This window comes from Bos indicus, chromosome 28 (genome assembly GCF_029378745.1).
Source record: "Bos indicus isolate NIAB-ARS_2022 breed Sahiwal x Tharparkar chromosome 28, NIAB-ARS_B.indTharparkar_mat_pri_1.0, whole genome shotgun sequence".
In the NCBI taxonomy this organism is placed as follows: domain Eukaryota; kingdom Metazoa; phylum Chordata; class Mammalia; order Artiodactyla; family Bovidae; genus Bos; species Bos indicus.
Window position 1 is genome coordinate 35,163,827 of NC_091787.1, and position 132,041 is coordinate 35,295,867.

The following is a 132,041-nucleotide window of genomic DNA, read 5'->3' on the forward strand; positions in this document are numbered from 1 at the left end:
CTATTTTTTTTTCTTTTTTCCCTTGGAGCTTATAACTGCCTTTCTTTTTCCTTATATCGTCTTATTTTGCCCTGTCCCTAAGTTTTTCCAGTGTCTCAAGGATAATACAGAAGCTAGAGAATTTCTAGATTGTAAGCGCCTTGGGAGCTGGCATTTTCCTCTGTTTGGGCACTGCTGTGTATCCTCAATCTGCCATCTTGAACCTGAAGTCAGAATAGTTTTCAATCTACCTCTCAAGAGTATTTTAAAACTGCAGTTGTACCAAAACAACTTTATATATGTCAAGTACTATCAATGTAAAACTGTTATTTCCATTATTTCTATTTAATTTTATTGTTTTTGTTTAAATGCAGTAAGCTTCTCCATCACTTCCCAGATGAATGACTTCTTCAAATTCTGTGTGTGGTAACGAGAGGCTCACTTTCTATATTTAGGCATCTCTGATTCCTAGAACATCTTTCCTCTATGAAGTTTACATTTTCCTCACTGAAAGTTCTTGCTACTGGGTCTAGTTCTTCTTTCTAGTGTCTCAGAGTGTAGGGCAGCTCACTTCTTCATGGACCAGTCCTTCAGGACAGCCACATCACGACCTTCTTGGTGCTCATGTGTAGAATGTACTCCCAGCTCCTTCCTTCATCACCCCACCATGCAACTTTCCACCCTTCACTCGCATGACCTTGCTGCCCAAAGGGCAGCACCTACAACTGTCCACAGGTTCTAGGCCCATCTGAGTCCTCACAGCAGACAGTAGATATATGAATGGCATCATTTTCTTAAACTCTCAACCCTTAAAATATCATGAGGACCAAATGTAGAAAACCACCACCTCTCTCTTTCATTTAAAATGTCACGTATCGATATTACACAAAATACGTACCAAAAGTCCAGTATTGATACTCTGCCTTAGTACTGCAATCACAACACAGCCGCCTAGCATGGAGTTGTTCTCAAACCAAGTCCTCACATCAGCTTGCTCCCCAAATTCCAGCCCAAGAACACAAGCTGGTCTGTGGTGAATTTTTCATTTGTTTGCACAAAACAGAAAAACTGAGGGCAACAGAATGAAAGTTCCATAAAGTTAAATTTATTAATGCAGAGGACTTTTCTTTATTTGGACACTCTGTTCCTCTTCCTTATTTTGGTATTAAAATAAAAAGTATCGATATTAAGATGTGTATTAAAACTGTTTTATAAAATGATGAGTGATTCCCACTCAAAGGTTCCAGGAACTACATTTTGGGAAAACTGAAGTGCAGATCAGATAATATTCTAATGGACTTCTTGGAAACTAAAATGTGGGGAGTCTTATGTAGTCTTCCAAATTGCAGACTGCGGTGGGGTAGATGGTGCTTACAGGCCCTATTCAGTCCTGTCCGACTCCTTCCAACCCCATGGACTGTAGCCCGCCAAGCTCCTCTGTCCATGGGGATTCTCCAAGCAAGAATACTGGAATGGGTTGCTATGCCTTCCTCCAGGGGATCTTCCTGACCCACGTCTCCTGCTTGGCAGGCAGATTCTTTACCACTGAGCCACCTGAAAGACTTTTTAAAGATACGTTAATTCCATGTGAGAGGCTCAACCTCCAAGAATCAAATATGCTGTGTTTCCTCAAATGATGAACCCATTACAGAGAAATGACTATGGAGAACAGGGGAGAAAATGAGGAAGGGGTTTGACGGGGTAAGATCATGGAAAGCCTTCAACATTAGTTTTTGGTGCTGCCTGTGTATGAGAGGAAGCTGGGCTGAGTATGAAACATGCATGTTCCTGGGCCCCAGCTCCTGATGAGAGGTCTGGAGCAGGGCCCAGAAATGTATGTGTCTACAGACTGGTACCCGTGTGAGGGCTCTAAGGACCACACTTTGAGAACATGGAGTGCAGATGAGACCTGTCCACGAACAGAAGACCTGGAAGCTACAGATATCATGCATAGACTCAAACCTCTGATCAGATTGAGGGCTAGGAGCTGAGAACCTAGAGGCAACTCCTTACAGGCTCGGAGGAATGGGGGCGGGGAGAGCGGAGCTATCTTCTTTCTATCAGAGGAGAGGACATCCCAGCAAAGCCCCTTGTCCTCCCCCTGGTGTCTGAATGAGATACTGCAAGTCAAGGCTCACAGACAGAGCGATGGGTGAGCAGCTGCCCTGGGAAAGTGGACAAGGTTCAGCTCGTCTTGCCTCTTCCAGAAAACTTCTCTTAACTTTATTCTATCATCTATGCTCCTAAAGCCCTCATTTCTGAAACACACCACCTCTCTCTACCAAGCCTCCTGCTGATGTCTCTGAAATGGTTATTTTAATGCTTGTGGGGATGTAAAAAGCTTTATCTCAGAAAGCCTTGGGGATACCTTCTAAGCTGGAGATATGCATATAGTACTTAGAGTTATGAAGATAGCAACCAAGGAACAAATGCCAGCGATGCAGCTGGACAGGGAGAAAGGGAAAAGGAAGATAGAGTAATCTCTCATCTAATACAGCCAAACCTCGAGAGTAGATAAATTAGGATACAGCAGAAAGGTTGCATACTCTGACTCTCCATTTCTATGACAGTGTGCAAAAGGCAAAATCTTGCAGACATAAGTTGGATCAGTGGTTGTTAGGGAAGATTTGGGGATGAGCTGGAGAAGGTAAATGCTTTGTAATCAGACTTGGAGGCAGGAAGAGTGGAAAATATACTGGGGGGCAGAAGTGGGCTAGAGAAAGTCCCAGAAAGCATTCTACCTCTTAGGCCATGCCATAACGGTGGGGGAGAAACTTTTGGGCCATGCACAGCACTCTCCCAGCTCTGCCTTGGCAGCTAACTAATGTCTTAGGGATGTGAGAGGCCCAGGAAGAGACGCTGCCAAGGATTTCAAGAGGGGAAGGTCATAGGATCTTGTGTAGGAGTGAGAACAACAATAAGAGCAGCTGATGAACTTGTCTTCCAATGCAGGAGACATAAGAGACACGGGTTTGATCCCTGCATCAGGAAGATCCCCTGGAGGGGGGCATGGCAACCCACTCCAGTATTCTTGCCTAGAGGATCCCATGGACAGAGAAGCCTGGCAGGCTACAGTCCATCAGGTCACAAAGAGTTGGACATGACTGAGGCAACTTAGCATGCGTGCAGTACTTGACTCAAGCTTCCCACGCGCCAGGCATTGTGTGCTATAGACATCTAATCCTCACAGATGTTTTTGGCATTATTGCTGTTGTTGTTCAGTCTCTCAGTTGTGTCCGACTCTTTGTGACCCCATGGACTGCAGCACACCAGGCTTTCCTGTCTTTCACTATCTCCTGGAGTTTGCTCAAACTCATGTTCATTGAGTAGGTGACACTATCCAACCATTTCATCCTCTGTTTCCCCCTTCTCCTCCTGCCTTCAGTCTTTCCCAGCATCATTATTATCCCCATGTAACAAAGGAAACTGCTGGAGCCCAGGCACGGTAGGTAGTCTGCACAGAGCAACACAGCTAAAAAGAGAGAAGAGGATTTGAACGCAGGCACCTCTGGCTCCAGTGCCCTTGCCCTTTACCCAACACCATGCAGGCCATGTCCCGTCATCCCAGTGATGGCAGAGTCTCTTCTGCCACCTTCCTCCCATGTGCCCATCCTGCTTTGGCTGGCATACTTCTGTTGGTGGGTACTCACAATTTCCCAGGGAAGGTCACACCACCATGGACTTGAAATTGACCTCAATGCATTTACCCATAACCCAGTTACTCCTTCCAGTCCTGAGTCCTTCATGCTGCCCATCAAACATTTCCATCAGCTCCCGGGCACTGGGGGTTTGCACTTCCAGCCCCCTGAAACTACATGCTTCCACGTGACTTCCTTCAACCAATAAAATGTGAAGTTTTAGAAGCCAGTGTGCGGTTCACCTCTTGCTACAGTGTTGAGGGTAGTGGAGGGAGAGAGGGGGCTGTAGCCGAACTATTTCGAATCCTAAAAGATGATGCTGTGAAAGTGCTTCACTCAATATGCCAGCAAATTTGGAAAACTCAGCAGTGGCCACAGGACTGGAAAAGGTCAGTTTTCATTCCAATCCCTAAGAAAGGCAATGCCAAAGAATGCTCAAACTATCGCACACTTGCACTCATCTCACATGTTAGCAAACTAATGCTCAAAATTCTCCAAGTGAGGCTTCTAGAGTAGGTGAATGGAGAACTTCCAGATGTTCAAGCTGAATTTAGAAAAGGCACAGGAACCAGAGATCAAATTGCCAACATGTGTAGGATCATAGAAAAAGCAAGAGAATTCCAGAAAAACATCTACTTCTGTTTTATTGACTATGGCAAAGCCTTTGACTGTGTGGATCACAACAAACTGGAAAATTCTTCAAGAGATGGGAATACCAGACCACATGACCTACCTCCTGAGAAATCTGCATGCAGTTCAAGAAGAAACAGTTAGAACCAGACATGGAACAACAGACTGGTTCCAAATAGGAAAAGGAGTACATCAAGGCTGTACATTGTCACCCTGCTTATTTAACTTATATGCAGAGTACATGATGGCACCCCACTCCAGTACTCTTGCCTGGAAAATCCCATGGATGGAGGAGACTGGTGGGCTGCAGTCCATGGGGTTGCAAAGAGTCGGACACGACTGAGCAACTTTACTTTCACTTTTCACTTTCATGCATTGGAGAAGGAAATGGCAACCCACTCCAGTGTTCTTGCCTGGAGAATTCCAGGGTTGGGGGAGCCTGGTGGGCTGCCGTCAGTGGGGTCGCACAGAGTCGGACACGACTGAGGTGACTTAGTAGCAGCAGCAGCAGCAGCAGAGTACACCATGAGAAACACTGGGCTGGGTGAAACACAAACTGGAATCAGGATTGCCGGGAGAAATATTAATAGCCTCAGATATGCAGATGACACCACACTTACGGCAGAAAGTAAAAAACTAAAGAGCCTCTTGATGAAAGTGAAAGAGGAGAGTGGAAAAGTTGACTTAAAACTCAACATTCAAAAAACTAAGATCATGGCATCTGGTCCCGTTACTTTATGGCAAATAGATGGGGAAACAATGGAAACAGTGTGAGACTTTATTTTTGGGGGGCTTCAAAATCACTGCAGATGGTGATTACAGCCACGAAATTAAAAGACGCTTACTCTTTGGAAGGAAAGCTACGACAAACCTAGACAGCATATTAAAAAGCAGAGACATCACTTTGCCAACAAAGGTCTGTCTAGTTAAGGCTATGGTTTTTCCAACAGTCATGTATGGATGTGAGAGTTGGACCACAAAGAAAGCAGAGCGCCAAAGAATTGATGCTTTTGAACTGTGGTGTTGGAGAAGACTCTTGAGAGTCCCTTGGACTGCAAGGAGATCCAACCAGTCAATCCTAAAGGAAATCAGTCCTGAATATTCATTGGAAGGACTGATGCTGAAGCTGAAGCTCCAATATTCTGGCCACCTGATGCAAAGAACTGACTTGTTTGAAAAGACCCTGATGCTGGGAAAGATTGAGGGTAGGAGGAGAAAGGGATGACAGAGGCTGAGATAGTTGGATAGCATCACTGACTCGATGGATGAGTTTAATTTGAGCAGGCTCCAGGAGTTGGTGATGGACAGGGAAGCCTGGCATGCTGCAGTCCATGGGGTTGAAAAGAGTTAGACAAGACTGAATAACTGAACTGAACTGAACTGAGGGGAGGGGAGGGAGGGTGGGGAATCATGTCTGGAGGAAAGCCCCCTTGGCTTGGATTCCTAAATGACTAGGATGAGCGGAGTCCCTCCTGTCCCGTACTGGGACATGAGCAAGAAATGAGCCTTGAGTGTGTAAGCCACTGAGATTTGGGGATTGTTCATCATCACAGCCAAACCTAGCCTGTCCTGACTGACTTGGTCCCACAGAGTAAGTCACTATGCTCCAAGCCAGCACCAATGCAGCCTCCTCTGAGCCTTCTCTAAGCTACCCACTCCTGTCTTTTCAATTGAGCCTCTTAGGACTGAGTTTGCTGACTTGTCACCTGATCTTTTCTTCTGTACAGACTGCAATGTGAGAACAAGTCCAGGCGCAATTGGCAAAGCCCATTACCTCTCCCCACCTCCTCAGCCCTCGGCCTCAGCCTTGCAGTGATTATACTGAGCTTGAGGCAGGCAGAAAAGGCTGGTCTTGTCCCTGGGTTCCATTCTGACCTGCCTGTTTCCAATTTTTTGGTGGTGGTGATTTAGTCACTAAGTCGTCTCTGACTCTTTGCGACCCCATGGACTGTAGCCCACCAGGCTCCTCTGTCTATGGGATTTCCCAGGCAAGAATACTGGAGTGGGTTGCCATTTCCCTCTCCAGGGGATCTTCCTGACCCAGGGATTGAACTGACATCTCCTGCTTGGTAGGCAGATTCTTTATCACTGAGTCACCCAGGAAGCCTCTGGGCCCTGGCTAAAGACAGAATTTAGGATTTAGAATTAGAGTGACCTGGATTTATATCTTGGCTCTGCTACTAACTTACCGAGTTACTGTGGGCGTTACTTAACCTCTCTGAGCCTGTTTTCAAAAAAAAAGATGTAAATGATAAGACCAACCTTGAGATAGTTATATCAGCCAAGCGCCCAGCTCTTCCCTGGTATCTAGTGGGCCTGTACAGATGTCATTTCCCTTCTTTTCCTCCTAAACCCCATGTCTTTCAGGCTCACAAAGCGGGGGGAGGAGAAGGCATTTTTGGAATGAGGCCCAGGCGGCTCCTATACCATTGCAGTGCTCCCTGAGTCTCAGGCCAGTCGGAGGGCCCCTTCCACCTCCTCTCCCAGGTTGCAGCTGTCTGCTCCCCCTACCCCCATCTCAGGGGGCTGCCCCGTGGGGCTGGGAGAGAGGGAAGTGGACGCCAGGCTGCAGATGTTCAGAGCTCAGAGAAGGCTGCTGAGCTAATCCCAGGGCTGCTGGCGAGACTGGGCCAGCGCCTCAGAAGTGGGCTTCCAAGAGGCCCTCTCCTGCCTGCCGGCGGCCTGTGGCTCGGCTCGAATTTCCAAGGCCCCAGCTCCGGAACAGCTGCATGGCTTCCCCTCCCTTCCTCCGTGTTCTCTCCTCTCTTCTCCTGACATGAGTCAAGGAGACTGTTGAGCAGGGCTAGCCAGGGGTCTGGAAAGAATCCAGAAGGCTCCCAGACACTCAGCTCAGGTCTCTGAAACCCCAGGGAGCTCAGACACATGGGGTTTCTCGGGCCTCTCTGCTTGTTTCCTGCGGCTCTTCATTTGGCCAAAAACCTCAGGACTGACTTTGATGTTTGGATTGGTGTCTGCCCCTTTGCTCCCTGCCTGGCTGGCCTTCCCAAGATACCTCCCCAGTGTGGCAGGCGGAGCCAGACTTGGGGTGGGGCCTCTTGGTTCAGCGGCACCCCCACCTACAAGCCTTCCCAGCCTCATCCTCCCCACCCCCAGGTCCCTAAATATCTCCCAGGGTTGAACCTCTGACTTCCCTTTCCACACCCCCATCAAAAGCCCCCCACCCTGCCCTCCAGCAGAGGTGTGTGTGTGTGGGCGCTCGCCACCGTTTCCTGAACATTTGGTACATGAAAAGCTTGTTTTCTTTTTTCCTCAACTATCTTGCTTTTTCCTCTCTGACAAATAAGGAAATGGAAAACCAGAGAGACTAACTTCTTCACAGAAATATGAAGTGGCAAAATTAGGATTTGAACTCACTTCTGATGTGCTGATGACTTTTGAGCCCGTGGGCCCTCTCCACCCAGCCTCCTGGCCTGGTCAACACCAGTCCGGTCCCCTGGCCTGGAGCACACAGTGGGGCTGCATGATTCACCCCGACCTGGACCATGAGTGTCCCACGAGCCGTGGATGTGTGTGCCCTTTCAGCTGAACACATTTGGCCAAGCGTTGGAATGAGGAGAGGATGATAGAGGATGATAGAGCTGGTGATTTAGGAAGTGGGCGATGGGAGGACCAAATCGACCACCCTCGGCTGGGTTCCTGTCTCCAGCTCAACACATGCTCCTTTTCATGCTGGGAGCGATTCTGAGTGAACATAAGGGTCCGTTCAGGTGTGACCTTGAAGCACAAGCCAGCTGCCACTCAGGGATCTGACCCACGCCCGTATCCTCCTGGGCGGGGCAGGCTTGTATCCATAGGGCCCTGTGTAAGGAGGAAGACTGGGAGTGGGGCAGAGGGGAAACTTGTCTGAAGTGGTTTGGGAGGATTATAGCCCTGCCATGGCAGTGCAATGGGCTGAGTTGAGGTCTAGCCACCCATGGAAGAGCTGCATTGTAGGGGCACTGGGAACCTCACAGCTCCTCCTCTGTGAAGGGGCGTTATTTTCTCATCTGCTCAGTGGGGGGTGGTATACAGTAAGTACTAGCTAAATAGGGATGGCGGCATTAAGCTGAGTGAATCCCTGGAAGGACGGACTCGGCATGAGGGGGCTTAAGAACCCTCTGCCGGCACTCAGGGCTGGCCTGGAATTGAAGATGGGTTGAATCTCAGTGATAGAAGAGGAAGGGGTATTGGCGGGCCAGTGGTGGGATCTGGAGGCAGTAGAGGTTGGGGAAGAAGGGGTGGTGCTGAGATTAATGCGTTAACTCAATTTATGAAAATTAAAATTCATGTTATAGAATTCACTGCTTTAAAGTTATAATTAAGTGGCATTTAGCACATTCACCTCCAGCACTCTTGGCTGGAAACTCCCATGGGCGGAGGAGCCTGGTGGGCTGCAGTCCATGGGGTTGCGAAGAGTCGGAGACGACTGAGTGACTTCCCTTTCACTTTTCACTTTCACGCATTGGAGAAGAAAATGGCAACCCACTCTAGTGTTGTTGCCTGGAGAATCCCAGGGATAGGGGAGCCTGGTGGGCTGCCGTCTATGGGGTCGCACAGAGTCGGACAAGACTCGTGACTTAGCAGCAGCAGCAGCACATTCACAATAGCATGCAACTGCCACCTTTACCTAGTTCTAAAACATTTTCATCATCCCCAAAGGAGACCCCTTACTCATTAAGCCATCGCTCCCCAGTCTCCCCTCTGCCCAGCCCCTGGCCACCACCCAGGCTGTTTTCTGTTTCTTGGATTTACCTATACTGGTTCAGATACATGGATTCAAACAACATGTGACCTTGTATGACTGACTTCTTGCACTCAGCGTAATGTTCATCCATGTTGCTGCATGAATCAGTATTCCATTCTTTTCTTATGACTGAACAACATTCCGTTGGATGGATACACCTCATCTTGTTTATTCATCATTCAACCATTCTCATTGTTGGTGGATGTTTGGGGTGTTTCCTCCATTGGACCCGTTTTGAGGCAAAAGTCACTAATAAGCTGAGGTCCCGCCATCATCACTCAAACCTTAGAGTGAGTAGCACTTCAAGCAAGTTCCCCCATGAAGTCACAGTCCCCCTATGAAGTCCTTTCCTGCCCAGGCAGCTGCTATGGTGGCCGCAGTGGCATGCTGGAGCGGCTGCTGGGCAGCATGCCCTGCAGAGCAGCTGAGTCGCTTGGCCTCCATTCAGATCCCCTGACCCAGGGAAGAGGGAAAGAGGATGGGAAGAGAAGGGAAAGTGGAGGAAAGCAAGCTGAGCATGAGTTCCCACGGAGGCCTCTGGAAGCTCCTGGCCCGTGAGTAAAGTCCACCGTGTAGGAAGCCTAGCTGTGTCTGAGTCTCACTGGAGCCCAACTGACCACCATCAGCTGGACGGGGCTTGTCCGAGTGGGGAAACTGAGCCCCAGGGAGTGGCAGTGGCTTGAAGAACCTGGAGCCAAACCAGAGATCAAAGCTGGATGATTCCCAGCCTTGGCGGGCTCTGCCCTCCTGACATCAGCATGGGGCCTGGTGCAGGCTTAGAGGGGCTGCCCCATCTCTCCGGTGGGCCTGTTCCTCAACTGGAAGCAGGTAAGGGGTCTGTCTCTTTCTATCATATGTGGGGGACAGAAGAGGAAGGAGCAAGCACTGGATCTAGAGCCCTGGGTTCAAGCCACCCTCCAGCAAGCCCCTCCCACCCTCACAGCTTCCCTTCCCCACCCCCCCACCTGTAAAGTGGAAACTTTAGCTCCCTGGCAGGTGGTGATGGGGTCCAGACGAGTCCATACATGGGACACAGGTAGCAGGCTCTAAAGTCCTATGCCAACTCTTGGTTCACTGTGGCCCCAGCAGGCAAGATCTGGCCATCCTATCCTGGAAGAAGGGCTGTCCCAAGAGTGTGTTTATCTCACCCGGCTCTGGGCCAATAACGCACTTGATCCAACCCGGCCCCCAGCCACAGCTCCAGCGCCAAGGAAAGAACAGCACCCCGTCTGTATTAATTGCCTCCCCCGACTCCGTGCCAGACTTGGGCTAAATTAAATGCATCCCCAGCCAGCAGCTCCGTCCCCAGAAACTGAACACATCCTTCCCAGCTCCCCTCCCACCCACAGCTGTGCCCTCCCATGAGGCCGGTGGCTGGGAGCCTGACAGGCCTCGATCCGAATCCCTGGAGCTGCCCTCTGGCCTCTGGCTGACCCCAGCAGGACCGAGTACACTCCCCGACACCCCTCACCATGGCTTGGCCTAGGTGGGAGGTTGGCATCAAGTCCCTCCATCCTTCCTTCCTTCTTTCCACAAACATTTTGAGTGTCTTCTAAACATCCTGCTTCCTCTCCTCTAAGTACATGAAAAACCAAACACGTGCCTGCCCTCCTGGAGCTTACATTCTAGTAAGGAGAGTTAGAATGAGAGACAAAGAGGAAACAAATCAGGTAAATCACACAAAGTGTTAGAAGGCGAAAAGCACTCTTTTAAAAGAGATAAAAGACACCAGCGTGAGGGGTCAGGGTGCAGGTGGGTGAGCATGAAAGGCGATTTGCCATCTGAAAGGGGAAGGTGGGCTAGGCCTCACTAAGAGGCTGACTGCCGAGGAGGCCCGGCCGTCCCCACCAGTGAGGCTGATGTTTGTAGGGCGCTGGTGGCAGGTGCTCGTTCTGACCGTTTCCAGGGGCGGGGAGGGCAGAGTTGTTGACGTGGCCATTCCATCCAGCTCCGGGCTGGCTCCTCCCGTCCTAGGCAGGGAGGGGTTCTCTTGTGGGTGGAAGTCCCAAGGGAGCAGGGCAGCTGGCCTGGCCCAGAGGGGACCTGCAGTTGGGGACGAGCCAGTGTGAAAACCCGGTCTGTGCCAAGGATGCCGGCCTGTTCAGAACAGAGGAAGCCCCAGCTGACACTGAACCAGGCCTCAGCTGGGCAAACTGACCAACGAGGTGGGGACGCCGGGGCGAGCACCTGGGGGCTGCGAGCCACGACACACACACTGCTAAGGTGTGAGCCTCCTGTCCTGGCTGCCTCTGTGCCAGACCTGCCATCTGCACATACACACACTCACACACACACACACACACACTTTTTCTTTCTAGCACACATATGGCATATCACGCATCCATCAGCACACGTGAGAATGTACCCATAACACTCACTGAACCAGCAGACTCAGAAAGACCCACGATCACACTCATGTACAAGAATATCACAACACTGACACACAACACACATACACAATATATCACACACGCACCAACCATTATGTCACACACATTCACACTCCCACACACCCTCAAATGAAGACTCAACACACACACACACACAACTCCACACACACATGCTACTCCGCACAGGCACACACATACCACACATCACCAACACACATTATATACCCAGTCATCACATAACTCACACGCCATACACACCCCACACTTTGTGGTAAAGTACAGGCCTGAAGAGTCCAGACAAGCTCTCTGAAACTGCCTTTGTCACTCACGGAACTGGGCCACCATGATGTGTCCCCTGACAACCAGGGCAGGGAGGAGGGAGACCTTCAGCATTTTCTAAGTGTTGTTTCATAAAACGTCCACTAAAGAAGAGTTTTTCTTTCACCATGCAGAGGTCTCTGGGACAAGAAGAAGATCTGGCATAAATACCAGAAACTGGGCCTTACTCCTAGCCTGGCTGGCTCCGAGTGACACGTCACTGGGTACGTTTCTCTACCCCTGGAAAGCTCGGTTTCTTCATCTGCAAAATGAGAATGAAAAATGTTTATTCCAAACTTCTCAGATGGAGTGAAACTCTGAGAAATTGCTTTGTAAGCTGAAGAAATATCAACACAAAATAGACGTCAGAAATTCATACAAATGGTCTAAGCTTTGTTGTTCCTCCCTCATCCCCACCCCCTCACACTTCCTGTCAAGTCCAGGCATCCTACACTCATCAGGGAGGCTTGAGCAGTGGCCCTGGCTGCTTCCAGGGGAAGCTTAATGGAGTTACACAGGAAGTGAGATGGTGCTGCACGATGGGCCATCTCTGTCTTCTCAATTCAGAACCCAGCAGGAAGTGATTCTTACCAGCAACTGCCATGGGCTGTCAGGGGCTGAGAAGTCACAGCCACGATGGGGAGAACACCCACTGGGGAGAAGACACAGAGCCGCAGTATCCTAACCCAGCCCCAGCCTGCCCCACCCTACTCGGGGCTGACACTTCGCAGAGATCACTGGAAGGACATTCACACTGGAAGAGAGCTTCTCTGTGCAAGGTAACAGCTGCTCTGAGCCATCACAGGGATGGGGGTCCTAGGCAAGAAGGGAGGAACTAGGTCCCTGTGGAGTGCTATCAGAACATGCAGTAAGCTCTTGAAGCCTTCTCAAAGATGGGGACTCTGTACTTCTCAAAATCCATAAAGGCTGTAATAAGTTCGGTGGGCACAGGACCGCAGCTGGAGCCACTTGCTACTTTGCATCTCTCTCAGGTAACAATCCTCAGGGCAGCCGTGTGGGCTCAGGGCAGCAGCCCTGTGTCTTCGGGTGACAGGCTCTCCACAGCTTCTCTGCCCTCATCTTCATGGTCCAAACTGGCCCACTGATGTGTCTGCATTCCAGACAGCGGGATCCTGTGGCACAGCCTGCAGTCTCGATCACAAAAGGCAAGGAAAGGAGCCCTTACACTGCTCATTCTCTGTTGTCGCCCCTTCCACGTTTTTCTTTCCTTGTCTCTTGGCTCTGTGCTGGGGTGACCTCATCCCTGCAGACTGAGTCCTCCTGGCTCTTCAGCCTCTGGCTTCTGGTTGGGTTAATGAGGAAGGGGAAGGGGGATTCTGGAAGGTAAAAGGAAAGAGCACTGGGCTATCTCTCCCGTGCTCCCCACTCTCTTTTCATCAGCATGTCTCTACCTGCAAGTGTGACCTCCATGATCAGGGTTCCCTCAGGAGACCCCTCCTCCATGGCTTCTGCTCTCAAGGGGCCTGGAATACAATTTTCTCTCCTAACCCCTTCAATGGGGGCTTCCCCTCGCTGCTAGTCTCCACGAGCCTCTTGCTTCCTTGCCTGTTCCCCTAACCTGCCCACACTCTGTCAATAGTTTTTATTACAGCATCTTCGTGCGCACCACCTGGACTGGTTCTGTTTCCTGAAGAGACCTTAATGGACACAGCCCTCAAGGGAAAATGATGTCTAAATGCCTGGAGCAGATAGAATATGCTGGACTCTTGCAATCTAAGCTCTGGACCATCAGCAATGACTCTTCTCCCTCCTTTCTCCTTGCAGATTCTGCCTTCTCCTACATTTCTTTCTAGATGTGCCCTGTGTCTCCACAGACTTAACCTGAACACATAGGTGGAACTTAGCACCTTCCCTCAAAAGAATGCAATCAAACCTTCCACTTCAGTACCTGAATGAGTTGGCTGAGAAGGGAGGACCCAGGATGAAGAGACTGATGTTCTCAGCCTCCATCAAAAGCTTGGGGGTCTCAGGCTCACCTATCAACATCCCATCTCTTGCAGAAATCACACGAGCAGCCTCTTTGGAGGATGGCCAACCAATTTCTGCTTGTGCCCTACTGGTGACAGGGAGCTCAGTGCCTCTTGAAGCAGTCCATTCTATTTGTACATGGCTTGCTCTCAAACTAGTGAGAATCAAAGTCTATCTCCGCCCAGTTTCTACCCACAGGACACAGTCGTGACTGTTACACAACTATGGTGACTGAAGATGTCAGTAACTGTGTCCTCCTGAGTCTCCTTCTCTCCATGCATCGTGTGTCTAACCCAGCCTCCCTATTACTTTCAGGGGCCTTCCTCCCTCCCTCCTTCCCTTCTTTCCCTGATATAAATAGTTTACAGACTATTTCCTGGGGAGATGGAAGAAGAATAACATCTCACCTCACACAGCAGAAACTTACTAACATTTCCCCTTAAACATTTTGATTTTCCTTTCAAAATTCCTTTATCCTTATGTATCTTTCTGTATCCTGCTGATACTTACCTTTCTTCCCCTTCGCTGTCCCCTTCTCCAAAGTGGTCGTGTCTGTCCCCCTGGGACTCAGAATCCCTCCATAGCCTCCAGGCCCACAGCCTAGTCTGTGAGACTGTACTTTTCTCAGTCACCACCAGAGGTCTCCCTACTTGAGTTTGGTTTGCACCCATCTCAAGCCGCAGTGAAGATAGCTGTGAAAAGAGAAGCGAAGGGCAAAGGAGAAAAGGAAAGATATACCTATTTGAATGCAGAGTCCCAAAGAATAGCAAGGAGAGATAAGAAAACCTTCCCCAATTGTATGCAAAGAAATAGAGAAAAACAATAGAATGGGAAAGACTAGAGATCTCTTCAAGAAAATTAGAGAGATACCAAGGGAACATTTCATGCAAAGATGGGCACAATAAAGGACAGAAATGGTATGGACCTAACAGAAGCAGAAGATATTACAAAGAGGTGGCAAGAATACACAGAAGAACCATACAAAAAAGATCTTCAGGACCCAGATAATAATGATAGTGTGATCACTCACCTAGAGCCAGACATCTTGGAATGCGAAGTCAAGGGGGCCTTAGGAAGCATCACTGAGAACAAAGCTAGTGGAGATGATGGAATTCCAGTTGAGCTATTTCAAATCCTAAAAGATGATGCTGTGAAAAGTGCTGCACTCAATACGCTAGCAAATTTGGAAAACTCAGCAGTGGCTATAGGACTGGAAAAGGTCAGTTTTCATTCCAATCCCAAAGAAAGGCAATGTCAAAGAATGCTCAAACTACTGCACAATTGCACTCATCTCACACACTTGCAAAATAATGCTCAAAATTCTCCAAGCCAAGCTTCAACAGTATATGAACCATGAACCTCCAGATGTTCAAGCTGGATTTAGAAAAGGCAGAGGAATAAGAGATCAAATTGCCAACATCCATTGGATCACAGAAAAAGTGAGAGAATTCCAGAAAAACATCTACTTCTGCTTTATTGACTATGCCAAAGCCTTTGACTGTGTGGATCACAATAAACTGTGGAAAATTCTGGAAGAGATGGGCATACCAGACCACCTGACCTGCCTCTTGAGAAACCTGGATGCAAGTCAGGAAAGAACAGTTAGAACTGGACATGGAACAACAGGTTAGTTCCAGATCAGGAAAGGAGTACATCAAGGCTGTATATTTTCACCCTGCTTATTTAACTCACATGCGGAGTACATCGTGAGAAATGCTGGACTGGATAAAGTACAAGCTGGAATCAAGATTGCTGGGAGAAATATCAATAACCTCAGATATGCAGATGATACCACACTTATGGCAGAAAGTAAAGAGGAACTAAAGAGCCTCTTGATGAAAGTGAAAGTGGAGAGTGAAAAAGCTGGCTTAAAACTCAACATTCAGAAAACTAAGATCATGGCATCTGGTCCCATCACTTTATGGCAAATAGATGGTGAAACAATGGAAACCGTAACAGACTTTGTTTTGGGGGGGGGGCTCCAAAATCACTGCAGATGGTGACTGCAGCCATGAAATTAAAAGAAGCTTGCTCCTTGGAAGAAAAGTTATGACCAATTTAGAGAGCATATTAAAAAACAGAGACATTACTTTGCCAAGAAAGATCCATCTAGTCAAAGCTTTGGTTTTCCAATAGTCATGTATGGATGTGAGAGTTGGACTATAAAGAAAGCTGAGCTCCAAAGAATTGATGCTTTTGAACTGTGGTGTTGGAGAAGACTCTTGAGAGTCCCTTGGACTGCAAGGAAGTCCAACCAGTCCATCCTAAAGGATATCAGTCCTGAATATTCATTGGAAAGACTGCTGCTGAAGCTCCAATACTTTGGCCACCTGATGTGAAGAATTGACTCATTTGAAAAGACTGATGCTAGGAGGGATTGAGGGCAGGAGGAGAAGGGTGAGACGGTTGGATGGCATCACCGACTCAATGGACATGAGTTTGAGTAAGCTCAGGGAGTTGGTGATGGACAGGGAGGCCTTGCGTGCTGCAGTCCATGGGGTTGCAGAGTCGAACATGACTGAGCGACTGAACTGAACTGAACGGAACAAGCAGCAGTGCTCTTTGGACTGTAGTTTTATCCATGCTCTTCCCTCTCAGAACTGTCCTTGTACCAGTGTCTATTTTTAGCCATCTGGGCTAAAATATCCATCTATAGAGCTCTTAATCATCTTTCAGATATCAGCTGATGTGGGGTCTCTGGGAAGCGTTCCTGACACCCCCCCTTACCACTGTGGTCCTGCACAGTGAGGTAATACGGCCTCAGCATCCTCTGGACTCTGACTACAGTACTCATTGCATGGTATCCTCCGTGAAATGGCTTTTCCATCCTTGAACATCTGTGCGGTGGACAGTCTCAACACCAAGTACAGGCCTTGTGTAATATACTGAGCAACATGAAATAGGACTGTCACCTCCCGTGTCCTTGGTTTTGCGTCCTTGTAGCTAAAGATGGTAAAGAGGTTTTGCTTTATTTTAGTTTTGGCGCCAACCCAAATTCCCATACTTTACCCCAAGGATTCTTCCTGAATCAGATCTTCCCTAATCCTGAATTTGTGAAATTAGTTTTTTGAATCCAAGGAGAGAATGTTAACAAAGAGAGAATTTCTCCTTGTTCATTTTGGCTTTTCATCCATCTTTACAAGATCTCTGTGGATCTTGAATGTGTCTATAGCACAGATCCCCAGGTTTGGTGTTCGTGAAGTGTTAGTCGGTCAGTCGTGTCTGACTTTTTGTGACCCCATAGACTGTAGCCCACCAGGTTCCTCTGTCCATGTGACTTCCCAGGCAAGAATACTGGAGTGGGTTGCTATTCCCTTCTCCAGGGGATCTTCCCCACCCAGGGATTGAACCTGGGTCTCCCGCACTGCAGGCAGATTCTTTACCGACTGAGCTGCCAGAGAAGCCCTTGATGCAAACTATCAGCTTTAGTAAATCTAGCCTGTCAGTATCAGTTATCACTGTCACAACTGGTGTTCATGGAGCTCCACTGTACACTTGTTAAGGCTGTACCTTCCCCTGTGACCCCTAGCTGGAGCCTGAATTGTGTGTGTTTTTAGTCTCTCAGTCATGTCTGACTCTTTGTGACCCCATGGGGTGTAACCTGCCAGGGTCCTCTCTCCATAGAATTCTCTAGGCAGGAATACTGGAGTGGGCTGCCATTCCCCTCTCCAGGGGATCTTCCCAACCCAGGGACCAAACCCAGGTCTCCTTCATTCCAGGCAGATTCTTTACCATCTAGCCACCAGGGAAGCCCAGCTGGAGCCTACAACCAGCAAGACACAGCAGCTTCCTCTCCTTTGAAGGCCCGCTCTGAACAGTTCTGTTAGCTGTCTTTATTCTCAAAGTCAACCAAATTCTAAGATACTCTCCCATAACCTTGGACACACAGTAGGTGCTCAAGAAATGTTAGTTCCCTTTTACCCCATATGATGATCTCAATACCTTCTTGTTACACATTAGTTCAATGAAGAAATTATGTCCTACAAGATACAAAGACTTTAAAAGTACATTGACTTCATCAAAAGAAAAAAATTAAAAAGACATGCTTTCTTCCCAGAAGGAGCTTAAATTAAGATATAAAGAAACAAGTAATCAATGATAAGTTGCTGTAAACACGTGTTACATGGTCCCTTCTTCCAAATTTTTGAAAATTCTTTATGTAATTAAATTCCTGTGATATTTTAGAATGTAGTGGTATCTCAGTCCTCCTGGGGATAACCATAAACAGAACAAGCATTTGTACCAAAGGAGCCAGCAGTAAAAAATCTGCTGGCAATACAGGAGACACGGATTCGATCCCTGAATCAGGAAGATACTCTGGAGAAGTAAATGGCAACCCACTCCAGTATTCTTGCCTGGGAAATCGCATAGACAGAGAAGCCCGGAAGCCTGCAGTCCATGGGGCTGCAAAGAGTCAGTCATGGTTGAGCGATGAACCACAGCAACACGACTGCTGCTGCTGCTAAGTCGCAACGACCCTAAAGTGAAACCCACCAGGTGACAGGCACCACTCATGTACAGAGACCCGCCAATAGACGTCTAGTGTCTCACTGAAGTATTTCCAGAAATCATCACAGAGTTTTAACGTAAAAGATGGAGGCCAAACAAAAACAACCCACCTGCAAAACAACTTAGAAAACACAAAAACCACACAGGTAGAAGAAAAACTAAAACTATGCCAGTCACATACTCAGAAACAAGAGCAGGTAGTTAAAAAAAAAAAAGGAATGGTCACAGGACAAAAATATCCAATGAATTTTCTTTAAGAAAAAGCAGAGATGACAATTCCATAGAATATAAAAGTAAAGGAATTCTCCAAAACTTAGTATGAGAAGAAAAAGAAATAGAAAATGGGAGGGGAAAAAAATGAGAAAATTAGAAAATTCGTCCAGAGAGGCAGCATTTGATAAGTAGAGCTTCCAGAAAGAAATAAGAGAAAAACAGATTAAGGAAAGACTTTTTCGGTAAATAATTAAAAAAAAAAAAACCTTTCTGAAATAGACAGGCGTGAGTTTTCAGGTTGAAAGGACACCCAAAGCGCCCTGTGAAATGGACAAATTCATACACAATACACCACCAGGATATTACAGACCCCAGGAATAAAAAGCAAGTTCCTAGAAAAAAATTTGAATAAAAAATACAAAAATATCAAGACTTAGACATTAGACTTCTTAATAAAATCATACCCCATAGGCAAAGCAGGTATGCCTTCAAAACTCAGCAGAAATGTTTTCCAACATGAAACTAGATATCCAGACAAAATATCACTCACGTTTGTGGGTAGAGATATTTACACAGGTGCAAGACTTCCAAAAACTTACCTTCTGAGAATTCTTTCTCAGGAAACTAGTAGAGGATGTACTGAAAAAAAAAAAAGAGTAAATCAGGAAGGAGGAAGTTGCTAAGGGATCCAGGAAAACAGAAGAAAATGGCAACGAGAATGCCCAGGATGACTGTTCAAAAAAACAAAAAAATTCAATCTAGCAACCGTGCATCGAGCCTGCAGAGCCAACACAGAAGAGGGCAGGTCAGAAAGCTCCAGGCCAGGAAAAGGATCTCCAAGGCACTGCTATTTACAGAATATTTTACATGTGATGTAAGAGTTGGGAATGAAACATTCTGAGTACATAAACATATTGAAATTACTAAAGAAAAAATTATTTATTCCAAGAAAATTTCTAAATGCACAAATTAGGAAAAGTAATTATGGTATACTTCAAAATGACTAACAATTACAGAGTCACCTTTGGAGGGAAATTGAAATGACATCATCTCACCCCACCAAATTAGCAAAACTTAAAAAAAACTGACAATATCAAGTGCTTGCAGTGAATCTGGTGAACAGGAATACCTTCCCTCCTACACACACACACACACACACACACACACACACACACATGTGAACACACGCACTTTTAACATGAGTTTTGACTGGTGGAACCTCTTGGGATAAATAGTAATTATCTATAAAGTTGAAAATGCACATGGTCTGCCACCCAACAATGCCACTCCCTGATTATATACTTGACAAAAATTATGTGTATGAATGTCCAAGGCAGCAAGAAACTGGAAACAATTCAAATGTCCATATGCTGTAGAATGTGTAAATAAATGGCAATATGTTCATATAATAGGATACTTCGAAGACAATGATATGGCTCCTATTAAAGTTGGTGGAGTCTACACAGGTGTTTGTTTCATTCTTCCTTGAAGAAATCTTTCCAATTCCTCTGTCCCTGCCCCTGACCAGACGTCAGGAGTTGAGACACCTAGAGATCTGGAGATTAACTGGCTTCACAAATAAGGGGACAAGAAGAGGACACGTGTCAGGCTTTCCATGGGTGTCTTCTGAGACCCTCATCTTGGTCTGCCTAGGGTGCCCTCCTTTCCTTCTCAGTACCCACCTGTAACAACCTCTTTTATCTTTTAACGCCGTCCTTCCAAATCCTTCGTTCATCCACCTGATGAGAAAACTGAAGTTGAGAGCAGCCGAAGCCTGTGCTTGGGGAACACAGCCATTGAGAAGCAGCCCTGGCTCTCTGGAACCCATGCCCTCTTTACAGGCAGCGTGCATGCCCAGTCTCTTCAGTCATGTCTGACTCTTTGTGACTCTATAGACTGTAACTCGCCAGCTCCTCTGTCCATGGAATTTTCCTGGCAAGAATACTGGAGCGGGTTGCCATGCCTTCCTGCAGAGGATCTTTCCGACCCATGGATTGAACTCACGTCTCCTGCATCTCCTGCACTGCAGGCAGATTCTTTACCACTGAGCCACCAGGGAAGCCCTTACAGGCAAGGTTCAAGGATAACTTATATCTGCATTCAGACCACCCTTGAAGAGGGTGGATCCCTTATAAACAGTGCATGCTTTTGTGCTCAGCTGTGTCAGATTCTGTGACCCCATGGACTGTAGCCCACCAGGCTCCTCTTTTCACAGAATTTTCCAAGCAAGAATACTGGAGGGGGTTGCCATTTCCTTCTCCAGGGCATCTTCCCGACCCAGGGATCAAACCCAGGTCTCCTGGAAGTCTCCTGCATTGACAGGAGGATTCTTTACCACTAAGTCACCTGGAAAGCCGCCTGTAAACAGTAGGTGCTCAGTAAATGCCACTTCCTCTCTCCGATCCTTAGGTGAGTTTAAATTTGTTGCTGTTCAGTCACTCAGTCGTGCCCGACTCTTTCTGACCCCATGGACTGCAGCTCGCCAGGCTTCCCTGTCCTTCACCGTCTCCCCGAGCTTGCTCAGACTCAGGTCCATTGAGTCGGTGATGCCATCCAAGCATCTTCTCTAGTTCTAGCACTGTAAAACTGTGAATATTTGGGTGCTGCTATACAAAAGGTGACCAGCAGATGGCAGAATTGAGCTTTCCCGGCTCCTAACGTCCCTATGGCAAGGATAAGGGGAGAAAAGTTGGTTGTCCTTTTGCCATCTCCGAACTCCGAAATGCCTCCGAAATGCCCATTGCTCCCGTTTGAAGCACCGTCCTCCCACTCCTTTGGTGAAAAGATGTAGTGAGCATCTGCAGAAGCTGCAGTTTGGGACACGCTGGTGGAAGAGCACAGGGAAATCCAACAAGGACTTTAACCTTTTACTCTCTGCGTGTGCTCGGTCTTGCCCAACTGTTCGCGACCTGATGGGCTGCAGCCCGCCAGGCTCCTCTGTCCATGGGATTCTCCAGGCAAGGATACTGGAGTGCGTTGCCATTTCCTTCTTCAGGGGATCTTCCCGACTCAGGGATCGGAACCCTCCTTGGAGGCTTAAAATGCTGGTGTAAAACAGTTGCAGGGAAAGTGGCTGACTTAAGGTTCCAGTTTTCGCTTGGGGAAACTGAGGCTCAGAGAGCCAAGGTGATGTGCTCCGGAACACACAGCTAGGTCAGATTTTCTGGCTCCTAATTCAAGGGACCAGGTTAGTTTCTCAAAGGCAAAATCTACTCTGAAGGCACTTTCAGTTCACATACGCAGACAGGAAATCTGCAAGTTAAAAAATAATTCAGAATGCCCCACCTCCCCGCAAAAGTTCAGTGCTTTGTGGAGGCTTTCCTGTAGTTGCCTTGGATCCATAGAGGAGCCTACATTTGGATAACTTCCCCTCCAAGTGCTCTTCACCTGAGGTCTGTGAACACCCTAGGAGTAGTATCCCCTCCCAACCCCAACAAGCAAAGGAAATTATCTATATATGAGCACATGCATGAGCATATGGATCCACACTAATTATGTTCCCAGCTTTCTTCAAATGCCCCAAGGTGTCTGTGCTAGTTATTCATGTATTTTTCCTCAACTCCAAGTTCACTCACCAATACCTACTCTGTGATAATGGGCAGAATTCCCACAGGCGACTCTCCTCTACAGTGAGCATAAATGCTATAACGTAAGCTTTCTTAGGAGAGGGTGCTGGGAGAACACCGCAGGAGGAAGGGGCAGTTCTTGCTGGTTTGGGCAGGCGGAGGGCATCCTGTGGTGCTCTGCCCCAGCCACGTGCCCAGAAGGGCCTCCAGTGACTTTTGCAGTCCTGCCTGGCCTGGTGATCACTTTCCCATGACCCTCCCAATACAGACACTGTACGTTCTGTGCCACCTGCCTACACCGCCACTCAACTCCCTCTATCTGTCCACATACCCACCTACCAGGTTGCTTTCTGCTTGTCCAGCAGATGCCAATTAGCTTTGGCCCAGGCACCAGCTAATCTCTCTGCCTCCAGTGGGGCCATGACACCTCCTCCAGCAAGGTTTGATCCCCAGCCTGGGGAGGGACCTCCTTCATGGGCCCTCTTTCTCAGCTGAAGGAAGAGTAGCCCTACAGGGGTCCACTTATGTTTTAGATATTTATGATGTGTCCTTAGTATTGTCTCTTTGTGACCCAGGGACTGTAGCCCACTAGGCTCCTCTGTCCATGGGATTTTCCAGCAGGAATACTGGAGTGGGTTGCCATTTCCTCCTCCAGGGGATCTTCCCAACCCAGGGATTGAACCCTGCATCGGCAGGTGGATTCTTTACCGCTAGCTCCACCAGGAAGACTTTACATCCTATAGTTACTCTTTGATCATAGTGTATGTAATACTCTTCATATCAAACTTCCATTTCTTAAACCCTATGTGGTTTCTGCCTCCTGATTGGACCCGGAGTGATACTTGTGTACTTGTGGCCCTTAAAATATTAAGATCCATCTGATCTAGCCCCAGATATAACAAAAATATAAAACTCACAGCTCCCTGCTGAGCACACAGAGAACAATGTGTTACTACCATATGTTGGGGATGGAGGTCAGTTTCCCTGTTGCCACAGAAGGTTGGCAGCTCTGGACAATCTCCCTTACATGGTCTCTCTGGCCTGCTTAGCTTAGCTGCATGCTCTCTGGTGGAGCAGTAAAATAACGAGCAATTAAGAGCATCATTTACAGAGCACACATTTCAAATGGCATGCAAGGGTTTTATGTGTACTATTAGCTCCATTTTACAGATGGAAAAAAAAAAAAAAAAAGCAAAGATCTAAAGAAGTTAGAAACTTGCCCAAAGTTTCACAGTTGGCCCAGGGAGTGCTAGAATTTGAACCCCCAGTATACCCAGTTCCAAAGCCCCAAACTCTAAGTGACCATGATGTATTTCTTCATAGCAACTACCCATTGCAATGTCGAGCTCTGGGCTAGATGATTCACAGTGGTTATATAATGTATTTCCTGTAGTAACTGTGTTTGGTAAGCAGTTCTATACACTTAGAGATGAAGAGAGCTTCTTATCCAAGGTCACTTAGCTAGTGAGTGTGGAGGTAGGGTTTGATGTTAGCTCTCTGACTCCAGAGCCTTTTTTTTTTTCATAATGTTGGAATTAGTAAGGACTGTCTTTATTAAACATACAAGAGCACAGGTATAAAGAAAATTGTTAAAAGACTTGATTACACACATAGGCTGAATTTCATACCCATATACATAAGTTGTTGTTCAGTTGTTAAAGCGTGCCCGACTCTGTCACCCCACAGCCATAGTACGCCAGGGTCCTCTGTCCTCGAGGATCTCCTGGAGTTTGCTCAAATTCATGTCCATTGAATCAGTGACGTCATCCAACCATCTCATCCTCTGCCACCCCCACAGAAGACTTTACCCTAAACAGATAATATAATAACAATCTCTAATGGCAAAAGATAGCAAAAATAAAATTTAAAAACCAACAATGGCTTGGAAAAAAAATTTATATATGTGCAGTGTGAAGTTCAGAGCCCACATTTTTAACTTCTACAGTGTACTATTTCCCAGCTCATATAATAGATGTGAACTTGGGGTAAGAATGCACCTTGACCCGGGGACCACGATGAAACAAACAGAAAGCACAGGGTGCTTGACTTCATATTCAGTGCCCATGGGTTTCCAATCACGTCCTGTGTGTTACCTGATAGGAATCTGATGAGGGAGAAGGACATAGGACCAGCTATGTCTTTCTCCCCTTGCCATTGCCCTACTACACCTGACCCTAAACCTCACTCTAAGGAAGAGGGATGATCTGAAGGCACCTCTATAGGACTGGTTTGGAGGAACCTATGTTTGTCTCCAACTCTCCTCCAGGGGATTCTTGGACACTTAACATGGCAGGTACGGTCCCCTAGAGCATCTTGCCAGTCCTGTATGCTCTGATTCCATGCTCAACCTGAGTGATGAGTCTCCTTTGTATGATCTCGTAGTTATTCTCTGGGCTTCCCAGGGGGTGCTAGTGGTAAAGAACCTGCTTGCCAATGCAGGAGATGTAAGAGAACTGGGTTCAACCCCTGGGTTGGGAAGATCCCCTGGAGGAGGGCATGACAACCTGCCCCAGTATTCTTGCCTGGAGAATCCCATGGACAGAGGAGCCTGGTGGGCTATGATTCCATAGAGTCATAAAGAGTTGGACACAACTGAAGCGACTTAGCACACAGGTACACATGGTTGTTTTAGTGACCTAGCACCTGATAGAGGGAAAGATGACACAGTATAAGATTCAGAGTATTTGCAGCTTGCTAAGAAAAATCAACCATTCCAGATAGTAAGACCAAAGAGCAGATTCCCTTCTACGAGAGGTCCACATGGAGTGGCCACTGTGAATGATTCCACTAAGCGATGCCCTCAACAACATCCCAACAACAGATAGGGGATCAGTGTTCAAAACTGTATTATGTATAATGTTCCTGAGTGTAGGTCAAAGGCCTCCAGCCAAAGCAGAAAGCATGGAAAGGACTTCTCCAAGAAGCCATGAGTTCTAGTCAAAGACCAGAACTCTACTGCTGTGGCTGAATCGGTGATATATTTAAGAACACATGTCTAGAGATTGAACAGAATACATACTTTATAGGCACAAACAGCATTTCACCTAGCCAAGCTTTTGAAAAGTCCTTTGTGGCTGTGGGTTTTAGATTCTACTTGGAATGGTGGTGCTTTCCATTGCCAGTTAAGAAATGAGCCGCATGCCTTAATAATAAACTGGGCTGGGACTTTGATTCAGTCCTCTTATGAAAACTCAGGCGCCGACAAGTACATGTTCCTAAAAGAAGGCCAACCCACATCCCCTCCAAAGTGCGTCAAGGGAGTCCTTGCCGGCAGAGCCAAGATTTGCTTTGGGAGGAATTTTGAGAGTTCTCTAGCCGTGCAACAAGTAATGGAGGTAATTGAAGCCCCACAGTTCAACATCCTAAAGTGAGACAGCAATAAAAATTAGCCTGGAAAAATGGTAAAGCGGGTTGCTAACCATCTACTCTGTTTGGCAACATGTGCAAAAATCTGCAGCACATTTCATTTTGAGCAACAGATCCTGCTAGTTAAACTGGTTGTGGAATGTCCTCCCAAAGTAACTAAATAAACTTACTATTTATAATTATTTTCTATAAATCTCCCTAAAGTTGGAGGCTATCTATTAATATCATAATTATTATTTCAGATCCAGAACTGGTAGCCCTTGTTTCCGGAGATAATTAGTAGTATCAACTGTCTGTTAAGACCATTCCTGGTCCATGACATGAAAATCAGGTAATTTACATCCCAGAGACTGCTGGGCTTTCTGCTTTCCAGAGCAGGGCAGGATGGCATGGTAAGACCACATTTAACTACCTGCCTGACCCAGACACTGACCCTGCAGAACTGACTCTGGCTGGTGGGCTGCAACTGAGTCCAGCAGGAACATCAGTGGTTTCAACAGCCAAAAGTGGTTTCAGTTGATTAAAGATCGAGTTAAGAATGATCTAGTCAATTTACTAGACTATTTACCGCCCAATCATAATTGCTGAATAAAGCTAACTGTGATGGTGTGCCCAGTTGCTCAGTTGTCCGTCTCTTTTCGACCCCATGGACTGTATCCCACCAGGCTCCTCTTTTCATGGGATTTTCCAGGCAAGAACACTGGAGTGGGTTTCCATTCCCTTCTCCAGGGATCTTCCTGATCCAGGGACCAAACCCACCTCTCCTGCGTCTCCTGCATTGGCAGGCAGATTCTTTATCACCGAGACACCTGGGAAGTGCTAAAGCTACTTAGATCTTTAAAAAAGAAGAAGAAGAAGAAGAAGATCAAGTTAATAATAAAAGAAGCCAGGACACATCTTTAGTTGACTGGGCTGGAAATTACAAATAATGTAGACCATATTTTTCGCTACATATGGTGTCAGAGGCTGGGAAAGGATCAGCAAAAGTCATAAACCATTTAATCCAATTTTTGGCAGACTTTGTCTCAAGACCCTATAAATTATAGCAGATGACTATGCATGCATGGAGAAAGTCAGGCTTGCAAATTATTAAACCAGAGCCAAACTGATAGATGTTGCTCATACTTGTTGGAGCAACTCACCCTAGTTTGCCAGAGACTTTTCCAGTCTGACTCTGAATGTCCAGTGTCCTGAAAAACCCTCAGTCCCTGGCAAACCAGGATGGTGGGTCACCCTATCTGGAGCCTTCCTCACAAGCTGGTGATCCTAGGCTGGACATCTACATTTGGGAACTGCCTGGAATCTCTGCCTGGGAGTAGGTTTGTCAACCAATGGAGTTTGCTGCAGGCTGTTTAACCGTCCATCAGTGCTGGCACTGAGGGAAACAGTAAATAATCAGTCACTGAAGGATGTTTGTCTGAGATGCTCATTTTCTGCACAAATGAATCCTCCAGTTCCCTGCTTGTGGATGGTAAATCAGATTGCTGACTTCCCAGGGTCTGAGGTCCCATTATTCAATATGCAAATTTCTGTTTATTCCTTGCTTAGCCCAGTATCTTACCTCCTTCTTTCAAATTCATTGCCTTATATTTCTCCAAAGAAGACATACAGATGGCTAACAAACACATGAAAAGATGCTCAACATCACTCATTATCAGAGAAATGCAAATCAAAACCACAATGAAGTACCATCTCACGCCGGTCAGAATGGCTGCAATCCAAAAGTCTACAAACAAAAATGCTGGAGAGGGTGAGGAGAAAAAGGAACCCTCTTATACTGTTGGTGGGAATGCAAACTAGTACAGGAACTATGGAGAACACTGTGGAGATTCCTTAAAAAACTGGAAATAGAACTGCCATACAACCCAGCAATCCCACTGCTGGGCATACACACCGAGGAAACCAGAATGGAAAGAGACACGTGTACCCCAATGTTCATCACAACACTGTTTACAATAGCCAGGACATGGAAGCAACCTAGATGTCCATCAGCGGATGAATGGATAAGAAAGCTGTGGTACATATACGCAATGGAATATTACTCAGCCATTAAAAATAATACATTTGAATCAGTTCTAATGAGGTGGATGAAACTGGAACCTATTATACAGACTGAAGTAAGCCAGAAAGAAAAACACCAATACAGTATATACTAAGGCATATATATGGAATTTAGAAAGATGGTAATGAACTTCCTGATGATCAAGCTGGTTTTAGAAAAGGCAGAGGAACCAGAGATCAAATTATCAACATCTGCTGGATCATGGAAAAAGCAAGAGAGTTCCAGAAAAACATCTATTTCTCCTTTATTGACTATGCCAAAGCCTTTGACTGTGTGGATCACAATAAACTGTGGAAAATTCTGAAAGAGATGGGAATACCAGACCACCTGACCTGCTTCTTGAGAAATCTGTATGCAGGGCAGGAAGCAACAGTTAGAACTGGACATGGAACAACAGACTGGTTCCAAATAGGAAAAGGAGTATGTCAAGGCTGTATATTGTCACCCTGTTTATTTAACTTATATGCAGAGTACCTCATGAGAAACGCTGGACTGGAAGAAACACAAGCTGGAATCAAGATTGCCAGGAGAAATATCAATAAGCTCAGATATGCAGATGACACCACCCTTATGGTAGAAAGTGAAGAGGAACTAAAAATCATCTTGATGAAAGTGAAAGTGGAGAGTGAAAAAGTTGACTTAAAGCTCAACATTCAGAAGACGAAGATCATGGCATCCAGTCCCATCATTTCTTGGGAAATAGATGGGGAAACAGTGGAAACAGTGTCATACTTTATTTTTTGGGGGGTCCAAAATCACTACAGATGGTGACTGCAGCCATGAAATTAAGAGACGCTTACTCCTTGGAAGGAAAGTTATGACCAACCTAGATAGCATATTCAAAAGCAGAGACGTTACTTTGCCAACAAAGGTTCGTCTAGTCAAGGCTATGGTTTTTCCTGTGGTCGTGTATGGATGTGAGAGTTGGACTGTGAAGAAGGCTGAGTGCCGAAGAATTGATGCTTTTGAACTGTGGTGTTGGAGAAGACTCTTGAGAGTCCCTTGGACTGCAGGGAAATCCAACCAGTCCATTCTGAAGGAGATCAGCCCTGGGATTTCTTTGGAAGGAATGATGCTAAAGCTGAAACTCCACTACTTTGGCCACCTGATGTGAAGAGTTGACTCATTGGAAAAGACTCTGATGCTGGGAGGGATTGGGGGCAGGAGGAGAAGGGGACGACAGAGGATGAGATGGCTGGATGGCATCACTAACTCGATGGACGTGAGTCTGAGTGAACTCTGGGAGTTGGTGATGGACAGGGAGGCCTGACGTGCTACGATTCATGGGGTTGCAAAGAGTCGGACACGACTGAGCGACTGAACTGAACTGAACTGAATGATAACCCTGTATGCGAGATAGCAAAAGAGACACAGATGTATAGAACAGTCTTTTGGACTCTGTAGGAGAAGGCGAGGGTGGGATGATTTAAGAGAATAGCATTGAAACATGTATATTATCATATGTGAAATAGATCGCCAGTCCAGGTTTGATGCATGAGACAGGGTGCTCAGGGCTGGTGCACTGGAAGGACCCTGAGGGATGGGATGGGGAGGGAGGTGGGAGGGGGGTTCAGGATGGAAACACGTGTACACCTATGGCTGATTCATGTGAATGTATGGCAAAAACCACCACAATATTGTAAAGTAATTAGCCTCCAATTAAAAAACAAAAACAAGAACAAAAACAAGTTCATTGCGTTACATGTACCATTCTGCAGTCCCCACAGTTCAACATATGTGACAAATAAGTCTCCCTTTTCCCATATCTCCCTGAAGGAAACAGAGAAAGTGATCTAGAGTTTTCACCCATGCCCTGCAGCCCTGTGAGCAGTCTTACATGTACCTTACATTTTCAAGGGCTGAGTCTTGCTGAGACTCTGGGGGTGGGGTGGAGAGAAATAGCTGGCTTCTCCTGGTTTTCTCCCCCTGGGGGCAATTGACATTTTGAGAGAGATTAGAGCTGTATAAGCTGCTGCAAAGGGAGAGGCAGAGCCTGCCATCTGAACTGTTCGTCCCTACAATAGCTTGCTTACTTCTGCAAATCCTACAAGAACAGATAACGACGTAAAACACTACGTAGTAAAAACATGTGAAGCCTCTCCCATGAGGAATCCACGGAAACCAGGGGCTTGCAACTTCATGGTGGTGATTCTGGCAGCTGCTAAGCCGCTTCAGTCGTGTCTAGAGATGGCAGCCCACCACGCTCCCCCGCCCCTGGGATTCTCCAGGCAAGAACACTGGAGTGGGTTGCCATTTCCTTCTCCAATGCATGAAAAGTGAAAAGTGAAAGTGAAGGCGCTCAGTCGTGTCTGACTCCTAGCGACCCCATGGACTGCAGCCCACCAGGCTCCTCTGTCCCTGGGATTTTCCAGGCAAGAGTGCTGGAGTGGGGTGCCATTGGAAAGCAAATAGCTGCCAGAGCTCTAGCCTGGACGCCTTGACAGAGGTGGTATCTCACTGGAGATATAGAACCCAGAGGGAAAGCAGATTGAGAGGGAAAGATGGTTAGTTCACTTTTTGACATTATAAGTGTGAGTTTTTGGAGGAATATTTTGGTAAAGGTATATAGCAGTTATTGATTCACACATTTGTAATTCTAGTATCAATCCCCTGTTTAAATGAAAGAATTCAAACAATCCAAAGGAAGGTAGAAAAACAAAAAAGAAACAAAGAGAAAGTATATACCATGTGATATTCAACATATCATGCGCCACCTGTAAGGCTTAATGCCTCTTTTGTTGCTGGATCCAGGGGAAGGTCAAGGGTGGGGTACTGTAAGATCTCAAGGCAACAACTATTTACTGAACAGGATGGAATTTTTTCAATTTGTTATATCAGTCCTGAGCGCATACACACACACACACACACACGTACACACACACACACACATACACAAATATAACAACATAAAAGGGGTGGATATAAATCTCAGTATTTCTGTAGTCATTATCCATATAAGCTGGTTAAACTCACCAATTAAAAGCAGATACTCAGATCTGTTTCTTAAATCTTGTAAAAAATAATTGTATGGCCTTTCCAAGAGGAAACAACAACAAAAGATTCTAAGAATAAATAAGTCTAACATTCAACTCTAAAAACCAGATAAAGAACACTAGAGCAAGCACGAAGAAAGTAGAAGGAACAAAAGTACCAAGATAAAAGCAGAAATAAAAGGAATAGATCCTTAAAAAAAAAAAAAACAGGATTCACATGATTTTAAAAATTAGAAGATTCCCTAATTGGTAAAGAATCTACCTGCAGTGCGGGAGACCTGGGTTTGATCCCTGGGTTGGGAAGACTCCCTGGAGAAAGGAAAGGCTACTCACTCCAATATTCTAGCCTGGAGAATTCCACGGACTGTATAATCCATGGGGTCGCAGAGAGTCTGGCACCTACTCAGTGACCTTCACTTTCACTTTGCAAAGTCTGACAAGACTGATCAGCGGACTTTCTGGACCCCAGCCTCTCACCTGCCGCTCATTTACCCCGGGGTCCTTTTTGCAAGTCTCTATTGTGTGAGGTATTTACAACTTAATATTTTTTTCCCATTAAAGAAGAACTGTATTTAGTGCTCGCTTCGGCAGCACATATACTTAAGAAGAACTGTATTTAGAGTAATGGGATTTTCTTTTGTGCCTCTTCCTGAGGCACCTAGTACTGGGCTGGTCATGTTGGCTGGGTCACCTTGGCTGTATTCAACCATGGTCAGTTGAGTGAATCAATGTGAAAAAGATTTAATACAGTACTACTCAGAGGTCTACAGCACCTGACAGTTTTACAAGGCACTTACTTTCCCTTGCTTCGATGTTGCATCAGCCCTGAGCAAGAATGAAGTAGAGGTTACTTTACATATTGTTTAGATTAATTTGAACATTTTACAGGTGAGAAAACCAATGCTTGGAGAATGCATCCCTTCCAAGTGTCAGAATGGAAACTAGAACCCAGGTGTTTGAACACCAAATCTAGTCTTTTCCCCACATGGTGTTCCTATCAAGTTACAAAACCCAGCGGCAACTATTCTGGCTTCCAGGGGCTCAGTTATAAGGCAGAAAAGTTTGTGCTACACAAAGAAAGAATTTCAGGGTAAATGACTTTACTTATCTATCAACGTCGTATTTAAAAGCATTCGCTCAGTCAGGAGAAAAATGAGCCAAAAAAAAAAAAAACCAAAAAACAACTCGCTTTTGCAACTACCTAGAAGCTGGGACGCACAGAGTCGGACACGACTGAAGCGACTTAGCAGCAGCAGCAGCAGGAGCTGGGAACACCGCGGGTCGGGGGTGCTGGGTGTTCAGGCTTTTGGGCTGGACCGGTGCCACGTGAACTTACCAGACAAAACCCCCAGCCCAGAGAGAGAGAGCCATGCAACAGATAAGCCCTCCCCGCCCCCGCCCCCGGAAAGCTGCGGGTTCGGCTGGGCGCTTCAAGCGGGCGCCCGCACTAACAACGCTGCAGGCGCCCCCATCAGAGTAACAACAATCCTGCCAGAGTCGCCTTGTGCCTCTGACCCTTTCTGCTCTTTTTCTGCTTCGGGGAGCGTTTCCTTCGAGCCGCTCGCGAGCCATTGGCCTGCATTTCACCCTCACCCGCCCAATCATCTCCAAAAAATGCAGTACAGTCCCAAAAAAGAGCCGCGCCTTAGGGGAAGTGGGGGTGTTGGAGAGGCTGCGGAAGATGACTGGATGGATACCCAGGGTTCTTAGCTGGGCTCCTGCGGCCAAGCCTGCACCAGGGACCCTGAGCGCAGCACACGGACCTGGCATCCTCCTCGGCATGTCCAGCTCCTTCGCTATTAAAATGCAAATCGAACCAGTAGCTTTGTTTTTAACGGCCCCAAATGGGCAACAATCTAAAAGTCCCTTGTAAGGAGCTAAGTAACAAGAATGATGACGCGCAAAACCGCTCCTATTGTGCAGCGGTTGGGAAGAACCAAGTTGATCCCGGTGCACTTGCTACCTAAGACCCTCGAATATATAGTGACTAAAAATCCACGTTGCAGAAAAACACAGCAGCAGCGTTTTGTAAACAGTACATCTACCTGCTGTACGAAAGATACGCCTGAAAGTGGACTGAGAGAATGAAGACTGAATTTGTTTTTTAAAACTATATTATGGATGCTTAGTCGCTTCAGTCCTGTCGGACTCTTAGCGACCCCCGGGACTGTAGCCGGCCAGGCTCCTCTGTCCAAGAGATTTCCCAGGCAAGAATACTGGAGTGGGTTGCCATTTAAATAATATTTAATATACATTATATTTTAAAATAAGTACAATAAACATACTAATATATTATATAGATGATCTTTTTTTTCAACAAATAAACTTTATTTTCTAGAACAGTTTGTTACAAAAAATTTCAGATAGAGTTCTCATAAACTCCAGTTTCTTCTATTAACATCTTTTATTAGCATGGTGTTTTGCCACAATGAATGAGCCAGTATTGATGAATTATTATCAATTAACCTCCATACTTTATTCAGGTGTCCTTCAGTTCAGTTCAGTCGCTCAGTCGTGTCCGACTCTTTTCGACCCCATGAGTCGCAGCACACCAGGCCTCCCTGTCCATCACCAACTCCTAGAGTTCACTGAGACTCACGTCCATCGAGTCAGTGATGCCATCCAGCCATCTCATCCTCTGTCGTCCCCTTCTCCTCCTGCTGCCAATCCCTCCCAGCATCAGAGTCTTTTCCAATGAGTCAACTCTTCACATCAGGTGGCCAAAGTACTGGAGTTTCAGCTTTAGCATCATTTCTTCCAAAGAAATCCCAGGGCTGATCTCCTTCAGAATGGATTGGTTGGATCTCCTTGCAGTCCAAGGGACTCTCAAGAGTCTTCTCCAACACCACAGTTCAAAAGCATCAATTCTTCGGCACTCAGCTTTCTTCGCAGTCCAACTCTCACATCCATACACGACCACAGGAAAAACCATAGCCTTGACTAGACGGACCTTTGTTGGCAAAGTAATGTCTCTGCTTTTGAATATGCTATCTAGGTTGGTCATAACTTTCCTTCCAAGGAGTAAGCGTCTTTTAATTTCATGGCTGCAGTCACCATCTGCAGTGATTTTGGAGCCCCCCAAAATAAAGTCTGACACTGTTTCCACTGTTTCCCCATCTATTTCCCATGAAGTGATGGGACCGGATGCCATGATCTTCGTCTTCTGAATGTTGAGCTTTAAGCCAACTTTTTCACTCTCCACTTTCACTTTCATCAAGAGGCTTTTTAGTTCCTCTTCACTTTCTACCATAAGGGTGGTGTCATCTGCATATCTGAGCTTATTGATATTTCTCCTGGCAATCTTGATTCCAGCTTGTGCTCCTTCCAGTCCAGCATTTCTCATGATGTCCTCTTCGTATAAGTTAAATAAGTAGGGTGACAATATACAGCCTTGACATACTCCTTTTCCTATTTGGAACCAGTCTGTTGTTCCATGTCCAGTTCTAACTGTTGCTTCCTGCCCTGCATACAGATTTCTCAAGAGGCAGGTCAGGTGGTCTGGTATTCCCATCTCTTTCAGAATTTTCCACAGTTTATTGTGATCCACACAGTCAAAGGCTTTGGCATAGTCAATAAAGGAGAAATAGATGTTTTACTGGAACTCTCTTGCTTTTTCAATGATCCAGAGGATGCTGGTAATTTGATCTCTGGTTCCTCTGCCTTTTTTAAAACCAGCTTGAACAACTGGAAGTTCACTGTTCTTAGTATTTATCTAATGTCCTTGGTGACTCAGACGGTAAAGGGTATGCCTGCAATGCGGGAGATCTGGGTTCAACCCCCAGGTCGGGAAGGTCCCCTGGAGAATGAAATGGCAACCCACTCCAGTACTCTTGCCTAGAAAATTCCATGGATGGAGGAGCCTGGTGGGCTACAGTCCATGGGGTTGCAAAGAGTCAGACATGACTGAGCGACTTCACTCACTCACTCAATGTCCTTTTTCCAGGATCCTATCCAGGATACCAGATTACATTTAGTTTTCACATTTTCTCAGGCTTCTCTTGGCTGTACCAATGTGTCTCAGACTTTCCTTGGTTTTGATGACCTTGACAATTTTGAGGAATACTGGTCAAGTATTTTGTAAAATATCCCTGAACCAGGATTAATCGTGTTTTTCTCACGACTAGATTAGGATTATGCATTTTTGAAAAGAAGACCACAATCTGTACATACTATCACTGTTGATCTATCATTCTTGACGTTGACCTTGATCAGCCGGCTGAGATATTAATAGTTGACTGCAATGGCACCCCACTCCAATACTCTTGCCTGGAAAATCCCAGGGACAGAGGAGCCTGGTGGGCTGCAGTCCATGGGGTCGCTAGGAGTCAGACACGACTGAGCGACTTCACTTTCACTTTTCACTTTCATGCATTGGAGGAGGAAATGGCAACCCACTCCAGTGTTCTTGCCTGGAGAATCCCAGGGACGGGGGAGCCTGGTGGGCTGCCGTCTCTGGGGTCGCACAGAGTCGGACACGACTGAAGCGACTTAGCAGCAGCAGCAGCAGCAGTTTCTGCACCATAAAGCTTCTCTCCCCCACCTCCACTTCCATCCTGTTGTGTCACTTTTTAATGTACAGAGTCAATAAGGAAGGTACACTGAGCTGGAGGGGGCTTGGGGAAATCCCCTCCCCCGGAGTGAGGCGCAGGGCAGGACAGGTCAAGGAAGGCGGTGCGGCGAACCGGTTCTTCGCCGACCTACTGGCGCCTGCCGTAACCTCTCGCGGCGGAAGGCCTGTGGCTTCCTTCCCAGACTAGCCGACACATTCCGTAGTGTGCTGGCCCAGAAAGACTCTCACCTGGGGGCGGGGCCGCGTGCATACCACGCCCCGGCCCCGCCCACCTCGGCCCCCGCCCCTCCGTGGCGCACGCGGCCCCGCCCCGGGGCACGTTGGTCCTCGGCCCGGGGTTTTCCGGCCAGTGGGCTCCTCCTCCGGCCCCGCCCTGACGGCTGAGGAGCCTGCGGGTCGCGAGTTCCCTGAGTGCTCCGAGTGTGGAAGTGGGACAAAACTCGAGGCCGGTCGGAGGTGCTGCGCCTGGGACGCCCGGAGAGAGAGCTGCTTCTGCCCGCGTCCCACGTCTCCCCTCGCGACTCCCCACTGCCCCGTGGCCAGGTGAGTGAGGGTTGTCCGGCTTGAGGCGGGCACGGGACGGGGCGGAGGCAGGGCGCCGCGACCCCCGCCGGGAGGCCCCGGTCTGCCCCGCGCCACCTTCAGCCCGGCCCTGCGGCTTCCTGGTTACACAGCATGGGGGTAAAGGCGCGGGTGTCGGGCTGTCCCGGACGGGCTTCGTCGGCCTTCCTGCCCAGCTCTGTCAGCGGCTGGGGGCCCTCCTTGTGGGGTGGGCGGTGCACAGGCGGGGCCCCAGTGGCCAGGGCCGCGTGATTGTGCTGCTCCGCTGGGGTCCGGGGCTCAGGGCCTGGGAGCCCGTTAACCTGCGACAAGAAGGCGGCTGGCTGGTGTGGGGATGGCGGTGGCCACGACCTCCCTGACCCCGCTGACTTCTGGACAGTGTGTGTATCCTTCCAGAAAAGGCTTCTGTTGAGACCTAGGAGGGCTGGCTGCCTTCAGGAACTTTCCTCCGGAACTGGAAAGACGGAAATTCCTGGGAGCTGCTGCTGTTGGAGTTGATTTATAAGGCACTTTATTTGAGAGAATGCGGGATCCACCCCTGGTGCTGTGTTCACCTGTGTATTTACCTTCTCAGCCTGTTCCTTCATCTCAGCCTTGAGCTACAGTTTCGGGGAGGGATTCTTGACTTCTCTTCCCCCTGAAAAAGCTTTAAGAAATAAAGAGTATGTTGATTTAACGGAAAGTTGTGCAGTTCATCCATTTGAGACTTTGGGGAGCAGAAGCTTATCTAGACAGTTCCAGCCCAAGCTGGGAGCAGTTTGCCTTTCACATTTCTGTCCCTTCCCCTCTAAATCAGCGACCTTTCTTTGGCGATGGGGTATTTTAGGACAGCCCCAGGGTATCTTTGGTAGCCAACCACTCTGCCTTCCCTCTCTGCCTTCACTTTGCTCCCCCGCTGCTTTGACCTGGACTTGGAGTGACCCTTCAAGGGGTGAGCCTCTGCCCAACTCCCACAGCAGGAACAAAGGCTTAGAGGGCAGTGCCGGGCTGAGTCCAGGCAGGGCGTATTATCTTGCTCATCCCCCAACTGGCTCTCCTTATGTTCCTTCCTTGTTTGAGTCAGTTGTTGGGGATGCCAGGAGAGTTAGCAGGGCCCCTCCGCACAAGGCACTCTCCTTGCCACAAGGTTCTCCCTGACAGGAGAGACCAGGTGAGGTTGCAGGGCCGTATGTTGCCCCGGCATGGGATGCACACTACTTTGGGCATCTCTTCCAAATCTCGCCTCTTACCGGTCTCTGTGCCTTTGTTTCCTTATCTTTAACGTGGGGGTAATAATAATACCTGGAGCTTCCCTGGTGGCTCAGTGGTAAAGAATCTGCCTGCCAGTGCAGGAGACGCAGGTTCTATCCCTGGGTCAGGAAGATCCCCGGGAGAAGGAAATGGCTACCTACTCCAGTATTCTTGCCTTGGAAATCCCGTGGACGGAGGAGCCTGGCGGGCTGCAGTCCAAGAGGTCACAAAGAGCCAAACACGACTTAGCGACTAAATGACGACAGCAACAATAATAATACCTACCTCCCAGGGTTGTTGTGAGCATTAAATAAATTAATATACTTAATAACCATACAGCTCAGTCACTGATCTGAATAGGTGGTGACCATGCTCCTGTGTCCCAGATAGACGTAAAGCTTACAGCAGGGCCTGACACATTAGTATTCATCTGTAAGAGTCAGTAATAATAATATTTATTACTCCCTTCATGCAGCTGAAGGTCAGCCTAGTTGAATTGCTCTTCTCCTGACCTGTTCCTCTGTCTTCGCTCATGCTGTTCTGCCCTCCTTCCCCCAGTTCTGCCTGTTACTCATCGCCCTTCTAGGAGCCATCCGGGTACCTGGAGCAGGAAGGGGCAAGACATGCGGTCAGCCCACACAGCCCTCTTCCACTCCTTTAACATCGCTTCTCAGTATTCGCCGTGCAGTAGTGATTGTACAGCCAACATCGCTCTGCCCTGTCCTCTGTGTCTGGAGGGTGGGTGGTGTTTCTCACTCGTGTCTTGGTCTCACAGCATCCAGAAAGGACCTTGCCTGATGTTGGTACTCAGCAGATGTTAGCTAAGTGAAGAGACAGGCCAAGGATATTTGACCTTGGAAGCTGAATTGGGATAGGCAAAAAAAAGAAAAAGTGGGAAGAGTGAGATGGAATTGAGTTCAGACTGAGAGGTGGGCATAGGAACTGGCAGAGAGGTCAAGAGGAAGTCCCCGTGGACTCCTTTATGTTATCAGGTCCAGGGTTGTTGTCAGGGCTTGTCCTGGATCGCGGCACCTAGAAGGCTACGATTGATTAGTGATGCCTTGGCCATGTGATTTGGGGAGGATGGGTAGCTTGGGGTGGTAGGAATGAGAGTTGAGCCAGAATAGGTGAGTGTGGGATTTTCCTGGGTATTCACTGCAAAAACAACAACAACAACAACAACAACAAAAAAAACTGGTGTGAGCAGGAGGTGAATGTAGAAACCAAATCTGTGCTGAGTGCTGGATCTTCAGAGAACCGAGGGCCTTTCTGGATCTCACTGTCTTTCCTGCTCTTTCCTCCCTCTTTTCAGCTGCTGTCTTTTCCCCCTTGAGCAGTTCCTAGCACTTGTCCCGTGGTGGGCACTGGAGGAAGATTCTGTGTGTAGGTGTATTTCACAATCTCAGCTAAGTGAACGGATTCAGGTTTCTCTGGATTTTTCTCAACAGCACCTTGTGAGCCCATGGCCTGTAGAACATGAGGAAATCTGAGGGATACCTAGACAGGAAAGGTCTTAGGAGAAATGGAGAAACTGAAATGTCTTTGTTGGGAATTCGCATTTTTAAAAGCAGTTGTTGAAATTCAACGGAGCTTTCTAATAACGCTGAAACCATACCACAGGAGGCCTACTGACCCTGACCCCGGGACCCCGTGAAATAAGGTCAGATGTCATGTGGTGGTTTGGGAGGATCTTGACAGTGTGGCGTGAATAGTGACTCAAACCACAGCTGACTTTGCTCCTGATGTGAGAAAGTAACAGGGGGGCAATGGAGGGGTGAGGAGGCAGAGGTCCCATCTGTGCTGGGTATCCTGGGACAAGCCACATAGCCACACAGGGTCCAGTGTTCTGGGTAGTAAAATGGTTGTTTGCAGAATCTGGTGAGAAGATGTTTGCAAAAGGGGCTTGAGATCAGTTAGGGGGTGGCGATGGCAGTGTTGATATCTTGGGTTGCTGCAAGGAATCTTGAAGCTGGGGTTGGAGTGTGTGGGTGGTAGGTAGCTGACTCCTGGTTCTGTGATTTGAGTTCTAGTCTTCCAGGGGCTTGTGGTCCTGAAGGTGCCACTGCCTTAGCAGGAAAAAGGGGGTGGAATGACTCCTGAAATTGAGAAGGGAAGTCAGGTGCCTGGAGCCTCTTACACCTGTAGCATGGGCAGAGACTGGCTTGGAGGACAGTGAGTGAGGGACGAAGAGAAACTCAGAGCTGATGACAGGGAGGTGGAGGTTAAGCCTGGGGATGGCATCCTTGAGGAAAAGGATGTGTCTGTGAGGGGGCTGGTGACAGCCGACTGAGCTTGCTGTGTTCACCTAAAAGGTCATGGCTATTTTAGGAAGCTTGTGACAAGGATGTTGCTGTTGAACTCATAGTTAGTGAGTACCCACTGTTTGCCTAGCCCTGTACTGTGACCACAAAAGCAGAGGCCACCCCCACCCACCCTAGGTCGTCCCTGGCTGTTTTGTAGTACAGATGTAAATTAATTTATTCAACCTTTCCCTTATTGCTGGGTATGGAGGCTATTGACTATTTTTATAGTTTGAAACAGTGTTGGAGTAAATAGTCTGTGCGTGGTCAGTCGCTTCGGTTGTGTCCCACTCTTTGCAGCCCTATGGACTGTAGCCCGCTAGGCTCCTCTGTCTATGGAATTCTTCAGACAAGAATACTGGAGTGGATTGCCATGCCCTCCTCCAGGGGATCTTCCTGACCCAGAGATCAAACCTGGGTCTCCTGCATTGCAGGCGAATTCTTTACCACTGAGCCACCGGTAGGAATCTTTATAAGGAAGAGTTAACACTTTATAATATTAAGTCTTCCAAATCAAGGACAGATTACAGGCCTTGTGATATAGAATGTCTTCATTAGATACTAAGAATAGGATTCTAATTGGATATGCTGGAGGTATATATCTCATAAAATATGTTATATAATTTGGAAATTATTTGTAAATATTTTTTAAAAAATTCTACTTTTTTGGTCATTAATTTCAACCTTTACTGTTACTCATGTCTTCTTACTTTTTGCTTATTTCATTGCTCTAGTTTTCATGTCTAAATTGGTTCATTTATTTTTAGTTTTTTAATTTAAAAATTATGTAGAGCTCAGCATTTTCTTCTGAGTACCAGTCTAGCCAGTGGGCCTTTATATGAAATGCTCATCTTTCCATTGCTTCCTAGTACTCTGTAGATCAGTTCTGATCCAAGGACTTTTTAGAAGGCAGGATCTTTAATTTCTGCGGCAGTTTTGGGGCAGTCTGATCATATTTTAATGTTGGCTGCTAGTTCTCTTGGCTTCTTCGGTGGCTCAGCTGCCAATGCAGGGAGATGCGAGAGATGCATGTTTAATCCCTGGATCGGGAAGATTCCCTGTATGAAATGGCAGCCTGCTCTAGTATTCTTCCCTGGAAAATTCCATGGACAGAGTAGCCTGGCGGGCCGCAGTCCATGGGTTGACGCAACTGAGCATACAGATACAGTTCTGTTGCGGGAAGGTGCTTGGCAGAATCTCTTGTGGGACTGTATTAAGATTTTCTTTGTGGCCAGCTACATGATCAACCTGAAGAACTTTCCTGACACATATTCTCTGTGGCACACAGACATCAGATATTTCTGTGATCTTGAGGGTGCCCTCTGCATCCTTGCTTATTGAATCTTTTTTTTTTGAGTGAAACTCGACTTACATTTGCTCTGGATTTGTGAATTTGGCGTGCGTGTCTGGTGTATACAGCTTTTCAAGCTCATTTTTGTGGATTGTACCTTGTGTCATTCGTTACTTATTCTGTACCTTTGGCCTTAAATTCCATATTATCTATTTTAGGAGCATATATTGTCAGTAATCTGGGAGAATTCCTTCTTTGTAGTCCTGAAATTAGTAATTAAATGCATTTTATAGGACAGTAAGTAAAAGGCTCAGAAATTTGGAAGCAAGCCTCAGTCAGGCAGGGGGTACGCCACACCCTTTAGTTCCCACTCAGGCTTATGCAGAGTAGGCAGTGATCAGGCTCTGCCTGCTTCTTAGACTCATGACGACTGTGAGCTCCCCCTTCTTGTCTGTCCCAGTGGCCCCCACGATAGCCAGGTTTTAGGAGGGGTGGATAAAAGGAGGTCAGTTCGCAAAACCCAGGAGAGGACCTCTGACTTTGCGGTTGGTTCCTCCCCTATCCCATAGGTCCAAGTAGATGGCTCTCACTCACAGTTATATTTCCTTCCTCATCTACAGCAGCAAAACAGACTCTCTGTTCCCCAAGGGATATGACAAAATAGTACACAAAAATGTCCCAAGACCAAATGTCAGCTATTAAGGCTTGGGCCCCAAGTTTTACAATCTTTTCTGTGCTTGTGTTTTAAGTCATGTAAACTATTTCATGGAACTAGAATGGCCTAAGCCTTGTTGTACCATGAAATCCTAGTGAGTAGTTTTCCAAGTCCTGTGTTTCCAGATAAAGGCAAATGGCTGAGAAGTGGCTGGAAAAAACCCTCAGTCTGCAGAGGCAGGGTTATTGGAAAGTTCTCAACATGGTTTTAATATTAATATTTCCACTTCTGGTTTTTCTCCGTGCTCACCTAATATGTCTTTGCCTTAATTTTCAATTTTTCTTTAAAGTGTTTCTCTTGTAGTCAGCACGTGACTGGGGTTCAGGGGAGATGGCAGGAGGCAGTGATAATAACAACAAACCGAACTTGGTCATTTCTGTCTTTGGTAGAGAATTCGGACTGTTTGCATGCCAGGTAGTCTTGATTGTATTTCTTGCCTCTTGTTGTCTGTTTATTATTTATTACACTTGGATGTTGTTTCTTTCCTACTTCCTGCTCTCTTGGTTGAGTTTCTCCTTGTTCCTCTTCTTCACCCACCTGCATCAGGATTCAGGTTTGGCCATGATTTAAGAGGAGTTTCTCTCTCCCTCTATCTCCAGAAATTGGAGTCCAGAGTTAATAAGTGCCTGTTCTGTGAGGTTGTCCAGGCACCAGACTCCTTAGGCACAGTTGCTCCTGGCATTCTTCAGGGCTTTAGTTCTCAAACTTGAGCACATTTATGGATAATCTGGAAGGTTTGTTAAAACACAGATTCCTGGGCCTCATCCCTAAAGGGTCTGATTTAGGGGGTCTGTGGTGAGGCCCGAGAAATTTCCTTTCTAACGGCACTCAGGTTGTGCTGATGCGGCCAGTCTGGGGACCATAGTGCTGCTCTGGCTTCCCTTACCTGCTAGCCCAGGACAGCTGACTTCCTGACAGAGTCCTGCCTTGCTGCCAGGGAAGCTCGGAAGCATAGTCCTAATTTGGGGCTGCCATGTGCCAGGCTACTGGTAAGTGTTCTGTTATGGAAGTGAGATGGGCAGATGGTTGAGGGGGGACAACCAGAAGTTTCTGGAACACCACCCACTGCTGTCCTCAGTCTGAAACCACTACTGTGCTTGTCGGTTTTGCCATTTTCTAAGCCAGCCTTCCTCTGGTTGGGAAATAAGAATGGGGTCTCATGACAGTGGCAGGCCGGCAGGCAGTGCAGAGGAGGGCAGCGGCTGAGCCAGTGGGCTGGTGACTAAGCAGGCTCCTGCTTTGCTGATGCTCTGAGGGTTATCACTGCTTCCAGGCCATTCCCAGTGGTCGGATTTGGCAGCCATGCATTCTGCATGTGGAACCACCTTAGAGGCCCTAGGGATGTGGGGGCAGGTGTCCCTCCAAGACCCAACTTTGGGATAGAGAGTATCTTAACTGTGCTTTCTTCTCCTGACTGACCTGCCTCAGCTCCAGGTGTGACACATTAGTAACTTATTTCTGGGAAAGCGTGGGGACAGAGGCCATTTGAACCGTGAGCTGAGTTAGACTGGTGGTCAGTGCAGCTCCTGATACCCCAGAAAGATCAAAACAAGTGGCTGCCAATGCCTGCTCTCTGCTCTTGTTAAGTCGTAGGCAAGAACCTGGGGAGAAGCAGTGTCACAGAGGCTTCCCTGGGCAGAGGACAGTTTCTCTGTGACTTGATGACATGGGACTTTATTTGTAGGCAGCAGGGCCACCTTCTCATTCTGTCTTTCCCAGGATAGGCTTCACATTTCCAAGTCCATTCTCCAACCCAGGAAGGTGGAGTAGAACCCAGCAGCGTGAGTGGAGGGGAGCCAGCTTGGGCCTGGGTGCATTGGCCTGGAGGTCAAGAAACATGAGTTGAGTCTTTGCCCTGCCCCAGCCAATGGTGAGAGCCCAGGCAGGCTTTGCTCTCCAGGCCTTGGCTCCCACCTAAGTAAAATAAGCCAGTGGAGTCAAAGGGTCTCCTGAAGGCCCCTTCCAGCTCTGATGTTGTAGGATTCCTGTGTAATCCCAAAGCTAGCACGCTGGAAACTGACTTTATTTCCCAGCGGTGTCTTTCTGAGCCTGCTTGCTCACGTTCAGCCTCTTGGTCAGGCCTGGACACTGGCCCGTGGCCACTCTCCTAGCTTGCTGTACCCGGAGCTCCTCCAGGTGGGGCCACCACAGGTGCCAGCCTCCGCGGGGGGCAGGGTGGGGGCAGAGTTGGAGGCACTGCTTGTCTAATGATTGACGTGTGCTCCAGCTATTCTTGATTCACGGGTGTGTGTGGGGGGGAGTTGAACGTCTTAACAGCACCTTCTGTGGGCTTTCTATTCAGTGCTTGGGAAAGGATGGTCTGGGTTGGTAGGGTGCTGCCTTGGGCCTCCCTTGATCGCTTCCGGGGCTTGATGACCTCATGACCCACACCTCGGAGGTGAGGCAGTGCCCCGGCAGAGTCAGGAATGTTCGACGCCTCTTACGTCACTCAAGGTCCGGCCTTGTCGTAGGAGGGAGAGACAGAATGTTTTAGATGAGTTCTCTCTGCCCCCAGAATTCTGGAGCCTCCATACCAAAGATGTCACTGGGACAGGTGCCACCAGGGTGTGAAGGAGGTATAATCAGGACCCACTGATGTCCTGTCAGGAACCTCGCAGTGCCCTGCCCATGCTAACTGGTGCAGGAGGAGAGAAGAGGCCTGTCCTACAGCCGTGGCACCGACTCTCGCTGGGAGGCCTAGAAAAAATAATTCTGGCCCTGGCACACGTCAGGTGTGTGATCCTTGCTTGTCAAGAACCATCTCTGAGCCGTAGTCCTCTTGAGGTGATAATACCTATCTTGTAGGATCGTTGGTTAATGAGGGTTGGTTAATGAAGGTTAATGAGGTGATACATGATGAAGTAATATGTGTTCCTCAAATAGGAAATGGCAGCCCACTCCAGTATTCTTGCCTGGAGAATCCCATGGACAGAGGAGCCTGGTGGGCTACAATCCATAGGGTCGCATAGAATCAGATATGACTAAAGCGACTTAGGTACTGGAAAGAGGGGAGTATTATTAGAACACTAGAGAACGTAGAAAACATTTTAGGCCAAGTGGTGGTAAGTTCCAGAAAGAGAGGTGATTGTTGTGGGTGGAGAGATCAGTGTGGGTTTCCTGAAAGAAGCGGGCCTCCATCTGGCTTAAAGGAAAAGCCAGAATTGACTTAGGTTTAAGGAGGGCAGACAGAGGAGTAAAGGACACAGGAGGACAGGCTAGGTAGAGAGATGACTGAGCAGAAGTTCTGAAGATGGAAAATGCTGAGGTATTGGCTTGACTGAGCTATGAACATGCATTTCCTGCTTTCTTGCCATCACATGGAGACCTCCAGGGACCTTCCATTTTCTTGTTGTGGTACAGCCCAGGGCTGCTTGGCAGGTCTTAGGGTTCCACCTGCACATCAGTCAGGCCCACCTGAGATCTAAAAGAGCATCACCTCCTCCACTGTGATCTGTAGGCTCTGGTGGGGATTTCTTTTCATTTTCTAGCTGAACAAGGCTGGCTGGGGACTCGGTCACCATTAGAAGAGCTGCCCTTGAGAAGTGCTATTTGAAGGAGAGGTTTCTGGGACTTCTAGGCAGGGTGGGGTGCTCCGCTATTTGGAGCTGAAATAGGTACTCTCTCAGGTCTTCGAGAGTTGAAGGAACCAGGCCTTTCCAAAGGCATTTGAACAGGCCCCAGGTCTGTAGAAGCCCCAGGGACTCTCTGCTGCCTTTTGATGTTTTGACTTGTCCTCCATTCCTCTCCCCCAGTTTGTTGTGAGAGGATCTGTGACTGACTTGCATATGAAGGTGAGGTGGGCCTAGCAGGGCCCTGGGTGAACATCTGTGCCTTTCATTATGAATACAGGTGCCTGCTGGGACAGCCCTGTGGGGACAGTGGGCAGCGGAGGCAGGCATCCCTGGATGAAGGAGCAGCTGCCGCAGCCCTAGCTGTGTGCCACCACGTGGGCTCCTGGTGTCCAGGCCTCCTCTTTTTCCATTTAAAACAAAATTTAAGTTGGAGAGACTCTTTTGCAGCCCCGCCCCTTTCCTCCCCACAACAAAATTAATCTTTGTGAACTACAGAACCTCCAAAGAGCCCCAGGTCTTGGGCAGCACAAGTTGACTACCATGCATCCCTTGCGGGCTCACTCATTTCACAGATGAGGGAGAGGTGCCCAGGGGAGCCTTGGGTTTGCCAGGGCCCATGAGAGAGAAGTGGGTTTCCTAAACACATATCCTTTCTGCTTCCAAAGAGCCCTTTCCTGATTCTCAACCTTAATCTCCATTCTGCCTGGGAGTGGCTCTTAAAACACTTGGTGAGTGTTTTCCTGTGACTATCAGCTACAGGAGAAGGCAATGGCACCCCTCTCCAGTACTCTCGCCTGGAAAATCCCATAGATGGAGGAGCCTTGTAGGCTGCAGTCTGTGGGGTTGCTAGGAGTCAGACGTGACTGAGTGACTTCACTTTCACTTTTCACTTTCACTCATTGGAGAAGGAAATGGCAACCCACTCCAGTGTGGGTTGCCTGGAGAATCCCAGGGACGGGGGAGCCGGGTGGGCTGTCGTCTATGGGGTAACACTGAGTCGGACATGACTGAAGCGACTTAGCAGCAGCAGCAGCTCCAGCTAGAGGGAAAGCCTAGTGTAGGCCAGAGCTCTGTTTTTTTAACACCTGTTCTCAGGGGAGTCTGGCCCCAGCGTTGGGTGCCTCTTTGAGCCCAGAGGTGAAATCGTTGTGAAACTGATGAAACGTAGGGCTTCCCTGGTGGCTCAGACGGTAAAGAATCTGCCTGCAGTACAGGAGACCTTGATTCCATTCCTGGGTAGGGAAGCTCCCCTGGAGAAGGGAATGGCTACCCATTCCAGTATCCTTGCCTGGAGAATTCCGTGGACAGAGGAGCCTGCTGGGCATACAGTCCTTAGTTGAAGTCTCCCAACCCCCACACCCTAGTCATTTGCATGTGGTCTCTCCAAGGCTGTGGGAGAGGCCCTCGCAGTGAATTTACTAAGTCATATAGTTTTGTAGAATTTGCAAAAAAAAGCATCCTGTTTCTGGCATCTTAAAAAGGGCCCCTAAAATTATATAGGCTTCAGGCTCCATAAAACCTTGCCTCCCCAACTAGAGATGCTGTGAAAAGTCAGCAACTGGTTGCGGTCCTGCCTTTTGGACAGTGGGCCCTGGCTTGGAGGCAGGAGTGGAAGGGTCCTGAACCAGCCCTGGGAGGGTCTTGCTGTGTCACCTCGCCCTGTCACTTCCCCTCTCTGGTTGTCAGTTTCTGCATTTGTGAAATAGGAGCCAAGGTGGGGTGGGCAGGAATGAACTGAGTCATCTCTAGGCTGAATGAGCTCTGGTATTCCAGTTGCTCGGTCCCGGCTGGTTGGGTGTGTTCACCTACAACACCCACCCAAGCATCACACTACCCACATTTTCCCTCCCAGGAGCATTTGCATTGCTGGCTGGGTGTGTCTGGCTGGCCATACAGAACCTCCTTACAAGCCCCAGGTCTCACCATGGTGACTATTGACTGATAATACAAGCAAGCAAAGCTTTATTGACTGAGTTCTTATTCCCAGACATGTAGGAGATGCATGTACCTGGGCCTTCCCTTCTTGGTGGAATGGTTTTTCTTGTGGTCTTGGGGTTTATTGCATCTTCTGCTGAGTGAGTTCAAACTGTGCACTGATCTCTTATACAGAGGGAGCCTTTTCAAAGAGCATACCATGGAAGGATCTGGAGGGAAGGAGAGAAGTAGTGGTCTCCGTATGAACTTGCTTTCTATTGCTGCTGTAGCAAAATATCCATATTTAGGGGCTTAATATCACAGTGCCTTTTTTTTTTTTAATAACCATTTTTAGCTGTCTGTCTGGTTGTTTTAAGTTGTTGTTGTTCAGTCACTAAGTCATGTCTGACTCTTTGTGACTCTTTCATAGACCCCATAGACTGCAGCACACCAGGCTTCTCTGTCTTCCACTGTCTCCCAGATCTTGCTCCAATTCATGTCCGCTGAGTGGGTGATGCCATCCGACTATCTCATCCTCTGTCTTGACCTTTTCCTTCTGCCTTCAGTCTTTCCCAGCATCAGAGTCTTTTCCAGTGAGTCGGCTCTTTGCATTAGGTGGCCGGAGTATTGGAGCTTTAGCCATAGTCCTTCCAGTGAATATTCAGGGTTGATTTCCTTTCGGGTTGACTGGTTTAAAGTTGCAGTGCAAGGGACTCTCAAGAGTCATCTCCAGCACCGCGTTATTGTACAACCATCACCACCGTCCGTCTCCAAAACTTTTCATCTTCCCGAACAAACTCTCTCCCCGTTAAACATTAACCCCCAATCCACTCTCCCCTCAGCTCCTGGCATCACTGCTTCTCTTTGTCTCTGAATCAGACTACTCTGCTTACCTCGCTTCAGTTGAGCGTGAGGACTCAGTCTCTTCAGTTGTGTTCAGCTCTGTGACCCGGTGGTCTGTAGCCCTCCCGTCTCCTCTGCCCGTGGGATTTCCCAGGCAAGAATACTGGAGGGGTTGCCATTTCTTTCTCCGGGGGGGTCTTCCCAACCCAGGGATTGAACCTGTGTCTCTTGCGTCTCCTGCATTGGCAGGTGGAGTCTTTACCGCTGGTGCCACCTGGGAAGCCCCTCACATAAGTAGAATCATAGAATATCTTTTGTGACTGGTTTATTTCATTCAGCATAGTAACCTCAAGATTCACCCATATTCTAGCATGTGTCAGAATTCCCTTCCTTTTTAAGGCAAAATACTCTTTTGTTATGTATACACCACATATCGTTTATCCATTCATCTGTTGATGGACATTTGGGTTATTTCCACGTGTTGACTGTTGTGAATAACAACTGCTGTGAACATGGGAACACTGGTGGACAAATGTGTTTGAGTCCTGCTTTCAGTTCTTTGGGGTGCATTTATGGAGTGGAATGGCTAGGTCATGTGTTTAATTTTTGAGGTGCTGCCCTCCTGTTTGCCTCTGCGACGGCCCCATTTTAGCACTGCCTTCTGTTGTACGGTTTTGTCTCACGGGTCTCCTGGTGTTTGTTGGCAGGATTATGTCTCTTTTGGAAGCTCTGGAGGAGGATCTACTTCCTTGTCTTTTCCAGCTTCTAGAGACCATCTGCATCCTTTGACTTCTGGCACCCTTCCTGGGAGGATGGAATCCCTCTCAAGCTTCTCATCTCTTTCTTTTCATCCTTACCATAGCTAGGAAAGGACTCATAGGCCCGCCTGGATAATCTACAGTATGTTCCCCATCTCAGGGTTTGTAGCCTTGATCACATCTGCAAACTCCTTTGTCGTTTAGGGCAACATAGTCACAGATTCTGGGGGTCAGGATGCTGACTCTTTGTTGGGGATATTTTTGACAGACCTAATCCAGAAACTTCATGGTGCCTTGATCATGGGCTTTGAAAAGCACTCCTTTCTTTCCCTTCCCAGCTTTGTCTTGAACCATCTGAGACCATAACGATTGGTTAGATACTCCCCTCGCTGTGTGGGCTGGACACCTAGCAGACACTACATAAGTTGGGATGTCTGTTCAGGATCTTTGATGACCCTTTCGGGGGGAAAGGGTCTCCAGACTTCAGAGCCTGTGCTCTTTGGCCACTTGGAAGGGTACAACCCAGGCTGAATTGTGACAGAGCACAGAAAACGGTCCCTATTTTACAAGTCTTCCCTGTTCTCACTTCATTCAGTCCTCACAGTAACACCAAAGTAGGTCGGCAGGTCATATTTACAGTAACACCAAAGTAGGTCGGCAGGTCATATTTCTGCAGATAGAAGTTCAGAGAAGTTAAGTTGTTCTGAAAATGTCACACAGCATATGGTGAAGTTAGGACCTAGACCCTAGCTACCAAGCTACTGCTTCTTAGGAAGTAAGTTAAGATTAACTGAGCACCTACTGTATGCTAATAAGTACATGGTGGATAGCTTCATATGCCTCTGTCAGTGGATCAGACCCTCACGGCCGCATAGTAAGATGAATGTACCTTCCCCGGTTTTAAGGAGAAAGGCTCAAGGTCGCGGCGCGTGCTGAGCTCACAGCCAGCAAGCGTTAGAGCTGCTGTCGTTGGACCATGCTTTCACCCGGTTGCCCAGCAACAGTGTTAGAAGATGGCATCAGGGCTGGTGGGCCACGGGTAAGGTTCACATGACAGAGCTGAGAAGTCTCTTACGACGGTCCTGTGATGTTTGTGGCTCGATAGGGGAGTGTGGGTTGTGCACAGATGGAAGAGAGAGTAGTTGGAGGTGGTACAAGAATCTGCGGAGGACCTGGGGTTGAATGTTACGAGACCCAGTGTTGGTGATGCTTAGGCTGCGTGACCTGCATGAGCTGTCCAGCCTCCCTTTCCCCACCAAGACCAAGGCGGGATTCAGAGAAGGAACTCCCCAAGTGCCCTTCCAGCTGAGCTGCTGGTTTTGTTGTGCAGACAGTACCCTCCACAGAGCTTGGAGGGTGCACCCCTGTGGGCCCCGGTGGTTCTAGAGGAACAACTCTTGGGTTGGACTTTGCAGGAAATGGAGGGGCTTGAGAGCTAAGTCGGGGACAGCAAGGAGGCTTTCTTTACTCTCAGAGTTGTGCTTGTTAAATCAGCTGATCCTGAGGAGCCCGTTCTGATCAGGCAGTGTAATTGCAAGCAGCTTCCGCATGCGGAAGTGGTGAAATTGACAGATACAGGCCTGCCTCCCCCGCCCCAGAGGCACTTAGAAACAAACCTCCGTTTCCCTTTGGGGGAGGGGGAATTTCCTAATAAGGTCCTTGCCACACCTTGGACTTAAGTTGGTGGGGGTGGGGGGGATTTTCTGTCACTGCCTTTGTGACAGAAAATTGTGTCCGTCAGAAGAACCTTGGTGACTCCAGGGACCTCAGCCTGATCTCCTGTCACAGCCTGGATGTCTGCCAGATATTGACACCATATCTGGATTCATCTGCTTCCTCTGTGGCCACTTTTCATTCCTCAGAAATCCTGAATCAGGGTTGGCATTTGACTAAGTGTTGGTGCTTCCAGAAGCCTGTTTAGTGTGGGCATCTGTCAAAGGGGGCCCTTGCCATGAACTGAAGAGATGCAGGTTGGCCAGGGCTGTGCTGGGCAGAGGGTGGCAGAGAGGCTGCCTGCGAGGCTGTGTCTGCCTGCGAGGCTGTGTCTGCCTGCAGGCGCCTTTCCGTGGAGGCGTCCGCTCCTGCCTCGCTCCCTCTTTCTCAGTTCCCAGGACATGGTCTGGGAAGGTCCTAAGAGCAGAAAAAATGGTTTCTGTCAGGGCCAAGCCCAGAGTGGGCATACAGGCAGCAGGCTTCTAGGTACTGGTAGGGCTGAAGCTTTGTGCAGACTGAGGCTCTGCTTCTGCCAGTCACTCCTCCCGGGGCAGGTTTCTTCTTAAGTTCTTTTCAGAGGTGCTTCCTCCTCCATCACCTCCACCCCTGGCCCCTGTGTGCCTGAATGCGTGTGTGCTAAGTCGCTTCAGTCGTGTCCGACTCTTTGCAGCCCTATGGACTGTAGCCTGCCAGGTTCGTTTGTCCATGGGATTCTCCTTGTTGCCATGCCCTCCTCCAGGGGATCTTGCTGACCCAGGGATCGAACCTGCCTCTTTTATGTCTCCTGCATTGGCAGATGGGTTCCTTAGCACTAGCATCACCTGGGAGGCTCCACGCCCCTCACCCCCAGCTTTTTTCATGGAGTTTGGACCAAGCCCCTGGGCACCTCGGCCTAAGGCAGGAATAGAAAGAAAACATTGCCAGTTTCCTGTTGGTGGTTTCTGAGGGAGATTGGAAAATCCAATACAGCCATCCCCACCCAGGGTCTGCTGCTAGGGGCTGGGCTTGGAGTGGAGAAGGAACCAGCAGACTTTACTCTCCACGCCGCCCCCCCGCCCTCTGCCCTTCACACTGTCCTGACTCTCCAAGCTCTTGTGTTCCACCGCATGCCCTCCCTGCCCCCACATCTCTCATCCTGAGTATTATCCAGTGGTCTAGGGTCCTCCGGGACCCTCTAATCTAACCTGCTGTTTTAGGGAAACTGATATAGTGAGAGGTTAGATGACATATAGGGCTTTCCTGGTAGCTCAGCTGGTAAAGAATCCACCTGCCATGCAGGAGACCTGGGTTAGATCCCTGGGTTGGAAAGATCTGGTGGAGGGAACGGCTACCCACACCAGTATTCTGGCCTGGAGAATTCTGTGGACTATAGGGAGTCGCAAAGAGTCGGACATGACTGAGTGACTAGAACTTTTTTGGGGCTTCCCTGGTAGCTCAGCTGGTAAAGAATCTGCCTGTAATGCAGGAAACCCTGTTCGATTCCTGGGTCAGGAATATCCACTGGAGAAGGGATAGACTACCTACTCCAGTATTCTTGGGCTTTCGTGGTGGCTCAGCTGGTAAGGAATCCACCTGCAATGCGGGAGACCTGGGTTCAATCCCTGGTTTGGGAAGACCCCCTGGAGAACGGCTACACACTCCAGTATTCTGGCCTGAAGAATTCCATGGGGTCTGTATAGTCCATGGGGTCGCAAAGAGTCAGACACGACTGAGCAACTTTCACTTTCACGATGATATAATGAGAACATATTTGATATTAAGCTGTTATTATCTGCACTTTACAGATGTGGAAAAATGAGGCCCAGAGTATTAAATAACCTGCCCAAGACCGCACATCCCAGTGCAGCAGAGCTGGGATTTGAACTTGGGCCACCTGGCGTCAGAGTTCATGTTCCTCCCACCACCCTAGACTGCCTTTAGTGAAATACCTGAGATCGCAGTAAAGCCTAGGGTCCTGCTTCCTGATTCTGTTCTGTGTCATCAACCAGTGTTTTTAAAGTTTCAGTCTTTGAAATAGTAGTTTCTGGGGCTGGTGGGCCCTTGAGGAAGTGCACTGTAGGGGTGAAATCCTGAACTTTGGGGCTTGGCTGCCTGGGTTTGAATCCTGGCTCTTCATTTACTAGCCATAACCTTGGGCAAGCTGTGTAATCTCTCCACACCTCAGTTTGCTTATCTCTAATACAGAGATCATGATCTTAGTGTTATATGTCTTAGGGAGTTGTTGTAAAGTTCAGTTTCATATTTAGCACTTAACAGAGGGCCTAGTACATAATGAGTATTTGATAAATGTTAACTATTATTGTTGTCTAGTAAGTTTGGGAAATTGAGGGGTAAAGTTAAGCAGGCATCTGTTAGAGAACTTCTCAGAGTCTTTAATCCGCTATCAAAAATGAGCACTTTCCTGGAAGAGGATGTAGTAGGCAGCAGTTTTCAAAGTTTTTGGACAGCTAGCCTCTTTTTTTAAGTGGGTACCTGGTAAATTCCCACTCGTGAGACGTAAGTTGGTGTCGGGGAATGCAGTTGAGGGAGCACTGAGCTCTGTATCATGCTCCCTGTTTCTGCTTGGCTGGGCTGAGCTGGAGATGCACCAGGCTAGATCTGAGTGAAACTTGGAGGGCATGTGTATGGTAGAGCTTGGCTGTACCAGGCTTCTCTCCCCTCCTCCCTCTAGGTATGGGTGGAGGCCTGTGGTGTGAGCTGAGGCACCTGAGGGTTTCTGGAACCTCCTGGCCATGAGGAGTGACCTTGGCTGACCCCAGTTCAAAGCAGTTACTGCACTGTCTTCCTTTTGCCCTTGGAGGAGAGAGAGATCTTAAAGTAGGTCATTAATGGCAAGACCGATGGGGACCACCAAACAAACCAGCCCAGCCCAGGTGGCAGTGGTCACAGGTTTTGTAACACAGCCCTGTTTCGGGAAGGCAGGGAGGCTCTGCTCTCTCTCAGGAAGGTGGAGTTCCGCCTTGGACCCTCTCCCATGTGTTTGTGACTTGAGTAAGCTGGGTCCCTGGCATATTTTAGCTGCAAAACCAAGGTGGTTGGAAACTGTTGGAAACTGCAAATTTCTTTCCAGTATAGATATTTTGGGAGCCTCTAAGTCTAGGATTGGGGTGAAAACCTGAAGAGGCGTCACCTTCAGAAGTTGTAAAGTCCAACTAGGAAGAGCCCTGAGAGGTGAAGCCACCGGTCACACCCAAGGTGTGCGGAGGTGAGGGCCTAGCTCCAGGTCACTGGTTGGGGCCCTTTTCCGTGTGAGATTCTTTGAACTGAACTACCGTAACTAGTCTTGCTTTGGGCCCCTTGTGCACCCTGCTCTGGGTTGTTGCCTCCCAGCTGTGTGTGGTGGTCAGGAGCTGTTCAGACCAGCTCAGGGCTGGCTAACTGTTCATCTTCCCAACAGCCAGGTACAGGAAGTAGGCCAGGGAGGCATGTGGTTGACTAATTACACCAGAGCCTGCCCAAACCTAGCTTTGAACTGGAGCGAGAGTCTGTTGATAGACAAATTTCTTTCTTGTTTTTAAAAATTTCTACATCTCTCTCTATAAATATGAACATATAAAAACTATATATACACATGTATGTATTGGCATTTTGTGTGTGTGTGTGAAATTGAATTTTACTTTGGAAGCCGCTCAGTGGTGACCTTTGGTTAGGGGATTAGAGGGGAGAGTGAATTTTGCTTTTCTCTTTGTGCCTTTCTGTTCTGTTTGAATTTCCATACAATGGGTTTATATTCGTTTTATTTTTTTTTAAATAATTATTTACTTATTTATGGCTGTGCTGGGTCTTGGTTGCTACCCGGACTCTTCTCTAGCTTCGGCAAATGGAGGCTACTCTGCGGTTGCGGTGCGTGGGCTTCTCATCGCGGTGGTCTCCTTTGGGTGTGGAGCACAGGCTTTAGAGCGCGCAGGCTTCAGCAGCTGTGGCATGTGGCTCCGTGGCTGCAGTTTCCGGGCTCTAGAGCACAGGCTCAGTAGCTGTAGCACTCAGGTTTAGTTGTTCCACCGCATGTGGGGTCTTCCCGGATCAGGGACCCAACCCATGTCTTCTGCATTGGCAGGAGGAACAATAGGATTCTTCACCACTGAGCCACGAGGGGAGCCCTATTTCTAATTTCTAAGTGTAATTTAATTTACGGAGCAGCTTTAGGCTCACAGCATCACCTCGCCCACTATCAGTATCTCATATCAGAGTTAGAGTTGATGACCCTGTATTGACATACCATTATCGCCCAAAGTCCATGGTTTATTGCTAGCATTCACTCTTAGTGTTGTACATTCTGTGGGTTTTGACAATATATCCACTGTTTTAGTACCATACAGAATGGCTTAACTGTCTTAAAAATCCTTGGTGCTCTGCCTGTTCATGCCTTCCTTTCACTAACTCCTGGTAATCACTGATTTTTTAACTTCTCCATGGTTTTACTTCTTTCAGAATAATGTACGGTTGGAATTGTGCAGGACATAACCGTTTCAGGCTGGCTTTTTTTCTCTTAGTAATATGCATTTAAGGTTCCTCCTTGTCTCTTCATGGCTTGACAGCTCATTTCCTTTACTGCTGAATAATATTCCATGGTCTGGATGTACCACCGTTTATCCGTTCACCTTCTGAAGGCATTTTGGTTGCTTCCAAGTTTTGGCGGTTATGAAGAAAGCGGCTGCGAATATCTACGTACAGGCTTTTGTGTGCACATATATTTTCAGCCCCCTTGGGTGAATAGCATGGAGTGCTATTGCTAGACCCGTAAGCCGAGAGTACGTTTAGCTTGTAAGAAACTGCCAAAGTGCCTTCCAAAGTGGCTGTACCATTTTGCATTTCCAGCGGCAGTGAAGGAGTTTCTGTTGCTTCACACCCTCATCAGCATTCGGTGTCATCGGTGTTTTGCATTTAGGCCATCCAAATAGGTGTGTGGTAGTATTTCATTGTTTTTTTAATTTGTAATTCCCTAAGGCTGTATGATGTTGAGCCTCTTTTTCGTATGGGTTTTTTTTTTTTTTTTTGCCATGTTTATGTATTTTTGGGGATTGTATCTGTTCAGATCTTTTGCCCATTTTTTAATTGAGTTTTCTTACTTTTTAAAAAAACTTGAAGTATAGTTGATTTACAATGTTGTGTTAGTTTCAGATATACATACTGTTGAGTTTTTAAGAATTGTTTTTATGTTTTGGATAACAGTCCTTTATCAAATGTGTCTTTTTAAACGTTTCCTCCCATTCTGTGGTTTGTCTTCTCTTCCTTTGATTTTTAAAAAGAAACCAGCAGGGATCATCTGGACTGTATGGTGTAAGCTCTACATTTAAGTTTTTGCGTAAAAACAGATTGAAGATTTAACATTAATGAACTAACACACAAATAAATACTCTAGCCCCGAGACTGGGAAGGGGTCATCCCAACAAAGCATGCGCTCTAGTCCAGGCCCTGTTGGTTTGCTGCTGGGCATTGGGCGGGAGGTCTCACAGCATGTGACTTCTGGACCAGGAAGAGCTCCAGGTTTCTGCCTCCTCTCAGTGTTAGCCTGCTGCAACCCTGGCCCTCTGGGGAGGACACTGCATGATCCTTGTGCCAGGCATGCATGGCCCTGCCACCATCCTTTTTCCTAACATATGTCTCCATCTCTCACTCTTGAGGTGGGGGAATGATGACTAGGTCAGGGTAGTGAGATACCTCTCGTTCTGGGTTATTTTGCCTCTTCTCCCAATACAGTGTTTCTAGATTGCTGTGTTTGAGGACTCTGGGTGCCTACTCTTGTGGAATCCTTGAAATGTAATGGTATTCTTGTGTACATGTACACAGTTTTAGGGAACAAGCCACTTTATAGGCCCGGAGAAGCCCCCTGTGTACCTGCTGTTTGCTTTCAACATTCACCAAGTAAGCTGAGGCTTGGTCTCAAGGGACCCTGGGATGCTCAGATCTTGCTGTTTATCCTCAGAGTTTACTTACCGCTGGGAATAAAGACTAGATAGAATAAACTAGAAAGTGTCCAAGTACCTTAAAGAAAAAAGCGTTTCCTAGATTGTGGACTGCAGAATCAATTACGTCAGAATCCCTGGAGATGGGGATAGGGTGCTTGTTTATATTTCACATTCCCAGGACCATCCCAGATTGAAGTGCCCAGAATGACTGGGGCCAAGGCCTAGGCATTTTTAGCAAGCTGTCCAGGTGATTCTCATGCATGAGGAAGCAGTGCTACAGAAACTGGTCCAGAGTCAAGCAGCATCAGCATTTTGGGGCCAGCTCCCAAACCCACCCTGCAGAGACTGTGGGGCCAGAACCTGACAGTCTGGGTTAAAACAGTCCAGCAGGTGATTGTTTTGCAGCCTGAAGCATGAGAAGCCCTAGTTTAGCCAGAGAGGGCCACAGCTGGATGAAATTGGGTGCACAGCTGCAGGTAGATGGTCCCAGTGAGGAAGGAAGGGAAGGGTGGTATTTGTGCTGCATCTTGAGAGGCAGTACTTGAGGCTGAAAGTTCCCCAGACGCTGGTGTCTAGGAACTGGATTAGTCCCGGAAGAGGCCAGCTGCCTGTGGCACCTGGAGGCCCTCTCCAATGAGTCCCAAGACAGAGTGCCCTGATGAGAGCCGGCACAGAACAGGGATGTGCCTGGCCTGTCAGAATCCCGGCCTGTCCACTCTGTGAAGCATCCCACTCAGGCACCTTTTTTCTTTGTTAAAGGGCAGAAGTAGGAGGAAGGCATTGGTCAGCATGGAAGGTGTGATATTTGTAGTTCCCAAGAGAAAGCAGATCTGCAGGATTGTAATCACTGTATTACCTTCTGTTGTGCAGAGTGAGGGTTGGACAGAGTGGAGGGGAAGGTGAGGGCCCCCCCACCCCACTATGCCCTGCCCAAACTCCCCTCTGAGTCGCATATGGTACCCCGGGTGCTAGACTAACTTTGCCAAGGGCAGTGGACCCTGCTGGTGACCTCTTGAGAAAAAGTGGAGGCTAGAGTATGTAAAGCCTGGGCCATAAAAATTTCCTAATTGTCACAAAAAAAGGGGGGCTTCCCTGGTGGCTCAGTAGTAAAGAATCTACCTGCCAGTCAAGAGACATGGGTGGAATCCCTAATCCTGGAGGATCCCACATGCCTTGGAGCAACAAAGCCCATGCACCACAGCTATTGAGCCTATGCTCTGGAGCCTGGAAGCTGCTGACTGCTAAGCCCACGTGTGCAGCTGTTGAAGCCCGAGCGCCCTGCAGCCCGTGCTCCACAACGAGAGAAGCCAGTGCAACAAGAAGCCCACACACTGCAGCTGGAGAGTAGCTTCCGCTGGCCACGACTGGAGAAAAGCCTGCGCGGCAACAAAAGCCCAACGACCAAAAATAAATAAGTAAAATTATTTTTAAAAGGTGAGGGGAAGACTGTAGATGTTGGGAGTCTTAAGAGTTGCCTGCTGATCTAGGACATGTCGTTGCTGGGAAGGGGCGAGTCAGGGCACTGGGAATGAGGATTGGGCCCCCGAAGGTCTCGACCCGGGCTCTCTGGCTGCCTTTGCTTTTCTCATGGAGGTTCCTAGACAGATAAACTGGAGCGCTGTAGGCGGGTGGGGGATGGGGAGAGATGTGTTACATCTTTATTTGACAGAGGCCCTCTTCCTGCTGTCGTGAACTAGATGAGGAAACAGGTGTAGATCGGGCTGTGGTAGAGTTAGGTGGTCCAATAACTGATTGAGTGGTCCTGGGTGGGGAGGGGTTGGCGGCGACAGTGTAGGAGCGCCTTTTCAGTGTCACTCACTGGGAAGAACGCAAATGCCGTTTTTTCCCAACCAGTGAATATAAAAGAAAGCTGAGAGAGAGTGCTAAGATGCCTGATACCGGCCCGGGTTGCAGGAGATCTTGTAGGCTGGAGCAACAGGTAGAATGGGGGGGAAATTCAACAGGAGTCAGCACCCTGTCTCCACTGTCCAGAACATGCAAGTGTTACCAGTGCAGGGAGGCTGGGGAGCTACTGCCGTGGGCTCTCCACACCATACCTGGAGCCTTTGCTTCCCAGGGAGCTCTGTGAACGGGAAGGGAGTGGGCCACAGGCGTGGAACTGCCTCAGGCAGCAAATGGTGGGAAGCAAGTGAGACTGTTCTTTCAGAAGAGGGGAAGACTGGAGGTGGGCTTTTGGGGAGAGGGGAAGCCAGGGGGCACGGGAGGAAGCACTGTTCCTTGGATGTGGGATTAGACCCGGCCTGTGGGACCCTCCAGGGCGGAGCTCTGGGAATGAGCACCATCTCCCTGTGAGTGGCTGGGGCTGGCCTGCGGCCCGGCCCAGGCAGGAACCCTAGCAGTCCTTCCAGGTCCAAGTTCCGTGGTGTGTTTATGTAATAATCCTAAGCCCAGGCTCAGAGCCGGGCTGCCTTGCACTGAATGGACCCTGTGTGAGTTATTCAAATCTTGGAAGAACAGCCACAACCTCAAGTGAGCTCAGAAAGCCCTACCTGAATTGGGTCTTTTTTAAAGTTGTTTTTTTAATAGGCACACATGCATGTGGCAAGAAATGCAAATATAAACAGTGAATTTCATTTCTATTCCAGTTTTCCCCTCCAGAGGCAATCAGTGTTACCCAGTTTCTTGTTTAACATTCCAGGGATTGTAGGGTGTGTGTGTGTGTGTTCAGCGCTAAATTTTTACATTTTCTTTTTTTAAAGTTAGCGTACACACAGTACTACACCTTGATTAATAATGGCGATCATTTCAAATCGCCACTCATAGAGCTGGCTAATTCTGAAGTGTATAATATAATATATAGATACACGAATGTAATATACAGAGTATCCCTTGTATGGATCCGTTGTGATTTATTTAACCAGCCTCTTGCAGGTGGGTATTTAGGGATTCTTTCTTGTTGTCATAGTAAATGTCACAGTTAAGTGCATCTGGGAAATAGGTTTCCAGTAGAGTTTCTGAGTCAAAGACTGTGTCATTTTTAATTTCAACATCTCTGTTTTTACTCGGCGAGCCTCACCATGTTAGTGAGCGTGAACGTCTAGTGTTCCTTTTCTGTCGTAGTTTGCATCATTTGAGTTTCTCTAAAGGTTATTGGTCTTTTTCTTACCATAAAACGTTTTTCCTGAGTTTGTCTTTTCTCTTGCCTTTATGTTATTTTCCTTATTTCGGTCTTACACAGAAGCTTAATTTTATCTTTGGGGATAAGGGCTACTTCTGAAGTCTGAAGCTTAGGTCTGGCTGACATTTTACTTTGATGTGGGGAACAGGGCAGTATCCTGCTCCTCCGTTTTGTTTTCCCATCGTGCTGTGGGTGAGGCCGCCAGGCTCATTCCTCTGGGAGGTGGTCTCCAGGGAGAAAGGTGTCACGAACAGGACTGCAGCTCCTCTGGTTTTCAGACGGGCGGCTCCTCTATTCCACGAAGAGGTTCCTGGCCCATCCATCAGTTCAGATCCCCAGGGTGTTGCCTCACCAGCGAGGCCTCAGGGTTCTGGCACAGGGGTCAGACTGAAAGCAGCGCACTGGGGACCTTAGTCGCCACATTGCAGCGTGCTTGGGAGGAGGTCTTTGGCCCACACCACGGGTCGCCGATTCTTGCTCTCTGCAAGGTCACTAGGCCACCATCTGGCCTCCCATTGCAGTCGCCCGTGGACCCACTGACCCAAATAAATTACCAAGCCAAGAGGGCTGAGAACCAGACTCGTGGGGACCAGTGGCACCTTAAGGAAGCCCTTCATCTTCCTTAAACAGCGTGTGCAGTTCTCCAGTGCAGCCGGGAAGGGCGGCCCAGAATTTTGTAGGTGGATAATGGTGTCTGGGGGAGAAGGCAATGGCAACCCACTCCATTACTCTTGCCTGGCAAATCCCATGACAGAGTAGCCTGGTAGGCTGCAGTCCATGGGGTCACTAGGAGTCGGACACTACTGAGCGACTTCCCTTTCACTTTTCACTTTCATGCATTGGAGAAGGAAATGGCAACCCACTCCAGTGTTCTTGCCTAGAGAATCCCAGGAACGGGGGAGCCTGGTGGGCTGCTGTCTATGGGGTCGCACAGAGTTGGACACGACTGAAGTGACTCAGCAGTAGCAATGGTGTCTAGAGAGGTGTTTCTCAGAGTTCCTGGACCAGTAACATCACCTGGGAACTAGTTAGAAATACGAATTCTGGCTCTACTGACTCAAACCCTGCGGATGGAGCCCAGCAGTGTGTTTAACAAACTCTCCAGGTGGGTTCTGACACACACTGCAGTTTGAGAACTAGTTTGGGGCTGGGCGTGCAAGGAGGAGCTGCTCACCTGGGCTCAGCAGGTGTGATTGTTAAGGAAGCCTACAGGTTTCCTCGCTTTCACTGGTCCTTCGGTGCCTCTTAAATTGTAATAGCCACTGATTGGCAAGAGTAAGCAGGTTTCCTGATGGTCTGAGACTGTAATATCACAGCAGCTCGTGTCCCTCCGGGCAGCTCCGCTGGTGTGAGACACGGCAGAAGGATCTGTGCAGAGAGGGGTTTGTGAGGGCAGGTGTCCCACCATCACCAAGAATTCTAGGTTCTGGGCCTGTCTCCTTCCCTCACTGCCGACCTGCAAGGCTCTTGCCCTTTCTGAGCTCCATCTGTAGGGACAGGATGGTACTGCCTCGCTTGATCAGATGAGCCCTCCTGAGGGCTCTCCTTACTTCTGGGGATGGTCATCCCGTACCCGGGGATTCCCTTGGCGGGTGAACCAGAGGCTGGAGAACAAAAGTGTAGTTTGGGGCAGATCCAGTTTGGAGCCCGCTGTGGATTGCTCAGGGTCTGTAGGTTGGGCGCAGGGAGATGGGAGCATGGGCTTTCCCCAGTGCTGGATGGATGGTAACAAAGAAATCCAGGCAGATAGACCTGGCCCCCTGAGAATGAGATGGGAGAACAGCGTCACACGTGCAGCATCCCTGTCAGCACAGGTGGGAGTGGAGCCTGGGTGAAAGGGGTGTACAAGGTAACTCACCAGCTAGTGGGTGGCGAATCCTGTAATGCCCCGATTGCTGTTTCTGGCAGGGGCCTGGTGGGTAAAGAGTGAGCTGGGTTGCCCCACCCCAGGTCAGGCCTGATGCAGCTCCTCCTGCTGGGGCTGGCTTGTGGGTGTCACTGTTCTCCAACGAGCCTGAGCACACTTTACTCTTTCCTTTCAGATCTAGCTATGAGCTACCCAGGCTACCCCCCGCCCACAGGTGGCTACCCACCAGGTGCACCAGGTAAGAAGGTCTGGGGCCTGTGGGGGAGGGATTGCCCTCTCTTCAAAGGGTCTAGGCATGGAGAGTGGGGGAGTGATGGTGCTTTCCAGTCATTTCCTTGCTCCCTTCATACCTGCACAGTGCAGCCAGATGGGAAGGGGCTGGAGAAGAGCTTGGTCCTGGGGCCAGGTGAGGCCAGGGTTTGAAGCCACTTATGAAAAGCCAGGGTGAGGCCAGGCCCCAGTCTCTCGCTTTATTAGCTGATAGGAACAGACGAACATGTTCCATTCTCTGAGACTCAGTTTTCTCCTTTGCAAATGAATTCAAGCGTCTCCATCACGGGGCTGGCCCAGACAGGGCTGCGATAGCCGGGTAGAGGCTCTGGCACAGGGTCCTCTGGAGCACTGCGCGGTGGCACTTGCCCTGTCGCTCCTCCTGCCCTATGCGCACGGTTCGTGGTTCCCAGCAGCAGGGCCCCTGCGCGCAGGACGGGGAGGTAGTCGCTGAAGGTCAGATGCTGCTGCTGCAGCTGCTGCTGTGGGCCAGTAGCACTTCCACCTCTGTCGGCACCTGAGCAGGAAGAGTGGGAACTGGCAAGTGACTCTGGGGAGCTCTGTCCTAGGTGTCCTGGAGCTGGACAGCCACGCTGGAGGCCCCCAGGGCCTTTTCGCTGCCATGGACAGGGCTGTTTCTGATGGGCCAGCCATGATGCTAGCTGCTGTGCTACTTGTGAGGGCTACGGTGAGGGCTGTCACATGAACACTCACCGGGCTCCCAGCTAAGCCCTGACTGGCAGTAACTCTCTTAATCCTCCTTATAGCAATCGAGGCCATCACCAGTTATCCCCACTTCACACGAGGAAGCTGAGCCAGGATGGCTGAGTGCTCGCTCAGGGCACATGCCCCGGTCCTGCTGGTGTCAGAGCTGGGACTTCTTACTGCTGTTCCCCGACTGTCCTCCTGACAGCCAAGCCCTGTCTGCCTCTGTCCTGTCATCCTGCTTCTCCCTGCCTCCTACAGACGTGTGGTGACAGCATACAACCAAATCAGCGGGACAGCCCACCCCACCCGCTGTGCTTTTCCGTCACTCTGCACTCTGAGTGCTCCCTGAGCTCCGTACTCTGCTGGGCTCGGCACAGCCTCCCTGAGTGACCTGTCTGTACTCCTGGTCCATGGTGGTGAGCCCAGGAGAGCAGGTCTGCCCTTGGCCCTCTGCCTTCATAGCCCACAGAGAGTCTTGGGAGTGTTTGCTGAGTGGTCCTTCCTCCCTGAAAAGTGGGGAAGGTTCCTTATTTATTCTCTTCTCTGGCAGCAGGATCAGGCTAGACTCTGTTGCCTGAGTGTTTTCATTGTTGCCTGTAGGACGGCCCAAGGCCCTGCTTGGCCTCCTCTCTGACCGCCTGGGAGCTTGATGTCTCTGCCTTGTCCTCTTGGTGGGTGATCGGGGGGCTGATGGACTGGGTGTTGCTTTCAGGTGGCGGTGCCTGGGGAGGTGCTGGCTACCCGCCACCCACCATGCCTCCCATTGGGCTGGATAATGTGGCCAACTATGCAGGGCAGTTCAACCAGGACTACCTCTCAGGAGTGGTGAGTCCAGCCCGCCCACTGGGCTGCCCTGGGGGCCACTCTCGTGGGACCAGAGGGAGAAAGGCTGCGGGCTTCCACGGTGTCAGAGGGGTGTGTGTTACCCGAGGGCACGGAGGGTGTCGAACCGTATCTTAGGACAGAAGGGTTTCCATCAAGGCTCCCACCAGTTCACTGTCCCTCTGTGCGTCTCGTTTTTCTTGACGGTAAAGTGAGGGGTAGGGGAGTGTGTTGTGCTGTGTGGTCTTCCAGGTTCCTTTCAGCGCTGAGGGATTGGGTCGGGGTGAGGAATATGCATTGTGCACCTTCTGTATGCGCTCAGCATAGGGACGGGAGGAGGGTGAGGGGGTGTGTGTGTGTCACGCACGTGTGACTGATGCAGGTGTGTGTTGTCTGTGTTTGTACATGTGGATGACTGTCCTGGTTGGGCCTGGGGGCAGGTAACACAGGCAGGCGTGCTACTTTTGATTTGCTTATAAAATGGTGGATTTTATAATCTAAAGATAAACGTATGCGCAGTGTAAACAGTGCAACCACTACATAGTCTAATTTGCACCAGGCCCATTGTAGGTGCTGGGGATAGAAAACCCCAGCCTAGGAGTGCCTACCATCCACTGGGGGCAGACAGTGGTGTTGTGTTAAAGCGAGTGTGGCTGCTGTGGTGCACAGGCAGGTTAAGGGGTCAGTGGTGCAGGCGGAGGGCATGTGGGACAGGTGGGTGGGCTCGGTGGGCCTGCTGAGAGGCTGGTGGTGCTCGGAGTCAGCTTGAGCCGAGTGTGGCTCCGGGGCGCCCGCTGCAGGCTCAGGGTGGGGAAGGGCAGACAGACGATGGACTGTGGCCTTACCTCTCCAGGGCTGTTAGTCTAAGGCTCTGCTTTGTGGACTTTCAGGCGGCCAACATGTCCGGGACGTTTGGAGGAGCCAACGTGCCAAACCTGTACCCGGGGGCCCCTGGGGGTGGTTACCCCCCAGTTCCCCCGGGGGGGTTCGGGCAGCCCCCTCCCGCCCAGCAGCCTGTTCCTTCGTATGGAATGTACCCGCCCCCTGGAGGAAACCCACCCTCCAGGATGCCTTCATATCCGCCATACCCAGGGGCCCCTGTGCCAGGCCAGCCCATGTTGCCCCCTGGACAGCAGCCCCCAGGGGTCTACCCTGGACAGCCGCCCATGACCTACCCTGGACAGTCACCAGTGCCACCTCCTGGGCAGCAGCCAGTGCCAAGCTATCCAGGGTACTCAGGTTCTGGGACTGTCACCCCTGCCGTGTCCCCCGCTCAGGTAAGTGCCAACCCTGTGCTGCTGCCTGTCCAGGCCTGGCCCTAAGGGCCTGAGACACGTGGCCTAGTGTCCCCTTGCAGGGATGCGGGAGGGCTCAGCCCTGTAGCTCTGACTTGTGGTTTTCAGTGTCGCTTTCTCACGGACTCCCCACCCCTGCTTGCGCTCCTGAGGGCCCAGGGAGCCGCCCTGTTTGTCCCAGCTTGGTTAGAGGGTCCCTGTGCGAGGCGGGTCTGAACGCTCCAGGTACTCTTCATTCCTCTTGTGTTATTTACAGCCTGGGTGTTGTGAGAACTGTCTCAAAAGGCCTTTGCCCGGTGGCTCTTAGTCTTTAATCTCTGGATGTGCCCTCCCAGACTCAAAACCAGCCCCTTTGAGTGTGGAAAATTGTTGGCGGTTCTTTCAGGACTGCTCTTGGCTCATTTTGGAGAGCAGTTCATGTTTGCAGAGCCTAGAATTCATTGTCATGGTTACACAGCCAAACCAGCCAAGCACAGGGCTAGTGGAATGTGGTTGACTAATATTTTTAGCCAGAGGGTCCATTCCCCTCCTTCCCCAACACCCACACATCCCCCTACCCCTGCCCTGCTCTGCATCATCCCTCTCTGCCTTCCCCTCATCTTTCTCTCAGCTTATTTCCTCTGTTAAAGCCAGTTTGTCCTAGATCATCCATCAAGGGAGAGTTTAGGCAGGAAAAATCCAGTGTGCTTGGAGCATAGCCGTCATTTGAGGAAGAAGTCCAGCAGGCAAGAAGGTCCTAGAGTCCAGAACACAGTGCCAGGAAACCAGAGTGAATCCAGGAGGTAGCCGGTCTGCATGTACCATCGTGAAGGCTGGACACTTGAAGGCATCCCGGAGGAACACCTGTTTCTGATGTGCACAGAGTGGGCTAAGCAGGCCTGTTAGGGGAGCCCCGATGTGCAGTGCTGAGGCCTTGAGGAGAGGCTGGAATCCTGTTCTGAGGCCTCCCCTTCATCTGGAGCCCTGGCCTGGAGGACCCGGGCATAGGGTAGATTTTCAGCATCAGGACTCAGCTCTAGGTAGGCTCCTCGCCATGGGAGCCCGGCAGATGCTTCAGTGCCAGGACACGAGGACAGGCGATGGTCACATTAGGCCGACTCAGTGTTGAGTCTCCTGTGCTGTCAACTGCAGGCTCCTTCAGGTACCCCAACTTTTAGAAGAAAGGTCATTTCCAGAGTCTGGACAGGCAGTCTCACGTCTAGGAAACGCAGCATCTTACTGTCTGTCTGTCTGTCTGTCTGAGTAGTTTGGAAACCGAGGCACCATCACAGATGCATCTGGCTTTGACCCCCTGCGAGATGCTGAAGTCCTGCGGAAGGCCATGAAGGGCTTTGGTGAGAGACCCTGGGTGGCACGAGTCCCAGCTGCCTCCCCCCTGACTCCCTCGGCAGTTACACAGTGGCTCTGTGGGCTGGGGTCGCTGGGTGGAGGCGGCCTGGCCCCGTGTTAGAGAAAGAGAGTGGATGTGGGGATGTATCGCGGATGCTCAGGAGAATTGGAGGGCCCAGGCCAAGAAAGTCTCTAGCCACAGAACATCCCTGTGACCCCACGCCCACTCCCACCTCTCCTTCCACCAGGGACTGACGAGCAGGCCATCATTGACTGCCTGGGTAGTCGCTCCAACAAGCAACGACAGCAGATCCTCCTGTCGTTCAAGACAGCATATGGGAAGGTGAGTGTTGGTTCCTGGGACCCACAGGGAAGGTCAGGGGTTCCTTTCTGAATCAGGGCATATCCTCCTGATAGGAGCAGCCTACTCCTGCTTTTCCCTGGGACCTGGATCTCCTAGATGGACCGTAAGGCATGTTAGGGCATTTCTTGGTGGCTCTCAACTGATGGCATCTTCTAGAGGCAAAGGATGCTCTGAAGCAGAAATCCCAGAGTCCACAGGGTACTGAAGTTTGCTGAGAGGTGCCCAGGGATCTGGGTTCTGTCCTGGCTCTGCTGTGACTCACCGAGACCATGGGCAAGTTATTTCTCTTTGAAGGAAGAGGCTTTAAGTACTGAACACATAGAAGTTTGAATTTGGGGGCTTTTGGATCTTATTAATGGAAAGATAACCACTGAGTACATATAGGCTAGTACATGCAGGCTAGTGTTCTGGCCTAGTGTCTCTCCTACGTTAATGGGCTATGAGTTCCCTGGGAATCTGGTTCAAATGCAGGTTACAATTCTGTAGGTCAGTCTGGGGCCTGAGGTTTGTCTTTTCTGTAAATGCTGCTGGATCTGGGATATTGTTCCCTATTGGTCACCTCCGTGGATTCTCAAAATAGGTTTTTTTGTTTGTCTAAATGTCCAATTAGGATTTGATCAAAGATCTGAAATCTGAACTGTCAGGAAACTTTGAGAAGACAATCTTGGCCCTGATGAAGACCCCTGTCCTCTTTGACGCTTATGAGATAAAGGAAGCTATCAAGGTGTGTATGTTCTGGCGTGTGGGCATGATGGACAAAGACCTAGACCACGTGTGTGTCTTAGCTCAATTAGTAGCTACTGTTGTCAGCACAGCTCCTGGGCTCCAAGTGCTGTAGAAAAGGGAACTTCTGGTGGCTCCTCCAAGAGGCAAATGAGGCATCACTCATCATCAGGGAGCATCTGAGTCTCTCTGCCTTAAATGGTGGGAGCTGGGGTTCAGAGGAAATCAGTGATCAGTGGTAGTAGGGGTGGGAGGAGTGGCTGACGTCATCCTCATTCATCAGGACTCTGTTGTTAGCAGATAACAGGACACTCTTGAGGAGCTTAAGCAGAGCCAGGGTGTAGAATCAGGAGGATAGAGACAGCAGCCTGACTCGGAGAAGGACGGGACTGGGCAGCATTTCTCAGGCCTGCTGCTTGAGTGTCTGCTTTATTCTTCCATCTGCTTCTGTGCCTCTCCTTCTTTGGTACAGCATCCTTGTGGGCCCCTCCCCGAGTACCTGTCAGAGATCCAGCCGCAGAAGAGGCCAGCTGTCCCTTGATCCAAATTCCGAACAGGAGGCAGGTTTTGATGGACTTTGTTTGGGTTCAGCCTCCCCCTAGTCCTGTGACTGCCAAGACCCTCAGCAGGGGTCCTGTGGATGGGCTGGGGCCACTCCCACAGATGGGGGAGTCCTTGTGAGCTGAGCAGGTGCCCCAGAAGGAATCTAAGATTCCTCAGGGCCTAGTGGGCACAGTGACTCTTCCTGCCCCGAAGGGACATCCCCTGAAACTAGGTTCATCTCTCCGTGGGTGTCAAAAGACACAACTAAGCCAAGGAGCAGGAGAAAGTGACTCTGTGGACTGCAGCCTGCCAGGCTTGTCTGTCCATGGGATTCTCCAGGCAAGAATACTAGAGTGGATTGCCATTCCCTTCTCCAGGGGATCTTCCAAATCCAGGGATCGAACTCGAGTCTCCTACATTGCAGGCAGAATCTTTACTCTCTGAGCCACCAGGGAAGCCCAAGAAGCAGGAGAAGGATTTATTACTTGCAGCAAGTAAGAACATCAGGGGTCTTTCCCAAAGCAGTGTCTCCTGGAACTGCAAAATTGGGGAAATTTTAAGCTAACACATACATATTCATGAAGGGGCTTGAATGGTCCACAGAGTCCATACCTAAAAAGGTCAACATCATCATCCCTTAGGTTCCAGTTGTTCTGGTGGTTGAGTGCCCAAGGGGGTTTAAATTCTGTAGAACAGCTCAAGAAAGTGCTTCGGGCTTGTCTTTACCATTGACGCAGAACCCAGGGTCTTTACATATGTTTTGTTATCTTGCCTATCGCTCTGTTGTTCCCTTAAGGACAAGTACTGTGGCCAGGCTTAGGTCACAAAATGGTTTAGGCCAGAAATGGTTTCTCTTATGTCAAGAAAGTCCTTCCTCATTCTCTTGCTTCCAGGACACCTACCGTATGTGCCCCCAGTATCACTCCCATTTTATGGTCAAGGAGCCAGAGGCACAGAGAGGTGAAGTAACATGCCGAAGGTCACACAGCTAGTGATCATCAGAACCAAGAGGCAACCCGATGCAGAAGCCAGGCTACTGACCCTGTCCCCTGCCTCCTCACTGTCCCTTCCTTAGCTGTCTCTTCCATCCTCAATGTTGTTCCCTTTCCTTAGGTGTCTCCAGATGCTCCCCTCTCCACTATGGGAGTCAGGTTTTCCCACATGTTCATGCTCTTGCTTTCAAACCGTTTTCTCAGTTTGTCACCTTATTCATGGACTGAATTGGAATAAAACAGATCTAGGTCCGCCTCTCAGCCCCACCATTTACAGTGTGGTCTTGGACAAGTCACCACACTTCTCTGATTTCTTGGTGTCCTGGAAGATGGAATGGGGATAATCCTTCAAATGGACCTCTATTTGTCACCATGTTGCTATCTTTCCTGGGACTTTCCTGGGACTGTGTGGGGAGTTTGGCTGCTTCAGGCCAGGGTAGCAGCAGCAGCGTGACAGGTGGGTCTGTGTCTGTGGCCTCTCCCACTGGGGTTTGTTTCCTGTGGGATCATGGCACCTGCTCTCCCCTGCGTGCCAGCAAGGAGGCTGTCACAAGCTCCTGCTCTGTCATGCGCTCTGGCTCCGCAGGGGGCGGGCACTGATGAAGCCTGCCTGATCGAGATCCTGGCCTCCCGCAGCAACGAGCACATCCGGGAGCTGAACAGAGTCTACAAGACAGGTGAGGCTGGCCCCAGGGCCTCACCCGCCTGGGCCACACCCTCTCCCTCCAGGGGCCTGAACTCTTCCTTCCTGACCTTGTCTCCTCATCTCCTGCCATCCCTAGTACACTGGGCTTCCATCCCAGGCCCAGCCCTGCTTGCTGTTTACACAGAAGCAGGTAGCTGGGGTTAAGGGAGGGCTGAGGGAGAACCTGGGCGTGACTAGGGCCAGGTCAGCCTGGGAGTCATAGCCCTCCTGGTCTCCAGCTGTATGTTCCTGGGGGCCGGGTGGGCCACCTGTCTCCTCGTGCCAGTGCTCACTGTTGGCTGTGTGCAGTGGGCAGCTTGGTCCACGGAGCTACAGGGTGGCCCTTCCCTGCATCTCCCTTTCAGAATTCAAAAAGACCCTGGAGGAGGCCATTCGGAGCGACACTTCAGGGCACTTCCAGCGGCTCCTCATCTCTCTCTCTCAGGTACTTTCCCAGGGCAGAGCTTGGGCCTACGGTAGGGAGAGGTGGACGTCTGAGTCACGGGGAAGAGGAGCAGGGATGGAGGGAGGGATGTGACTCCAAGGAGTGGCCTTGCCTCACAGCCTGCTTCCTTTCAGGGAAACCGGGATGAAAGCACAAACGTGGACATGACCCTTGTCCAGAGAGATGTGCAGGTGAGTGTGATGGCCGCTTCCCTGGCTTCCTGAGCAGGGGCGTTTCCCACTTCCGTGTGTTATGAGGGGTGGAAACAGCAAAGATTAGGAGTGGATTCCAGACTCTCTGAGTTTCACAGGCTCTGCTGCTTATCAACTGTGTGACCTTGAGCGGGTCACCCCACCTCCATAGTCTTCAGTCTCCTGCCCTGTAGGAGGGACCATGTGGGATAATATTAACAGTTGGTAGATCAGTGATGGATGTGGGATTTCATGTGACTCGGTACTTGTCTTGTGTTTGATTGACTAGACCATTATTCTGTTAAGCTTTTGATTTGAACCTAGAAACCAGCTGCCATGTTAGTTGTGTAGCCTGAGAATTCTGCCCTTGTCCCCAGCCTGGTGTGAACTGCAGACCAAAATGGGAACTGTCTCTGGCCGTTTCCTCTCCTTGTCCAGGCATCCAAGCGCCTCTCAAGAGGAGTTTGGGTTTCCCACTGATGATGTCAGACCACCGTAGCAGTTCTGGTTGGAGAGGGCCCTGGCTTCCTGGTGGGCTGGCGGGCACCAAGGTGTCCAGGTGAGGACACTGAGGCCCAGGAAGGCAGAGCTGTGTCCCAAGAGACCTGGAGGCAGAGCCTGGACAGAGGCCCAGACGCCTCGCTCACTCCCTGTGCCCAGACAGTGCCTGCCCCTGCCCTGGTCCCGGACCCCTCCTTAACATCTCCCTGGCTTGGGACCCCCATTTCCATAACTGAACTCAGGGCTGGACATCCTCAAAGCCCCAGGCTCTGGCCTTGGCCCTGTGGGGATTTTCCCATTGCTGTTTCCTGTCCAGGCCGTTTCTTAGCTCAGGCAGAAGTTGCCTTGGTTGAAGGGTTTCGTGCCAACTACTCTGCCTTCTTACCTCTGGACCTGCTTGGCTTCACCTTGATTTGTGGGGTCTCTGAGCCCCTGATGGGCACCTTCTGCCCTCAAACATTTGTGCCTTTAAGTCCACGAGCTGCTGCTACCTGAGGCTCGGAAGGCACTTTGGAGCTGTCTGGTTCAAAGGTTACCAATTGGCATATATACTGAGCTTAGACCTTAAGAGGAAACTGCACATTCTTCCCATTTACAAACATAAAATGGTGTATGCAATGAAATGGTAGGCACCTATCACATGAAGTCCCACATCCATAGCTGCGATCTATCAATTGTAATAGTTACTGTCTTATGTGTTTCCGCTTCTAGATAGGGAAACTGCCTTTAAGATGAGAAATTTCATATGGACATCTGGATTTCTGGCTCCTCTGGTAGCTCAGTTGGTAGAGTATCTGCCTGCAGTACAGGAGACCCAGGCTCAGTCGGTAGAGAATCTGCCTGCGGTGCAGGAAACCCAAGTTTGATCCCTGGGTTGGGGAGATGCCCTGGAGAAGGAAATGGCAATCCATTCTAGTATTCTCGCCTGGAAAATTCTAGGGACAGAGGAACCTGGCGGGCCATGGGGTTGTAAGAGTTGGACACGACTTAGCAACTAAACCACTGCATGAAAAGTGGATCTGGGGGCTGTGAGCCTTGTTTCTCTGTCCTGTTCTCAGCTGAGAAGCACCTCTGTGTAGTCCCCATGGTCCCCACCACTCTCCGGCCTTAAACTGCCCTGATTCCTGCATTTAAGTTACCCAGTGGCCCCTTCGGGCTTTCAGGTTGGTGACCCTGAATCTAATTCACGCTTCCCACGTTAGAGCTGAGAGCACTGAGAGGGCCAGTGACCTGCCTGGAGTCCCGTGGCAAGAGGGTAGTCGAGCTAGAGCTGAGGCCTGTGTTCTCCTTTGTTCTGCTGCCCCTTGGTTCCTTGCCTGTCCCGGACCCAGCGGCCTCGGCTCTCCTGGCCCAGGGGATGTGTGGATGGCATCTGTCTCAGCACAGTGAATGGAACTCAGCTGGGGCCCTGCCCCCCTTTCCCACCCCTCTGGGCTTCAGGGCCCAGAGATTCTGCCCAGCTGTCCTAGGTGACCTGGGCCTGGAGTCGGGGGTGAGGCCTGCATGCCTATCTGTCCATCTTCTGTCCAGGAGCTCTATGCAGCCGGGGAGAACCGCCTGGGAACAGATGAGTCCAAGTTCAATGCGATTCTGTGCTCCCGGAGCCGGGCCCACCTGGTGGCAGGTAAGGCTGTCCTGGCTTCCCTGTAGCCAGGAAACGGATTGCAGAAACACTTGGCAGTTCCTCACTGCAGGGGCCTTTCACTTCCTTGAAAGAGCCCCCTAGTGGCGATTTACAGGATTTTATCAGCGTGTTTCCAGCGTATGCTGGCATCTGGTTCTGAGGAAAGCGAGGGAGGAGGTGAGAGAAAGGGGGTCGTCCTGATGGTTGGTATCTTTACCTGCTAGAATTTTTTCAGAGTTTTTTTGTTTGTGAGCAGTTTTTAATTTCTTTTTTTTTATTGAAATATAGTTGATTTATAATGTTGTGCCAATCTCTGTTGTACAGCAAAGTGAATTAGTTTTACACATTTATACATTCTTTTTAAAATTTTCTTTTCCATGGTTTATCCCAGGAGATTGGATATAGTCCCCTGTACTATACAGGTGGAAGCCCTGCTGACAGTTGCATGGACTTAGGTGTCTATCTTGAATAAAACAGGGAGCCAGTGGAGGGCTTGGTGTGAGGGAGGGGTGTGATTTGACTTAGGTTTTGCAAGTGTACTGGCAGTTGTACTGAGAAGAGTGACGGGGTCTGTGGTGAAGAAGGAAACCAGTTAGGAGACGGCTGCGTCAGTCCAGGGGAGCAGTGATGGTGGTGTGGACAGCTGGTAGGGGCCGGTGGTGAGAAGGGGTCAGATCCCGGCTCTGTCTGCGGATGAAGTGGATGTGGGGTGTGAGAGAGAGAAAGGACCCTGGGATTTGTCCCTGCTGTGCCAGTGGGAGAGGGCGGGGCCCTTGACTGAGAGTGGGAGGCTTTAAGGAGGGAGGGAGCCAGGAGCCACAGATGCCGTGCAAGCCTCTAGGTTTGTGAGCCCGGAGGGCTGAAGAGGTCTGGCTAGAGGTGGAAGTTTGGGAGCTGAGTGGGTTGAAGGAGTTTGAGGCCCCGGGACTGCCTTGGGAGGGAGCGCAGCGGTCTGAGGACAGGGCTCTGGCCATGGCAGGAGACTTAGGAGGGACACCCAGAGAAAGGGGTGTCCTAGAGGCCAGCAGGGTCAGCGTATAAGAGGGCAGGTGAGGATGGAGAACAATGACCACACCTAGCCGCGGGGTGGGGTCTCCAGCACCCACTGTGTGCATGCACTGAGCCTTTAATAAAGGCCAGTAGACGCCATTCTCCCACTTTACAGATGAGGAAGGGGGTGAAGGGCAGCTGGGGAAGTCAGGTACCCAGCTGGTAATGTGGCAGAGCTGGCGTTTGCCCTCAGCTGCCTGCCTCCACAGCACACACGTGAGCCTCTGCACTGCACTGTAATGGAGCGTGTGCGCACACATGTTCATCTTGGTCATTAGTTATTTTTATAAGTATGAAATGTGTTTGTAGCACATCAGAACTGCACGAATGATACTAGTCAGGAGAAAAGAGCTGAGCTGAGTTGGGCACAGAGGTAGGAGGAATCATGATTCTGATACGCACACGACAGCAGTTTGGAGAAGACAGAAACTGAGACCTTGGCCAGGGAAGAGGAGGTTATATCCTGGGGGCAGAGCTCAAGGTAGGACCCGGGTCTCCATGGCTCCACCTGCCTCTCTTGGAACCCGTGGGTGCTCAGCCCAACCCAGGGTAAGCTGGGGTGCCGGAGTGGTGGTAGCTTACAGTCAGATTGAGAAAGACCGACGCACAGAATGGAGAAGGGCTGGGACTGGAAGTGGTGGGTCTGAGAAGAGCGTATTGGTGTCAGGGCTCCTGGACAGGGGATTGTGGTACAGTGGGTAAGCGGAGGCGCTGGTAAGGGGACTGAGTGAGCAGGCCGGGGGGCGGGGGAGTGCACTTGCCTGGGGGTGAAGAACCGGCAGGCTTGAGAGCTGGGCCAGTGTGGTCACTGGGACCGCCTAGGGTGCCAGGAGCAGAGTGGGAGGGGCTCTGGGAGGAGGCAGAGCTCTCACCACGCGTCCTGTCCGAGTCAGCTCGGGCTGCCATAATAAAATACGACGGGCCGGGTGGCTTAAACAGCAGAAATCTGTTTTTTCCCAGTTCTGGAGGCCAGAAGTCCAAGATCAAGGTGCTGGCAGTGATGGTTTCTCTTGAGGGCTCTCTCCTTGGCTCGCACGTGGCCCCTCCTTGCTGTGTCTGTGTATGCTCTTAGTTCTGTGTTTACAGCCCTGGTGTTTGCTTGTGTGTTCAAATCTCCTTTTCTTATAAAGACACCAATCAGATTGGATTCGGGCCCATGCTGAGGGCCTCATTTTAACTTAATTACCTCTTTAAAGACTATCTCCAAGTACAGTTAAATTCTGAAGTCCTGGGAGTTGGGACACTTCAACAGAGGAATTTGGGGCGAGCGTCAGGGACAGAATTCAGTTCATAATGTGTCCCTCTGTCTTCCCACTAGTTTTTAACGAATATCAGAGGATGACAGGACGTGACATTGAGAAGAGCATCTGCCGGGAGATGTCCGGGGACCTGGAGCAGGGCATGCTGGCTGTGGGTAGGTGTCTCAGCCCGCCTGCTGGGGCCTGGGGTGTGTTGTGAGTTTTCTGGGTGCTCACCCACCCTCTGGTTGAGGACGAGCATAGTGAGAGGGTCCAAGATTGTTAAATCCAGCTGCCAACGCAGTGAAATCAGGCTGCTTCCTGGATCACTGTGTAGTTGTGCCCCCAGCGGTCTTGTTTGTATTTCAAGCCCAGCCCCGGGGAGGGAGCTGCAGTGTGAGCACCAGTGGGAGCACGACCAGCCGCTCTCCGGGAGGAAGATGACTCACATCCTGCCAAGTCTTCTCTAAAAATACATCCCTGCAGGCAGTTGTCAGATGTTTGTGATGGAAACACGTGGAAAGATTTTTTTTTACTTGCAACAGCAAAACAGGCCCTGGCTGAGGAAAGCTGGCGTAGCTCCCAGGACGCTGTGCGCTTCCCACAGTGCCTGGGTTCTGTCCTCCAGAGCAGGGCCTGGCAGGCTCTAGGCCAGTCCTCCCCCAGCCCTCCACCTGAGAGTTTGGCCCCTCTTTATACCCACTTGGGACTATCACAGGTTGTCCATCTTCTGCTTTGCTTTTCTTGGAGCTTTCTCAATGGGACAGGTTCCCCTGTGTCCCCCATGGTAGGTATCATGGCCTGAGAACCCTAGTTAGATATTCATTCTGCTCAGACATCCTTCCCCCCAGTGTCACGCCATCCCAACAGGTCCCCTCCTGCCTGAGCAGCTGTATGATTCCTAACTACCATCCACATTCCTTCCCTACACAGCTTCCTCCATCACACTGGTTACCAAGAAAGGGGTTGTATTGGTGTCCAGGCTCTGCCTGTTTCTATTCCAGAGGGCTGGAGCCAGGATCGTGGGATAATTGAGCCTAAAGGAGATGAGGGAGGAAGATGGATGCAGTGGTGTGTTTGATGGACAGTCGGCCTTCTAAGAGGAGGCTGTGTGCTCCATGCCCCCCTAGACTGAGTTTTCTGCAGATCAACTTATGCTTTCTCTCTTCCAGTGAAATGTCTTAAGAATACCCCAGCCTTCTTTGCTGAAAGGCTCAACAAGGCCATGAGGGTAGGTAATCCCCAGGTGCAGGGTCTGGGTGAGGGGGGTATCTCAGCCCATCCTGTGATTGGGACCTTGCTCAGGGGAGGAAGCTTGAGGAAAGCCAGCCTTCCTCCAGAAGGGGCGGGGAGGGGCCCAGGGCCTAGGAAAGGTAGGGACTGGATGTTGAGGAGGTCCATAGCTCACGCCCTCGGGCCACTCTCTTTAGGGAGCCGGAACCAAAGACCGGACCCTGATCCGCATCATGGTGTCTCGCAGCGAGATCGACCTCCTGGACATCAGAGCAGAGTATAAGCGGCTGTATGGCAAGTCGCTGTACCACGACATCACGGTACGGGCCTCCGGGGGCCGTCTGGGCTGTCTGCCTGGCCGCTCCCCCTGTCCCCTTTGCTCCTCCTCCTCACAACTCCTATGGGCTTGGCCTCAGCCAAGCGTGGGCTTCTCGTCTGTGGTCCTCTACTTGCCCTCGTCAGCTTTCACTTGTTCGCCTGCATGCACAGCAGCAGCTTGTCAGCTCCTGATAGCAGGGGGAGTCTTGACCTTGTTCTCACCCCACCCTCCATCCCAGCATCCAGCACAACTGCTGTTCAGGAAATGGTTGGCAGAGGAGGGTCCACAATCAGCACGAGACTCACAGTACCACCCCCCACACACATGTACACCTGGGGCCTGGCCTTCAGAGTCCAGCCACCCTGTGGATCTGGCATCCATCAGTGAGAACTCAGGTCCCAAGCCCCCCAGAGGGTGCATGGCTCTGGCTCCCTGACGAGTCACCTCTTTCAGCTTTATGGTGGGGGCAGCACAGGAAGGCAGTTCAGAGCAAGAGCTCGGGGGTCACACCACTTGGGGTCCAGTTCTTGCTTTTCTATTAATATTCACTCACTGTGTGATCTCACACAGCTTGCGTAAACCTCCCTGAACCCTAGTTCCATCACCCTTAAGATGACCCCACCCCAGAAGTGTTGGATCTTGAAGGGAGTGGCCCATGTGAAGCGTACTGTACGACATATGCGTGTCTAATAGACTTGAAGGGAGTGGCCCATGTGAAGCGTACTGTACGACATATTCGTGTCTAATAGACTTGAAGGGAGTGGCCCACGTGAAGCGTACTGTACGACATGTGCGTGTCTAATAGACTTGAGGGGAGTGGCCCATGTGAAGCATATTGTACGACGTGTGCGTGTCTAGTAGACACTAGTGCCTCTTTATCACTGTGTGCCAGGGACAGTCTGACAAATTGGTTCCTATTGCAGAGCGATGGGGAGGAGGGGCTTCTGATAGTCAAATTCTGAACTCACATGAATCCTAAAATTGAAACTGCCACACCCAGGTCCTGATTTCAGACTCACTGGTGTTTGATATTGGGCATCTTTTTGAGAGAAGCTTCTCTCTCTCTTCTTGGCTATAGAAACAGTGCTGCCGATAGCAGTCTTGTGTGTGTCAGTAGGCTGTGGGCATCTGGGATAAGGCATAGGCCTTGCCCTTAAGGAAGAAAATGATCAGAAATTAGCTCACTGTGGCCTTACTTCTAAGTGCAGTGGACAGTTGGAGGAGAGCTCAATGTGAACCGGGAGCCGAAATGGTAACTGTCTCCTCCACTGGACGGTCGTATCACAGTAGATGACATTTCCGGTAGAGGACACGGTGGTGCCTTATGGTATAATCCCCGTTGAGTGCAACAGAAATGCACTGGGCAGAGGCCGCCATCAGTTAGACCTGGGTAGGGGTGTTTCTGGCTGTTTAAACATTTTTTGTGTTTGTTTTTCAAATTCTGACTTTGATCACTGGGGTGAATACAGCTTTCAGTTTTTTTGGTGGAGGAGACTAGGGAGGCTGAGCTGCACTGTCCATGGTCCATGCACCTGTGAGGCCAGCATGTGAGCTGCTCACCTGCTCAGCAAAATGGGAAATTCCGTAAGATAGGGCCACCTCTCTGTAAGGGCACTTTGGGCAGAAGAAAATCAAGAGCCAGGAAGCCAGAACTGGTCAAGCCTTTCTTAATTTGATGTCTTACTCCTTTCTGTGACCAGGGAGACACTTCAGGGGATTACCGGAAGATTCTGCTGAAGATCTGTGGTGGCAATGACTGAGCAGTGGCTGGTGGGTCACTTCTGTCCACCTGCTGGCAACAGCAATGCCAGGAAAAGGCCAAAAGAACGTTTGTCTGTTTCTAACAAATCTACAAAGTAGCCCCCAGGTGTCACAGTTCAGACCAACTGTAGAGCCTTGGCCCCATCTCCTCCCCCGCCCTCGATCCGTGCATTGTGCTTGTGCCCGAGAACCTAGTCAGTCTCGAACTCTCTCAGGACGCCTCCTCCCCATCCCGACCCCTCACAGCCTCTTGCAGCTAAAGTAGATGTTTTGTTTCCTGACTCATGCAGTCATTCCTCTTTGCTTATGGCTGAAACTCTTGGCTTCCTTCTAGTCATGTAGTTTTGTATGTTTAGAGGTTTTTTTTTTTTTAATATATAGTTGCAGACAGTTGCATACACATCTTTGCTGCATACAAAGTTTGGATAAAAGAGGTGGGGGGTTGGAGTGCCATGTCTTCACTGAGGAGTAAAAGGGAAAACCTTTCAGGATAGACTCTGCATCTGGTGAAAATGTGTCATGAGCTTTGTTGTTGCCAAACTCACTCCTTTTTAGAAAAGAAAAGGCCAGAAAGTCATCTGTTCTTTCTTCTACACAAACCACAAGAACAAAGCCAGCTCCCTGCCAGTGACAGGGCTTCTTGTAATTGAGAATGTGCCTTAAACCTGAATGTTGATGGCCAAATGCTGTTTCCAAATTAAAGTCAGCCAGCTCTGGAACGTTCTGGAAGTGTTTTCCTGGTGCCAGTTTGCTTTCTCATGCTTCATGATTCTGCCCTGTAGCTTAGGGGTTCCATCCTTATTAACTCGTGAAAAGTTATATGGCTTTAAATAGAAACTTGTGCTTAGGAAACCCTGAATGTAAGTAATTTGCAGGGACTGGGCCTTAAGGACATGAGAAATGGGGGTTCCTGAAATCTTTGCTCAGGGCCTGGATGCTGAAAAGGCACACAGGGTTGTGGGTAAGACGTGGGTACAGTGAAGTCCACTAGGGCAAGGAGGAGGAGTGTGGCCCTTCCCCCAGGTCTGGAAGGAAGGCCACAGGCAGAAGGGAGTGTGCATGACTCCTGGGGGTAGCTTTACAGCAGAAAGTCGGAGAGGCATGAGATCAGCTCCTCCCCGCAGGGACGCTTCGGTGTGAAAGGGGGCTCCAGGCGTGGTCTCACGGTGGGCCCTTTGCCCCTTTGTTGGTCGTATCAGGAGAAGTCGAGTCCAGAAGGGGCAGACTTTGTAGAAATCGTTGTGTCTCATCCAGAAGCCCAGAGCTTGTCTTCTGGTCAGTGGTCTCCACTCCCTTCCTGGTTTTTTATGTTGAAAGTTTAGAAAGGAGAGAAGCCAGAGGCTAGGGTGTGAGCCCAAGTCTGCTGAGCCCTAGCAAGGGCTCTAGGGAGCGCCTTGTCCACAAAGTAGACATCTGCTTTGGGACACCAGTTTGTTTCCTCCCTGCCTTCTGGACACAGAAGAGGAGATGGCCTAAGGGGCATGAGCTGGACAGAGCCTGGTCTACCCTACCAGAGAAGGCTGCTGTGGGCTCTGGAATGGGAGGCAGGCAGGCCCTGCTTGTCAGTTCAGCTCTGCCTCAGTTCCTGTGCCTGGAGGCCCTTGACCAAGATCCAGCATGCTTGGCCATCCTCGTGCTTTGTCAGGGAGTTATATTCCTAGCATAGAAATCAAGCAAAATCGTTCCCCCAGGCAGATACTAGCTTAAAATGTTTGCTTCATCAAACCTGAAAGCTCTCTGCTTGTGTTCTTTTAAAAACAAGGACATCGTTTCTCATTCCTCCACCTGGCCCTATACAGGGTTCACTCTCAGCAGAGGATCCAATCAGTCAAGCCCCCAACTCTACAAGGGGCTCTTATCCCCTCCCACTCCTTGGAAAACTCACTTTGGCCTAATACTGGTGTCCACTCTGAACCCAGTGCAGCCCCGAAGCAGAAATAACACTGGTCCAGGAGTCAGGCATCCCTATTATGGCCTCAGCTCAGCTACTGATTGGCTGTGTAACCTTGGGTAAGTTACTTCTCCTCTTTGGGCCTAAAATGAAGGGGAGACTAGATCAGAGCTTCTTAAACTTCATTGTAGTCAGCAAAAATGGTAGAGTAGGGAACTTGAAAAGCCTATTCCTCCAAAAAAGTGACAAGATGGTAAAAACTGTCAGAATCAACTTTATGAGAAATCTGACAATGAACTGAAAGTTTGCAGCAACCAAAAATAAAAAGCTTTAAAAAAACAAAAACAGTCTTGGTAAGAGGGTCTTGGGGCATTCTCACTTACCCAGCCTTATCCTCCTCATCCCAGCTTGCAGCCTCAAGAACAGCATCCACAGTCCTTTATAGGTTCTTAGCAATGGATGGAGCAGAATGGACCTTGTTCTCAAGAATTATGGTTGGTTGTTTTGATCTGTCTGGTTGCTTCCAGGAAGACTGACTCAATGACTTTCTTGTATTTTACCTAATTCGGAACTCTCGCAAGGTGCAGGTGGCAGCCCTCAGGGACATTTTGAAGGCAGTTTCATTAGCACTAATGCCTGGAGAGAGGGGTAACAGTTGGGGCAAACGGGTGACAGGTTGAAAAGTTTGGGGAGCACAGGCTGACAGTGTGATGCTTTGCAGAGTCATGGTTTTGGAGTGCTCCCACTAATTCCTGGGGATCTGGAAGGCCAAACGCATGTTCAGGGCTGGGCATATGCTCAGAAGACTTGCCTCTGGCAGACCTTCAGGCTCTGCATTTGCAGGAAGTGAATGCTACTGCAGAGTCACAGACTGGCTGGCTGAGTATCAAAAGATTGCCTCCAGTACACACACAACACATATGTAAAGACTGGGAGATTGGGGTTTTGTTGTTCCAGGAGTTAAAGGAGATAACATTGAATCACTAGAGGCCATTAAGTTAGCTGAACAGATATTTCAGTGGCCACACTTGACAGAGAATACAAACTTTTAAAAATCAGTTCAGAAAGTCACTAGACAAACTACAAGAAATTCAGCAGCAGCAACAACAAACTCAGGAAGGGGAAGAATATGATTTCCAGAGTTTTCACGTAATGTTCAAAAAATGCCCAATTTTCAACCAAAATTACAGGGCATGCAAGGAAACAAAGTATGACCCATGTACAGAAAGACAAGATCACAGAGGTTCAAGAAGATATTTGAGAAAGCAGAAGAAGGAGTTGGCAAACTTCAAGATAGGTCAATTGAGATCTCCCAATCTGAGGAGAGAAGAAAACGGAGCCTAAGACCTGTGGGACATCATCAAGTATATCAACATACACATAATGGGAGTCATGGGAGAGAGAAAGCAGAAATATTTGAAGAAACAGTGGCTGGAATCTTACAAATTTGATGAAAGACATTAATCCACACATCCCAGGAACTCAAATCATAAGGGGTATTTTTATGAAGATCTCCTTTGAGACACATTATAACCAGAGTGTTGATAGACAAGGAATTGTGAAGTCAGCAATAGAGAACCGACTTGTCACATACAAGGGATCTTCAAAAATATTAACACCTGATTTCTTGTCAGAAACCATGGAGGCTAGAGGGTTATGGGATGACATATTCAATGCACTGGGAAAAAATGTCAACAGGAGTCCTGCTGCTGCTGCTAAGTCGCATCATTTGTGTCCAACTCTGTGTGACCCCATAGACGGCAGTCCACCAGGCTCCCCTGTCCCTGGGATTCTCCAGGCAAGAACACTGGAGTGGGTTGCCATTTCCTTCTCCAATGCATGAAAGTGAAAAGTGAAAGTGAAGTCGCTAAGTCGTGTCCGACTCCTAGTGACCGCATGGACTGCAGTGCACCAGGCTCCTTCATCCATGGGATTTTCCAGGCAAGAGTACTGGAGTGGGGTGCCATTGCCTTCTCCCCAACAGGAATCCTATATCTAGCAAAATCGTCTTCAAAATTGAAGGAAAACTTAACATTCCTAGGTGAACAAAAATTGAGACAAGTTTTTTGCTAGTAGACTATGAGAAATGCCAAAGAAAGTCCTTCAAACTGAAAAGAAAGGAGACTGTAATTAAAATCCACATGAAGAAATAAAACATTGTTAAGGTATTAACGTGGCTAAGTCACTTCAGTTGTGTCCAACTCTTGCCATCCTATGGATGCCAGGCTCCTCTGTCCATGGGATTTTCCAGGCAATAATACTGGAGTGGGTTGCCATTTCCTACTCCAGAGGATCTTCCTGACCCTGGGATTCAACCCGCATCTCTTATACCTCCTGCACTGGCAGGCAGGTTCTTTACCACTGTGCTACCCGGGAGGCCCATAAGTACTTTATATTTAAAGGGAGTAAATGCTCCAATTAAGAGGCAGATGTTGGCAGACCAAGGGCACACCCTAATAAAATTAACCCATCAAGACATAACTATAAATACATACACATCTAACAGTAGAGCCCCGAAAAGTCAGAAACATGACAATGGAAGGGAGGAGGAGTTAAGCAATAACACCTCACTTACCCTATTGGATAGAAGAGACAAAAGGAGTAAGATACTTTAGGAATAAATTTAACCAAGGTGGTGTAAGACACACACACAAAATTCCTGTGCTCATGGATTAGAAGACAGTACTGTGGAGACAGCAATACTCTAAAAATTGATCTATAAGTTCAATATGTATCAAAACTTCAACTGCCTTTTGTCCATGTAGACTGGCTGATCCTAAAATCCATAAGGAATTGCATGGAATTCCTTAAAAAGCCAAAAGAGTCTTGAACAAAGAGAACTCATAGTTCTTAATGTCAAAACTTGCCACAAAGCTGTAGTAATTCAGTGTGATACTGGCATAAAGAAGGTATATAGAAACATGGGCTAGAATTGAGCTGTAAACCTTATACTAGTGATTTTTGACAAGGGTGCCAGGGCCATTCAGTGGGGAAAGAATATTTTCTTCAACAACTATCCACAAACCAACTAATGAAGTTGAATCTTCACCTCACACCACATATAAACATTGACCTGAAATAGCTTTAAACAAAACAATGTAAGAACTAAAGCTATAAAAATCTTAGAAGACAGGAATAAATAATTCATAACTTTGGATATGTCAATGGATTCTTAAGATTGATACCAAAAGAACAAGCAAAAAATAGATAAATTGAATTTCATCAAAACAAATTTGGATATCAAAGGACACTATCAAAATAAGACAACCCACAGAATGGGAGAAAACACTTGCAAATCATATTTCTGATAAAAGGTTAGTATCCACCTTAACATAAAGAACTCTTAGAACTCAACAGCAGAAAAACAACCTAGTTTTTTAAATGGGCAAAGGATTTGAATAGACTTTCTCCAAAAAAGATAACAAAAGTGACTCACAAACATGAAAAGATGTTTAGCATCACTGCTGCTGCTGCTGCTAAGTCGCTTCAGTCGTGTCTGACTCTGTGCGACCCCATAGACGGCAGCCCACCAGGCTCCCCCCTCCCTGGGATTCTCCAGGCAAGCACACTGGAGTGGGTTGCCATTGCCTTCTCCAATGCGTGGAAGTGAAACGTGAAAGTGAAGTCGCTCAGTCGTGTCCGACTCTTAGCAACCCCATGGACTGCAGCCTACCAGGCTCCTCCGTCCATGGGATTTTCCAGGCAAGAGTACTAATCATTAGGTAAATGCAACTTAAAGCCATGAGATACCACTTCACATCTAGTGTGATGGCTGTCATCAGTGAGATGTGTTGGGGAGGATAAGGAAAAAATTGAAAATCTTATATATTGCTGGTAGGAACATAAAGTGGTACAGTTGCTTTGCAAAAATGGTGAATCTTCAAAAACAAAGAGTTACTGTTTGACTCAACAATTCCATCCAAAAGAAATGAGAACACATACCCACCCAAACTTATGCATGAATGAATGTTCATAGTGTTATTCAGAATACCCCCAAAGCGCAGACAACCCACGTCCACAGATTTGATGAATGGATGAATAAAATGTGATATAACTACATAATGGAATATTATTCAGCTGTAAACAAAAATGAAGTATTGATACAACATGGATGAAGCTTGAAAACATGGTAAGTGAAAAAATGTCAGACACAAAACATTAGTGATTTCCAAGGGAGGGTGAGAGAGGGGATGGAAAAATGACTGCTTAATAGTACAGGGGGTGATGAAAATTTCTAGAATTAGGTGGTGGTGATTGCACAACACTGTGAATCCACTGAATCTGTACCATTTTAAATGGTTAAAGTTTAGAATTTTATGTGAATTTTACCTCAGTCAAAAAGGTAAAAAAAATTTAATGTGCACACACATCGCGGGGGCAATCTCATTAAAATGTAGATTCTGGGTAGGGCCTGAAATTCAGCATTCTTGATAAGGTCCCAGGTGACTCCTTTTTGGTTCACCCATGGCCACATACTGAGTAACAAGGCTACTCAGAGGGCCCTTCCACTGTGCTGCCTTAAAATTCTGGGCCTCGGGTGCCTCACCTCTTGAACCCACCCCTGCCCTGTCCATCCCTGCAAATAAGAAGAGTGGAAGCGTGCAGATGGACTGGTGCTCCTAGGTCTGAGTCTGCAGGGGTGCGAGCCTTAGGGCATGGGGACAGATGGAGAAGGGGCTGTGGCTGCAGAGGTCACTGTCAGCAGATACAGAGAGGACCAAAGGAGTAGGTTTTATTTTGCACAAAGCTGAGGAAGCCAGGCCGGAACGCCTGTTCTGTTCTCGGAGGAGGGCTATTGTGTCACTGCCAGTTGCTGGGCGGCTCCAGCTCTGGTGCTCAAAAGCGATCTGAAAGAGAGGGGGCAACCTGGGGGGTGAGTGAACGGGTACTGACTGCTGCCTGCCCTCCCCTGCCAGTCCCCCAGGGACTCCTGTGCCAGGAACACAGAGCTCAAGGAGGAGGCAGCTGCTCCGAGTTAGGGTGGTGCTGAGAGTGGAACTCTGCCAGGTGCCCTTTCCTGATGCTGGGTTACAGCAACCCCGGGGTGTGGGCAGACCACTCTGTTGGGGCGGGTAAGGGAGATTCCTCCCAATTCTGTCCCAAGGAGAAGCTGGGGACTCCCTGGCTTGTCCAGGTTACACGAAGTGGCGTAGTCGTCCCCACCCTGCTGCCCAATCCCAGAGGCTGTCATCTCTGCTCCCCAAGCTGCTCACCATCTCCATCTCCCAGGAGGTCGGGGATCGGGCTGAAGGGCCCCGGGGGCAAGTTCCAGGCCAGCTCCTCCAGCTGACCCAGCAGGCCTTTGACTTCTGCCTCCAGGTGCTCCACCGTCTTCTCCACCGTCTAGAGTGAGGAGAGAAGGCGGAGGACAGTAGGGGAGTGAAGACAAGAGTGGGGTCAGTCTTGCTTCATCAGCCACATCCTCCGGAGCCCGTGGCAGCAAGTAGGGTGCAGCAGGAAGAGAACTAGGTGCCAGGGGACCTGGGTCCTCCTGGTTCACGCACTGCCCCCACCTGCCTCTCAGCTCCCAGATGACAAGATTCGAAGGGCTCACTCAAGGCCACTTCTGGCTCTCGCGCTCAGGGGTTTCGCTTAATCACTGGTTTGGGGCGTGGATGGACTCGGATACCTTTTCCCTTTTCAAGATGACACCCCTGGGAGCTCACATTTCTTTTGTTGCCCCGCCCCCTGGTGGCGACTCTGCCAAATGACCGTTTTGGCATTTTGAAATTTTCTTTATTCAGGGTTCTTTTTTTGTAAATGAACCCCTTTAGTACTCTGGTAAAACCTATAGACTCCCATCAGAAGAATGCTTTCATTGAGAAAATAAAATATATAGGATTTCCAAGGACATGCTGCTACTGCTGCTGCTAAGTCGCTTCAGTCGTGTCTGACTCTGTGCGACCCCATAGACGGCAGCCCACCAGGCTCCCCCGTCCCTGGGATTCTCCAGGCAAGCACACTGGAGTGGGTTGCCATTGCCTTCTCCAGTGCATGAAAGTGAAAAGTGAAAGTGAAGTTGCTAAGTCGTGTCTGACTCTTCGTGACCCCATGGACTGCAGCGCACCAGGCTCCTCCGTCCATGGGATTTTCCAGGCAAGGGTACTGGAGTGGGGTGCCATTGCCTTCTCTGTCCAAGGACATACACTGCATTAAAATATTAAAGTATTTACATTTTGATATAAAACGTATTACCTTAAGTAACAGCAGACCTAACAACTACTGAATTTTTAACACACTGATTAGAATAAATTGAGATATAAATTGAGATATTCACAGTGACTATAATGATATGAAATTATCTGATTTCTGTTGATGACAAAGTCAAGGTACAATTGTTTTTTGTCTATAGTGAATGAGAGCGCTAAACTTTAGCTAAAGGTTTGTGAAATAAAGTGCACACAAGTTTATGGACCTCGAGTTACAAGCAGTAGCTGTATAACAAAACACAGCGACTGAATTTCCAGCTTCTCATCTGGTGAATATGCAGAGATCCCCTGCTGGGTGCAAGCAAGTTCCCAGGGGAGGCAGGGTCTGTTGGGGGCTGGCAGCCTAACAGTACAGGTACGGCATGGAGATGTTTAACATGGTGGCCAGGGAGCAGGACTGGCCTAGATCGCCCCAATTTTCAAAAACCAGATTGGCTTGAGCCCTCCAAAGCCACCACCAGCCTGGCAGATGGTCCTGAAGCTGCATGTCTTCCCAGGTCACCCTCATTACCTCCTCTATGACGTCCAGCCGACTGTGGACAGCCATGTATGTGTCACACCCTGTGCTCTGAGCCGAGTCTCCTCGGGAGGGGATGAAGGGTTCATCAGCTGTGGGAAAACAAGTCTTGTCACTGTGGGGCCCTTGGTTTCCCTGTAACATTAGAGTCTCTTACAAAGTACCTGGCTCAAAGGAGGTGAGTCCAGGAAACAGTCCAAAGAGAAGCAGAGAGGGCCAGGATGTGAATGTAGGGCTACCCTACTCATTCATCTCTAGGGCCATGGTCACCTACAGACCCAAGCGGGCATCCTCAAGGAGGTGCGGCCTGAACTGGGTAAGAAAAGGAAGGGAAGGAATGTTTTAGCCGGAAAGAATGAATGCGCAAAGATAGACATGAGGTAGCATGGCTCAGTGCAGAAACCCTAGGGTGTCTGGAGTGGCTGGAAAGTACCAGGTGGCTGGGGGATGAGACTAGAGAGGTGGATGATGGAAACAAAGCTGGGGTCCTAATCAATCATGATGTTTGTTTGGGGGGTTATTTTAACAGGAGAGTCATGTAGTCGTATATGAATTTTTAAACAGAGAATGAATTGGAGAGATTCATCTTTAAAGGCAGGAAGTATCATAGTAACCGGTGTAAGAGCTGGTGAAAGGAGACAGCTGTAGGAAAAGAGGAAGAGTATGTGTGGAGATACTTTAGAAATAGCATTATGTGCCACATGGTGTGCTCAACAAATGCATAAACTCAGCCAACCTCTACAACCAATGACTATCCACAGTTTACACATAAGGAAATTGAGAGGGGTGAAGGGATACATCCAGTGTCACACACCTAGTAAGTGGAAGCTCTGAGGCTCAACCTGTTTAACATCATTTTCCTCCCCACCATTGGCTCCTCCTTGATTCTTCCTGGCACCAGCAACCTTCACACCAGAAGTCTTAGAGCCTGGTTTTGAGCTCAAGTTGCGGGGTTGGTGGCTCTGAGATGTTTTCAGGGCATCCAAGTTGGCTGGGTCCTTGGAAAACATGGACACTCAGGAAGGGGGACAGTGCTCCAGAAACAAAAAGAAGCCAAGCACTTTAAAGAGGATGAAACCGCATGGCCTAAAGAGGCACTGGGGCCTAGCAAGATAAAGTCTGAAACACAGAGCAACAGAGAAGCTGATGCTGAATGCCATCCCAGCGCTTGGAGTAAAGAGGTGCCAGCAGACCAGAGTCGTTGCAGTGGGATGAGAAGGGAAGGAAAGGCCAAGAGAAGGAAACAGAGATCCTAGAAAACATTACCACCAAGCTTGGCTGTGAATGGAGATCAGATCACAAGGTCTAAAGAAGTGTTTATTGTTATTTCCAGGTTTTTAAGCATTGAAGAAACTAAACCATGCTTTTAGTCTGAGGACAGGAAGAACCTAGGAGGACTGAAAGAATGCATGTCCTGAAGAGATACGAGGCCACAGAATCCAGAAATGGTGGTGGGGTGGGGGTGGGGGGTCACACGTGGAAGGAAGAGAGAGGACATGCAGCAGAAATGGGTAAAAAGTTCTACTTAAAAGGGTCAAGAAGTTGAGCGAGTCCCACCTAATAACCGCTCTTCACTCGGTGAAGAGGGGAATCATCTGCTGAAAACTCATGCAGGGTTAGCAAAGAGGAGAGTTCGTTGTGAAGTTATTGGGAATTCTATGAGCAGGCTGATACACACAGCCACTAAAATGGGAGCCATGGCAAGAGTACTTTCACCATGGAAACTGACACATGCGTTGTTTCCCAAGAGCCAGTGTATCAGCACCCCTGGGTAAGAAGCCTGAATAAACAGGGGGTGAGGAGAATGATGGAGGCAGTTAGGAGGATGGTAGGGAGTGACAGCGCCAAAGAAGCCCCACCCGGGCAGCTCAGCAGGTGGGTGTTAGCAGCAAAGACAGATGGGTGGACAAGCTGAAACCTGGGAGTCCAGGGGATGAGTGTGGTGAAGGGCAACAGAAGAGAAAGGAGCTGAGGACTCAACCATCCAGGGCTTAAGTGGCTGAGTTCTGGAGTCTAGGCTGAATAAGGAAGGGGAAAAGGCCAATCAGAGGACTGATAATTGGGAGAAACGGAGGGGCTGAAGGCACTGGAGGTCTCGATGCAATGATGGGGGTAACAGAATTTACTGCATTTTTTAAGAGATACTGCAATTTTTAGCTTTGAGAGGTGGAGCAGCTTCACAGTGACAATACTAAGGCTGTGGGCATCTGAAGCAGAGTGGGGTAAGAGTTATTGGACTTGATCTTTGTAAATGCAAAACTCTTGTAACTCTAAAACCCCAGTGTTGACTGGGTTGCCCGAGGGGACATATAAAGTTGCCTAGAAGGTTGGCAGGCCTTGAAGTAAGGATGGAGATGATAAGCCATTTTGCTGGTGATGAATGTGTAACTCTGAAGGCTGGGTGACTTGTCCAAGATCACACAGTTGGCAAATGACTGAACCCCAAGCACCCTGGCCTCCTCCTGGCCCCACTAGCTGGTCAGCCAGCTGGTTTTCTGGAGCTCTGCCAGAGCCCCCATGCCCTAAGAGTCTCTGGTCCCAACTCTATCTGGACCCCAGGTCTTCCACACAGGGGTGAGAGCCAAGCACAGGGACAAAACTTCCTTTCACTCTGAGCGTCTTTAGTGGAGAACAATTTTGGTTTTTACTTTCTGCTTTTTATTACATCCATCCACTGAACTTAGAAAAACCACTTCAAAAAACACTGGTCTTCTTGTTGACTTTGGGGCGGGAGGGGATGTGATAGTGGCACTTTGGTTATTTTTTTTAAAGGAGCCTTTTAGAGATCTATCCTGAAATATTTATAGATACAATGCTATTATGTCTTGGCTTTACTTCAAAATAATCCAGGCCTGGGAGTGGGACGAGGCATGGGCGGGAGTATTGGACATTGGTCAAGGTTGACCAAGACTGGTAATTGTTGAAATTGAGTGATGGCGTCATGGGATGGGGGTTGGAGGGTTCACTCTGCTATTCTACGTTTGTATGCATGGTTTGAAACTTTCCACAATATAAGGCAGTTGTCCAATGAGGTTGTCAGCAAAAAGTATGAGTCCCTGTGGGCTTTGTGCATTGATACAAAATGTTCTGGATGGGTGTTGGGGGGTGTTCTGAGAGAACCCACCTGGAGGGCTGTGCTCCATTCTGGGTCATTCACTGAGAGAAGGCTTTGGACAGGCAGAGGCAGGTGTAAAGGGGCCACTGTGAAGGAACTCCAGATGTTGACTCATGTGTCTCAGCTAGGAAACCTGGGGTGCTCAGCTAGAGATAAAGGACTTGGAGGGGGCAAGCAGAGCTGTTCTCAGCCACACAGAGGGCTGCCTGGTCTAGGTCTGTGCCCACACACATTCTGCAGGCTCCGCCCAGAGGAGCCTTTGGCCAAGCCTTTCCCTTGAACCCCACCTGCCCTCTCCCAGACCCTATACTCTCCTCCCCCTCCCCCAAGCACTTAGGCCAAGAGGAAGCAGGGTGACCCTGCCGGCCAAGCGGGGCTCTATCAGCCCTCTAAGTCACAAGCAACATGAATCTGCTCCCCTTGCTCAGCCTAAAACACCCTGTTCTCTGCGTGTCTGTGATGAGGCCTGACTTGGCTCCTAGACCCCTCCAGGGAAGAGGCTGGGCTGAGGCTGCTCTCCACATCACACGGCAGTAATCCGTCGCATCTGGACACAACTGCGCCCTGGGCTGCGGCACAACTGTCTATGAGCTCATCCAGGCCTCCCGGGGAGCTCTGCTGAGAGGGCGGGTAGGGGTTTGGGGGTGGGGGGTGGGGTGGCTGGGAAGAGCCCGGCCACCCTGCCCTGCCGCGCCCTTCCCCCACGGGGTTTCTCAGGGCGCTGACCTCAAAGCCTGAAAGCAGAAAGCACACTGCAAGCCTCTGTTCTCAGCCGCGCACTGGTGCGGCCAGTGGGAACTTCCTGCTCCCTGAGCCTCTGCTGCCTCCTCAGAACAAGGCTTTTGGGGCAGTGGGGAGGGCGAGGCGCTCCCGAACAGATGCAGCGCACCCAAGGTTCGTTTCTCAGACCTCAAATGAGCTACCAGGACAGAACCGCGATGAGTCTAAGGACAAGTTGCTTGTCTGCCCAGAAACTCCAGGAAGGCAAGAGTTAGGCAAGGACTCCCTTCGCACTGTCTTGCCAGTATGGAGCTCATGATAATGCCTGCCGGCCTCACGGGGCTCCAGGGAAACTCAGACCAGAGGAAGAAGAGTGGGGGAGGTGGCAGGTTATCCCGCCTGACCACGGAGGGCCAAGGCTGCGGTTCCCAGTGTTCCCTTTCTCTGCTTCCCCCGTCCCCTGCCTGGCCAGTTGGGGAATGGACCTTCTTGGATGCAAGGTTGTTTTCCTTGGCCTGGCGCCTGCTCAGGGCCTGTGTGCACCCTGGACTGCGCCTCGGGTGGAACATCGTGAGAGCAGGCTGCCGGTGGCGGGTGGGGTGGGGCCAGAGGCCCAGCGCAGGCGAGGGGTAGACGCTCCGGTTAAAGGGGCGTGGCCACTGGGCCCCCAGCCTCTGATACGGCCCCCTCCCAATGACAGACATAGAACTTTTTTTCCTCTAGACCTGAACACTCACTAAGAAAGTGCACAACTCAATGATTTCTGATCCTGAAAAGTGCTGCTCTGACCAGCTACACTTGTAGCCTGGGGCTTAATTCTATGTGACCACATTCGGTATAATATCTAATAAATTTGACCACATTCAATATTTGTATTAAAATTTCTGCTTCATTCCAAACCAGTGTTGTTGTTGTTTTTAAGCAGAAGAATGTTATTTTCAAACAATTATATGAAGAACTCTAATCTGTGGACCTGCTCTGGCTGAAACAGGAGAAGGCTGCTTAAGCCCCCTCAGAGGGAGCTCAGATACTGGGAAACTTGTATTTTGGGAGCGATATGTTTTCTCCCTTGTTCTCTGGTCATTTTCCAGAGGTGGATTTGAGCCTTGCCGGTGACTCTGAGAGCTTACCAATGCAGTCAGCGGGTGGTTAAAGTGAGGATACAAGCTGAGCTGCTGTAACAAAGAGCCCTCCCTCGCCCCCCAGTCATACACGTGTTTCTTTCTTTCTCACTTAATCAGTTCAGAGGTGGACTGGCTGATGCTCCGGGCTGGCAGGCAGCTCTGCTCCCCCCAAGGCTGTACAGGAAACCAGATTCCTTCTACCTCAGAATCCTACGTTTTTTAATCCACTGGGTTATAAAGTACTAGAACATTCCTAAACCCCCACCACACCAAGGCCTAGGAAGCCATCCAGGATAAACTTCTCTCCACATGCTGTGAACAGAACATGAGGTTGGGAGTCAGAGGAGTGGTCCCACCTCCACTGCTGGCTGACTGTGCTCGTTGCCTCTCACTCAGCTTCTTCTGCAAGGGATCCTCCCTGCCCTGTCTACTTGGCAGGACTGCTGTGCTGATTCAAGGGGATTCCACATTTGAAGGTATCTGAGAACTGCCGGATGATGTGCAAATGCCAGGTAAGGCATTCACCAGGTGGGTTGGAGACTGAGCAGGTCAGTGTAAGCCCCTGTGGTCTTCTCTCTCCACATGGAGCCAGTGTTCTTCACTAGGTAACCCTGGCTAGGTCTCCTCAAGGTGGGGAGGCATCTGCTCTGGGACTACACTGTACAGGGGTCCAAGGGGTGCTTGGGAGGGGCTTTGCCAACAAGCACACCGAGGCTTCAAGGCTGACCGGATTTTCTGGGCTCTGTTATAAGCCAGTCCCACTTGCTGGATCCTTGGTTTCTCCACCTTTAGAATGGGTACAGCCATACTCTATATTTGAATCCACTGTCAATTTATGATCACATTACATGCCAAACTTTTTGTTCAGTGCTTACCTGCATTATTATCTCATTTAATTCTATCTATAAGCTCAGTACTCTTACATCACTTTTTTATAGATTAGAAAACCAAAGATCAAAGAGGTTGGGTCATGCCCAAGACTACACGGCTAGTAGGTGATGGGGACAGGATTTGAATCCTACCTGCTTGACACTATGCTATGCTTTGGGAGTTCTGTGATGAATTAAGGGCCTCCCATCTTGGGATCTCAGCTGCCTCCTCTGTAAAATGAGGGGCTGGACAAGCATGGGGCAAAAGGGACCTGTACCCACGACACCTGTGCACCTGTCCTGAGGCCCAACAAGAGCCCAAATGTGTACATTGGATCAAATTGTCTTTGAGAGGCTCACTCCCTGTCATCCATTTTTGTAAGAAGAAATGCAGTGATCCTTACCACGCATGCTACGTGCTAAGTCACTTCAGTTGTGTCCGACTTTTGCGACCCCCTGGACTGTAGCCTGCCAGTCTTCTCTCAGTCTTCTCTGTCCATGGGATTCTCCAGGCAAGAATACTGGAGTGGGTTGCCATGCCCTCCTCCAGGGGATCTTCCTGATCCAGGGACTGAACCCCAGTCTCTTGAGTCTCCTGCATTGGCAGGCAGGTTCTTTACCACTAATGCCACCTGGGAAGATGTCTCACCATAGTTCGAGCATCTTCTTTCACCCAAAGCCAAAAAGCAGAATCCCAATGGAAGACAGTCCACAGGGACCTGGAGTGATGGTGGATTCCTATAGGCCGAGGCATGGATGAGAATGGCTAATGGGACTACGCTCTAGGAATTGAGACCCCTCTGATAGCAAAATAGAAAAGGAACTCAGCTGAAGTCTTAACTTAAAAAAAAATTCTCTACAAATAACACAGAACTGTCTATTTCACTCAACACATAAAAGACTTTATAGAGCAATACGAAAAATCCTAATACCACAATTGAAAAGGCCAAGACAATTCGCAAGAATTAGAAATGACCAATATTCATTTGAAAAAAAAATTGAAAAAAAACCCCACCAAACTTGGCAGTAATCAAAGAAATTAAAATTAAAGCAATAAACCACATAAACCATCTTAAAGCATTCTTGCAAAAAAAGTCTAATTGGAATTAGACAATGCTTCTAGATCTAATTCCCAGTTTATAGACAATACAGGGAAAAGGAGAACATTAAAATGACATATAGAAGATGCAATCAGCTAAAATTTAAATGTGAAAAGCTATACGACTAGCAACGCAGTTTCTTTACCAAATTTTAAGAAAAAAGAGAGAAAAGAACCTTCTAAAGAAACTTAAAACTTACTAAAAGAAACTTAATGGACATATCAACCAAAACCCAAATGTATCCACCTCGTTTGAATCAAACAGACCAAATATAAAACCATGACACCATTAGGGACATGAATCCTGACTAGATAGCTGATGATATTAAGGAATTATTGTCCACTTTTAGGGAGTGACAGTGGTATTTTAGTTATTAAAAGATTACTGATGCTTTAATAATACATAAGGTAGTATATATAGATGAAAATACTTAGTGCCTGGAGTTTCCTTTAATCTGAGGGAGCAGAGAGAAGGTGGATTAGATGAATTAAGATCTGTCAGGAATCCATGGAGGTTCCTTACACTATTCTGTGTGTATAGCCAAAAGATTTGATAATCAACAGTTTAAAAAAAAATGGTATAATTGTCTGAAGTCTGAAAGGTTATATAAAAAAATGTTTGAACACAATGTGAAATTACATAAATACATTTATACTTTCTTTTTTTCTTAATCTGAAGCAATGAGCATGATTAGGAAGAAAATAATGTTTAAAATGGCTTTAAGACAAAACTTATATACCAGTCATAGCTAAGGGGCCACAGAAGGTCAGCCACTGTGGGCAGTGGCCAGCTCCTCCCTCTGGGGGAGCACAGACTCAGCTTTGTCCCCTCAGCTCCTGGAGGTGGGGACTCTGGAAAGAGGGGGCAGGCGGTGGGCCAGGATGTAGGGGGTAGGGGGATGGCACTGTGGGCCGGGCTCTATGCTGGGTGGTCTCAGCCACTCCTCACTCAGCCTGTGAGGAAGGGGTTATTGGTCCTCCTTTGCCAACCTCAGTGGAGAAACTGGCTGAGAGAGGTCAGTGGAGCTGTCTGAGGGCGCGAGGGAAGAAGCCAATGTGTGTTCACAGGTGTTCTGCGCTGGGCACTTCCCTTTCCTCCAGCTCTCTGGGTGGCTACCATTCTCCCCAACTTACAGAAGAGGAAAGAGCTCCAGAGAGGTGGCATGACTCACCCAAGGCCACTCAGCCGGGGGCTGCCAGGAGCAGGACTGGCCTCAGCCCTTTCCCTGGTGCTCCCAGTTCCCTGCCAGGGGAGCTTCCATCCTAACACAGGGCACTTCCTCTGGCTCCAGGTGGATGGGGGAGCAGCCTGACAGAGGGCAAGGGTGTGGCTGAGGGGGCAGGAGACCTGCATGCCTGGGCAGACTGAGCCTTCCCCTCACCTGTACAGCTGTGAGCACCAGCTGTCTCTGGTTGAGGTTGGCAAGAGAGCTTGGGTAAATGTCAACTGTAAAGTGGTACATAAAGTGCAGAGTCTTGGGGTGGTGGAAGGAACATCTGTGCGTACAGTACAGTTAGTCCTTCTGCAGCCTTCCTGTCCGAGCCTCACCTGTGAGGGGACAGCTCTATGGCTGCTGTCAGGGGAGCTAGAGGGGATAAAGCACTGCAAGGAACCCAGCCTGGAGCACCCAGAGGCCTTCCTGCGGCCTCCTCCCCACCCACCCAAGGCTGCTCCAGCCTTCTGGGAAGCTCTCCAAAAGGCTGACAACGGGTCTCCTCTCCTCTACTGCAGGACCTCCTCAGACTACCAGGCAGGTGAAGCCGAGACCTCCAGGGGCCGCCTGCCTGGCCCCTATAGCTGGGCCGGACCAGACCGGGGTCGTCTGCCTGCTGGAGCTCAGCATCCCAGTGAATTCCCCAGGAAAGGAGGCCTGGGTGCTTCGCAGGCCCGCCCCACCCTGCAGACCTGACCATTCACCTCCTGATCCTGGCCCCTTCCTCTCTCTCCTCCCCACCTGGGGCATTGGGTTTCTCCACCCTCTCTCCTTTTTTTGTTTCTCTCGGATCTTCCTCTTTTCCTCAATATCCTCTCTGCCTCTCTCCCCTTTCTCTTGCCATTTTAGTTCCTCTGTTTCTTTCCCACTAAACTCCTTTTTCTGTCCTCATACACAGTTCACACCCATCTGTTTACCTCCGAAATCTTTCAGTCCCAGCCTCTCCCTTTCTCTCTTTATTCTTTCCTTTTTCTATGTCCCTCTGCATTTTTCTGTTTCGTCTTTCTTTTTTCTCTCCCCATCGCTCTCTCTCCCTCCCTTTATCTCCCTCTTTCTCCATCTCTCTCCATCTGGCTCCGTTCCCATCTCCCTCCCTCTCTTCTGCTCCTTCCTCGAGGTCCGCGGTCTCCCTAGCCCTCGCCCCGCTCCCGGGCCCCACTCACCGGCGAAGGCGCCCGGGGCGCGGAGCAGGGCGAGCCCGGCCAGAGCGCAGAGCAGGAGCCGCATCCTGCCGGCCGGCGGAGCGCAGCGCCGCTTCTGCCGACGGCCGCCCTCCCCGCCCTCCCCGGGATCGCGCCGGCCCGCCTGGGAGGAAATGCTCGCAGTTCCAGCCAAGATTCCTGGGCGGCTCCGGGCTTTCTGGCTCCAGCGAGCCCGCCCCCTCCAGAGACCCCGCGAGCGGAGGGGCGATGTGCCAGGCTGGGCGTCTCCCCAGGAAGGGGCCGCGCTCTGAGCCCCCTCACCTCCCCCTGGGCTCGAGCACAGAAGAGGATGATGGAACCGGAGGCCCAATGATCCGTTATGAGCCCATTTCACAGACCAGCAAGTTGCAGTTTCCAGAAGTGCCACCTACGCCTGTGGCACAGGATCTGAATCCCTAACTTCACGGAGTAATCAGCTCTGATGACATCAGATAGTGTCGCTCTGAGAGGGAGGCTCAGAAATGGAGGGTCTGCATTCCACAGAAATTTTGTCCTTCTAAAGGAGTAACAGTATTGTTAAAAGATACTTTCCAAAGGAATATAGTGGATTTGTTATTGACCCGGGTTCTTAAATAGAAATTGATGGGGACTTCCCTGGTGGTCTAGTGGTTAAGAATCCACCTTGCAATGAAGGGAACCTGAGTATGATCCCTGTTCAGGGAACTAAGATCCCACACACTGAGGAACAGCTAAGCCTATATGCCACAGCTGCTGAGCCCTAGAGCCACAAGTTGAGAGTCCCTTTGCCGCAATGGAAGATCCCACATGATGGCAACCAAATAAATTAAAAAAAGAAATTGATAAAATGCCAGATGAGGCAAGGCTTTATTGGATCTCTTACCTAAGCACGCCAAATAATAGGTATGGGTGCCCTTGCTTGCTCCCTGGGGGAGGGGGTGAGCTGGTCCCTAAATGACTCCAGGGTTGGGGTGGATCCGTGCCTGGGCTGGAGGGGTGTGTTTAGGAGGTCTGCACACCCTCTTGGTGTGATGAATAGTACCCTGCTTTTGTTTCTGACCCCTGGGAAGTGGCAGTTGGGTTTTTGGTCTTTTTGTATCTTTTTGTTTCTAGTTTGTACAGCCACACAGTTACTTTTAGTTCCCTATAGTTTCTTTGTGTTTTGTTGCTGGAGAAAACAGTTTGTCCAGGAGCAAGCACTGCAGCCAAGGGTCCCAAGTCCCAGCCTGTCTCAGATTTAGGTGTACTAAGATGGAATGATCTCTAAATGCTGATGAGATGAACATGAAAATAAAAGCATGAAAGTAAAAATCCCCAAATGTAGGCTTCCCTGATGGCTCAGCTGGTAAAGAATCTGCGTGCAATGTGGGAGACCTGGATTCGATCCCTGGGTTGGGAAGATGTCCTGGAGAAGGGAACATCTACCCTCTCCAGTATTCTGGCCTGGAGAATTCCATGGACTGTATAGTCCATGGGATTGCAAAGAGTTGTAGAGGACTGAGCGACTTTCACTTTCCATATATTATTCAGTTCCATATATACACATTTTGTCTGAATTTATATTAGGAACTGCATAGACACAATGGCAACCCACTCCAGTACTCTTGCCTGGCAAACCCCATGGACGGAGGAGCCTGGTAGGCTGCAGTCCATGGGGTCGCTAGGAGTCGGACACGACTGAGCGCCTTCACTTTCACTTTTCACTTTCATGCATTGGAGAAGGAAATGGCAACCCACTCCAGTGTTCTTGCCTGGAGAATCCCAGGGATGGGGGAGCCTGGTGGGCTGCCGTCTCTGGGGTCGCACAGAGTCAGACACGACTGAAGTGGCTTAGCAGCAGACAAGGAATTGGGAGAGTTTACCAAGCTGAGGGAACTGGACTTGAATCTAGCCAGGCTGGCCTCTTGCTGGATATGTCAAAGATTCTTACTAAGCCCAAAGGAGGGGCCAGCCACTGAGAGCAGGGCTCCAAGGCACACCCAGTTACACTGCAGTCTATATTGCAATTGTGCTGCAGGTGGCGCCGTTTACATAAAATACTTCTGCAGTGGGGAGACCTGAAGTTGTAGTACTGGCAGCCCTATACATTTTTGCACACTGGATATTTATCTTTTAATATTTTGACAGTTTGATGATGAAAAAAATGACCTTGTTATTTTTATTTACATGCAATTTTTTATGAGTGAAGTTGAGTTTTATTTGCCTATTCAAATACTTTTTTTTCTTCTATTTTCCCTCTTTCCTTTATGTATTCTGATTATTAATCTGATATATTAATATCAGCAAGGAGATCAAACCAGTCAATCCTAAGGAAATCACCCTGAATATTCAATGGAAGGACTGATGCCGAAGATGAAGCTCCAGTACTTTGGCCACCTGATGTAAAGAGCCGACTCATTGGGAAAGACCCTGATGCTGGGAAAGACTGAGGACAAGAGGAGAAGGGGGCGGCAGAGGATGAGATGGTTGGATGGCATCATTGACCCAGTGAAAAGCATATATTTTCAGAGAAGATATATTTGATTAGATCAGAAAACTGCAGATCCCAGGTTGGAAGGCAGGTGGACCAGATTCTAAAATTCATGCTCTGAAGCATCATCAGGCCCCAGGTGAGTAACTAGATACTGAGGAAATCTGGAGGGAGGTGGAGGTAGAAGAGGGCAAATTGGGTCTTTGGAGGCTCAGAGTGGCAAGTTCTTAAGTTAAGGAAAGACGACCCATAACTGTCTGCGTAGTTAAAGTGCTGTAATGTGCGAAGTCATCCTTTCCTCTCATGCTTCCGCTCTGGCAGTTACCACCAAGATTCACAGTTGAACCCTCACTTGGAGTATGATGCTTGGAGAAGTCAGGGGGTGGCCTAAGGTCACACAGAAATGTGGAGACTTGCTCCCAGGATACCCATTGGCAATGCTGCAGGATGTGTGTGGCCTCCCAGGCTGGCCTGTTGTGGTGCTAAAAGGGGGTAGGGGGCATCTGGCAGGGCTTGCTCCCCCGGCCCACACCCAAAGGCAAGGGGCCAAGGCAAACGGTTAGTGGGAGCTGGCCATCTCTCTGGAGGTGGAGCAGAGGAGAGGGACTGCCAAGCTGGAAGGGGCTCAGTGGCTGGGAGGGTCAGAGTCCACAAAAGCCTCCTTGTCTTCTTGTCTCTGCGCAGACAAGACTGGTTCCAGAAAGGTCTTAGCCCCGCGGGGGCCAGGCCACCCCCACTCCACACACTTGGAGCAGGGCTGCTAGCCCATGGCCACACATGTTACAGGCAGAGAGAATGAACCAGTGGAGTGTGGGTATAGTTGCCTCAGACATTACTTTGCCAACAAAGGTCCATCTAGTCAAGGCTATGGTTTTTCCTGCGGTCATGTATGGATGTGAGAGTTGGACTGTGAAGAAGGCTGAGCGCCGAAGAATTGATGCTTTTAAACTGTTGTGTTGGAGAAGACTCTTGAGAGTCCCTTGGACTGCAAGGAGATCCAACCAGTCCATTCTGAAGGAGATCAGCCCTGGGATTTCTTTGGAAGGAATGATACTGAAGCTGAAACTCCAGTACTTTGGCCACCTCATGCAAAGAGTTGACTCACTGGAAAAGACTCTGATGCTGGGAGGGATTGGGGGCAGGAGGAGAAGGGGATGACAGAGGATGAGATGGCTGGATGGCATCACTGACTCAATGGACGTGAGTCTGAGTGAACTCCAGGTGTTGGTGATGGACAGGGGGGCCTGGTGTGCTGCGATTCATGGGGTCACCAAGAGTCAGACACGACTGAGCAACTGAACTGAACTGTGGAGGATAGAAGGTGCAGGGGACCTAACAAGGTGAGATTTAAGAGGTCTTTTGTGTTTTGTTTTTGTTTAAAACTCTATCCCCTTTCTGGCAAACAGTCCCAAATCCTCCCAGGTAGGGGAAGATGTAGGAAGGTAGGGAAATCTGCTGTGTACAGGCCTAATGTTAACCAGTATCCCGTCAGTAACTGTCATCCCTAGATGCTGACATTCACTGATGCTGACATTCCTTGATTCCAACTTTATGTCAAGCACCATTCCAAGCACTGTGTGATTGTTTCTCAGGTCATCCCGGCTGGTACTGTGTGAGCAGCATTCTGTGGTTATCCCGGAGGTTGGTAAGGGCAGTTTTCCACCCAGTGTTTTTTGAAGTGTGATGAATCCACATTTAAAAGTGGAGGAAACCAGCTTAAAGGTATCCTCCCTGCTTAGTTTTGAGATATTTTTTACACAGATTCACATTGCTCTGTGTCAATTCAGTCCATTGTCAAGGCCATAGACATTTCCCAACAATGTGTTCATTTATGACTCCAGGGTCCTGTGGACTTGGGGGTAGGGAGTCGTCTGGCATTTCCCCCAGCTCTGTGAGAACGTTATCAGTGTTCTCTGGGGGCGATGATCTCATTTTGCTCAAGGCTGGCGCTGGGATAAAGTATAAACTAAGGACACTCTGTGTAGTGATGTGGGTTCTTGGACACTTTAATCAGCAGAAAGTGATAAGAGGCCAGATGAGGAATGCAGGCAAAGGTTTACTCGGACTTGGACTTGTGCTGCAGCAGAAGGGAGTGAAAACAAGTAACAGGTGTCCTTGCTTGCTCCGTGAGGGAGGGGGAGCTGGTCCTTTAAATGGGAGGGGAGGGGCAGATTGCAAGTTGAATTAGAAGAGTGGCTTGGGTGGTGTGCCCACCCCTTTGGTGGTGCTGCAGGCAGGGCTCACGCACAGTATCCTGCTTTTGTTTCCATCACTTCCTAAAAGGCCGTTGGGTTTATAGTCTTTTTGTATCTTGTTTTTGATTCACTCCAACCGCAAGATGCAGTCATTTTCATAGTTTTATTTGTATTCCATTGCTCCAGGAGACAGTTGGCCAGGTGCAAACACTGCCATAAAGGTCCAAGGTCAAGTCAGTTGGCTGACTATTCAAAGCATTTTGGAGTTAGAATCCATCAAAAGAGGAGTTCAGCCACTGACTCTGCCCTTACTGGTCGCGTAGCCTTAGGTGAGTCGCAACGGCCTCACCAGCAAAGAGGGAGTAACAGTAAGAAATGAGAATCCCCTCACCTGCTTCTGAGAAGCTTTCCTGGGCTGGTCACTGTTGTTTCCTCACCTTATTTGTCTGCAGGTTGGGAGTTTGCTGAGGGTGGAAAAGGTGCGGGCAATGCACAGGCTGGCAGAGGCCCTCAGATGAACTTCAGGGTTTTCAGGTGTTACCAAGCCTGAGCTCGAACAGCTCGCAGCAGGGCAGGCCAGGCCAGTAAATTGAGAGTAGAGTTGTTGGGGCAAGGAATATTGACTGTATTTGGAAAGCTGCAGGCTGAGAAGATGGTGAACTAGTTTCCCAAAGAGGCATCTTACCCAGGTTTGGATGCTAGTTTCTTTTATGGAACAAAGAGGGGGAGGCCAGGGTGTCAAGTGAAAAAGGAGATAAGTTGTTGCAAAATATTCACCAGATATTTTCTGGCCAATGTGTTAATTTCTTCTTTCCTGAAGCCATTCACAGATGGGCCTGGTCAGGATGTTTCTTGTGAGTTTAAACAAAAACATTTTAGCTTAGTTCTCAGGCATGTGAGGCAGGGTTCTCGGAGATGGGCTATTATGTATACTTTAAGATGATGGTCCTGAACCTTTTTGGCATTAGGGACCGGTTTCTTGGAAGACAGTTTTTCCATGGACATTGGTGGTGGGGGTTGGGGGGAGATGCTTGGGGCAGGCTGTATGGTGAGCATTGGTTCAGACTGAAATGTGAGTAATGAAGGGGGTGATTCAGGCAGTAACTTGAGCCAGCAATGGGGATCAGTGGGGAGCAGCAGATGCTTGGCTAATTCGCCTGCGCCTTACCTCCTGCCATGCAGCCCGGTTCTTTTTTTTTTTTTTTAATTTATTTATTTTAATTGGAGGCTAATTACTTTACAATATTGTATTGGTTCTGCCACACATCAACATGAATCTGCCATGGGTGTACACATGTTCCCCATCCTGAACCCCCCTCCCACCTCCCTCCCTGTACCATCCCTCCGGGTCATCCCAGTGCACCAGCCACAAGTATCCTGTATCGAACCTGGACTGGCGATTCTTTTCTTACATGATATTATACATGTTTCCATGCCATTCCCCCAAATCATCCCACCCTCTCCCTCTCCCACAGAGTCCAAAAGACTGTTCTATACATCAGTGTCTCTTTTGCTGTCTCGCATACAGGGTTATCATTACCATCTTTCTAAATTCCATATATATGTGTTAGTATACTGTATTGGTGTTTTTCTTTCTGGCTTACTTCACTCTGTATAATAGGCTCCAGTTTCATCCACCTCATTAGAACTGATTCAAATGTATTCTTTTTAATGGCTGAGTAATACTCCATTGTGTATATGTACCACAGCTTTCTTATCCATTCATCTGCTAATGGACATCTAGGTTGCTTCCATGTCCTGGCTATTATAAACAGTGCTGTGATGAACACTGGGGTACACGTGTCTCTTTCAATTCTCATTTCCTCAGTGTGTATGCCCAGCAGTGGGATTGCTAGATTATAGGGCAGTTCTATTTCCAGTTTTTTAAGGAATCTCCACACTGTTCTCCATAGTGGCTGGACTAGTTTGCATTCCCAACAACAGTGTAAGAGGGTTCCCTTTTCTCCACACCCTCTCCAGCATTTATTGCTTGTAGACTTTTGGATAGCAGCCATTCTGACTGGCGTGAAATGGTACCTCATTGTGGTTTTGATTTGCATTTCTCTGATAATGAGTGATGTTGAGCATCTTATCATGTGTTTGTTAGCCATCTGTATGTCTTCTTTGGAGAAATGTCTGTTTAGTTCTTTGGCCCATTTTTTGATTGGGTCATTTAATTTTCTGGAATTGAGCTGCAGGAGTTGCTTGTATATTTTTAAGATTAGTTCTTTGTCACTTGCTTCATTTGCTATTTTCTCCCATTCTGAAGGCTGTCTTTTCACCTTGCTTATAGTTTCCTTTGTTGTGCAGAAGCTTTTAAGTTTAATTAGGTCCCATTTGTTTATTTTTGCTTTTATTTCCAATATTCTGGGAGGTGGGTCATAGAGGATCCTGCTGTGATTTATGTTGGAGAGTGTTTTGCCTACGTTCTCCTCTAAGAGTTTTATAGTTTCTGGTCTTACGTTAAGATCTTTAATCCAGGTTGAGTTTATTTTTGTGTATCGTGTTAGAAAGTGTTCTAGATTCATTCGTTTACAAGTGGTTGACCAGTTTTCCCAGCTGCTGCTGCTGAGTCACTTCAGTAGTGTCCGACTCTGTGCGACCCCATAGACGGCAGCCCACCAGGATGCCCCGTCCCTGGGATTCTCCAGGCAAGAACACTGGAGTGGGTTGCCATTTCCTTCTCCAATGCATGAACGTGAAAAGTGAAAGTGAAGTCGCTCAGTCATGTACAACCCTCAGCGACCCCATGGACTGCAGCCTTCCAGGCTCCTCCATCCATGGGATTTTCCAGGCAAGAGTACTGGAGTGGGGTGCCATTGCCTTCTCCGAGTTTTCCCAGCACCACTTGTTAAAGAGATTGTCTTTTCTCCATTGTATATTCTTGCCTTCTTTGTCAAAGATAAGGTGTCCATAGGTGTGTGGATTTATCTCTGGGCTTTTTATTTTGTTTCATTGATCTATATTTCTGTCTTTGTTCCGGTACCATACTGTCTTGATGACTGTGGCTTTGTAGTAGAGCCTGAAGTCAGGCAGGTTGATTCCTCCAGTTCCATTCTTCTTTCTCAATATTGCTTTGGCTATTCGAGGTTTTTTGTATTTCCATACAAATTGTGAAATTATTTGTTCTAGCTCTGTGAAAAATACCGTTGGTAGCTTGATAGGGATTGCATTGAATCTATAGATTGCTTTGGGTAGTATACTTATTTTCACTGTATTGATTCTTCCAATCCATGATGCAGCCCTCTTCTTAACAGGGGTTGGGGACCCCTACTTTAAGGTATAGACAACATCCCTTTAGTGATTAACTTGTAGAAAAAGCAATGGAATACAGAGGTAAAAGTAAAAGAAACAAATCCAATATGGAGTCAGATTCGCTCTTCCCTATTACACAGGGAGTCAGGAAAGTCAACTGCAGACCAAGCAAGGGCTGACTCTGATCACTCTGACCAAGCAGCTGACTCTGCTTCCTGAAGTAGGTGTAGAGTTTAAGGCCTCATCAAGGAGGTCTTTGAAGATGAGTAGGGTTCTTCTTTTCTCTTTATTTTTATTTTATTTTATTTTTTTAAAATTTTATTTTATTTTTAAACTTTACAATATTGTATTAGTTTTGCCAAATATCGAAATGAATCCGCCACAGGTATACCTGTGTTCCCCATCCTGAACCCTCATCCCTCCTCCCTCCCCATACCCTCCCTCTGGGTCGTCCCAGTGCACCAGCCCCAAGCATCCAGTATCGTGCATCGAACCTGGACTGGCTATACAGCATTGTGTTTCTGCTGTACCACAAAGTGAATCAGCTATATGTATACATATATTCCCTCGATTCTAAATGTCCCTCCCCCACTCCACCCCCCAAATAGGATTTTTCTAAGCAGTATGTATTATGTGCCATGGAAATTGGTGGGGTGTAGCTAGGTGACAGGAGGAGAGGATCCATAAATCTGGGGAATGTTTGGTCAGGTTATTGAGGGCCTTGAATGCCACTCTAGGAGAGTCACCCTTTATGCTGTAGGCAGAAGTGCTGGCAGGGATTTTGGCTGAAGGATGACTCAATCATACCAACCCCCTTCTTTTTAAAAAAATCTTTTTCTTTTGAAATAAGTGTAAACTTACAAAAATTATACAGTGAGTTCTCGAATATTCATCAACAGCTTCCCTAAATATTAACATCTTACAAACTACAGTAGAATTATCAAAGTCAGGAAGTTAACATTAACACAATACTATTAAATAAGCTATTGGGGCAGTCAGAGCACAGGTTGGAAAAGAATTTCCAGACACACAGCGTTTCAGAAGGGAATGAGTTTATTAAGAACAAAGAGCTGAGATAATATGGGCACTGCGAGCACAGCGGGCTGACCTCCTGACAGACCAGGGAGAATTGACAGTTTTTGTGGGTTAATAGCTAATGTTTATAGCCTCAATGGCACCCCACTCCAGTACTCTTGCCTGGAAAATCCCATGGATGGAGGAGCCTGGTAGGTTGCAGTCCATGGGGTCGCTAAGAGACAGACACGACTGAGCGACTTCACTTTCACTTTTCACTTTCATGCATTGGAGGAGGAAATGGCAACCCACTCCAGTGTTCTTGCCTGGAGAATCCCAGGGACGGGGGAGCCTGGTGGGCTGTCATCTCTGGGGTCGCACAGAGTCGGACATGACTGAAGCGACTTAGCAGCAGCATAGCCTCAAAGAAAATTCCAGCTGGAAAGTTGGTGTTAGGTGATTGGTTGGGGTGCTATAGAGTTGGTAGCACATATAGAGTGTTTACTGGAGTGGGCATCTTTGCCTAATTGAGAGTCAGGAAGCTTGTTAGTGATGATCAGGGACTTTTGGCAATGGTTACAAAGGGACTCAGCTTCGGAGGTGACCTTGATTCTGGACTCCACTTCTGTGGCCTTGGTGCAAGGCCTCACACCTGTGGCCTTGTGGGGTGGGAGGCAACATAAGCTACAGACTTTATTCAGATGTTGCTGGTTGTCTCACTAATGTTCTTTTTCTGGCACAGGATGCAATCCAGGATCCCACATTGACTCAGTTGTCATATCTCTTTGCTGCTGCTGCTGCTGCTAAGTTGCTTCAGTCGTGTCCGACTCTGTGCGACCCTATAGATGGCAGCCTACCAGGCTCCACCATCCCTGGGATTCTCCAGGCAAGAACACTGGAGTGGGTTGCCATTTCCTTCTCCAAAGGGCTCCTTTAATTTAGAACAACAGCTCCTCAGTCTTTTTTCTTTTAAATCTCTCATAACTTTGACAGTTTTTAAGAGTTTTGGCTAGTTATTTTTGTCCTTCATAACCTTGATACTTCTGAAGAATATTGGCTAATTAATCTTTAGAATGTCCCTCAACTTGAGTTTTTCATGAAGACTTTGAGGTCACACATTTTTGGTGAGAATCTCACATGAGTGATGCTGTGTTGGGCTTCTCTTGTGCTTCAGCTGGTAAAGAATCCACCTGCAATGCAGGAGACCCTGGTTTGATTCCTGGGTCAGGAAGATCTGCTGGAGAAGGGATAGGCTACCCACTCCAGCATTCTTGGGCTTCCCTTGTGGCTCAACTGGTAAAGAATCTGTCTGTAATGTGGGAGACCTGGGTTCGATCCCTGGGTTGGGAGGATCCCCTGGAGAAGGGAAAGGCTACCCACTCCAGTATTCTGGCCTGGAGAATTCCATGGAATGTATAGTCCATGGGGTCACAAAGAGTCGGACACGACTGAGTGACTTTCATTTTCTTTCTAGTAAGTCACATCAGAAGTCACATGGGATATTGCTCTGTCTCATTACTGGTGATGTTAACTTTGAAAGATGATATGGTAAAGGTGATGTCTGCCAGGTTCCTCCATTGCAAAATTTCTGCTTTCCCTTTTGTAATAAATGAGTATCTTGTGGGGCGGTCACTATTATACCCACCCTCAACCTGGTGGAGGGAGCCTTTCTCCCAGTCCCTCTGGGCTGAGGATTATCTTTTCAGGCTCTGATGGGCCTAAAACTGACCTATCTCCTCAAATTTGGTTCTTCTTATGGATCTCCGTTTCCATGATATAAGCCTCATAGATGGTTGGTGGGAATGTAAATTTGTACAGCGTTCGTGGAGGCCCATTTTCCAGTTTCCACAAAAATTTTAAATGTGTATACTCTTTAACTTTACAATTTCACTTAGATGATGAAACACATGTACACAGAAGGCATATGGTGTACTAAGGAGAAGTTAAAGTTAACAAATTTCCCTTTTCTCCATTTTTGATGATAGCCTTCCTGACACGTGGGCTTCCCTGATAGCTCACATGGTAAAGAATCCACCTGCAATGCTGGAGACCCCGGTTCAATTCCTGGGTCAAGAAGAGCCTCTGGAGAAGGGATAGGCTACCCACTCCAGTATTCTTGGACTTCCCTTGTGGCTCACCTGGTAAAGAATCCGCCTGCAACGTGGGAGTCTTGGGTTCAATCCCTGGGTTTGGAAGATCTCCTGGAGAAGGGAAAGGCTACCCACTCCAGTGTTCTGGCCTGGAGAATTCCATAGACTATACAGTCCATGGGGTCGCAAAGAGTTGGACACGACTAAGTGACTTTCACTCATTCTGACATGTGTGAGATGGTATCTCAATGTGGTTTGATTTGCATTTCTCTTGGGCTTCCCTGCTGATCCAGTGGTGTAGACTCCACACTTCCATTGTAGGGGGCATAGTTTTAATCCTTGGTCACAGAAGTTAGCATGGTACATGCATGTGCACTAAGTTGCTTCAGTCATGAGGTGTGTTCACTCTTTGCAATCATATGGACTGTAGCCCACCAGGCTCCTCTGTCCATGGGATTCTCCAGCTAAGAACACTGGAGTGGGTTGCTGTGCCCTCCTCCAGGGGATCTTCCTGACCCAGGGATCTAATCCATATCTCCTGCGGCTCCTGCATCGCAGGTGGATTCTTTACCACATGGTGCAGCATTCCCCGCCCCCCAGTAATTTGATTTACATTTCCCTGATGATTAATAATGTTAAACATCTTTTCATGTGTCTATTGACTGTCTGTATGTCTTCTTTGGAAAAATGTCTGTCTAGATATGCCCATTTTAAAATCAGATTGTTTGTTTGTATGAGTTGAGTTATATGAGTTCTTTATATATTTTGGATATTAGCATCTTATCAGGGACCTTCTTGGTGGCAGAGTGGATAGGAATCTGCCTGCCAGTGCAGGAGACACAGGTTCAATCCCTGGTCTAGGAAGATTCCACATGTGGTGGAGCAACTAAGCCCATGAACCACAGCTGCTGAGCCTGTGCTCTGGAACCTGTGAGCCACAACTACTGTGCCGCATGCTGCAACCGCTGAAGCCCATGCACCTGTAGCCTGTGCTCTGCAACAAGAGAAGCCACCACAGTGAGAAACCTGGGTACCACAACAAAGAATAGCCCCACTTGCCAAACTAGAGAAAGTCTGCCTAAAGCAGTGAAGACCTAGTGCAGCCAAAAATAAATCAATAATAATTTTTTAAAAAGGCATTGTATACACACACACACAAGTAAAAAAAAAATATATATATATATATATCAGATATATCATTTGCAAATATCTACTCCCAGTTGGTATGGGCTTCCCTGGTGGCTCAGACAGTAAAGAATCCACTTGCAATTCAGGAGACCTGGGTTCAATCCCTGGGTTGGGAAGATCCCCTGGAGGAGGTCATGGCAACCCACTCCAGTATTCTTGCCTGGAGAATCCCATAGACAGAGGAGCCTGGAAGGCTACAGTCCATGGGGTCACAAAGAGTTGGACATGACTGAGAGACTAAGCACTGCACAGTTGGTAGATGGCCTTTTCCTTCACTGTGCAAAACCTTTTTAGTTTGATATAGTCCCATTTGTTTATTTTTGCTTATTTTGCCTGAGACATATCGAAAAATGATATTACCAGTACGGATGTCAAAGAGCTTATTGCCTGTTTTCTTCTAGAAGTTTTATAGTTTTAGGTCTTACATTTAATTCTTTAATCCACTTTGAATTCATTTTTGTGCATAGTTTGAGAGTAGTCCAGTTTGATTCTTTTGCATGTGGCTGTTCGGTTTTCCTAACATCATGTTAATGAGGTTTTCTTCCCCCATTGTATATTCTTGCCTCCTAGCATAGATTGTTTGGATTCGTTTCTAGGCTCTATTCAGTTCCCTTGATCTGTGTGTTTGTTTTTGTTCCAGTACCACACTGTTTTGATTACTATAGCTTTGTAGTATAATTTGAAATCATGAAGCATATTACCTTCAGCTTTGTTCTTCTTTCTCAAGGTTATTTTGGCTATTCAGGGTCTTTTGTGCTTCTGTACAAATTTTAGATTTGTTCTAGTTCTGTGAAAAATGTTCTTGGCATTTTGATAAGGATTGCATTGAATCTGTAGCCACTATGGAAAGCAGTATAGAGATTCCTCAAAATATTAAAAATATAATTACCATATGATCCAGCAATTCCACTCCTGGGTAGTTATCCAAAGAAAACAAAAACATATCTATCCCTGCATTCATTACAGCATTATTTACAATGGCCAAGATATGAAAGCAACCTAATTCTAAATGAAAGTCACTCAGTCATGTCTGACTCTTTGTGACCGCATGGACTATACAGTCCATGGAATTCTCCAGGCCAGAATACTGGAGTGGGTAGCTGTTCCCTTGTCCAGGAGATCTTCCCAACTCAGGGATTGAACCCAAGTCTCCTACATTGCAGGCGATTCTTTACCAGCTGAGCCATGAGGGGAGCCCAGAAAGCAACCTAGTGTCCACTAATAGATGGTGATGTGTGTATGTGCATATATATATATATATATATATATGCACACCAAATGGAATATTAGTCATAAAAAGAATGAAATCTTACCATTTGTGACAATATGGTCCACCTGGATGGTATTATGCTTTGTGAAAGAAGTTAGAGAAAGACAAATACTGTATAATTTCACATATATGTGGAATCTAAAAACAAATGAACAAACATAGCAAAACAGAAGCAGAATTATAGAAACAGAGAGCAAAAAGATGGTTACCAGAGGGGATGGAGGTTGGGAGAGGAAAAAAGTAGGTGAGAGAAATTAAGTACAAACTTCCAGTTGGAAAATAAATGAGTGACAGATATGAAATGAGTAGAGTAGGGAATTAGAGTCAATTAGGTAATATCTTTGCATGGTGACAGATGACAACTAGTCTTATCATGGTGATCATTTTGAAATGTATAGACACATCAAATCACTGAGTAACAGGAGCTAAGACAGTGTAGATCAATGATACTTTGAAAAATCCAAATCACACAAACTCATAAAAAAAGAGATCAGATGTGTGGGTGGTCAGAGGGGGAACTGGATGAAGGCAGTCAAAATGCACAAACTCCCAATTATAAGATAAATAAGTAATAAGGTTGTAATGTACAAAATGATAAATATAGTTAACACATTAACACTGCTGTATGTTATATATTGTATGAAAGTTGTTCAGAGAGTAAATTCTATGAGTTCTCATTAAGGAAGAATTTTTCTCTATTAATTTTGAATCTATATGAAATTATGGATGTTCACTAAACTTATTGCAATAATCATTTCATGATGTATATATAAGTTAAATCATTATGCTGTGCACCTTAAACTTACACAGTGCTGTATGTCAGTAAATCTGTAAGTAAATAAATGGATTCTATCTATGTACGCCAGCATGGAATTACCTGCAAGATTTACTGTTGAATAAAGAAAGCAAGTTGCAGAAAAATGTGCACAATACAATCCCATCACAAACCAAAGTACATCTGTGAATCTGTATGCATGTATATTATACACTGTTTTATACATGTCTCTCTCTATAACTGATATTTAGAAAAAATGCTCAGTCAGCTGCTAAAGGTGCAATCTCTGTTATACACAGGAATTAGGATGACAGTGAGGGTACTAATTAACTGGCAACTTTGTGTTAGACATTTCTCATTGTTGAATGATTTGATGTGTCACAGCAAGCATGGGATATCTTTGTAATGGCAGTTACAACTCCTGTTGCAGCCCCACTCCTCCTTGTCCAGGAAAGGAAACTGAGGCCCAGAGAAAGGGCCTTGCCCAAGTCTAGCTGGGAGGTTAGCAGCACGATGAGAAGTAGATGAGAAAGCAAGGCTGGGAGGGACCAGAAGTGAGTAGACGACAGCCAGTTGGGGAGACCATGTAGAAAATGTACTGTTAAGGGAGAAGAGGGGCTGGGCCCTGCCTCCGCAAACTCTGAAAGCTCTGTGGTCCTTGAGAAAGTGGAGAGCAGAGTTCTGCGCCCCAGCACAGGACACAGATCCTGAGTATGGCGGAGGTGGCCACAATGCTGACTGAGGAAATGCTGCTGAGGACAGTCTAACTGCAGCTGAGGGTGAAGAGACACAGGGAGTGAGTGCCAGAGAGCAGGCTGGGACAGCCCAGGACCCACTGATTCCACGTTCATTGCCCTCATTTTATGAATGGGACTGAGAACAGATAAGAAACCTACCCAAGGTCACACTGGACTCCAAAGCCCATTCTTCACTGTGGATATGCCTCTGGATATGAAAAGTGCATTTTACTAAGAGTTGATCCCCAAACTAGCGTGTGACACTTACCTACACTTACCTAGGCCTTGAACATCCTTTTAAAAAATCACACTTAAATTGAGAATTTTTGCAACCAAAATTTGAACAGCACTGAACTTGACCAAGAAGGAACAAAAACAGAACAGAAACGAAAAAAGAGGAAGGAAGAGAAAAAAGAAGGTATATACAAGTGTTGATATTTTATCTCTGGAATAATTCTGCTTTAACTCTGTTCCCTAGGACCAATGAATAGATGAGTGGAGAATTCTAAACTGTTCCAACCAGTCTGCAAATTTTATTCTTTGTAAATCTAAAATATATTGAAATTTTTGTGTGTTGTGCTGAAGCTTAAATGGGGTGCTGAAGTTTCATGTTTCTGACTGAGATATAAATTTAGTTTGAAAACAGATGTTCCAATGATTGGTTTCTCCTCAGGGTGACTACTTGAACCTGAATTTCCAGTTTGCCCTGATAAAGAAGAGAGGATCCTGGAGGGAATTCTTGGGCTGATGGCCTGGACAAAGGTTAGTAGGTGGGAATATGTACTTTTGGGTCAATATTAGTGAAGAAATTTGCCTGAAGGGGCAGAAATACTGATTCAGGATCGATAAGAGGTAAATTCCATTGTGTGGGGCAAGGTTACATTCGAATTTTTAAAAGAGGCAGAGAATTTAATTTTAAATAATTGCTACTCTTGTGGATCTCTAATTTGTTGTCGTTCATCAGAAAAAATGTGTATATGTTGTATCTGAAAACCAAGGGACATAAGTGAGCTACCATGGTCATAGGAATTAACTCACCAATTAAGGAATGTTGCTTGTCACCCGTTTCTACAAGACTCAAGTCACTAAATGCCACTTCAGTTATTGATGGATAGCACACTCTGGAAAGAATTCAAGGTGAAGGTCAAGAATGAGGCACTCTCTGGTCTGGGAAAACTGGCAGAACAGGCCCTCAGATAGTTAGATATTTTCAGGAGAAATTTTTATGAACCCAGATTCTTGCATCAGCCCATGGTTAGAAAAGCACTGAAATAACTAGCTGAGATATCTGATTCTTGTGACTGATAGCAACATTCTGCAGAGATGTGTGCCTGATTGCACATACTCCTTCAAAATCACATACCTCTTCAGAGCAGTTCTTCAAAGCAGTCTGAGGGGCTGTCTCCTGGGCTGTAGTTCTCATTAAGACACTGAATGATCTCAGCTCACAGGTCTTATGTTGTATATGGATATTAGTTAAGCTGAAAAACAAAACAAAACAACGTTGAGAACTGGCCTGGAAGTTAGGACAAGGTAGCTATTTCCCAGCTCTGCTGCTCTTTGCTGTGTGTGCTTGGGTGGTTAGCTCACCCTCTCTGGGTGTTAGGGTCCGCTTTTGTAAAATGAAGTGATGGGTGAAAGGAACTCCAGTGATGGCAGCTCCTTCTTGCTCACATCACAAGACTTAGGAAAGCAACCTTGTTGGCAAGCTGGCTGGCTGCATTCCATGCTCAGTTGTTCACTTTGGAGGAAGATGTAGCTGGAGGCAGTCACATCGCCTTGTACTCAAGAGCCCAGGCCAGAGGAAGGCATGCCCATCCTGGCTGCATCAGGGGCTGGAGGCAGAACTGGGTGATGGTTAAGAGCTGGGGGAGTCAGAGTAACATGGTTTCCAGTCTCAGTTCTGCCTCTTTCTAGGTGAGAGATCTCTGGTAACTTGCTGTCTCTGACCTGAGTGTCAAATGCGGATGTTAATAGTAACTGTGTCCTCTTGGAAGTTGTTGAGAGAATCAGATGAGATGTGTTTAAATGCCTAGAATAGTGCTGGGCACATATTATATATACAATCAATGGTAACTATTATTTGATTTTTAAAATAATTAAAAAAAATCTATTTATATATATTTGGCCATGTCAGGTCTCAGTTGTGGCACACAGACTCTCTAGTTGTGATATGCAGTTGCAGCCCTCGGGCTCTCTGGTTGTGTTGCTCGCACTCCAGAATGCATGGGCTCAGTAGCTGTGGCATGTGGGCTTAGTCGCTCTGTGGCACGTGGGATCTTAGTTCCCTAACCAGGGATCTAACCTATGTCCCCTGCATTGCAAGGCAGATTCTTAACCATTGGGCCACCAAGGAAGTCCCTATTTCTGTTGTTTTTACTACTCAAAATCAAATCTTAACTTCTTAACTAATATAGAAATTCTTGGCTTGGCATGCTGGACAAGTGGCTATCCTCACTCTTCTTGAATACTTCCAGTGAAAGGAAACTCACTATTCCCAGTAAATCATTTCACTAACCAGTAGTGCTTCTGGGATTTCATGGAATTTTAAAGCTGAACGCTTATGTAAATCTCAGGTTTAACTGCCTCATGAAGAAACCCAAGTTCAAGAGGTAAAAGATTTGCTCAAGGCTGCATGGCTAGTTAGGTGGCAGCGGCTCCTTTCTTCCAGTCTTATTTACTACGTCCATTTTCCTTAGTGCATTTGAGCTCTTTGGTACTGTATCCACCCGTGCCCCCCACTCTCCCCAGAGAACAATTCCTGGAGGCCCCAAGCTGTCTGCTGAGTCTTTTTGGATCCCAGATAATGATTCACTAACTCATCCCTGGACCCAGGGATGAAAACCTCTATTTTAGAACTTCTAAATGAATAAGGCTGAGTTTTCCTTGCTACTTTTTAGGAGGCAATCCCTTCCCTCCACCCAAGTGTCACAGGGATGATTCAGCTTCGCCCCATTCCTAGACACAGCCCTTTCCGCTGCCCAGCTCTCACTAGTTCCCCTGGCCTCTTAACCTCCATCCTGATGCTATTTAAAAAATGCCTGGTTTCACAGGCCCTGAAGGCCAATGTCCATTTCCCTACCTGCTCCACCTAGTCTGGCAGTATCTTCACACCAGACGTGGTACTTCTGGGGATAGTTACAGTTGACAAGGATTTGGATCTATTTTTGCCATGGTGATTATAGAAAAATAGCATGCGTACCTGCTCAGGCAAGGGGTCGGGCCACCCCCAGAAGCCCTCAGTGCCACTGACTTGACCTTGGATGTTGCAACCCTTCCGCCCAGCTCACTGGCTCTGTGCTCCTGAGCTGGCCTTCCCCCTCCACCTCTTGAATTAACTTCTTACGATGAGAAATCAGAAAGCATCATTGCAATCTTTACAAGGCCCAAGCTTCAGTGGTTTCAGAGGAGGCCTCTCTAACCAGTTCCTGGTTAGACTCACGTTCAGATGGAAAACGTATTTTCCTTCTAGATGCCAATTCAAAGGGACGTTTTGAAGCAGCAGAGAGTGATATGGCAATTCTAGTGTATCTGGTAGTTAGCCAGCAAGACCAGATTTCATGTAAAACTTGCCTCTGAGGCAGGGGTGATGTCCCCCTTTTCTCCCTGGAGCACTTGTACGTCTGAAGACAGCAGAGATTGATCCCCTAAAAAGTTCTTTGAGTCTCTAATCCTTTTTATTTATTTTTGGCTGTGCTGGGTCTTCATTGCTGCATATGGACTTTTTCTCTAGTTGTGGAGAGTGAGGGCTCCTCTCTAGTTGTAGTGCATGGCCTTCTCATTGCAGGGGCTTCTCTTGTTGTGGAGAATGGTCTCTCGGGTACATGGGCTCAGTAGTTGCTGCTCTTGGGCTCCAGCATGCAGGCTCAGTAGTCATGGCACACGGGCTTAGTTGCCCCGTGGCATGTAGGATCTTGGTGGCTCAGGGATTGAACCTGTGTCTCCTGTATTGCAAGGCAGATTTTTAAACACTGGACTATGAGGGAAGCCAGAGACTCTAATCCTGTTAATAGTTTTGTATATGAAAACAAAACTATTAAAAGGATTTAATGGTAGACTAGCTTCCGTGGTAGCTCAGAAGGTAAGGAATCTGCCTGCAATGCAGGACATCTGGGTTTGATACCTGGGTCGGGAAGATCCCCTGGAGAAGGGAATGGCAACCCACTCCAGTATTCTTGCCTGGAAAATCCAATGGACAGAGGAGCCTGGTGGGTTATAGTCCATAGTGTCGCAAAGAGTTGGACACAACTGAGCGACTAGCACACACACATATGGTAGATTGTTTCCTTCAATGTTTTTCATTTGGGCTGTGATCTAATCTGCAGTATAGCTTTTATCTGTAGTAGCTTTGCCAGAAGTGGGTTGCAAAGAGAGTTTGTATTTGCTTGTGCCAGAGATCCCAGGGATGTATCACTCAATCAGGGTCATTTGCAGTTTTCTGAATTGTGACTTCCTGAACTGTGTGGTTAGGATTTTGGGAGGAGAGATATCTTCCCTGTTTGAGCCTAGGCTGATCGAGACGGGTTTTGTTATTGAGTGAATATTTTACAAATTTCCATTTGCATTATTCTTTCATGATAATTCAAATCACACTTTCTGATTATTTAGGCCAATCCCACCACATCACCTTGGGGCCCAGCAGAGTATCAGCTCAGATGTTTAGTCTTGTTCTGTCACTTAAGCTTACTTTGTTTTTTGCCTCTGGAGGTCAGTTACTTCCTTGAAAGCTCATCCATGCATTTAAAAGATTCTTGTTACAGTTTGTCTGGATATTTAGTGGAAGGATTGTAGAATTATCTATTCTGTTAAACACCAAGAACCAAGAATCCCCTAATATCCTTATAAATACTCTCTTCTGTTTTAAAAGGCAATATGGATTGCTTGCTTGAGGTAGAAGGCAAGTAATTTCTACACAAGGATTTAGATAATGGAGTCCATTTTAAATAAGTATTTCACAGAGCAATGTATTTCACCATGAATACACTATCGTTGCATCTGTAATTTACCAATTACAAACCAATTGGCTTGTAACCAATAGGCTACAAACACACATGTAACAAACATAGGTTTCGGAGTCACGGGGATCTTGGTTTGATTCCTGGTTCTGCCACTCACTAGCTCTGATTGTTAACAAGCTACTGAATTTCATTAGGCCTCAGTTTTGTAACTGGAAATATGGGCTGGCAGGACAAACCTCTTAGGGGTTAAAGTGAGGATTAAGAGAAAGAATGCAAACAAGGCTCTAAGCATAATGCCTGGCCACCCAGTGACTGTTCAATGAATGTTTCTCTTCTTGTTATTAACATAGAAGTCATTCTGTGGGATTCCTGCAAATTCAAAGGATATAATGGGATTACACAAGGAATGCCTGTCTCTGGCCTACCGTGTGTGTGTGTGTGTGTGTGTGTGTGTGTGTGTGTGTATTTAAAACATACATTATTGTAAGTTTTACTGATATTAATCATGTATATTTATAAAATAAATTTACAGATAGTATAAAATACACAGTTGTCTTTCCTACAAATCCAATATAGTTGATTTTCCTCCCAGGATGCTCTTGAATCCATAGTCAAACCATGGGTGCATTTCAACCTTGATTTGATAAATGAAGTTGCATCTCAGTCTGCTCTTTTCCCGATAAATGGATTGTCTTACATATGATAAGATCTACTGATAAATTCACTCTTGTACAAACTATGTTTATTGAACTAAATCCGCTTTCATCCTGGGCTCTAGTCATTCAGACTCTGAAGTTTAATCTGCATTATTAATATTTTCTCCTTGACTTTCTTAAATCTAGATAAGCAACAAAATAATAAATCAACCAATACAGCATTCACCAATTTCCTTAGTGTACATGTTGTAGCCACACGTTCCGGGAAACAAACTCACTCAGAAGGACAATGCAGATAGTGGAGCGCAGTTTATCACACCGATGGGCCCAAGGCAGAGTCTCCAGTTAGCCAAGGACCCCGACCAGCATTTGTGAAAATCTTTTATACCCCATGTGTACATGTCCGAACCCACCACCCCAAATTCCTTGAGACTTACATCAACCAAGGAAAATACAATCCCAATAACCCCATCATTCACGTGCTATGTGCTCATGTGCCCAAACAAACAATTATCCAATAGTCAATAAACCCGAGGTTACACTCTGATAGATACAGAAAAATTTATGGCTTGTCTGGAGGAAGGGGTGATTAGTGTATGTTTTCTCTTAGGCGATGAGTAACCTAGATACGATCTTCAAGGTTCCCCGGTCTGGAGGGGGTCTTATCCTTCTGTTGTTTTCATAGGCACTAAACACAGAGTTCAGAGTCCATTGGAAAGGTGGCTGAGCATGATCAGCATGAACAAGCCTAAAGATGGAGTCTTTATTGCACCCTGGCTCTCCGACTGCCAATTTGGGAGAATGACATCAACCTTCGGGTTACAGAGTTCATAATACATTGTAAAATTCAGGGTCCACAAAGCAGAACTATCAAGGCAACTATAACAGTGGTAAATACAGTTTTCCACCAATCGCCCTTCACCCAAGATAGGACCGAAGTCCAGAAAGGAATGTTTTCACATGACATTGCTTTTACCTGGTTTTTCTTGTCATCTAAAGCAGTCGATACATTGCCAGATAAATCAGGAATGTATACAAAACATTCAACCTTAATTATAGCACAGGTCCCTCCTTGAGCAGCTGTGAGTATGTCCAAAGCCATTCTATTATGAATTACCGTTTTTCTCATTTGGATTTGCTCTTTATTTAAGGCTTGGATGACTTTTGTTCTATCTAGGAGGACCTGTTTTGTGAAATTAGTCAAGGCCTCTACTTTAATCATGATATCTGTTGTCCCTGTAGAGGATACGAATAAGGCAGCAATATACTCATATCATTGAAACACGGATCTTGTCCACCTAGCATGTAAATAAGGTAGATTTACCGGGGCTTGTTGTAGGTTAGGCTTTTATTACATTGGCATTTATATCAAATGTAACCCCATGACCCGAGTCTATTGACTGTAGGTCTTACACCAAGAGAGCAAGGAGAGGAAAGTCTCTTTTTGTCATCCCAGAAAAGAGCAGAGTGGTTTAAAATCTCCTTGGCAGAGCGGTGACACCCACCAAGGAAGTCCCTCCATCACTGACAGAGGCATAGCCCTACATACCCAGCAGTTGGAAGTGCTGTGGAAGTCTGCATAGGAATATGCCCATGAGATGAAAACATTGTCCTGAGTTGAAACGGAAGTTAAATTCAAAATCACGTTGATGAGGCCAAGCAGCAGGAGTTGATTGTGCGGCTTCATCCTGAAGGGGCTCGTCCAAGATCTTCTTTTCCTTCTTCCTTAGGATAGTCTTAGTCTCTCGAGGGTCAGTGGGGTCCCTCTGTGCAGTCCCTTCACCGTTTTTTGGGTCTGTGTGGTATGTTCTCTTAACCGTCGTATGATGGATCCAAGGGACAATACCTGTAACTTTAACTGCAGTAGGGGTAGTTAGAATAACACAAGGGCCCTTTCACCAAGGGGCTAGAAAATCATGTTTCCAATCTTTGACCCATACTTGGTCACCAAGCGTAAACTCATGAATCTGTTCCCCAAGGGGGAACGGCACCCTTTCTTGTACAAACTTAGTTACCCGATTTATACCTTACCCAGTTCCATCTGCTGTGAAATCCTATCCCCCCTTACCTGAGGCAAATTTGTTAACACCTGTTTTATTATGGGAGGGGGCCTCCCACACACAATTTCGTATGGAGAATAGCCTTGGGACCATGGGGTCATCCTGAGTCTGAGCAGAGCCATCGGAAGCAAGTCCACCCAGGAGCAGTCAGTCTCTATGATCCACTTGGAGAGTCTCTTTAATGTCCAGTTGGTTCATTCCACCATCTCAGAACTCTGGGCCTATATGCCGTGTGCAGTTTCCATTTGATGTTTAAAGTTTTGCTTACTTGTACTAAATCAGCTACAAAAGCCGGGTCATTGTCTGAACCAATGCTGGTAGGAAGTCCAAATCTGGGAACTATTTGCGTAAGCAGACACCGGGCTACTTGTGATGCTCCTTCAGTCCAGGTAGGAAAAGCTTCTACCCATCCCAAGAACGCACATACCATGCCCAGCAGGTAATGGTAGTGTCAGTGAGGTTTCATTTCAGTGAAGTCCACTCCCAGGTGTTCAAAGGGCAGCATGCCTTTCAGCTGAATACCTGGAGGTTTTTGTCTGAATACCTGAGAGGCAGTGTTAACCTGCGAGCAGGCAGCATGGCCTAGGTGGGTCGCTTGGTGTGTTTGGCTTACCAGATTGTGTGCCAGCTCCTCTGGTGCCAATAATTTACCACTTGGCAATTCCCACCATCCCTTTTCAGTCTTGATGGCCCCTTCTGCTTTGGCTAACCTGACAGCCATTGTCCTTGTTTTATCAGGCTACTGCCATCGGTATATAGGACCCAACTAGGGTCTGGAACCTTGTGTCCTTTAAAACAAGCCCCAGATACCTTACCTCCACCTTGCAGATCTGTGCCTTCTTCTTCGGTACCTGGTAACCTGCTTCCATCAGCAGCTGGAGCAGTGCTTTTGTCCCTTTCCAGCATTTTTCCTTGGTCTCAGCAGCCAGCAGCAGGTCATCCCCATATTATAGGAGCCAACATCCATACTCTTCTGGATGCAATGAGTTCAGGTCAGAAGCCAAGGCTTCCCCAAAGATGGCTGAAAGTGAAAGTGAAAGTGAAGTCGCTCAGTCGTGTCCAACTCTTTGGGACCCCATGGACTGTAGCCCACCAGGTTCCTCCCTCCATGGGATTCTCCAGGCAAGAACATTGGAGTGGGTTGCCTTTTCCTTCTCCAGGGCATCTTCCCAACCCAGGGATCGAACCTGGGTCTCCTGCATTTCAGGCAGTTGCTTTAACCTCTGAGCCACCAGACCCGGGGATGGCTGGGGAATTCTTAAACCCTTGTAGGGGAGTCCAGATGAGCTGTTGTTTGGTGCCCCTGACTGGATCTTCCCATTCAAAGGCAAAGATGGGCTGTGACGCTGGGGTGAGGTGTAAGCAGAAGAAGGCATCCTTGAGATCTAGGCGAGTATAAACTTTAGTCCTTGGTGGGAGGAGGCTAAGTAAGGTATAGGGGTTTGGAACAGTGGGATGTAAAGTCACAGTAGCCTGGTTGACTAGCCTGAGATCCTGTACAGGCTTATAGTCCTGTCCTCCTTCCTTTTTGACTGGCAGGATCTTCGTATTCCAAGCCAACTGGCACTCTACTAGAATGACCGCTTGTTTCAATCTATTGATGTGGGGCAGTATGCTGGCCCAGGCCTCTATCGGTAGCGGGTACTGGTACTTTCTAACCAGGGTGGTGCCTGATTTGAGTTCAGTTATCACTGGGGCTTGATGTTTAGCCATCCTGGGGGAGAGGGGGGTTTGTCTTTCACCTAGACCTCAGGGAATAATTGAGTTAGCTCTCTCTCATGCTCTTCTGGCCCACCCAAGGTTACACTCTGATAGATACAGAAAATTTTATGATGATCAGCATGAACGGGCCTAAGATGGAGTCCGGACCCTATGAATTCCTTCTTCTTACATATTCCTGTTGTGGACAATTTTAAGCTACCAACCTGACATTACCAACCACCAAGCAGAGAAGACACACAGCACACTATTACATAGTATTTCCACTGTATGATATGATGAAATGAAATCCATGCTTTATGATAAGACGAGAAACACAAACATAAAAATTGTCTTTACCTGTTGGGGTCTCCTCCCTCCTCTTTAGTTGTGTTGTATGATGCATTAACCAGAACTCCTGAGGAGACAACATTCTTCCTTTTTAAAAAACTTTTCCTTCTTTATTTTTTAAATTATGAAAGCATGATAACACATTTACAGGAGACTTTGAGAATACAAAACAAGTTACATATAGTTCCACTACTTATTACAGTTATTTTTTCATAGATACATTAAGATTTTTAGTTGGAGTTTCAATATCAAACTTTCATAAATTAATAGAATAAATAGAAAAGTAGAAGGATGTAGTAGACCTGAAAAGCATTATGAACCAATTCAACATCATTAAGATTTATATAATTTTCACACAATAGGAGGATGCAAATTCTATTCAACCTCCCATAGACTATAAACCAGGAGACACTGCAACATATCCAGGTGCAAGGTGCAAAAATTTCATAGTCTAAAGGTATTGAAATAATACAGAGTCTGTTCTCTTGTCACTGTGGAATTATGTTAAAAATAAATAGCAAAAGATATTTGAAAATAGCCCACATATTTTCAAGTGCAATGTCATAGTTACTAAGAGAGATCTTTGACCTAGCCGTTGAAAACCTCAATAAAATTAAAAGACTGCAAAAACACAAAGGGTGATTACAGAGAAGAAAGCATTTAAATGAGAAATTAATATTAAAAGTACTTTAAAAGCCCCATGTATTGGAAATTAAGTGTCCACTTTAAATGATGGTGCATCTAAGAAGCCATAACAAGGAAAATCAGAAAATATTTGTAACAGATTAAAAATGAAAAGACAATTTATCAGAACTTGTTGCATGCAGCTGAAGCTGCTCACTGCAACTAAATACAATGTGGAATCTCGAATAAAGTATAAAAGCAAATAATGGACACGAGCATAAAGTTTTGTGAAATTTGAACAAAATCTGTACTTTAGTTAATAATATCTGCAGTGTATTTTGCAACAGGCATTACAGGATGCCAGGACAATACTAAGTGTATTTCAAAATGGAAATTTTGTAATATATTTATTTTCAGTTTCCTAGGAAATGTTCTGTAATATTCAGAACATAAGCCCAGCCAATTCTTAAGCTGTGCAGATGTTAAAGCTTCATAAATGCTATAAATACCCCTTTTCAGTGTACATGTGCAACGTATTATTGCTGTACCTTTAACCAATGGCAAGAACATCCCCTAGGTCTGCAGATGTTTACAGTATTTGTACATTGCTATGGATACAGTATCAAAGGCAGGCGCCAGTAACATGAACAGGATGTAGGGGTTTAGGGCCTCTAACAACAGTGATGGAAAATATTCTCACTCTTAATGCATCTTTCTTGGATAATATTTGTAAAATATTTGGGAGGTGAGCCATGCTGTTGAGAGCATTACTTTGGCGGTTCATCCAGCACTGCTGACAGGCAGCTTGGTGAAATACCAAGGAGCCAGAGACCTAGGTCTGCCATCAGATTGATCGTGTGACATTGGTGGTTACCTTCCTTTGTAGACACTTGATTTCTCCCAATGTAAAATGAGGGTGTGTGTGTGTATGTGTGTGGGGTGTCCTTCTGAAGATTTCTGTAATCCCTTACAACATTCTGATTCTGTTGTTCAGTCACTAAGTTGTGTTTGACTCTTTGCAACCCCATGGACTGCAGCATGCTAGGCTCCTCTGTACCTAACATTCCAGGTTCCTATGCAGTATTGTTCTTTATAGCATTCGACTTTACTTTAACCTCCACCAGACACGTCCACAACTGAGCGTCATTTCCGCTTTGGCCCAGCCGCTTCATTCTTTCTGGAGCTATTTGTAATTGCCCTCTGCTCTTCCCCAGTAGTATATTGGATACCTTACAACCTGGTGGGGGTGGGGTCGAAGGGTATCTTATCTTCCAGTGTCATATCTTTTTGCTTTTTCATACAGTTCATGGGGTTCTCCTGGCAAGAACAGTGGAATGGGTTGCTATTTCCTCCTCCAGTGGACCACATTTTGTCAGAACTCTTCACTCTGACCTTTCCGTCTTGGGTGGCCCTGCTCAGCGTGGCTCATGGCTTCACTGAGTTACATAAGCCCCTTCACCACGACAAAGCTGTGATTCATCAAGAGATTCTGATTAGGAGTGGGTCACAAACATCATTTGATCTCATTCCCTGTGTAGTTAAACGCTTCTAGCGAAGCTAAACAAGGTTAAGACAGCTTTTTGGAGGCATCCAAGATAAGCTATCCTAGCTGGCCAGCCTTTTTCTATTGTTTCCCATCTTGCTTACAAATCTTGCAGGTTCCAGTTGGCTTCCACACTGTTTTAGGGATGATTTTTTTTTCCCCTTCCAAGGGAGCAACAGGAATGTGGGCAACTCAGCAATCTGTGGCAAATAGTCAAGAATTAAATGAAAATTAGATTAAGTTACCAAACTCACCATCATGGGAGTTCTTCTCAAGATGCCTGAGTTTAGTAGCAGTTGACATATAGCAACATGATTGGGTATTTAAATCCTGTGTTTGTGTGTGTATACGTATATACAACTTTTTATTTAAATCAGAAATACTTGCTCACAAAACAACAATGTACATTTTGAAGAACAGGCACAGCAAACAAGTTGGGAATGTTGCCTGGATGTGGGGGCAGTAGGGGTGTTGGGGATAAAAGGAAATAAGAAGGGAGTAGACACTGGGATTCAAAGACATGAAATTTATCCAAGGTATCACTAATATAGCTAGTAAGTACTAGGTGACAGTTTGAAGAGAGGTGTCACTCAAAGGCCAACGGAGGGACATTACACCCTGCTGACTTTTGCTCTTAAGTGGAAACATGCATAACAATTACAGATAGATTGAAATGTGACTTGCTATCTATCGATGACCTAAATCAAATCCCTTATGATTATACAGTGGAAGTGACAAATAGATTCAAGGGATTAAATCTAATAGAGTGCCTGAAGAACCATGGATAGAGGTTCATAACATTGTACAAGAGGCAATGATCAAAACCATCCCCAAGAAACAGAAATACCACTGGGATGACCCAGAGGGATGGTACAGGGAGGGAGGTGGGAGGGGGGTTCAGGATGGGGAACACGTGTACACCTGTGGCGGATTCGTGTTGATGTATGGCAAAACCAATACAATATTGTGAAGTAATTAGCTTCCAATTAAAATAAATAAATTTAAATTAAAAAATAATAAAAGAAAAAGGTAAAAATGGTTGTCTGAGGAGGCCTTACAAATAACTGAGAAAAGAAGAGAAGCAAAAGGCAAAGGAGAAAAGGAAAGATATACCCATCTGAATGCAGAGTTCCAAAGACTAGCAAGGAGAGATAAGAAAGCCTTCTTAAGTGAACAGTGCAAAGAAGTGGAGGAAGGCAATAGAATGGGCAAGACTATAGATCTCTTCAAGAAAATGAGACACCAAGGGAAGAGTTCATGTAAAGATGGGCACAATAACGGAATAGTATGGACCTAACAGAACCAGAAGATATTGAGCAGAGGTGACAAGAATACACAGAAGAACTATATAAAAAAGATCTTAATGACTCATAACCATAATGGTGTGACCAGTCACCTAAAGCCAGACATCCTGGAGTGTGAAGTCGAGTGGCTCCCTGGGAAGCATCACTACAGACAAAGCTAGTAGAAGTGATAGAATTCCAGCTGAGCTATTTCAGTTCCTAAAAGATGATGCTGTAAAAGTGCTGCACTCAGTATGCCAGCAAGTTTGGAAAACTCAGCAGTGGCCACAGGACTGGAAAAGGTCAACTTTCATTCTAATCTCAAAGAAGGGCAATGCCAAAGGATGTTCAAACTACTGCACTCATTTCACATGCTAGCAAGATCATGCTCAAGATCCTCTAAGCTAGGCTTCAACAATATGTGAACTAAGAACTTCCAGATGTACAAGCTGGATTTAGAAAAGGCAGAGGAACCAGAGGTCAAATTGCCAACATCTGTTGGATCATAGAAAAGGCAAGAGAATTTCAGAAAAACATCTGCCTCGGCTTCACTGACTATGCCAAAGCCTTTGACTGTGGATCACAACAAACTATGGAAAATTCTTAAAGAGATGGGAATACCAGACCACCTGACCTGCCTCCTGAGAAGCATGTATGCAGGAAAAGAAGCAACAGTTATAACCAGACATGGAATAACGGACAGGTTCCAACTTGGGAAAGGAGTACGTCAAGGCTGTATATTGTCACCCTGCTTATTTAACTCCTAAGCAGAGTACATCATGTGAAATGCCACGCTGGATAAAGCACAACCTGGAATCAAGATTGCCGGGAGAAATACCAGTAGACTCATATGCAGATGACACTACCCTTACGGCAGAAAGTGAAGAAGAACTAAAATGCCTCTTTATGAAAGAGGAGAGTGAAACAGTTGGCTGAAAACTCAACATTCAGAAAACAAATGTTTTCTGGTCCCATCACTTCATGGCAAATAGATGGGGAAATAATGGAAACAGTGAAAGATTTTAGTTTCTTGGGCTCCAAAATCACTGCAGATGGAGATTGTAGCCATGAAATTAAAAGATGCTTGCTCCTTGGAAGAAAAGCTATGACAAACATAGACAGCATATCAAAAAGCAGAGACCTTACGTTACTGACCAAGGTCTGTATAGTCAAAGCTGTGGTTTTTCGTATGGATAAACCATAGTAGTCTATGGCTATCCATAGTAGTAGTGTATGGATGTGAGAGTTGAACCATACAGAAGGCTGAGCACTGAAGAATTGATGCTTCTGAATTGTGGTGATTTGAGAACACTCTTGAGAGTCCCTTGGACTGCAAGGAGATCAAAGCAGTCAACCCTAAAGGAAATCAACCCTGAATATTCATTGGAATTAGTGATGTTGAAGCTCCAATACTTTAGCCACCTGATGCAAAGAGCCGACTCACTGGAAAGGACCCTGATGCTGGGAAAGATTGAAGGCAGGAGGAGAAGGGGATGACAGAGGACAAGATGGTTGGACGGCATCACCAACTCGATGGACGGGAGTTTGAGCAAACTCTGGGATATGGTGAAGGACAGGGAAGCCTGGAGTGCTGCGGTCCATGGGGTCCCAAAGGGTCGGACATGACTGAGTGACTGAACAACAATAATCTATTAGTTCTCTCAGAGGGTTGCTATGTTGTTACCTTTCCCTTGGAAAGTAAAATACCTGCAAGATTCCCTCTTAGGAAGCTTTATCTTTGTCTCTTTTCTCTTTATCAGATTCATCTTTTTGGGTGATTTCATTTCTTAGTAGTAGGAAAGTTAAGGTTAATGCAACTTGGGTTTTCTGAGGTTGTATCAGTGTGAGTAATTCTAGTTCATTGAGATTTAGATGATTCTAGAGGGTTAAACGGAGAAGGCAATGGCACCCCACTCCAGTACTCTTGCCTGGAAAATCCCATGGACGGAGGAGCCTGGTGGGCTGCAGTCCATGGGGTCACTAAGAGTTGGACACGAGTGAGCAACTTCCCTTTCACTTTTCACTTTCCTGCATTGGAGAAGGAAATGGGAACCCACTCTAGTGTTCTTGCCTGGAGAATCCCAGGGACGAGGGAACCTGGTGGGCTGCCATCTATGGGGTCGCACAGAGTCATGTACGACTAAAGCGACTTAGCAGCAGCAGCAGCAGAGGGTTAAAAAGTGGAAAGTTTTTCAAAATTTAGTTCTTTTTAAAACATATTTAAGTATGATTGACTTACAATATTTTATTAGTTTCAGGTGTACAACAGTCATTCGATATTTTTACAGATTATACTCCATATAAAGTTATTATGAAATATTGACTACATTCCCTGTGCTGTACATTACAACCTTGTTAGCATCTATTTTGTCCCTAGAAGTGTGTACCTCTTAAGCCTCTTCATCTATTTTGCCCTTCTTCCCAGCCCTCTCCTCTCTGGTAGCCCCTAGTGTGCTGGTTTTGCTGGGCAATGGCAGCAGCTGCAGCTCCCAGTCAGCCACACCATCACTAGGGTAAACAATGGGCACACTTATAGTATTCACACAACCATTCAGTACAGTGTTCAACAAATTACATGATATATTCAACACTGTATTATAAAATAGGCTTTGTACTAGATGATTTTGCCCAACTGTAGGCTAATGAAAGTGTTCTGAGCATGTTTACATTAGTCTAGGCAAAGCTATGATGCTGGTAGGTTAGTTGTATTAATGAATTTTTTATTTACTATTCAGTGTACAAATGGGTTTGGGCTTCTCAGGTGGCGTTAGTGGTAAAGAACCCACCTGCTAGTGCTGGAGACATAAAGAGACACAGGTTCGATCCCTGGGTCAGGAAGATCCCCTGAAGGAGGGCATGGCAACCCACTCTGGTATTCTTGCCTGGAGAATCTCATGGACAGAGGAGCCTGGTCCATAACGGTCATAGAGAATCGGACAGGATTGAAGCAACTTAGCACGCATATACAGTGGGTTTATTGGGACATAACCAAAGAAGTTCTGTATTTCAACTTACTCCTATGCCCGGTTAACTTATCCTAGTGCTGCTCCCCCCATCCCCCTGCCTCCATACACACATACACCTACCCATCATGGAAACTGACTATACTGTATATAATTTAAATTTGGGCTTATCTATGTCTCTTCCTCTCCCTCCCCTATATTTCTTGCAGCATTGTCTCACTTATGTCCCTTTTATTAAGGACTTTCCCCCCAGGTGTTTTCAATGTGTGTCTTTGTAGGGCAACCATTCTGAGCTCTTGAATGCAGGGAACTTTTTTTTTTCCCCATCACTGTCTCTCATTTGAATAATTTGACCGAAAATAAAATTCTACATTCAAATTACCTTTCCCAGTATTTTTAAACTATTATTCACGGTCTTCTAGTACCCAGTGTAGCTGTTTGGTATCTGTTCATTGTCATTCCTCTGGAGGTGATCTGTTCTTTCCCTCTGGAAACTTATAATTTTTCTCTTGATTATTGTCAATTTTTATTGTTATGTCTAGAGATTCGTATGCTTTATTTCTTTTGGCCCTTTATAAGTCCTTTCTTTTTAAAATTTTTATTTATTTACTTTTGGCTGTGCTGGATCTCTGTTGCTACGCAGGCTTTTCTCTGTGGCAATCAGGGGCAACTCTTTAGTTGTGGTGCACGACTTCTCATTGAGGTGGCTTTTCTTGCTATGGTTCCCAGGCTCTAGAGCACAGGCACGTGGGCTTTATTGCTCCACAGCATGTGATCTTCCTGGATCAGGGATCAAACCTGTGTCTCATGCATTGGCAGATGGGATTCTGAGCCACCAGGGAAGCCCTTTTAAGACCTTCCAAATACAGTTGTTTGTGGAAAATTTCTCTCCATTTTTTCTTCAAATATTTTTTCTACTCCATTTTTATGTTTCTATCTGGAACTTATACCCCTAGGTGTTAGCTTTTCTTTTTTCTTTATCATCCACATTTCCAAGCTTCGTTTGTACTTTATGTTTTATATTTTCCCACTGTGAGACACTCATAGACCTGTGTCTACAAATTTGTTCTTCAACTATATCCATTTTATTTCATGTGTTCTATTTTCATTTAATAGATTCTTTATTTCAACTATTCTATTTTTCATGCCTAATAGTTTTACTTAGTTCTTTTTAAATGATTTCTTGTTCACATACCATATTGCTAACATCTCTTTTTAATTCCTCATCTACTCAAGGAGAATTTTTAGATTTCCAGTCCTGTTTCAACACTTCTGTTTCAGACGACAGGTGTGGCTTAGCATATGTTTGTGATTCTCAACTTTCCAGTGCTTTAGTTTGTAATCTTGTATCCCTTGGGATATCAACCAGCAGGTCTGATAATGCACTGCAGGGAGGGCTAAGGCCAAGCCCTAATCTACACTGAAATCAGTGATTTAAGGATGAAAATCCAGGAGCCATAGACCCCTTAAAGAATCCTTTCCTGTTTGACACCATTCCATTGGTCACTCTTTTGCCTGAGCTTTTTCACTTTTGAGCTTTTTGATACCAGTGTAGTCCACAATCCTGGTGCTTTGGTTGGCAGTATAGGGGTGATTGCTCGAGGGCTCTCAGTCTGTTTTCCTGAACTCTCTCTCATTATCCGGTGGGCTTTTATGTTGCTAATATCAACAGAAGCTGTCATGGGCCCTGTTGTTGCCCACTTCTGTGCAGAAGGGTCAGGCCCATAGCTGTGTTCAACTTGAGGGAGAGACGAGAACAGATTAAAAGTTCTCCACCAACCTACTCCCTACTGCCCAATTCATCCACCCCAACACCAATTCTAGCTTTTTGTCTGAGGAGTGGGGTGGGAGTGGGGAGGATATTCCCTACATTTTCTCTTTGGTTTTAGGAATTCATGCTTCTCTCATATGTTTACTATTTCTTCATGGTTGATCTTGGGAGAAGGATTCAGTGGCCTGAGGTAGTTGGCTGTCTGGGCAGGGATCTCCCCTCCCTGTCTTCAAGTATAAGTTGTTACCTCAGACAGTTGTGGATGTTGGCTATTTTGTATCAGTGTCTAGAACAAAATTCATATTTTAAAAGTATTGAGTGTTTTTTTTTTTTTTTAACTTTTGTCAGGTTGGTTTATTTCTTTCCCTCAGTTCTTGTGGTAACAAAGATTTGGAACTGTTAGGTAGTTAGAATAGGGAAAAGGAGTCCAAAATGGTGGTGGCTAAAAGACAAGGAAGAGAAAAGCCCGTGAAAATAGAACAGAGGAAGGTCAAAGGAAGGTCCGAGGACCGGAGTGAGGACTTCAGGTAGAACAGCACTCCTGACTAAGCCCAATTTTCATTGGGCAGGCCTAAGGGGAAGGAAAAAAACATATAAAAAGAGGAGCCAAAGGGCTCTCTCTCTCTCTCTCTCTTTCTCCCCTGCGTGCATGTGCTTTCTCTCTCTTTCTCTCTCTCTCTTTCTCCCTCGTGTGTGTGTGCTCTTTCTCTCTTTCTCCCTGGCATGTGTACGCTCTTTCTCTCTCTCTCCTCCACTCTCTTCTCTTCGTGTTTTTGGGTTGGCATGCCCTCACGCTTCAAGGATGGATTCTCCTGCTATCTTCCAAATAAAATAGAGCCATAACACTGATTTGTCTAACAGGTATAACACAGTCTGTTCGAGACCTGTGAGCTATAACATGGTCTGTCCAAGACCCGAGAGCTGTGACCCGCTGAGGGCTTTAATGTCCGTCACTCCAAATCTTTGTTGTGATGAGACAGAACTGAGGGGAATACACTCACCTGACATGTATGGTGCCACGACTCGGATTTAACCTGGCTGAAACAACCTCGGTGCGGGCCCCCCCACAAGGAGGAGGCCACGAACAGCAGGATCCCAACTCAATGAAAGCTCCTGTGGTTGAAGCGGAACATGAAGAAAACCGAGCGCAAGGGAACTAACAAGAGGCCCATTGTGCTGGAGACCAGGACACCAGAAAACGAACTCAGCAGAAAGCTCACGCGGCTCAGCCTCAGATTCCAGAAGACCTCTGGTTAAGGTAGGAGGTCCTCGCTCCTATAGCTGGAAGAACATGCTTAACAAAATCTTAATTCCTTTACAATCTCTGGTTTCTTGTTTCCTTGAAACCCTGTGAACAGGCGGGCGGCAGTGGGCGCAATTGAGGGACTCTGGAGAGGCTACTCTTCGGTATGTCCCAAAGGCACTATCTGCTGGGCCCCAGTAGCTGTTACCCAAGCCGGTGGGGGTTCTTCTGTCCTTACTCTTCTCCGTGCCAAGAATCAGGCCAATGAAAACTGTGAGCACAGGTCAGGTATTTAGCAGATTTTCCAGCAGGCTATGAAGGGGATCCCTTGGCATGTTTTTCCCACTGCTTTTTCCTCCTGTCCTTCAGCTCTCTCTCAGGACTCAAGCCCGGCCAAAACTAATGAAGCTCAGGCTCTGTCTCATTCCAAAAATTCATTGAGAGACAAAGCGATAAGTAAGAGGTGGATTTGTTAGGATTCAGAGAGAAGTCACTCTTCAGGGTGTGAACCATTGCCGAGGGCAAGGGCTGGGGCCATGGAATTAGGCCTGGCTAGGTTTTGGTGAACTCATATGCTAATGAGTGGGAGGATCATTCCAACCATTGGGGAACCACCCACTCCTCCATCTTTTGACAGAGCCTTAGAGCTGTCCTGCCACCCCTGGGTGTGTCTGCTGGCTTATAGATTGGGCATTAAGGTTTTCTTGAATTTGACTTGTCATCTAGGACCCAATTGGTTTTAATCGGTTTACGTTATGCCCTTGTGCTATGTCATTCTTTCTCTTTTATTTTATTTTTATGTCATTCTTTCAAAGGTTGTGCTCTGTCCCCTTCCCTCCTGTTTCATGCTCCTTTTCTGAGCCCCACAATGTTTCCTCTACGATCTTCTGGAGAGACAACCAGAAAATAGCTGGCCTTGGGAGGGAAATACTGTGTAATATCCAACCCCTTAATCCTACCCACACTGACCTTGGGGATGCCCAAACTCCAATCCGGGGGTCCCAGGAGGTCAACCTGCCTTGGGATCTGGTCTTCGAAAGGTTGTCACACCTCATCCGCCAGTCCCAGGGGTCCCAGAAGGTCGTCACACCTCGACCTACCCAGGGGCCCAATTCTTGGGAGGCCGTCACGCCTCAACCTGCCCAGGGATTCAATCTCTAGGAGGCTGTCACGCCTCAGCCTGCCTGGGGATCTGCACCCTGACCCGGGGATGCCTGGCTCTCAGGTTGCAACAGTACTGGGTAGGATAAGCTTACATCATGATATCTATTCCCATCCACGGTGGGGAAACCAGCAATGAGTTAAGATTACAACCCCTTGATCCTGCCCAGCACTGGTCATGCTGGAGATCTTGGGGATGCCCAACTCCAGTCCGGGGGTCCCAGGAGGTTAACCTACCTTGACCTGCTTAGGGATCTGGTCCTTGAAAGGTTGTCACACCTCAACCTGCTTGGGGATCTGCCAGTCCCAGGGGTCCCAGGAAGTTGTCAGACTTCGACCTGCCCAGGGACCCAATTCTCGGGAGGCCATCACGCCTTGACCTGCCCAGGGATTCGATCTCTAGGAGGCTGTCACACCTCAGCCTGCCTGGGGATCTGCACCCTGACCCGGGGACGCCTGGCTCTCTGGTTGCAACAGTACTGGGTAGGATAAGCTTCAGAAAGACTCACCTCTAAGGAAGTCCACCCATGGAAATTGAAGGAGGCCTATTAGTTTTTTCTTTTCCTTTTCCTCCCTGTCATGACTGTCTTTAAGATGGGAAATAACCAATCCACTTCTGGGCAGACACCCTTGAGATGCATCCTTGATAACTGGAAGCTGTTCGATCCTCACTCCGAGGAGGAGTCGCTTAAAATTCTTTTGTGCCACTGCATGGCCACAATATCCCCTGGGGGATGAGGAACACTGGCTGAGGATGGGAGCTTAAATTACAATACCATCCTGCAGCTGGAATTATTCTGCAAAAGACAAGGGAAATGGACAGAGATCCCCTATGTCCAAATTTTCTTTCGACTAAGAGATATGAAGGAACTATGCCTTAAGTATGGGATTGTTGTACGCCCTAAAAGTGAGCCTACTAGGCAAATGGTGTTAGGCACAGGCAACCAAGAGGAGGAACCCCGCCCCCTCAAAGGCTCACCTCCCTTGCTCCCAAAGAGACTAGAGCCTCCCATAGCTCCCGAATTGTCTGGTGGTGCTTCCTTGTATCCAAATGTGCCCCCATATCCGGGAGCACCCCGCCCACAAAAGCCAGCTCGAGTATGTCTTTAGTTGAAACTGGAGGAGAATTCGGACCAACCTGGGTCCATAAGCCCTTCTCCCTCTTAGAACTAAGACAGTTAAACAAGACCTGGGAAGCTATACAGATGACCCAGGCAAATATATAGATACATTCCAACATATAACCTTGGCTTTTGATTTGATGTGGAAAGACATCATGGTCATATTTAGTCAAACTTTATCTGACCCTGAACATAGTAGGGTCTTAAAGGAAGCCCAAAGGTATGCAGCGGGGCTTCGCATGTCAAGTGATAGATACCCATAGGAGAAACTGCATTCCCCTCCTTTGATCCTAATTGGAATTATAATAACCCTGAGCACATCTGAGAAAAAGATCATTTTCTAATCTGTGTGAAGGCAGGACTAAAAGCAGCCCAACGAAAAGTAATCAGCTATGCCCGAGTCTCAGCAATAACTCAGGAGCCCAACAAGAACCCCATTACCTTTCTGGAAAGGCTAAAAGAGGCCCTCCAAAAGTTTACCAATCTGGACTTAGACTCTTACGAGGGACAGGTGATTTTAAAGGACAAATTCCTGTCCCAATGTGCATCAGATATCAGAATTAAGTTACAACAGCTACAGCAGCAGGACCCTGCTGCCCCTTTAGATGAGATGATCCAGGCAGCCACCAATACCTTTTATAACAGAGAACAGGAGAAGGAGGCCAAAGACCAGGAGAGGGGGAGAAGGAAAGAGACAAGGCATGCCCAGATTCTGGCCGCCCTCCAGAGAAGCCCCAGGGCATACCCCAATTCCTTGAAGGACAAGGCACGAGGCAAATGCCTAATTTGTAGACAGGCAGGGCATTGGGCCAAAGAGTGTCCAAA

At 47.7% G+C, this 132,041-nt stretch overlaps 2 protein-coding genes across 3 annotated transcripts; one reads left to right on the top strand and one right to left on the bottom strand.

Moving 5' to 3' along the window:
• Window positions 1-35,303: 35,303 nt before the first annotated feature.
• Window positions 35,304-77,591, top strand: ANXA11 (annexin A11). Of its 2 annotated transcripts, XM_070781842.1 has the most exons (15): window positions 35,304-35,510; window positions 60,955-61,017; window positions 62,470-62,582; window positions 63,470-63,856; window positions 65,121-65,208; window positions 65,452-65,546; window positions 66,178-66,291; window positions 68,412-68,502; window positions 68,876-68,955; window positions 69,090-69,146; window positions 71,178-71,271; window positions 73,640-73,735; window positions 74,732-74,790; window positions 74,990-75,112; window positions 76,812-77,591. In XM_070781842.1, the coding sequence occupies exons 2-15, from the start codon at window positions 60,963-60,965 to the stop codon at window positions 76,869-76,871; spliced, it is 1,512 nt and encodes a 503-aa protein (XP_070637943.1). In that variant the 5' UTR covers window positions 35,304-35,510; window positions 60,955-60,962; the 3' UTR covers window positions 76,872-77,591. The 2 variants fall into 2 exon arrangements, with proteins under 2 accessions (XP_070637943.1, XP_070637944.1); XM_070781843.1 differs by lacking the exons at window positions 35,304-35,510; window positions 60,955-61,017; window positions 62,470-62,582; window positions 63,470-63,856 and adding an exon at window positions 63,871-65,015.
• Window positions 77,592-83,478: 5,887 nt separating this feature from the next.
• PLAC9 (placenta associated 9) lies at window positions 83,479-95,138 on the bottom strand. Its single transcript, XM_019954233.2, has 4 exons — window positions 94,794-95,138; window positions 85,484-85,581; window positions 83,977-84,106; window positions 83,479-83,610 (listed from the first exon to the last, which is right to left on the bottom strand). Exons 1-4 carry the CDS (start codon window positions 94,855-94,857, stop codon window positions 83,600-83,602), a joined length of 303 nt encoding a protein of 100 aa, XP_019809792.2. The 5' UTR covers window positions 94,858-95,138; the 3' UTR covers window positions 83,479-83,599.
• Window positions 95,139-132,041: the final 36,903 nt, after the last annotated feature.

Coding starts and splice junctions, on each gene's coding strand:
- ANXA11 (XM_070781842.1), top strand. CDS start 60,963: ATGAGCTACCCAGGCTACCCCCCGCCCACAGGTGGCTACCCACCAGGT. Junction 66,292..68,411: donor AGATAAAGGAAGCTATCAAG/GTGTGTATGTTC, acceptor CTGGCTCCGCAG/GGGGCGGGCACTGATGAAGC. Junction 68,503..68,875: donor GAACAGAGTCTACAAGACAG/GTGAGGCTGGCC, acceptor TCTCCCTTTCAG/AATTCAAAAAGACCCTGGAG.
- PLAC9 (XM_019954233.2), bottom strand. CDS start 94,857: ATGCGGCTCCTGCTCTGCGCTCTGGCCGGGCTCGCCCTGCTCCGCGCC. Junction 85,582..94,793: donor CGCCCCGGGCGCCTTCGCCG/GTGAGTGGGGCC, acceptor GTTTTCCCACAG/CTGATGAACCCTTCATCCCC. Junction 84,107..85,483: donor GGCTGGACGTCATAGAGGAG/GTAATGAGGGTG, acceptor TCCTCACTCTAG/ACGGTGGAGAAGACGGTGGA.